The sequence below is a fragment of the Peromyscus eremicus genome, chromosome 7 (assembly GCF_949786415.1).
Source record: "Peromyscus eremicus chromosome 7, PerEre_H2_v1, whole genome shotgun sequence".
In the NCBI taxonomy this organism is placed as follows: Eukaryota; Metazoa; Chordata; class Mammalia; order Rodentia; family Cricetidae; genus Peromyscus; species Peromyscus eremicus.
The window spans coordinates 80,947,375-81,091,553 of record NC_081422.1 but is presented as its reverse complement, the minus strand read 5'-3'; the positions used below and the strand labels follow the sequence as shown (position 1 = coordinate 81,091,553).

General features: G+C 42.0%; 2 protein-coding genes and 1 long non-coding RNA gene across 7 annotated transcripts; 1 reads left to right on the top strand and 2 right to left on the bottom strand.

Annotated features, from left to right (window-relative positions):
• Positions 1-61,177: 61,177 nt before the first annotated feature.
• Positions 61,178-120,081, bottom strand: LOC131915246 (cytochrome b5 reductase 4). Of its 4 annotated transcripts, none has more exons than XM_059268325.1 (16): positions 119,900-120,081; positions 114,823-114,976; positions 107,527-107,627; positions 104,509-104,590; positions 95,056-95,085; positions 91,369-91,429; positions 89,632-89,689; positions 88,091-88,184; positions 84,047-84,079; positions 82,426-82,548; positions 73,453-73,593; positions 72,051-72,203; positions 70,166-70,316; positions 69,512-69,598; positions 65,824-65,988; positions 61,187-61,773 (listed from the first exon to the last, which is right to left on the bottom strand). In XM_059268325.1, exons 1-16 carry the CDS (start codon positions 119,972-119,974, stop codon positions 61,719-61,721), a joined length of 1,563 nt encoding a protein of 520 aa, XP_059124308.1. In that variant the 5' UTR covers positions 119,975-120,081; the 3' UTR covers positions 61,187-61,718. The 4 variants fall into 4 exon arrangements, 3 of the variants coding, with proteins under 3 accessions (XP_059124310.1, XP_059124309.1, XP_059124308.1); XR_009380300.1 differs by lacking the exon at positions 61,187-61,773 and adding an exon at positions 69,039-69,188 and having other exon boundaries at positions 65,894-65,988; XM_059268327.1 differs by lacking the exon at positions 72,051-72,203 and having other exon boundaries at positions 61,178-61,773.
• Positions 120,082-122,382: 2,301 nt separating this feature from the next.
• On the bottom strand, positions 122,383-126,964 carry Ripply2 (ripply transcriptional repressor 2). Its single transcript, XM_059268328.1, has 4 exons — positions 126,876-126,964; positions 126,555-126,633; positions 126,178-126,242; positions 122,383-122,539 (listed from the first exon to the last, which is right to left on the bottom strand). Exons 1-4 carry the CDS (start codon positions 126,962-126,964, stop codon positions 122,383-122,385), a joined length of 390 nt encoding a protein of 129 aa, XP_059124311.1.
• Positions 126,965-126,967: 3 nt separating this feature from the next.
• LOC131915249 (uncharacterized) lies at positions 126,968-135,425 on the top strand. Of its 2 annotated transcripts, none has more exons than XR_009380302.1 (3): positions 126,968-127,233; positions 134,370-134,771; positions 135,205-135,425. It is a non-coding gene; the product is annotated as an uncharacterized LOC131915249 (long non-coding RNA). The 2 variants fall into 2 exon arrangements; XR_009380301.1 differs by lacking the exon at positions 126,968-127,233 and adding an exon at positions 129,862-131,958.
• Positions 135,426-144,179: the final 8,754 nt, after the last annotated feature.

The following is a 144,179-nucleotide window of genomic DNA, read 5'->3' as shown; positions in this document are numbered from 1 at the left end:
ACTCACTTTTTTTTTTTGATTGAGTGTTAATTTCCAATTATTTTTATTCTCCTTGTCTAACAGTTGAATATGAGCATTGGAAAATCAAATGCAGCACCCTCTAATCCTGTGGGGGAACCCCTTTTCTGAACAGTCCTGACCACTGACCTTAGGAATGAAGCCACATTCTGCTGGTCCACTATCTCAGGACTGACTCAAGTGCTGGCCATGCCTCTTCTCTGCCAGGCTGATGTTGTCTGTTGGTCTCCAGATCCTTATGTCCAGCCTCCTTACTCCTGGTTCTTTGAAGTGGCCCCTATTCTCTAAATAGGTGCTGCTCAGAATTGAACATGGAGTGCAGGGGACCCTGGGCTTCTCCGATCCTAACACAACAGGAGGGAGCGGGTCACGATGGTTATGTGCCTGGCTCTACTCTCAACTCTCCTGTCTAATGGAACCATGGACAAGTACCTCATTCCTCTGTGCTTCTGTCTCTTCATTTGCTAAACGGGCATAGTGATAATCCCATTCCCACCTCATGGGCTTATTCCAGGTGTTGCAGTAAAAGATAACACTCCTATTATCCCAACACGTAACAAGCTCCATGCAAATGTGGGTGAGGAATGGCATGCCCTTTCCAAGGAAATCCAAGTCTCCTTGCTAGGCCTCACTTAGCTAGATTACAGAAACCCCAGGATGCATTCACATGAATGCAGCTCACCATGGAGGCACTATCCCACCATCTCATCTCTTCCTATTCCCCTCCCCATCTACACACACACACACACACACACACACACACACACACACCCCTCTTTGAGACAAGGTCTCACTGGCTGGCTTCAAACATATCCTCTTACTTCAATTTCCCATTCAATGGAATTTATAATCATGTGCCACTCATCTGGCTGCCCATGGTGAATGGCATACATGCATGTGTATGCATACTTGTCGGGGGAAGGAAGAGATTGGCGTCAAGCACCTTCCTCTATTCCTCTCCACCTTGCTTTCTGATACAAGATCTTCTCTCAAGTCTGAAGCTCATTGATTCAGAAAGACTAACTGGCCAGCCAGCCCCAAGGACTCTCCTGTCTCCACCTCTGTAACACCAGGATTATGGCCACTACACCTAACATTTTTAAATGTGGGTGCTGGGGATCCAAATTCAGTTCTCATGCTTGTCTGCAAGCATTTTACTAACCATCTGTGTGCGGTGCCCAGGAAACCAGGAGAAGTGTCAGATTCCCTACAACAGACGTTACGGACAGTGCAGCCAATGCTCTTAACCACCTAGACAACTCCCCAGTCCCCTGTCCTCTGTTTTAAAACCGTCTCTGAACTTCAGCGCAGAGCTAGAGCTTGAACCTGACTGTGAGCCCGAAATTCTGGGATTATTATCCTTTTCAGATATGTTTCCCCTCAGATCTGTAGTTATTGCAACTTTAATCAGTGCCTCCCACCATTGTATATTTCTGTCCTAGTAACTGGCACCAAGGAGAACGCACACATAAAGAGCCCTACTCATTTTAAATACTCCCCACGCCCCGTCCTTTGCTACAGCAGGAGACTGCTTTCTGTGCCTCTGCAAAGCCAGGTGCACTTGTATATTGTTCATATATATAATATTCCATATATATATATCCTTGTATACACACACACACACATATATACATAAAAACAGATATACACAAACACATATATTTTAGGGGTCAGTGACTCCAATGTATCTGTAGGTTCTTTGATATAAAATGGAAACAGCAGTCACCAAGGCCTGAGGATTAAAGGAAACATATATGAGGAAGCACCTCAGCAAGTTACTGTCACCCTGCAGACCTTACAAATCCAAAAAAAAAAAAAAAAAAAAAAAAGAAAGAAAGAATTCAGAAGTGGATTCTGAGTGGTGAAATGTCCCAGCATCTGCCAGCCAACAGAAACCAGGAGAATATGAAGATGATGTCATTTGCAAAGTAAAAGACCACCCTGGGTAAGCAGAGGCAGTTCAGCCCAGGGACAGGCTTGGAGCAGCCAGGGCTAAGAAGGTAGTAACAGCAGGATACACAACAGGAATACATCCACAAGAACACACATCAACTCTGGCTCTCACAATAAGTGCTGATGTCTTCTCTTCTTTTCTATTGAGTTTCATGATTTCAAAATGCTGCTTCCACCTACTAGGCTAGCATCATTACCCTAATGAGTCATAACTCACATCTGTAGAAGCTTGGAGATGGCACATCCCCATCCACAGCCCGGCTTGTCGTAAATGACCTCTGGGAATGCTTTCCTGGGTGGTCTTGAGCTGTCTTTTAGAAGAACTTGTTCTGGGAGGCGATGCTTCCATCTTTTGAAAAGTCTCCTGGCTCTATTCTCATGCCTCACACCTGTGCAAAGGCCACTCCAATATGCTTTCCCTGCTCCGGGGTGCCGGCCAGGGAAGCTTCAAGCAGTCCCTTCTGGGCTTCAAGACCTCCCCCAAGCAGTTTGAGCTGGCCTCTGCCTTCCCTCCCGAAGGAGCTTCTTATCCCTGACCCCACCCCCACGCCATCGACATCATCTCCCTGCTGTAACACACTGCAACAAAACCGACTGACAGTGCCTCCACCATCCCTGGATCCTTCCAGCCCAGGCCATTCTTGTACCTGTTTTTGCTGCTGTACACCAAGCCAGGAATCACAGCTTTAGTTTCCAGATCTCCCTCTGCCCCCACTGGTAACTGGTGGAATCAGGTTGGAAAAATGTACTTAGCTCGCTCATCTCATTTTTACCTGCGCGCTGGAAATACTGCTACTTACTTGCGGGAGGGAGCAGTTCTTAAGGATTAATTCGTGTGTGGCAGTTCCTCTGTCTTCCCTGGATCTACAGAGGCACTTTCTTCCAAGCTTCTTTTGCTCTCAAAACATTCCCGATTGCTTCATCGTTGCCAGATTAAATCGAGTACAATATCCGGTGCTCCATGTCATCTAAAGCGCTGTGGAAACCGAAGCTTCAGAACAGTTTTCTGTCGCACTTGGTCTCAGAAGGCCTTCCTCAGTTCACTACATAGAACAGGACAGAGAAGAATGCAGGAGGAAGTTGTTAATTGCGGTCTCACCAGTAAGGTGAATCAAGACCTGCTCCCTAGTCTGAACAAACCTGTCAACCGCAGGGTTAGTCCTGAGAAAACAGATTCACTGCAGGGGGTGCGCATCTGGGGACCACGCCCTTGGTCTGGAGGCGCAGGTCTCCAGCCTCTGGGCTCTGTGGATGTGATGCACTACCGGGGGCTGCAGACCCAGCAGCAGGAAAGTTTCTCACCTGCAGGAGAGGGTGTGGCCAGGTCGTGGTGCCCAGTCCGCCCACCGGATGCTCAGCTTAGCACTAGGAGCTGTATCCAGTGTTTCCTGACCCACTCGAGCCCAAAGGGCTGTCCTCAGCAGCAGGGCAGGCTTCGAACTTGGGAGCCCTTCAGGAGGCCCTCAAGCTGCCCTCAGTACGGTCCAAACCCGAATGGCACTTCCCTGCCCTCCCCATCTTCACCCACTCCGATCCCGATCACAGGGCATACTGAAAGGCACCGGGACCCCAGGCTAGCCCCGCGCCCCGTCCTGCCCTGGGTTACCGCAGGCTCTGCAGCGTCCAGCTCTTCCAGTGCCCAAGCTTCACCACCGCCGCTGGCCGGAGTTGTGCGAGTCGCTCCCTGCGCCGCCGTGCGGTGGAGACGCGCGCTCGCGACCTAGCGGCGGAGGCGGCGGCGAGGCTGGGGCTGATCTCCCGAAATGCTGAGGAGTCGTTCAGTGTGGGTAAAAACCTGCACTGAGCAAAGGAAAGAAAAGATGTCCAGGGATACTTTGCTCTCTCCAGGTCTGTGGTGGGTCTCTTAGGCCAACTTTGGGTACCAGGCTGAACAATAGGAAATGGGGCTTGCCGGTTATTCTCAGCCTTGGGTTCAGGAGTTCAGCAAGACTAGACTCCTCCATAATGCACTGCTTAAATTACTGTCTCCATTTTTGCGTGCCTCCTACAGCCTAAAGGTACAGATGCCAAGGGGCATCAGACATCCTCCAGACTGATCCTGAAGAGTTACCGGTGGACTGGGAGCAGGCTCCAGCTAGCAGCCAGGACTCCCTTCTGCACGCACGCGTTTGTATTCGGTCCTCTGATCTGTATCGGGTGCCAGACACCAACTTTGTAGAGCTAGTAAAGGGACAGACAATAAACATTACCAGTAAATACAACTCAGGGTATGTGAATAAAGTGTTGTGGACAAAAATACAAAGCAGAAAATAGGGCAATGGGTGGGGGGTGGGGGCTGGGGTCAGAGCTGGCCTTACTGAGCAGCAAGGAGGTGAGAACAACCAGGCTTGTCTGGGAGAAGAACACTGGCTATGAGCCAGGCACTAAGCTGTCCCTTAGCATATACTTATTTTTGGCCAATCCCAAGAGCCACATGAGAAAGGTCACATGGCCATGTTGGTTTTACAGATAAGAAAGTTTAAGCTGGGTGGTGGTGGTGCACGCCTTTAATACCAGGACTCAGGAGACAGAGGCAGGGGAATCTTTGAGTTCAAAGCCAGCCTGGTCGGTCTACAGAGCAAGTTCCAGGACAGCCAGGGCTACACAGAGAAACCCTGGAGGGAGGGAGGGAGGAAGAATTGCATAGGAAGGCATGCTGGCAATGGTCTAAGTCAACATGATGGTGCCAGAAAAGGATTCCTGGAAATGATATCCGATTCATGGATTAAAAAACAAAAGTCGTTTCATTATCCCACGTAAAATGAGATATTTTGAAAACCATTTTTATAGCATCTCTGTGTGTTTCCCTGGCTCATTGGCAAGCAGCTTGATTCTAAATGATACAATGTAACGTCTATGGTGAGAACGGCCAGTGGTTCCCAGGACTGTGCGTTGGCTCATTTCCTTCGTAGAGCTCTGTGGGGATGTGATCCATGGCCCGTGCCATGGCACCTCTGCCACTCTCCGGGCCTGGTGGACACTGCAAAGAGCAGAGGCAGAACGGCCACTGCTGAGTGCCGTCTATGGAACAAGCCAAGATCCACCTTAGCTGTGGACAGCAGGGGCTCTTTTACCTAGGTAGAGAGCCAGAGGTTCATAAGATAGCCTAGAAACACTGTGCTTGGGAGCAGAGGCAAGTGGCTAGACTGTAGCCTCCCAGAAAGCAACAACATTAGGAGGATAATGAAGCTCACATGTCCCTCTCAGGTACCTGTCCCTGTCAGCACACACATCCTCCAGAGTCGCTAAGACCTTTCTACCTTTCCCTCTAGATCCATCTCAAGCATCACTTCTCCTAGAGAACCTCCACTGTCCTGCTGCAAACTCTTCCCTGCGGGAGTAGAAGCACAGGCCTGTGCATGTTCCTGTGTGATTGCAGTTTCATGCCTGGCACAGTGACTATGTGGAAGTGACGGGACAGCCTCAGGCATCTGGCCTTACCTTCTACGTTGTCTAAAACAGCATCTTTCATGGCTCACTGTTCTAGGGACCCACACTGCATCCTGTCTTACGGTAGGAGCAGAATCATAGACACATGCCGCTGGATCCGAATTCGGGTCTCCAGGCTGACACAACAAGCACTTTACCTGGAGCCCTCTCCCTAGCACTGAACTCTTAACCTAAAATTGGAAACCTCTCTATAGCACATCTCCCTTTCTACTTTAGAGTTCAGCAGGTTTACCCTAACCCCTCCCAGAGGCCCGTTCCACAGTTTCTCTACAAGATCACGTTTTTGCATCCAGTGAGCATTTAAGGGGCATATTTTTATTACAGGTAATAAAAGGATGCAGATCCATTGTCTTTTAATTTTGTCCTCTCACTCCAAAAATAACTACTGACAAGGCAAACTTACATGTATCTATAGATGCTGTCGATTAATAAACATGGACATCAGTTCATCTTGAGGTAAATTCTGTTTGCCCCATTCTGAGATTGGAAAACTCAGACCTAAGGGTCATTTCCCTAAAGTCACAATTCTAGTCAGTGGCACAGCTGGGATTCACACTCAAAATGCAGAAATTATCTTCATCAGGAACTCATACTTCCTCTCCTTCAATCATTCATTCGCTTGTTCTTTCTGCAGATATTTACAATGATTTGCCTCAGCTCTGTAACAGCTGCTGGGAAAATTGCAATGATTAACGCATAGATCTTACCCTCGAAAATCTAATAAAAGAGAAAGATGAGCAAGGAAGTAATCAAAACCCAGCATTCCGAACTTCACAAAAGAGGCTCATGGAGAGACAGCCTAAAGCAACGCTTTGTTTCAGCCCCAGTGCTTGGAAAGGGAGCTGACAGCCAAGACGACAGAATCGTAGCTGTCTGCTGTGGTGATGCTGGGGGAAATTGCACAGAAGCCAGAGGAGGAGCATTTGCAAAAGCACAGAGGCGGGATCAGTAAGGTGAAGTGGAAGGCTGGCTTTCATTATTGGGGATGGGGCAGGGGTGGGACATAGGGGTGGAGGGCAGGGGATGTGCAGTTCTTGAGATAAACAGCAGATGAGCCTGGCAAGACCAGAGGGCCAGATCACAGAGCTCTATGGAATACTTTCAGGGACTACATTGTCTTTGAACATGTATGAGAAGTCGTTATATCTGTGTGTCTTAGTCGGTGTTCTATTGCCGTGCAGAGACACATGACCCCGGCAACTCTTATAAAGAAAAGCCTTTAAGTGAGACTGGCTTACAGTTCAGAGGTTTAGTCCATTATCATCACGGCAGGAGGCATGGCAGTATACAGGCAGACATGGTCCTGGAGATGTTGCTGAGAGCTCTACATCTGGATCAGCAGGCAGCAGGAAGAGAATTGCCACACTGGGCCTAGCTTGAGAATCTGAGACCTCAAAGCCTGCCCCCAGTGACACACTTCCTCCAACCTACTCCAGCAAGGCCACACCTTCTAATAGTGCCACTCCCTGTAGGCCTGTGGGAGCCATTTTTATTCAGACCACCACACTGTGCACGTCACCTTCTCAGAGGAGCAGTTCCATGGCTTTAGTCAAATTCTCAAAAAGGGACATCAGCTTCCTTTCTCGAACCTGGTCTGTGGACCAAATAATTGCACCATCAGTCAGAATACACAGAACCCTGTTAAATTTCAAACCCAGGACAAGTGGCTGAGGTGCCTATTTAATATATCCGTCAGTCCCTATCTGTTATAGGGTGTGGCTGGCATACCCTGCCCTCTACCCTGAACTCTCCAGCCCAGGGGCTGGGCCACCCTTCCCCCAGAGACTCTTCCCTATATAATCCAGACATTTTGATTACCCACCCGCTTTTGGACCTTTGGCCTCCTGGCTGCTGCACCTGGTTTCCCTATCCCCTTTCTCCTCTCCCCTCCCCTCTTATCCCCACATGACCCATCTCAGTCTGGTCATGTCCATTCCGGAGTCTCCCAGATGTCGCTGCCTCTGACTATATTCTCCCTTTTATCTACAATGAACTTTCTCCTCTACCATACCTAGAAGTAGTTACGTCCTTTCCTTTCCTTTCCTTTTTATTTCTTTTTTTTTTTTTTTTTTTTTTGTCAGTCAGACACCTGGATTTTGGAAGGGTACAAGGCTCAGCCCTGCCAGATGCCTCCAAACATGAAGCGGTAGTGCCATCCCTGGACAAGAATGGGTGGACCCTCCAGCACCTCACCGGTGCTTCCTAAGTGGGGGCAGAGGGTGATGCTAGCTGCCTGGCAGGCCTAGGGTTATGGAGCTGCTAGCTGAGAACATGTCACAGAAAGGGAGCAAGAAGTAGGACCAGAGTTTGCTGAGACACTGAGCCTTCATCTGACTTCACTAACCGCTAAGTTATATATCCCCAGAGTCACATGTCCTGGTCCCCGGTACTTCGGAGTATTTGGAAATGGGCCCTTTAAAGAGGCTATTAAGTTAAATGAGGTCATGTTGGGTAAGTCTTAATCTATACGACCAGTGTTCTCATGGGGAGAGGAAATTAATACACAGAGAAACAGCGGGTGCATGTGAGCGGAGAAGGGTGACCATGTGACAAGAAGAGAGTGGCCGTCTGCAAGTCAAAAAGACAGATCTGAAACATGTCTGTGGCCCTCTGAGGAAACGTCCAGTCTCTGTGAGGAGATGCTTTTCTATTATTAAAGTTACCCAGACTGTGGTGTTTTGTTATGGTCAGATCCAGTAGACCAATGGACAGAGCACCAATTCAGAACTCACAGATAATGTATTTATGGAACTGAAGATGATAGGCAAATAGCTCTAAATCTCAAGGGATTGACCTGTGTGAGCGTGGAGTCCTCTACCACCACACTGCTCATCTGCCCCTGAAAGCTGGTTGTAGGAATATGGGAATGGAAATCTGAATACAACTTGGGATGCAGGAATGGAGAGATGGGGTAGCTGAAGCAAGGCATGAGTGAAACTGATCCCTGGAAACTGAAGTGTAAAGAGGGCCATGTCAGAGCAGTTAGGGAAACTGGAGGTGAAGAGGAGGGTGTAGAATATATGGGGAAATGGGTAATAATGTCTAAGGCCAAGGATATATGATGAGGATCATAGCCCGTGAGCCTTATCAGGGTGGTCATGTGATGGAAACTGGGGCCAGACTGCTGCCGGTGGTCATGTGATCACAGTGGGCCCTTACAAGGAAGCTGAGAAGAAAGATGAGGATGGGACCATGGGCCTAAGGAAAGCCGTCAGACAAGGGGGGGTAGGGCCAAGTCATCTTTCTGGAAGGACCAATGGCAGGTCTTCCCATTAAGACACCACTGGCTTAGCCTTGGTATACGGCCATAGCTGGAGCTCTTTGTGTTTGTTGGTTCATTAATCCAATAGGTGCTCTGTCTGAACCTGATGGGACACACGCAGTAGGTACATACAACAAGTTGAGTAAATGAATGAGACGCACAGTGTCAGGTTGCTTTGCTCTTATTTAGCCTTTACTCATGGTTTTTTTTTTTTTTCATTTCACATTAGATTTTCAACCTTTCTAGTGCTGCGACCCTTTAATATAGTTCCTCATGTTATAGTGACCCCCAACTATAAAATGATTTTCGTTGCTACTTTACAACTGTAACTTTTTTTTAATTGAGCAGTGTCTCAGTTCCTAAGGCCATTGGAAATATGTGTTTTTTGACGGTCACACCCCATAGGTTGAGAACCGCTGGATTAGAGACAAACATTTTTAAAGATAGAGGGCACCTCTCCCCAAAGGAAGAAAGAACTCCAAGACAGAGTCGAAGGAGAAAACAATTGATGAAATAAGGCACTAGACAAAGGAGTAAGAAAGTAAATCAAGAGAATGCTGTCAGAAGAATTGAGCATCCACTTATTTATTCATTTAGTGGTGGGTATTATATATTTCCCTTCTGGGGATAAGGAACTTCTCGAGAGATGAGGCAGATAGGAAAGAAAGCATCCAGGTTTGTTCCTTTCTGCTTGCTTAAGATGATACCATCTATTAAGAAGTTTTTCATGAAAAAAAAATAAGAATAAAAACCAGCAAGGAAACACACCAGGGATGTACCCAATCATCTAAGTAAACAAGAACAGTCTGGAGACAGACTGAACCTGGAGAAGACCCAGAGGCATCACCGCAGAGGTAGAGAGAAGATAAAGAAACGAGTAGGGAGGAAACGGGGTGAAGTGTCCCTGGCCTGCTAGCAAGGGAGAGCTGGCAGCTTTTAGGATGCTAGAGCAGGGGTCCATTGTTGGCTGGAAACTTGAGGTGGCACAGTTTATTTTCCAGTTGATTAGGACCTATGTCAGCCAGCCCAGGAGGAAGCAGTAAAACCAAGACTTGTCTCTGAGGATACACCAGGAATACTTAATGTGTCTGGCTTGGGGAACCTGGCTGCATTCCAATGTGTTCAGTAGCAAGGCAAGAACAAGTTGGTGAGACAGAAAAACTGCTATGGGGCTCAGATCTTAGAATGCATAAAATGATATATTGCTGCTGTAACTTGACTATTTTCTTTCCAAAATAGGATAATCTATCACCTAGCTAACCCAAAGGCAGAAACACACATCTGCATTTGCTACCAGCAAAGGTCACCCAAGGAAACAAAGTACCATTCCTCAAGGACAGTTTCCTCCTCTGTCGATGGAGTTTCAGAAGCCAAGCAAGAGGGTGAGCATTCCAGAAGCCCAAGCTAGACTATGGGAAGCACAGGCCAGTGTCCTCCTGCCAATCAGGACCCTCTCCCACCCTCTTCCTGCATTAGCTCCCAGTTTTTCCTAGCTAATTTGAAGGTTACTGCTTATTATAATATTTTTCTTATTTTTTTTGTCTTAAATTGGGTTCAGTTTTCTTTGTCCCAGTTTTCTGTGTGGCTCTTTTCAAATTTACACAATCATTCCTAAGTCTGTGTGTAGGTGGAGCTTTCCTGTCCTTACCACCTACTCCCAAGTAACCACTCAGAGGCTTAATATAAATCATAAATGATTGGCCAATAGCTCAGGCTTATTACTAACTAGCTCTTACATTTACATTAACCTGTATTCCTTATTTACACTCTGTCACGTGGTGGTACCTTTATTAGCATGACACGTTCATCTCTTGCTCCCTCTGTGTCTGGCTGGTGACTCATCTGACTCTGCCCTTCTTCATCATATCATTCTCAGTTTGACTTTCCCACCTAACTTTATCCCGCTCAGCTATTGGCCAGTCAGCTTGTTTATTAAACCAATCACAGTGACATATATTCACAGTGTACAGAAGGATTATTCCACAGCATCTGTGTTCTTAGCTTTCACTTGCAAGCTGTTTTTTGTTTGTTTGTTTGTTTGTTTGTTTTTTATTCTGTGGATCACATACCAGGGCAAGGTATAACCCAGCAGGAGCTTACACACAGGCTCTGTGCATCCCAGCTCTCTCTGTCTGATGCTTAAGCAGCTACTCAAACTATCCCTTAAGCATCTAGTGCTACTGTTCCTTCACTAGAACCTTACAGACATCCACCCACAGAGTGTGGCACCAGCCAGACGAAACAGCTAACGTCTTTCAGTTCATGCTTGACATTTAGTCTGGAAGATGGAGCTTTGGGAACTCTGAAATGGCAAGTAGAATACATTTAATACACACACACACACACACACACACACACACACACACACACACACACGGCAATGGAGGGCGATTTTTGGAGTGAGTTTCTATGATGGTCTTTGAATGTTTACTATCACATAGTAATAAGGAAGCTTCAGTTTATTGGCTCTGGGCTCCTCTACTTTCTGACTGCAAATGGCAAACAGGCTAGCTTGGCCTGGCTCTTTGCTTCCTGTTAGTCTTTAAATTGCATCACAGTCAATTATAAGGCACACTAGAACAATCCCAAAATGGAAATTTCAATTGATCCCGGCTGACATTGGTGGTTAGTTGGATGGTACTGTATCATGTGTATTTAAGCCCCTGTTCTTTGCTGCATGCATTCTTCCTGGTGAGCATGGCTGTGAGATGAGTAAGGCCTTTGCCCCCAGCAGGCTTCATCTTGTACTGGAAGCCCACCTTCCCTCTCTTAGACTCAGCACTCTAACTGGAAGGCTTCTGTCTTAGTTAGGGTTTCTATTGGTGTGAAGAGACACCATAACCACTGCAACTCTTATAAAGAAAATTTAATTGGAGTGGAGCGCTCACTTACAGTTTCAGAGGTTCAGCACATTATCATCACGGCAGGGAGCATGGCGGTATGCAGGCAGACACGGTGCTGGAGAAGCATCTGAGAGTCCTTCCTACATCTTGCAGGAAACAGTAAATGATCTCTGACACTGAGGGTAGCTTGACCATAGGAGACCTCAAAGCCCACTCTGCACAGGGACACACTTCCTCCAACAAGGCTACACCCACTCGAACAAAGCCACACCTCCTAATAGTGCCACTCCCTTTGGGGGCCATTTTCTTTCAAACCGCCACAGCTTCTTCTTCATTTATGGTTTCAGCTGCTGACCCATTCTGTGTACCTTTGTCGCCATCTTAAACATGCACCAATCCAGCTGCTGTCCCCAGATGCCTACCATAGAGCTTGTAGTAGAGTATTATTTTAAGGTGTGTTACTTTTGTTAATGTTGCATTTGTTTAACTCTGTGAAGCTGTGTTACTGTGCCCGCCTAAAACACCTGATGGTCTAATAAAGAACTGGCCAATAGCAAGGCAGGAGAAAGGACAGGTGGGGCTGGCAGGCAGAGAGTATAAATATAAGAGAAAAAAAAAATCTGGGAAGGGGATTTGGAGATCTAGCAGCCAGAGAAGGAGGAGAACATCAGGGGCCAGCCACCCAGCCACACAACTAACATTAGCCACGGAATAAGTGTAAGATTACAGAGTAAGAGAACAGGAAAAGCCCAGAGGCAAAAGGTAGACAGGATAATTTAAGATAAGGATGGCTGGCTAGAAACTAAGCCAAGCTAAAGCCTGGCATTTGTAAGTAATAATAAGCTTCCATGTGTGATTTATTTGGGAGCTGGGTGGCAGGCCCCCCAACAAAAGAGCCAGAAAAACCCCAACGACAGAGCTAAATCAGGAGCCACCACCATAGCCAGTCTGGAGTCCATCCAGCAAGGTTGACATCCTCCTAGTCTAGCCCTCGGCAGCAGGGAACCAGGCCGGAGAGCGCTTACCTGGGGAAGGTGCCCTGATTCCTCCACACAGTCATCGTCTCTGGTGCAGTTTTACAATGAACTTTGAATAGAAAACGTTTACAATCTGAACTGCTCCACGCTACACTGAATGCTTGGCAAACAAATGATAGTTCTTCAAAGAACTGTTATCATCCTCTTCCCCTTTCTGCAAAGGAGGGACCAATACTTACAAGCAAGCAAAAACTTTTAGTAGCGGTAATATTTCACTGAGTATGCAACAGGATTTACTTAACTCATTCTTGGTAGAGCTTTAGGTAGATGCTAGATTTTCCTACCATGGCATTGCTAAAATGACATTTGGCTTATGTAAGGCTGGACATGACTAAATACAAAGCAGGTGTTTTCTCTGTCCCCTTATGTTTATTTTATGCTTGTCAGCATTTTTCAGGCTCCTGCCAGAAAGTGGGGCCAGCTCTGTCCACTTTTGCAAGCAAGAGGCTACTGCATAGGAGTAGATACATACTAGTAAAAGTTTTTATTTATTTAACAATAAGTGTCTTCCTAACTTAATAACCGGAAATATAGTTAGTGTTGTAAGTTTATGAATGAGAAATCATTTTGTTTAGTCTAGACGTAAGAAATCTGAGAAGGGGAAAAGGTGATGGCTTCATTCAAACACTTGAAGACTGAGGACCTGCAGAGAATTGTTCAGTGACTTTAGGTAGGGGTGAATTTCATTTGAGTAAAAGAACATTCTGCTAGGGTGGCCCAAAGAGCACCTCCCCAGTGGCTGTGGTCTGTGACAAGCTAGACACAGAAGCACATAGCAAGGACAGAGTCAAAGGCATTCAAGTCACCCTAAAAGGATGGACATTATGCTTTTGTGGATTATTTCCATCCCTGTGACATAGTGATGCTAGAACACACACACACACACACACACACACACACACTCTTTTACAAAATAGCAAAGAATCAATTTGCCATAATTTTGAATTGTTTGAAGTGAAAAGGCAATTTCTTTTGTTACCCTGTGCGTTCATTCAGTAAATATGTACCACGAGTATATCAAGGTCCAGGAGTTCCTTTCAATGACAGGAAGCCAAACAAAGCAGACCAGATTCTCTACTTTCGTGGAGCCAACAAACGCCTGTGGCATGTCCTTCAGACCTTTTCCAGGGCTTTTCTTATTTGACTCCATGATGAGTGCATGAGGTCAGCAGGTCATCCATGCTGTGGATGAAGAAGTCGAAGCTCCGGGAAGGTCACTCACTGACTTGCACAAGAGCACATGATGAGTGTGAGAGGAAAGAAAAAAGCCTCCAGGGCACCAGTCTGCCTTGTGGCCTGACCAGCACCCCGCTGCATGTGGGAGAGCTCTGTCTTCTAGAGTGGATAGCAAGTCCTACTCTTTCTAAACACTACCACTTTTTTATGTTGCAAATAGCTGAAACCTTAGGTGCCACTCTGGCTACAAGCCTAACATAGTTTTATTACTAAGTCATGAGGTTCTTGAAGGCAGATTCTATATCCTGTTCATTTTTGAAAACACCATGTCTGGTGTATACCACATGCCGTACAGTGGATGTTGTATGTGTTTGTTAGATAAGCATAAAAATATAAAATACTACTCTCATATTATGCTGTTCTCAGAAGTACAGTACAACAGAAATGGGAAGCCATGGTATTTAATGAGCCAAGGAACAAGACAGGTTAGATGAGGATGTGTGTATTGGTTACAGAAATGTTAGGTGAACTATGCACACTGGATGCTTTATGAAAGCAAGGGTCTGGTTTCATCTTCTTTCCAAAGCATTTGAGACCTTTGTAGGTTTTTTGTTTTTTTCCAGTACATTTTAGTATTTTCTGCTTAATTAAATTCTGGCCCCTAGTTTTCTAGTACCGTACAAGGCCTTCATGATAATTACCAGACTGCGTTATGCAGATGAGTCATCCTGCAACATCAAGGACGTTCTCAGTACTTGGAAATTAGGAAAGGAAGATGTGATGCGTATTTCTGTGGTGGGTCCTGGCAGGTCTCTGTTTAAAGAGAGACGTTAATGAAAAGATGACAGCATGCTTTGTCTTCAAGTTCTGTTTGGTTAAGGAGAAATCCTTACATCATTTGAAGCAGAAGAGGTATGTGTGTTCTTCTCACAAGAAATGCTGGCTCTGCGGAGACCTCAGAGCCTTGTTTCAAGAGAAATCAAGCAAAACGTGATGTGGTGGTTTGAATGAGATTAACTCCATAGGCTTACATATTTGGATACTTGGTCCCCAGTTGGTGGAATTTCCTATCTGGGAAAAATTAGGTGTGGTCTTCTTGGAGGAGTTGTATCACTGGGGTTGGGCTTTGAAGTTTCAAAAGACTCACATCATTTCAGTGTCTCTTTCTCTGCCTTGTGTGTAGTTGTGTCAAGATGTGAGCTCTCAGCTACTGTTCCAGCATCAATGCCTGCTTGCCTGCCTGCCTGCTCCCATACTCCGCTCCATGATAGTCATGGTCTCTAACCCTCTGGAACAGTAAGTCCCAAATTAAACACTTTATTTTATAAGTTGCCTGGGTCATGGTGTTTTATCACAGCAATAGACAGACCCAGGATGACTTGCTTTAATCTCTGTGTCAAGATGCTGGTGACAGATCTCCAGCTGAACAAAGAATGACATTGCTGTTGGGAGATTCCCGGAAAGCTTGAGCTGTGCTCACCAGACTGCCTTGGATTGCTGCTAGTGGACAACCCGGGGATCTATGAATTCTAGGGGAAGAGTTCTTGTCACAATCCACGAAGCTGTGCAGCTAGCCCAGGCAAAAATGCAAACATTTCCCAGGTGGTTGTGCCACACACCTTTAATACTAGCACTTGGAGAGGCAGAGACAGGCAGATCTCTGAGTTCAAGGCCAGGCTGGTCTACAGAATGAGTTCCAGGACATCTAGGACTACACAGAGAAATCCTGTCTCCAAAAACAATGACAAATAAAAAATTGAAACATTTTAAGACTCAAACTGCCCATTGAGCCACATACCTGATTTTGTTGCCCGCTGTGTTCCTCTGAGCCAATGTGCATCAGACACTTTGAAAGAGGGCTGTGGACACCTGGATTGGCTGGGTTATTTGGGGGGGCGGGGCTTCTGTTTCCTCATGCCTCTTGAGCACATTGTCTCTTTGAAATCATGTGTAGAACTCATCACAGGATGGGATTTTTAATTCATTTTATTATAATTTTCCAGCCCTTCTCTGGTGAACAGTAGGAGTTTGGTGAAGGATGGGGGTAGGCATTCAAGTGTCATCTAGGCACCAGACTGGGAGATCCATAAACTGAAGACAGGCACTCCACTGAAGTTCCATACGTCCCCAATCTACCATGTGTGGGAGGACTTGGGGCTTGGTCCTCAAAGATGAGGTAGTCTAGATGATTACTAAGGGGACAACGGAGTGGACTTTAGACACCTGGCTAGTGTCATTTTACTCAGAGTTCCCTCAAATTCAAACAAAAGGCTTCACTGCAAACTGCTCTGTAGATCTCTTCCAAGGATGAAAACAGCCTATATCTGTTGTTTGAGATGTAACACAAATCTTAAAAGGTCTTATTAAGCCGGGCGGTGGTGGCTCACACCTTTAATCCCTGCACTCGGGAGGCCGAGCCAGGCAGATCTCTGTGAGTTTGAGGCCAGCCTGGGCTACCGAGTGAGTTCCAGGAAAGGCACCAAAGCTACACAGAGAAACCCTGTCTCGAAAAACCAAAAAAAAAAAAAAAAAAAAAAAAAAAAAAACTCAATAAAACAATAGAGCCAGACATTGGGGTGAAAGCTGAAAGATCAGAGAAGCAGAGTAAGCCAGCCACAGTTCTTACCTCCAGGAAATCCTCAATCTCAAGAAGAGAGTTCCTGTTTTCTGATGCTTTAAATACCTTTCTGTGCCCTGCCATATTACTTCCTGAGATTAAATGTGTGTGTGTGTGTGTGCTTCCCAAGCAAAGACATGAGATCTCAAGTGCTGGGATTAAAGGTGTGTGCCACCATGCATGCCTGGCTCTGTTCCCAGTGTGGCCTCGAACTCACAGAGATCCTCCTGAGTGATAGGATTAAAGGTGTGTGTCACCACTGCCTGACCTCTATGTCTAATTCTAGTGGTTGGCTTTGTCCTCTGATCCCTAGACAAGCTTTATTGAGTTACCCAATACATCACCACATGTATCATCAGAGAAAATCTGATGATAATGGCAGGATGGAAGGCTTGAGGGAAGCTAGCCAAGCAGAACATCAATAGGAACTCTGCTTTTGGGGTGGTGTGTGGATTGACAGCCCACAGGCAACCTACTTCCTCCTCTGACTCTTACCAACTGAACCACTCAGTTTAGAGGGTCTATTTTTATCCTCAGACTCTAATCACTTTGATTTTCTGTTCATTTCCTCTTGTGTTTTTTTTTAAATCCCCCTGGGTTCATCCTCAGTAAGGTACCTACTTTATAAGAAAAAAAGCAAAGTTTACGAAGCATATCCTTGTGACAGAAGGAGAGACGCCCTCCCTTTGGTCTCTTGCATTTTCTACTGTACAACTCAAATGAGCTCATAAGCTGCTTGATATCTGCTAATTTCAGAATATGAATGCACATGCAGTTCCTGGGTTTGTCAGAAACAGTTATTTGTGGAGATGGGAGACTGAATGAGCTGTCCTGTCACTCCCCAAAGCAGATGAAAACACTTTAACTTGTCAACCAAACTGAGCCATGTGTGCCTATAGATGACAATTAGATTGTTTGCAAACCAGTTTCCCCTCCAGCTCCAGAGGCAAACAAAAGGATGTTGGAGAATAGTTTCTTCCAGTCCCTAATGGATATTCCACCACTGCTGTGATGAAAATAAGCCATCTCTGAGTAACCAACTACAGGCTTCCTTTCTGATGTCTCACTGGACAAGGGAAGGATGATACTCTACCAGACATAAGGTTCATACAAATGAATCATGCTTCTGTAACTCTCAGATGGAGACAGGAGACTTCTGCATACCCCGAAGAAGTCATAAAATATAGCATGTTTGTTTGCGACAAAACAAGAGGCCTTGGTGGCTGACACACACCAAAACATCTTTATCTTCTGCCCCCCCCCCAAGACAGCTGTTTAAATTTGATGTACATTTCTACGGCCTTTACAAAGATTAATTTGTCCTGTCTCTGTAACTACTCTTCAAAGTTAGTCCAGATACTATCATTAACATCAGCTCCATTTTGCAGGAAATTGAGCACAGAGTCACCCAACCCACCTGATTCAACTCTAGCACAGGGCCCATGCTCTGACTCACTCTGCCAACCTACCATTTCCCCCTCATGTATATGTATGTGTGGTATGCCTGTGTATAAATGGGTGCTTGCATGTGTGCACACGTGTGTGCAAATGTGCGTGTGGAGGCCCAAGGCTGACGTTGGCAGTCTTCCTCAGCTGCTCACCTTATGCATGGAGGCAAGGGGTTTCAGTTGAATCCAGAGCTTGTGGATTTGGCTGTGAGCTTGTCCTTACCAGTCCCTATTTCCACCTTCCCGGGGCTAGAGTTATAGACATGTCACCAGACACACCTGGCATTTACATGTGTTCTGGGGATCCAAATTCTGGACCTCACATTTATATGGCAAGTGCTGTAACCCCTGAGCCATCTCCCTAACTCAGTGTTTTTATTCACAAGATTTCAATGCATTCAGTTCCTTCTGTGTTTGAAAATAGTGCTATAACAACAACAAAAGGTGTACACATTATGTCCTCAATGCACGTGTTGAGGACTCTGCAGGAGAAAGTGGGCAGAGATCATGCACAAGATGGTGGGAAGTGTCCTACTATCCTACACAGGCTGACAGAGTAGCCCCCACTCCAGTTTTATGGTGATATTTTATTTGTGCTAAAATGTGATTTTATTTGTATGTTAATGAAGAAAGTTGCCTGGGGATCAAAGCTAAAAGGAACTATTTAGCAGAAGTCCAGCAGTGGTAGCACATGCCCTTTATCCAATCACATGGCAGGCAGAGTCCCTGTGTGGTCAAGGACATAGCCAAGCATGGTGACCGAACCTTTAATCCCAGTACCAACCATAGAGACCTGGAGGTCTGTATAGACAGGCAGTGACAAAGAAGTGATGTGGCTGAGCTTAGAGCCAATAAGAAGGCAGAGCAGAAAAGCAATAAAAAGACAGTCACACAGGAGAAGGTCTCTCTCTCTCTGGGGAAGCACGGCAGTGAGTGGTAAGCTAAAGGCTCTTCGCTAGTGCTCTGATCTCTTGGGCTTTTAACTCTGTATTTGGCTCTGTGTTTCTTATTTAATAAGACCATTTAGAATTTCATCTACACCAGTTCTTCCATCATGGGCTGGGTCTGACTGGAGGATCTGACCTGTTTCCCTGTTCTTTTTTCTATGCTTCAGTTCCTGAATTCATATTGCCCACTGAACACTAAATACTTTCCTGAGATTATTTATTCGTTAATCCATCTCATGAACTCCTTCTGTGTGTCAGACTTACGCTGGCATGAAGAACACTGGAGTCCCTTCTAGTAAGTGAAGAATGGGACTAGACTATGAAAACGCAAGGGGATGGCAAACCCTGAGGTTAATGTCAATCCTGGGTACCTCAGACAGATCCTAGAAGAGTGATGTATCTATCCTATATGCATTGAACATCCACACTGTATTAGTCAGGGTTCTCTAGAGTCACAGAACTTATCGAGTGAATCTCTCTTTCTCTCTCTCTCTCTCTCTCTCTCTCTCTCTCTCTCTCTCTCTCTCTCTCTCTCTGTGTGTGTGTGTGTGTGTGTGTGTGTGCGCCTGTGTGGAAATTTATTGAAATGACTTACAGGCTGCAGTCCAGCAGTGGCTAGCTGTGAACAGAAAGTCCAAGAATCTAGTTAGTTGTTCAGTCCCATGAGGCTGGGTGTCTCCGCTGGTCTCCTGTAGATGGAATCCTGAAGAAGTAGACTGCAATGCCAGTGAAGGAATGGAGGTGCTGATAAGGTACGGAGGGCAAGCAGGCAAAGAACGAACCCTTCCTTCTTCCATTCTCCTTATATAGGCTGCCAGCAGAAGGTGTGACCCAGATTAAAGGTGTGTCCTTCAGCCTTAAGATCTGGATTAAAGGCATGTTGTCTTCCTGCCTCAAGAGCTGGATCAAAGGTATGTTGTCTTCTTGCCTCAAGATCCAGATCACAAGTGTGCCCTCCTGTGGTGATATTATATTTGTGCTGAAATGTGATACTTTATTTGTATGTTAATAAATAAAGTTTGCCTGGAGATCAGGGTCATAGCAAACCATAAACAGAAGTCAGGCAGTGGTAGCACATGCCCTTAATATGATCACGTGGTAGTCAGAGTCTTTGTGTGTTCAAGGATACAGCCAAGCGTGGTGACACACGCCTTTAATCCCAGTACCAACCATAGAGACCTGGAGGTCTGTATAGACAGGCAGTGACAAAGAAGTGATGTGGCTGGGCTTAGAGCCAATGAGAAGGTAGAACAGGAAGGCAATAAAGGTGCAGGTTAGACAGAACGAGGCTTTCTTGGGAAGTTACAGCGAGGTAGTGAGCTAAGGTTAGTTGGCGGCTATTGCTCTGATCTCTACGGCTTGCACCCCTGTATTTGGTTCTGTGTTTCTTATTTAATAAGACTGTTTAGAAAGAAATTCATCTACACCCTCCGTTTCTGAATTGTAGTTCATTTCAGATATAGTCAGGTTGAAAATCAAGAATAGCTATCACATATACTAAATGGTGACAGTATGAGTCACAGTGAATATTAACTGTCTTTATGTCCCTGGCTTGATTATGTAAGCAAACAAGATAAATTCAATGCTCACATCACAAAGCTTTTGAAGGAAGACTGTCAATAAAAGGTAATTACAGATACAATTATAAATGACCTCATATACATTATACTTCTAGGGTAGATGGTATTGAACATCAAGATGCCCTGATACAGCAGTACTTTTTAATACTAGCTCCTCATCCAGTCAGACCATTCCTCATTTTAGAAGTTTACAAGGCACACAGTACTGGACACTAGGAAATTGAATTGTGATTTCCAGACAATCTTCAGGAGAGATTTGGTAGTTTCATGGGTGATGTGTCATGGAAGGACATGCCAGAGAGTCAGAGGCAGAAGTTGATTGAGTACAGAGGGTGAGGAAAAGAGCCACTGGAGCACATATGTGACTCCAGGCTGTTCTCAGTAAGCTTAGCCTCGTCTTTCAGTGAGTAGAAGGCAGCAGTAGCTAACCCTACAGTCTTTGAAGATTGTTATTACTTGAGCATAATGGACCTTCACATTCTTTGCGGGGAGAAGGGATAGTCGTTTCTTCTGTCATTTCGTGTACTTCTGTATGCATAGCCGAGGAAGGGGGGGTCCTTCTGAACCAGAATTAGCCAAACTAGGTGGGTAAGAACTGCTGGGGGTGTTTATACCTGTTTGATTACACCTGTGCCCTGTGCATTTCGCTTCATTCAGCAGCAAGTTAGTAAGTGTTTTGGAAAGAACCAATCTCAACAAGAACACACCTTTCTTTTTATGCTCAGCTCTTATGATTTTTCTTTCAGAAGAACACGTTGGTTCTATGAAAAATGGTTGTTTTGATTGCCTTGAGTACTCCTTAAAATCAGCATTTCATTTTCATATTCTCCAGATAAAGTCGCAATGCCTTTTATAAGTCAACTCATACTGGATGTGTTCAACTGTGTCTGATAAATGTACCACCAGTGTGCTGGGCACCTTACCCGAAGATCTATGCTTGTAGAGGGTCCTGGTGTCCTACATAGTATGGAAAGACCATCTGCGTATAGCTACAAACTGAGGTCCACAAAGGTCTGTTTAAGAAAAAGCTTGATGAGAGGCCCTGGCAGGCTTTCGAGTATCAATTAAACAAGCCTCCAGGGCAGTGTGAAATGTTAGGTTTGCTACTCTGGGGTCACAGCAACGAATAGAGGGGCAATCTGAACAGTATTCTCAAGTAGTCACTGAGAAATTGCCAGAGTTATGCCAAGGACAGCATTCGGAGATGCTCTTGGGAGGAGAACCGAGCAAAACTGTCTAGATCCAGCCTGAGGCACAGAAGTACTTTACATAGTTTATTTTGTCTTTGATTTTTAAAGCACCAGTCTCCATGTTGATGAAGTCAGCTAATTCATCACAATTGCCCCATTTCCCACACACCCACAAAGAAAAATCAGCTGCCCATAGTGGTATCTGATTAAACGGGTGTGTGAAGAATGTGTTCAGAGACAAAAAGGACCCTGAAGGAAAAAAAAATCCCTATTACAGGACCAGAAATTTATTTTTTGTGTGTGTGTGGTTGTTGTGTTTTTGTTTTTGTTTTGAGAAGCACAACCTGAAGAAAATATAGTTTAAAAGTTCATTCTAATGAACACAGAAGGGCTTCCATTCTCAATGTGCAAGAAATCAGAAGGTAGGGGAAATATTCTGAGCCAGTGCTTTTTCAACCCCAGTATTCATTCAAGATAAGATTTAGGAAGGAAAATCCTGAACCCTTATGTCTCCATTACTTTTTCTGTTGCTGTGATAGGAGCAACTTTAGGGGGGAAGGGTTTGCTTCGGCTCACAGTTCAAGGGTGCAGTCCATCACACCATGGCAAGGAGGTCTAGGCGGCAGGTTAAAGCAGCTGGCCTCAGGCGTCTATAGTCAGGAAGAAAAGCAATGAATACCTGTGTTCAGTTCACTCCCTTTTATCCAGGCCAGGATCTCAGCCCCGGGAATGCTGTTGCCCACAGTGAACTAGTCTTTGTAATGAGCACAGTAAAACATAGGTTTAAGACATGTAAGAACAGCTTAGTTGGGATCCCCACTACACCCAAGGCTGCACCTGCTAACCAGAACTCAGTGACATCACTCACTCAAGATAACCAGACACAGCCCTAGAACCCCATGACGCCCACTGGACAGTATATAAGCAGGGACCAAGAGCAATGCTCTGCTTTGCACATCTGGAAAGATGCCATCTTGATCTGCCCTGTGGCTAGAGAGTACCCCCAGGACCCTGACCCTCAAATCAGAGACTTCTGTTAGAGACTGGACTTCTTCATCTAATATGTCATACAGCCTTGGGGAGATAGTCTTAGAACCATGAGTAGGAATTTATAGTGTGAACCTTGTGTGATGACCCTCAGCATAATAAAATATAATCTTTGTTATACTAACTATGTGTATCTACCTTCTTGCTCCTGAGTCTTCCTGCCTCAATCAGTGTAACTAAGATAACCCCTTACAGGTATGCCCAGAGGCCTGTCTCCTAGGTGGTTCTACGTCTTATCCAGTTGACTATTGTGATTAACCAAAAACACTGCAATGGATTACATAGCCTTTACCTAAGTATTTATGATTCAGAAGACCTAATATTAATAGCTCATGCAGATTACAGATGTAAAGTGTCTACAATTCTTCTGATGTCGCCTGATGTGGTCATCAGTGTCCCTTTGTGCTATAACAGTGACACTTTACCACCCTGGCAGAAATGTTAGTTTATGGGCACACACAGTTTTCCTAACTACTGTTTCTAACCCTGTATGTATTCCCCTAGTGTGGAATGTGAGGCCTCCTAAAGCAAAAAGAAGGTTTTAAAAAAGTGTCACCAGGAGTTTTGATGCTGTGATTCAAAGAACTTGTATATCCTTTGAGAGAGCCACAAAGTAGAGACCCCAAAGATACATCTACTAGGCAACAGAGAAAACCATTTTATAGCAATTATAGAAACTTGATAAGAACTATTGCCATGCTTTTGACTGTGGCAGTTTCCGTCTCTGTCATTCATCAAGATGACCCTGCTTGTCCTGAGCCGCAGAGTTTTACAATGTCAGGTCGTACCAATCATTTCCCTCTAGCTGGTTGGTAATTTGATTTTAACCAGATAAATAGCAAGTGACCCTGAAAGTCTCAGAAGGTTCAAAGACCACACCATCTCATTTCTTGATGCACCAAAATACAAGTTTCCTGCTCTGTACATCTCAGAAGGGAAAAATGAAATGGGTAAATCACTTGTGGATTTTTATTCTTGCACTTTCCTCCTTTGCAAGGTCAGGTTCTAAAGACTCACCACAGAAATCATAACAAGTTGAAGAAAGTTATGTTCCTGATTCTAAATGATTAAATAAACAATCTCATGCTTTGTTTCTGTAATAACATAAACCTATGCATGTTTGATGCTTCCTCTCTAAACCCAAGACTGGGATAATGTGAGCTGGGTGGGGAAAAAATGGAAAAAGAAACTCATTAAAAATGATCCAGAAGCAGATGTAAGTTCTGCTTGCTTTCTTACGGTGAGCCTTTGCACAGCTTTTCTCCTAGCTTTTGCACTTGCAGGAAGAAGCTCTCATTGCTTAGAGAGGACAAATTTTACCATGGGACCGTGAAGCATCTTCTGAGCAAACCAAATCCTACCAAGAAGGCCGTGCAAGATTAACATTAGTTCCAGCACCTTCACCTGAATCTTCACTGTGTTTTTATATTAGTCTTCTAAGGAAAGGTGTAGATAGAATGGAACTTAATTTATTGAATGTAGAGAATTCACAAGGATATGGGGTGTGGTAGTTTGAGTGTACCACACACTCAATAATATCATAGGGAGTGGCGCTTTTAGGAGGTGTGGATTTTTTGGAGTGGGTATGACCTTGTTGGAGGAAATGTGTCACTGTGGGGGTGAGCTGTGAAGTTTCCTATTCTCAGGATACTTCCCAGTGTCTCAGTTGACTTTCTGTTGCCTGCAAGACTCTCAGCTACTCCTCCAGCATGCCATCATGCTCCCTGCCATGATGATAATGGACTGAACCTCTGAAACTATAAGCCACCATCTCAATAAAATGTTTTCCTTTATAAGAGTTGCTGTGGTTATGGTGTCTCCTCACAACAATAGAAACCCTAACTAAAACACAAGTTGGTACCAGGGACTGGGGTATTGCTGTGATAGGCCTGACAATGTTTTTGTTTGGAGGAATTTGGACTTTGGTACATTGGGTTAGGAAAGCAGTGGAATGCTTTAAGCATTGCTTAATGGGTCATATTAGTAGGAGCATGGAAGACAGTGGTGCTGAACATGATTTGATGAACTGTTGGGATCAAGAGGTTACAGAGGAGAAGAATTTTAGTATGTGGCCTAGAGATCGTTCTTGTGATATTTTGGTGAAGAAAGTGGCTGCCTTTTGCCCTTGTCTGAAAAGTCTGCCTGAGGCTAAAGTGAAGAGTTTTGGATTAATTCCCTTGGCAGAGGAAATCTCAAAACAGCCTAGTATAGACTCAGTTGTGTGATTACTTGTGGTGGTATTTTACTTGTACTGAAATGTGATTTTAATTGTATGTTAATAAATAAAGTTGCCTGGGAGTCAGAGCTATTAGAGCCATAGCAAGTGCGTGGCGGCGGTGGCGCACGCCTTTAATCTCAATACCATAGAGGACCTGGGGGGCTGTATATACAGGCAGTGACGAGGCAGTCACGTGTTTGGGTTTACAACCAATGAGAAGGCAGAACAGCTAGACTATATAAAGACATACACACAGGAAGTAGCCCCCTTTCGGAGAGCTCTCTTGACTGAAGAGGATCGCTGAAGCAGGAAGGGTGAGGCTCTTAGCTCTGACCTCTTGGCTTTCTTCTCTGAATCGGCTCTGTGTTTCTTATTTAATAAGACGGTTGGTTACATCTACAATTACTAGTATTCATGCTTATAAAGAGTTAGAATGAAAAGGAGCAAGCTGAGCAGGGTAAATTACAAAATGTAAATTTTGAGGAGAAAAAGAGCATGAGGAAGTGTAATGGAGCTAAATCCTGTGTTCAAGGAGATAAATGGATTGAAAAATGGAAAAAGGAGAGTGGTGACCTCAGGGTAAGATCTCACCCAGGTAAGTTTCCAATTTGTGAAAAGGAATTAAAGAAAAGCTTAGAGCTTGGTATGGTGGCGCACACTTTTAATCCCAGGACTGAGAAGGCAGAGGCTGGCAGATCTCTGAATTTGAGGTCAGACTGGTCTACAGAGCAAGTTTCAGGTCAGCCAAGCTTAGCAGTGAAAGGCAGAAAGCTGGTGAAGATGTAATTGAATGAGGGGACCATATTTCAGCCCCAGTAAGCCGCAGAACTTGGCAGCTTCAGCCATGTGCTTCTGGCTTTAGAGTTAAGGACAGAAGAAATGGGTTATAGAATTTGCCCTTGAGATTAAGGAAAGCCACTGAGGTCAGGCTTGTGTCAGGGGTGTCCCTGAATGGAGGCCTAGAGAAGCCATTGCATGGAGCTGTGAAGTTAAAGCCTGGATTGCCTTGGAGACCCCAAGATGTTGGAGATGCCAGAGCTGTGGGATACCTACTGAGGAGAGCTGCTAACAGGGAGTGGAACCAGCCCAAGAGAAAGAAGTGTGTTGTTGTCAACAGCTGAATAGCATTGGAGATCTGAAGAGTGTTTTGACATCAGACATAGAGATGCAGAATTTGGAGTTTGCCTAGCTGATTTTACTGATCTTGCTTTGGACCAGTATTTCCTCACTATGCTCCCTCCTTCCCTATATTTTGGAATGGTAAGTATATCCAGGGCCATGATATGTTAGAAGTATGTGATCTGCTTTTTGATCTTGATTTTACAGATAATACAGTTAAGAGATTACATGAATCTCAGAAGAGACTTTGAACTTTAGACCTTTTTGTTTTTGTTTTTGTTTTTTTGAGACAGGGTTTCTCTGTGTAGTTTTGGTGCCTGTCCTAGATCTCGCTCTGTAGATCAGGCTGGCCTCAGAGTCACAGAGATCTACCTGGCTCTGCCTCCTGAGTCCTGGGATTAAAGGCATGAGCCACCACTGCCCGGCTGTAAATAAGTTTGAGACTATGATAGACCATGGGGGCTTTTGAAGTTAGACTGAATGCATTTTTGCATTATGATATGGCTACAAACCTTTGGAGGCCAGAGAATGGAATGTGGTAGTTTGAAAGAAAATGGCTCCCATAGGGAATGGCATTATTAGGAGGTGTGGCTTTGTTGGAGGAAGTGTGTCACTGTGGAGTCGGGCTTTGTGGTCTCCTATGGTCAAGCTACTCTCAGTGTCAGAGACCATTTCCTGTTGCCTGCAAGATGTAGGAATCTAAGCTACTACTCCAGCACCATGTCTACCTGCATGCCACCATCCTCCCGTCAGTCATGATGATAATGAACTGAACCTCAGAAACTGTAAAAGAACCACCCCAACTAAATATTCTCTTTGTAAGAGTTGCCATGATTATGGTGTCTCTTCACAGCAAGAAAATTCCTAAGATATGAAGCTAGTCATGAAATTTAAAAGTTGACCAAATAATTCCCTGACTGTATTAGTCAGACTTTGTTCCCCTCTGACAGACTATCTGGCAAAAACAACTTAAAGGGGAAAGAACTTTACTTGAGCTCATGTTTCCAGAGGTTTAGTCCAACATCCCTGCCTCCACTGATCCTGATTCTGAGAAAGAGCCCAGTGGTGGGACATGTGGCGGCAGATGGTATTCACATCATGCTAGACAGCACCAGAAAGGGAACAAGAGCATCCCCACCCACCCACCCAGGGACCTATTGTCAGCCCTCAACTTCTAAAGTTTCTACCACCTCCCAAAAGAGCATCAGCAGCTGGGGACTATTAGGTCCAAAGTAGGCACCCAAGCTCCAAAATAATAGTCTGGGCTCAGCTCAGGTTGGACTTGGACTTAGTAAACAGAAGTGTTGCTGGTGGAGGAACCAAAGCCTGGAATCAGCATTCCTGAGAAACGTGTGAGGCAGGTTTCTGTTTGTCACTTCCCTTGTGTCCCCTTACAGCTGACTACCCCTGTGGGTGGGGCATCTAGTTCCCTATGAGCACACACGTGTAACACATATCAAAGCCCCAACTCTAGCTCCCAGGCCTTTCTGGCCAGTGAAACTCCCCCCGTATCTACTCTTTAAAACTGGCAAGGCTTCCCCTGCCTTTTGCTATTGTCTCTACCACCCGAGACAGCCATGGCAGTCACCAGTTAATCTCTCTCTCTCTCTCTCTCTCTCTCTCTCTCTCTCTCTCTCTCTCTCTCTCTCTGCCTCCTAAGAGAGAGCGACAGCAGTTGTGAATTTTCCAAAATAAACCTTTCTTTCCACCCATAGAGTGGTTTAATTTGATGATTTCACTGTGCTCTCTCTTAGGGGGACCAAGCATTCAACATGTGAACCTGTGGGGGACATTTCCTATTCAAACTGTCATGTTCTCTAAAGGAGATCCATAAAGCAAAGCCCAGAAGAATTGAAGAAAGGGATGTCAAAGTGACAGAAAGAAGTGAAGCGCTACGGCATTGTGGGTCTGTGTTATAAAAATAACCAGCAAATTTACTAACTATCAGGTGAATCATGCATAAGGTAAAACAAAAGTAAATGGGGTCCAGCAGGATGGCTCAGTGGGTAAAGGTACTTGCTGCCAAGCCTGATGACTTAACTTTTATGCCTAGAAACCCACAAGGTTTACCCTCTGATCTCCAGAGAATCACCATGGCACAGGCATGCCCACAGACATACACACATAATAAATAAATATGATTTTTAAAGTAAACAAACAAAAAACATTAGAGAAGATGGCTTTCCTTTTGTCTAAGACTTGCCTTGCCTTCCCTTCTACGGGGCTTTATCATCATTCAGGATTTGCATAATTATGTTTATTCCTTGACATTTTATCTTGTAAATAGGCTCCTTTATTCTATCATGTTGTTATGCTGACGCCACAGTGAGGAGCTTTGCATGCATTGTATGGTTTCTGAATATTAATCTTATTTTAACATACAGGGGCTGTGGACACATTGCAGTGACGTTAAGCCTTGCTGTCTGCTAGGAAATTGTAATGACTGTCACAGCACTCCTTGGCCCTGAGAAATGTGGTTGGCAGGAACCTGGGGAATTTTGCAGTCTCTCAGAGTTGAATCCGCTCATCTACCTCAATGTGCTGGAAGAGAGTGGGTGGGGTTTTTGGTTTTGCCTCCCTATGCACAAAATGGAAACTGCATCCAGGGGGAAGGAAAGCTAATAAACAATTCTTTCCAGCTTCCAACTCCCATGATAGGAAAGAGAGCATACAGGGAAGGAATAGAATTAGGAATGCTGATTGCCAAAATCATGTGCAGAATAAATATAAAATTTATATGAATCTCCTAAGATGTCAGAAAGACACATGAGATTAGACAAAGGTTATAAATATTTTATAAAAAATTAGGTGTATATACAAATAAAAAATATTAAGAAGGATGCCTTTTTATGGTCTCTTGAATATATATAAAAAATTGTTCACATTTATACACAGTGGTAGAAATGTAGATTGAAAGTTTGCCTACCTACCTTACTCATCATGTGACTGGAAACGTTGTAAGTTTTTAACCCCCATTCTGCTGTTGTGTGAAGAAACAGGAATTCTCAAAGCCTTGCAGTGGAGAATGCATTTGGCATTATCTATCAAAACTACAATTGCACATATCACTGGAAGCAGAAATTCCTCTTCCAACAATTTAGCTTCAAGATAATATGCACATATGTAGCTTAAGTTTTTCTGCCTGGCCCACAGTCAGAGCAAATCTCTCTCACCTGCCAGTCCCACAGCCACTCAGACCCGACCAAGTAAACACAGAGACTTATATTGCTTACAAACTGTATGGCCATGGCAGGCTTCTTGCTAACTGTTCTTACAGCTTAAATTAATCCATTTCTATAAATCTATACCTTGCCACATGGCTCGTGGCTTACCGGCATCTTCACATGCTGTTTGTCATCGTGGCGGCTGGCAGTGTCTCTCTGACTCAGCCTTCCACTTCCCAGCTTTATTCTCCTCTTTGTCCCGCCTACACTTCCTGCCTAGCCAATGGCCAATCAGTGTTTTATTTATTGACTAATCAGCAACACATTTGCCATACAAAACATCCCACAGCACACATATATGTGACTTGTGATTGCAAACACCTGTGCACATTCTCAGTCACTCATCAATAGAGGCAGGAGGCTGGGACAGTGATCAAACAAATTATTGTAGACTACCCAGTGGAATACTGTGCTTCTCAGAAAACAAGGACAAGGGGCTACAGAGATAGCTCATTGGTTAAGGGCACTGACTGCCTTTCTGAAGGATCCAGGTTAAATTTTCCCATGATGATTCACGAACATCTGTAACTTTAGTTCTTGGGGATCCAGTGTCCTCTTCTGGCCTCCATGGACAGCAGGCATGTGCGTGGTGTGCAGACATACATGAGGCAACACACACACACCACACATCACACATAACACACACACACACACACACACACACACACACACACACACATATTGAGGAAGAAAGTGGAAGAGAAACAATTGTACAAGCTTCTTTGAAAATACTTTTTAATATTAAGTGGGGAAATAATACAAGGTGGAAAACTATGAAATTTAACATTTGGTAGAAAAAGAAAGTAAGAAAAGCCAAATGTGTTGGCTTATGCCTTTAGTCCCAACACTCAGGAGGTACAGGTAGGAGGATTTCTATGAGTTGGAGGCCTGCCTGATCACGTAGCAAGTTCCAGGCCAGTCAGTGTTACATAGTGAGACCCTGTCTCAAAAAAGAGAAAAACCATAAGTTTAAAATGCCTTGTGTGTATGCAGAAGTGTATGTGTATATATGTATATATGAAGATGTGTATGTCCATGCATACTCTTGTAGAGGCTAGCAGTTGACAATCAATGTATTTCTCTATTGCTATCCATCTTAATTCTGTGATACAGCATCCCTCACTCAACCTAGAACTTGCCATTTTGGCTAGGCTGTTTGGCCAGTGAACCCCTGGAACTGCCTCTGTCTGCTTTCCTAGTTCTGGGGTTCTAGGCCACACTCAGCTTTTACATGGGGGCTAGGGATCCAAACTCAGGTCTTACCCAATGAGCCATCTCCTCAGCCTCTGAGTTGGCTTTTGTAAGCATAAAATTCTGGAGCAACAAAGAGGAAAGCCACAAAAGTCTCTCTGGAAAGAGTATGAAAAGACCCCCATGGAAGGCAAGGTAGGGTTGACACTCCTGGGTTTTATGGTTGAATTATGCATGTGTTGCTTAGTAAAGACCAAGCGATTTTATTTAAAGAAGATTGGGAAGAAAAATAAATTTATCAGTAGGATGTTACAAATCCAATATCAAAAGGCTTGAGGATAAGCCCTGAGGAGGGAGGAGGGAGTCCTTTATATAGCTCAGAAGGAGGAGAGGTGACAGGCAACAGAAATATAAATTGTTTTCTGCTTACTCATGTATATTGAGTTGTTTTGGATTAAGCCAATACACACTTTCTGCCCTTTTCCACACAATGTACCTAAGGCTTGGCCTGGTGTAACTTCCTCTTCTTCAAACCCACTGCAAAATTGTTTTGTGCCGCTAAGCCTTTGCCCATGCTGGTCTCATTTCCTGGAACATCCTTTGGCTTTTCTCTCTAGAAAACTTCTCTTCACTCTTAAAATGTATCAGGTCGTTACGTTTTCAAGACACTTGGAGATCCTCCTAGAATGTGGCTTAATTTCTATGCTCTTCTGAGTCTTCTGTCACCTGACTGTGTCTCTGCTCTATTGGAATAAAGGTTTGGCACCTCATTAAATTCTGGCAGATGTCGATATTGTCTTTTTATCTGTGGAAGCCTGTGTGGTGAGGTGACCCATGACTAGCACAGTGCATGGTCCCCAGCTCTGCTTGCTTCATGTAGAGTGAGGGGACATACCGAGCCGAGCAGGGAGTGAGAAAATCCAGGCACCCATTCTGCATGTCTATATAATCCAAACACAGAAAGGAAGCAGAATGGTTGAGTCTGCTCAACTGGGGAGCGGGCAAGATGGATCCGCGGTTAAGAGCACTTGCCCTTGCAAAAGGCCCAGGTTCAATGCCCAGCACACACATGGTGGTTCTCAACTATCGGTAACCCCAGTTCTAGGGGATCCAACAGACACGCACGTGCCTGCAGGCAAAACAGTCAGACACATTAAAAAAAAAGTAAATGTCTGGTTTACTGTGTTTACTTCTTTAGGAATGGAATCTACTGTGAGCCTTGTAGTGGACTGAACACACAGAACACATCCATTTCAGAAGAAGCCGTGGCCTTGCTGACAACACAACCCTTCAGTGGCTCTAGATGAGCAAGAGCATCTCTGGAAGTACAGCTTGGGTGTCTGTCACACTTGGGTGAAGGTGCTGATGATGTGAGGCTGTTTTCTGACTACTCTTATATGCAAAACTTCCAAACTTGCTTCATGGCTCATTGATCTTAGCACTTTGCTTTATGTCATTAAGAAGTAAAAGGAGAAAAGGGGGGAAAAAAGCTGGCACATATTTCTACCTCCTCCTCACTAACACCACCCTATGCATCTCCAATCACAATTGTAAATAGCACCTCTGTGTGAAGCCTTGGTTTGGAGAACCAGGCTTATCACATGTCAGAAAAAGATATTTTGATTTATGCTTCACTTATAATTCCTCACCACTGAATTCAATTTCAGGTTTCTATTTTCTCTCCAAAGCCTTGTTCTAACACCTGAATCCCTTGTGTGATCATTTCATTTGCTCTGATTGTGATTTATGGGGACATTGAATCTCCTGGAAACACCTGTGCCTTCTTTCTGCCCCGTTGACTTTGCACCTGCCTTAGAGAGGCGGCAAGACACAGCATTGCGGTCAGGTTGAGCTGGCCTGCGCTTGCCGTTCAGTCAGAACTGGTAACACAGAAAGGAACGCAGCCCCCTAAAACCTCGCTCCTCACACACAAAAGAGAAGAGTTTTGAGCTGTGAATAAGAAATGTACTAACACACTGTATCTGGAGAACACTAGATTCGCAAAAGGCTGGTTCTAATTGATGTTCCATCCGCTATTCCGTATTCTGCTTCCCCTTGTTGCTGTGTATGTCCTCCGTTTGGATTGCCCTGACCCATTGCTACCTCTCCTACCCTAAATGGGCACGTACTTTGATCTTTTCTGTTTCCTTCTGATTTCCCCAGCCCAGTCTTTTCTCTTCTCCTCTCCTGTCTTGTCCTGTTCTCTCCTCTCCCTCTCCCTCCCCCTCTCTCTCTCCCTCTCCCTCCCCCTCTCCCTCCCCTTCTCCCTCTCTCTCTCTCTCTCTCCCTCCCTCCCTCCCTGTTTTCCCCTTAACATTATCAGCCATTGCTTTACTCCTCCTTTACCAGAGTGTAAGTTCCCTATGTCAGACTTTCCAAATGAGCCAAAACTCTACCTGTTAATGGCATTTGACTAAGAACATCGAGAGAATCCTGTTCTGGGCACACATCCAAAGGAATTGAAATAGGTTCCCAATTATCTGATTGTGCCAAATATTTTAAAGATACAGAGTCCTGATTTATCCATTGCCCTTCTTCAAAAAGCTAAGACAGTGTTGCAATCCAATATGCAGGTCTGCTCTAAAATTCGGGTGTTGAAAATCAGTCACTGAGCTAGCATTAAGTTACAGAGTCTTTAAGAGTTCATTAAGCCGTAAGGGTGAAGCTCCCACAAACGGGGTTAGTGACCTTATAAAAGCAGTGCAGGAGAGCTGCCTTCCTCTCCTTATTTCCTGCCTCTTCCACCACATGGGGACAATGTATTCAGCTGTCCTTCTCTGCTTCTCCCCCAGAGGATACAGCCATCTATGACACAAAGAGCAGTTCTCGCCAGACACCAGATCTTTCACATCTCCATCTTAGTCTCCCTACCTTCAGAACTGTGAGAAATAAACTTCTGTTGTTTATAAATTATCCAGTCTGTGGCATTTTGTTATAGCAGCTTGAACAGACTAAGATAACACAGAAACAACCTAAATGCCCATTGACAGATAACAGATGTAGAAAACATTATATACACAGCTAATGAAATACGACTTCCATCTTTAAAAAGAAGGAAATCAATCCCACCATTTGTTAACAATGCAAATGAAACTGGAGAACATTCTGCAGAATAAAGTAAGAGGAAACAAAATCTTTTGATGGAATGTATAGGATAAATCTAAAAGTGGCTCATGGAAGTAGAGTCAAATGATGTTTAACAGGTTCTGGAAGGGGAAGGAGAAACAAGGAGATAACAGCTAGACCGCACAAGCTCCAGCTGCTCTGTGCACTGAAGTATCTATCTATAGTTAATAGTCCTCTTTTCCATACTTAAAATTCTTCTAAATAGTTAGACATTAATTATTCATGTCACACACATAGAGTAATAACAACATATTAAATGATGGGAGAAACCTCTTGGAAGTAGAGAGCAGATTATGGGAGACATAATTATCTCTAAACTCGTAAAGCTGTAACATCACATACGTACCTTTTTGAAAGCCAACCAGAGCTCAAGATAAACAATTTGGGAGGAAAATCCCTATTATGCCAAAATATTTAAAAATTAAGCCCAACTTTAGTCATTGTCCTTCTTTCAAAAACAATAAAAGGATGGATCTGTTCCATAACAACAGTCTCAGATTCTGAGTCTAGTGTTTTTCTTGATTTTCATAGGAATGGACCAAAATAGAAATCTGCCAGAGGCATATTCAAACATAGTATGAGCACTGGTGTCTGTCATTTGGATCTTCAACACCCACAAAGGTCTTGTGTTGAAAGCTTGCTTCTCAATCTGTGATACTACTAGAAGGTGGTATAACTTTCAGGACTTAAGGTCTAGTGAAGGAAGTGAGATTGAAGATGTGTCTTAGAGGGGGATATTGGGACTTCAGCCCTTCCTGTATTCCTTTTGTTTGGTCCTGCTGGCCAAGGGGAGAACGTCTTTCTGAACCACCTTCCACAGCAATAGGACAACCAACAATGGACTGAGAGCTCTAAGACTGTGGGTCAAAATAGACCTTTCATTATTATAAATTATCTCAGGATTCTTGTCACAGTGATAGGAAGCTAACTAATACAGTGCCCATAACAAGTATCTATTGCATTCAAATCCTACAAGAACACATCAATAAACCTATAGGAAAACTAATGAGAGACCTCATGTTTTGGTGAAAATTTAAGGAGGTTTAATGAGGAGTGTTTACAAGTAGATTCTGATGGAGCATCAATGAACTATAAGAGTGGCATAATACTGTGTACAGAAAGGGGGCTGGAAATATGCCAGAGTCCTCAGCATTTCCTCCTCAGAGATCTTTCTTCATGCAAATATTTCTCCAATAATGACTAATTTAATCAGGAAGATCATCTTTCAGGTAGGGAATACCACTGTGGCATGGAGGAAGGAGTAAGCTAAACAACCATCATAATGACAATATAGTAGAGTAATGCTGCTCCTAGCAAAGATCAGAGCCAACCTTACACATGATGAGAAGAAAGCTTGAGTCTGGAAGACTCTTATCTTCACTACTTATGGTACTGGTGTAGAAACTGTACTCAAGTTTTTTTCACGGCAGGAATCTGGAGAGGTGCTCCTCATTAAAGACCAAGAAAACTTGTCTTTAAACCAAAGACATGCAGAGGTCTGAAATAACTCATTTAAACACATGTGCATGCTTTTGCACACACACCCCACATACACACCCCCTCTATCATCTAAGAAGGGAATATCCTAGCAAACAATTTGTTTGTACAATGCAAATGAAGCCACTACCATCTGCAACATGATGACCTCTGACTTGTCTTTATAGGGACTTTTAAAAGATGGATGCTGTAGGCAGCCCCAGTGGGAGGAGTCTGCATCATAGCCAGTAATTTTGTCTTCTAAGGTGGAGACATGGAGGGAATAAAGGCAGAGGGAAGGAGGTTGAAAGGGAGGAAAGACAAGATTCAGTTGTGGCTGCAATGAGACTCTTGAGGTAACAGTGTCGATGTGGGATGGAGGCAAAGATGCTGAACTCTGAGCTCTGAACCCCCTTTCCCACTCAGCCTCAGTGAAATGTCTACTCATCGGAGCTTGCTGGAGAGATTTTTCTATTGGAAGAATATGGAGACCCTCAGAGCTCTGTATGGAGTGAATAAAAACTGGCCATAGGACACTGTTAGTCTCTTAGTTTGATTTAAACCCCGAAAGGGAGCCATTAATTTTCTTACCATAAGCAGAACTCAAAAGAAAAGACGAACTAACCTCAGCCACCATAGGATGAACCTCCTGCAGGGCTTTGCTTTTGATAATGGGTAAGAAACAGTACAGTTACTGGTTACTTAGAGTCAATAATGGACAAGCCCTTTAGAAACCTTAACCTAGAATGTAACCTGCCATCCTATCACAACCACAACCACAGGAGCTCCGCTGACAGACAAGGCTGCAAAGATTTCCCTTTGAAATCACAATGGTCCCATGTAGATTGTCTCCACAGTCAAATCCTCCCTCCTGGCGGAAGGAATCGGTTGTTATGGTAACAAGAGTTCACAGTAGCAGCAGCAGCAGCAGCAGCAGCAAATCATTTTTCATCCTCAGCAAGATGCCTTCCCCCTTTGAAAAAGAATGCTACACTGAGTCAGGCAAAATAACAACAAAAAAAGCCCTAACCATGGACCCTCTCGAATTCACAATCTTTCTTTCCAAATCGATCTCCCTACTCCATGTCAGCACTCAACTGCATCCACCGCACCCCTTCTCTGTGAATTGATTTTGACGATGACACTGCCATTTCCAATCTTGCATAGGTAACCAAAGGCCAGGACAGCCTCGATAATCATCATTACGATTTGTTCATATACATTGGGATTGTGAAAACAATGCCAATGGGATTCCTACCCCATGAAGCTGAACACATCATCTTTGAACTGATTCTCCTTCCCCACATCATCCATTTCATTTCACAGCAAGGCCACATTACCCAAAAGTTCCAGATTCATAATTCTGGGGACCCTTTTAAAAATACTTCTTTTGTGTACACAGTGATTTAAATGGAGATGTGGGGTGGGGGACTGTAGCATGGCTGCAGTGCAAGACATGAGGTAAGAGTGGCCATGAGGGATGGAGATGAAAGGCTCGGAGCTCTGAGGTATGAATCACCCTCCCACCGAGTCTCGGTGAAATGCCCACTTCTCATCAGTAGTGATGGGCTCATGAGACATTTTCATACAAGTACATCTTGTATTTTGGCCACATTCACCCCCCTCCCATCCTTCCCTTCTCCACAACTCCCATTGTTTTCATTCATTCCCACAGTCTGGCTTGGACTTTCATGTGCTATACACATAAATGATTTTATGTATCTCCATAAAACTTAAAACTCACAAATGAGGGGGAAAAACATGCACTATTTACCTTCCTGAGACTGAGCTACTTATAGAATGATATCCCCTTGCATCTGCTTCCCTACAAACAACAGACTTTTGTCCTGCTTTATGGCTGAATGTAGCCCCATTGTGACTATCACATTGTCACTATTCCTCTGATGACATTGAGGCTAATTCTACAACCTAGGTATTTTGAAGAGTTCCATAGTAAACACAGATATGCAAGTATTTCTGACATATCTCAACATAGAACCTTTAGGTAAGTACTCAAGAGTGTCATATGGTAATCTTATGTTCAGTTTTTGGGGCACCACCACAGTGATTTCCACAGTGACTGGAATTACATTCTCACCAGTGTGTGTAAGTGGCCCCCTTGCCCCACAGCTTCACCAAGACGTGTAGCCATTATGCCTGGGATGAGATGGACTCTCAATGTTGTTTTATGTTCCATCTCCCTAATAGCTAAGGATGCTGAGATGCTTACTGGCCATTTGTACCTCATCTTTTGAGGACTGTTTATTTCACTAGCCCATTGATTGATTGATTGGTTTCTTGGTAACTAGGAATAAAAGCAAACCTGTTGCACATCTCAACTTTTTGTTCTTTATCTTAGTTCTCAGTGATGGGACTTGTAGGAGGCAAATCTCAGCTATCTATTGTCTATCTCATATTTTTAAAAAAGCAGTTTCAGAAATAAGAGTTTGCCAAATTCTCATTGTAGATGCAGCTGGAGAACTATAGGGCTTTGCACTGGAACTTTACGACAGCTGATACCTGGCTTGGCTTCTAAGAATGGGCAGACGCTGGTCTGGACAGCTAGAGCTTATGCTGCTGTGCCACAAACTCAGCGATGGACACAAGGTTGGGTCTCCCAGGGGTGCCTTAATCAGAGAGCTGCCATCCCAGAAGCAATCTCAAAAGCAAAATGACAACAATAAAAACATTGTCTTCTTATCGCCACAACCATCAGGCTTACAAGGAGGGGTTAAGACAGTCTATTCGAGAGAGCTCAGCCTTGCGCTCTGCTCAGGTGCTCACCACATTTTCTGAGACCTGTGATGTCTCTCTGGATTCAGGCACTTCTTGGAATGTTGAATCTAGTTAGTGTTAGCTGGTATCAACACACACAGTTTGGGGTAGGGGGGAGAACTATGAGTCGTTTATGTTTTTTTCTGATTTTGTCAGGCCTTTGGTTACTTCGAAAATTGTATCTTAAGTTAAGGTTCCTTTAAATATCTCTGTCAATGTCAGAGTCTTTGTAAACAACTATTTTAAGGTGACTTTTTTTAAAAAAGCACATTTAGACCCCTATGTATCTGTGATTTAAAGTATGTGTGTATCTAAACTTTACATATTATGCAAAAGTTGTAGAGTTAAAGGCATATCAGTTTAACGCATGCAAAGTAACCCAAAGCACTCTCTTTGATCCAATATGCATTGTATCTGGACTCTTGGTATATAAAATGGCCAAAGAAATTCTCTTGACACTTCTGCTATTTGTAATCAGCATCGTTCATCATTCAGATGAGAAGCCTGCCAGGTGGGCAGTCCTGCTCTGGGAAACCCTGCTCTACATCTATTACTGATTGAAGAAGTATTTTGTTATTGTCCACATGAGATGTGTTTGTGTCCGAAAGTGAGTCTCTTTATGGTAGCTAGCACCATTCCATAGCTTTGCCAGAAGACCACAGTTTTGTTTTTTCTTCAGGGCTGTAGATCCATTGTTATGTCAAGCTAAAGATTCAAATTTGAGAATCAAAAGCAGAAGCTGAGGTTAAAAGTAGAAGCCAAGGTATGATAGGAAGGACTTCAGTGCACTTCTTCTGCTGTGGAGTGCAGCTAATTGTTATTGGCTTCTTTATATGTTCCATGCATGTGTGTCCTCTATGTATTACACAGACACTCTCCTTAGAAGAACACTTTGCCAAGCTGATGTCATACAAAGTAGAATTGTCAGTGCCGCCGACATTTCTAAGACCCATATTCATGTGATCCTAGCTGTTTCATGATTATTTTCTTTAAGAAAGGATAATCAGATTTGCTCTTGGGCAGTGCACTCCAAGCCATGCTTGATAATAATGAAAAGATATTGGACTCCAGCTGAGCCTAGCTTACCAGAGCCTAAGCTCTGACCCCAATAGCTCTGCTAACCCAGACACCCAGGCACCTGTTGGTAAACTAATTGTTTCTCTGCTCTGTTGTCAGTGTCCCTATGGAGAGAACAGGTATGTCTTTCCATCTCTCCAGGAAAAGTGATGCCACCCCAGAGATCTTCCTGTCTGCCTCTTGGCAGCACGCCCCTCTGTACACAAACTGCTGATCCTTCTCTGTAGTTACTACACCAGGAAGAGAGAGCCAGTTGCTTAGATCTGTGGATTGCTCTGCACACCATCCATTGGCAAATGCAGCAGTCCTTTCCCAGTCTTGCTAATGGTTGCCCATTCTTAGAGACTTTGAGTCAGTGGTTAAAAAAAAAAAAAAAAAGCAAATGAGCCTTATTGATTTTTTCCCCCACAGTGGCTGGGCCTTATCTCTAGGGCATAATAATTCTGGAGATTTCCTAAGCCTCTGGTGCTTATATAAGATGATTGTTCCTTTATTCCTGCTCTGAAGAACAACATTATTCTCATTAACAGCCCAAAAGAAATTAAGCACATCTGCACTGCAGGTTCTGTAGCTTCAAGGGGAAACAGGTTTGCAACTAATCCAATTAGAAATGATTTGACGTTTCTACTGAGATAAGGTGACTATCTCAAAAGTGTAATAATTACCTGCATCTCTTGCACAGACTACAGTCAAAGTCATCCTTCACGGGGCCTTCACCACATCGGAAAAGAGTATGCATGTGATTGCAAGAAGGAGTCATTACTCCTTTGAGTCAGGATAACTTACCCAACTGTATATGCCTTGTAATTCAGAGATGTTCATTCCCAGTATTACTGCCCTTGGGAAGATGTTCTTTTAGCCTACCAATTGTGAAATAATTATTTCTAAGGCAGTTATTTTGTTTGTCTAGATGTGGAAGACTTTGTTTTCTAGGTAGCCTGGCTATGTCAAGATGCAGGCAGATGAGACTCAGTGGGTAAGGATGAAGTTGAGAAGCTGGCATTCAGTTCCAGGGGTTGCTCACTAGCATAGAAAATTCCTGGCAGAGAGGCAACAGCCTTGACCCTCCCACTTACCAAGGGTCTGAAAGGCTCTAAAGGTCAGCTAGCCATGTTGTGCTAATTTATCTATATATTTAGTCGATGTTCATAAGGCCATTACTATGTGCAGGTGCCATTCCAATCACTCCACAAAGACTCCGTGGCATAGTTCTCATAATAACCCATTTGCACAGACAACTTAAGAACCTTGCCTAAGTTCACCTGTGTAGGAGACAGTAGCCATAAACCTACCCTCTTTCCTCTTATCCTTTGCTGTTTCCAGAAAAAAAGCCCTCAAGACATGGTGGGCCATGCCACGGACCATAGCAGAGTCCAGGAGGATGAGGTGCAGAAGTTCAGGATGAGCAGAACAAAAAGGTATGTGGAGGGGGGACCAAGAGCAGGCTGTAGGCAACCCATGAGCTCAGGAATGATGTTCTGAACCAGAGGTGGCCACTGACATGGTACATTCTGGAAGTCTCTCGTTTCTACTGTATCGTGTCATATGTATACGGTTAAATTTGTTCTTTTAAGACAAGGACCCACTTGCTCACTTCTCTTCATCATTTTGTCAATTAGTTGTTCAACATACTCATCTTATTTTAATTGAATTTTTCATATAATTCAGGTTGACTATGTTGCCCCCTCCAACTCCTCCTAGATCCTCCCCACCTCCCTACCCATCCAACTTTATGTTCTCTCTCTCTTTCTCCCTCTCTCCATTTCTCCCTCCATCTTCCTCCATCTTCTCTAAAACAAGAGTAACCAACGAAAGCAAGAAGCAACAACAAAGCCCCAAATCAGAACAAGCAAAAGACCAATATGCCAAAAAAAAAAAAAAAAAATTGCGGAACAAAGCAAAGGGAAACAAAAAGTCTACAAAAATACTAAGTTCATTTTGTGTTGACCAACTACTCCTGGGCATGAGGCCTGCTTGGACTGTGGTTAATACACCCTGTGAAACTCTATTGGAGAAAACTGATTTTCCCGTTGCCAATAGGTACCAATTGCAGATAGCTTCTTGGCTAGGGGTGGGGGCCTGTGCCTACTTCCTCCTCTCAGGGCTGGGTCCCTGTCTGGCTTGACCCTGTGTCATTCTTGTGTGACAACACACATATCTTAAATGTGTCAAATATACCAGCAACTCTTTTGGAATGCTAGGGGAGCAAACATCAATAAACTACAGACTAACAGACTCAAAATCTAATACTATCCCTAAGGAAAATAGTTCTTTCTGAGCAGTGCAGTGACTAATTTTTAATTTAGTCTTTGTGATGGTTAGTGCAACCTGTCACCTTCATGGGATCTAGAATCAACTGGGAGAGGCCTCTGGGCATGTCTGCAGGAGAGTATCTTGATTTTGTTAAGGTAGAAGACCTTAACAAACAAACAAACAAACAAATACATACATACATAAACAAACAAATACATACATACATAAATGGAAGAAAGAAAAAGAATACTAAAATTCATGTGGAGAAATTCACAAAACTCATCCACCTACATGGCCAAGAAAAGCATAAAGAAAATGAATAGAGATGACATCACACTCTCTAACTTCAAACTATACTACACAGCTACTGTACTAACACACAGACACACACAGACACACACACACACACACACACACACACACACACAGTGTGCTCTTATGAAACCAAAATTAAAACCAGAAATCAGAAATGAACCAACACATACACATGTATAGTCTACTGATTTTTGACAAGGGTACCAGGAGCACTCTACAGTTCCTTCAATAAATAGTGCTGGAAACTCAATATCCACACATTGGGAATGAAATTGAAAATCATCATTATATTAAAAATATCAACTCAAAATTGACTAAGGGCTTTACAGACCAGAAACCATCATCTACTATAAGCAAACATGAAGAGAAATTATGTGACATCAGTTTTTGTTGTTTTGTTTGTTGTTTGTTGTTTATGTTTGTTTAACTTAATTCCTAAAGTATAGGAAATAAGAGAAAACTAAGCAAATGGAATTGCATCAGAATAAAAAGCTTCCATTTAGCAAAGGGAACAGAGTGAAGACTGGGAGAAAGCATTTCTAAGCTATGCATTATGTTAATAACCAAAATATACAAGGCCCAGAACAAGCTAAAGCAAGTGTGTTAGTCAGTGTTCTGATGCTGTAACAAAGATAATCAGATGAGAAAAGGAAGGGGTTATATTGCCCCCGTTTTCAGAGGTTTCAGTCCATGATTAGTTGTCCCTGTTGCTTGCACTTGGGGTCAACAGCACACCCTAGCTGTAGTGTGTAGAGCAAAATCTCTCACCTCGGGTAGGATCCAGAATTAGGAGGGAAAGGGTGTGTCCCACAAATCCTGGTGGGCAGGACTTCCATGATATACACAACTCCCATTAGACACCTCCTACATGGTTCACTGCCTCCTGGCAGTATTAACCTGGAGACCAAGCCTTTCACTCCATGCCTTTGGCAGGGGTGGGTGGGGGTTGAGGGGGTTGGGAGGGCATTCAAGATTTAAACTGTAGCAGCAAGAAAAAAAAATCAACTCAATGTGAAAATGGGCAGGACTCTCAGAACATTTTCAGAAGAAGATATACAAATGACCAAGAGATTTAAAAAAAAGTGCTCAACAGACAAGAGCTATGGAAATGCAGATGAAAGCTACAAGGAGTTACTGTCTCCCGCACCTGCCAGCGGGCGAGGATCTAGAAAACCTGCCTACTGTTAGCTGGGTTGCAGAGTATTTCAGGCATCATGGAAAGCAGCCACATGGAAAGCCCTCAAGAATCTAAGAATAGATCTACGCTAGGATCCAGCAATCCCACATCTTAGTATTTACCTAAAATGCTTAAAATCTGCTTACTGGAGAGATTTCTTGACCCTTGTGTTCATCCCAGCACCATTCATAACAGCAGAGATATGCAATCAAACTCAGTGCCCATCTGCAGATGAATGGACTGAAAACAGTATGGTAGTTATATACATAGGATGAAGTTCTGTCATTTGTGAAAATATGGACAGACACAGAGAACATTACCCTAATAGAAATAAGCCAGGAACACACCATATATTCTCACTTATATAGAGAATCTCGAACAACTACATAGAGCAGAGAATAGAGTGGTGTTCTCCAGAGGCTGGGTGTGGGGAGGAAGAGTGGATAATGGTCAGAGTACAAAATGGCAGGTAGAATGAGTTGGCTTTTAAGATATTGACCATGCAGAGTGATGGATATAGCTAATGGTGGCATAATGGACATTTTGAAATTGCTGAGAGTGAATTTCAACTGTTTTAAAAACAAAAAATGGGGTGAGACAGTTGATTGGCTTGATCTGTTTGGGAGGCATCCAGGTCCTGTGCTCATTGCATGAGTTGGCTGTTTGAAACCTGGGGCCTATGCAGGGTCGCTTGGCTCCGCCTGGGAGGAGGGGACTGGGCCTGCCTGGACTGAGTCTACCAGGTTGGTCTCAGTCCTCGGGGGAGGCTTTGCCCTGGAGGAGGTGGGAATGGGGAGTGGGCTGGGGGGAGGGGGGAGAACGAGGGAATCTGGGGCTGATGTGTAGAACTGAATTGTATTGCAAAAAAAAAAAAAAAAAAATGAACTAAAAAAAATGGTAAATAGGTGAGGCAATACATACGTTAACTAGTTTGATTTAATTATTCCACGTTAGTAAACATAATATCACTTATTCCTCATTCATGTATACTAAAATTCATCCATTTAAACAATACATATTTTGTGTGGGTGTGGTGAAATTTCACATATATGACTCTGCATCAAATGAGAACATTGGGTATTTGTTCCTTGGATATTGTCTGTTTTTTGTTTTTTGTTTTTTGTTTTTTTTTAAAGAAATACAGGTCTCTCACTGGCCTGGACCACTCTAGGCAGACTAGGCTAGCAGTCCAGCAAGCCTCAGGGATCTATCTGTCTCCACTACCCCAATGCTGGGCTTACAAGAGCATTCTATCAGGCCTGGCTTTCTAAATGTGGATTCTGAGTACTGAACTCAGCCCCCTGCAACCACTTTGCCAACTGAGATATCTCCGTGTCCCCCTGCCCCACAAACGCAACTGTAAAAATAGAAAGTGAATCTTTTAATCTACCTTTTCATGACAATAATTCCTAAATGTAAGAATATATTAAAATTTTATAGTTTAGATAAAAATGTAAAATAGAAATTTTGTAAACTATAAAATTGATTATAAAAGAATTGTCTTATATTGTTGTAATGCCATATGTAATAAATCCTGTAACAATAATACCTCAAAAATTATATGTATATGGGTATATTAGTAGAGAAAATATGTTAGAAATTGTCACATCTTAAGCATGGTCATCTCTGAGTGGAAGATTTTTATCCATTTCTACATTTGTTTTTATACTTTTGTATATTGTGTGACTTTTATCATATATTATTGATAAGATCTAAAAGCTATTTTGTTTGTTTGTGGCAGGAAGAGATTACATTCCCAAGGGTGTTATGGAATAGAATATTTAATTATGTAAAGATGTGTTGCATTTATTTATGTTGCAGAATAATTGTTTAAACTATGTAAAGATGTGTTGCATTTGTTTATGCTGCATTTGTTTAACTATAGAAAGATGTGCTGCTGTTTTACGATGCCTGCCTAAGGCACCTGATAGGTCTAAAAAAATAAACAAACAACTGAACAGCCAATAGCTAGGCAGATGAGGGATAGGCAGATCTGGCAGGCAGAGAGAAAAGGGGAGCCAGCCAGCCGGGGGCCAGACAGACAGACATGGAGAAAGCAGGATGGGTAGTATGTAGATGAGATAAATGAGCCTTGGGGTAGCACATAGTTTAACAGAAATATATTACTTTAATTAAAAAAAAAAGCTAGCCAGAAACAAGCCTAACCTAAGGCCAAGCATTCAGTCTCCATGTTGTGATTTGGGGGCTAGTGGTCCAAGAAAGCCTGCTACACAAGGGTTAGCATGCCACCTTGCAAAGCTCCTGGGGAATGTCATGCCTACCCAAAGGCTTGTTGCACTGCACCATGCTGTAGTGGGCATGTGTAGGGCCCAGGAGATGGGATAAACTTATCTGCAAGTGCTTTAGGGGGGAGAACTCGCCCATACTAATCAGAACTCGCAAAGGCAGATGTGAATGCCCAAGCACGACTATTTCAATTCAATCTTCTGAAAGAACTGTAATGGTCCACTGGAATATCATCGCATTTGCTTGCAAATCACAGAGCCAATTTCAGTAAAGCAATTACAGACTCACAGAAGGTCAGAGCTGAAGCAAGTTTAGAGATATACTGGCTCAGCCCTGTCTTATCACAGATGGGGAAAGTGGGCCCCAGCAGTAGGGAGGTCTGCCTCCTAGGTCATGTAGAAATTAAAAACCATGCATGTGTCTATGTGTGTGAGTCTGTGTATATTTGTGTTTATGTGTGTGTATCTGTGTCTCCGTTTGTGTGCGCGTGTATGAGCATATGTGAGTGTCTTAGTTAGGATTTCTATTGCTGTGAAGAGATACCATGACCACGACAACTCTTATAAAGGAAAACATTTAATTGTGGTGGTTTATTTACAGTTTCAGAGGTTTAGTCTATTATCATGGCGGAAAGCAAGGCAGAATGCAGACAGACATGGTACTGGAGAGGTAGCTAAGAGTTCTACATCTTGCAGGCAACAGGAAGTGGTCTGAAACACTTACATATCTTGAGCATATATAAGACCTCTAAGCCTGCCTCCATAGTGACACATTTCCTCCAAGACATCTACTTCAACAAGGTCACACCTACTAATAGTGCCACACCCTTTGGGGGTCTTTTTCTTTCAAACGACCTCAGTGAGAGTATGTGGGTGTATGTGTGTGTGATGAGGGCCATCTGGGAGACATAGGATGAGTTTGAACTTCAGAGTCCTGACCTATCACCCTTAGAGAAACAACGGCCATCTCTACTCTTCCCCTCTCCCTATCATCAAACCCTGTTGTGAGCATCTCATCACAGGCTCCAGCCTGCTGTTATCCTGGCACAGTAACATCACTGCTTCCTTCTGAAATGCCATCTCATTCTCACATGATGTCTCAGTCTCAGGGCAGAGATACAAGTGTGTTTGTGCTAATTAGTGCCAGTTTCGGGGGGGTGGGGGTGGAATTCTCATTTGCAGATTCTTGCGTTTGGTCACTGTGAATCTTTTGTCAAATCTATTATTTCTTTTTTTTTTTTCTTAATTTTTTAGACAGATTCTCCTGTGTATCAGGCTGGATGCAACTGGCTGTGTCACTGAAGAGGACCTTTACATTGTGATTCGTACAGTGTGTGAAGATGTGTGTTGCTGTGATTGGTGTAATAAAAAGCTGAACAGCCAATAGCTAGGCAAGAGATATGGGCGGGACTTCTGGGCAGAGAGAGAACCCTGGGAAGAAGGAAGGCAGAGTAGCCAGCCTGACTAGGAGGAAGCAGGATGGGCAGTATGGAGATGAGGTGACATCACATAGCAGAACGTAGATTATTATAAATGGGTTCATTTAAGCTATAAGAGCTTGTTGAGAGCAAGCCTAAGCTAAGACCAAGCTTTCATAATTAATAAGAAGTCTCTGTATCATTATTTGTGAGCTGGCGGGGAACAGAAAAGCTTGCTACATCTGATCTTCCTGTTTCCACACCACACATGCTGGGGTCAACAGCTGTACTGGGGTTGAGCTCAGGGCTTTGTGCATGCTGAAAGGCATTGTGTCCACTGAGCTCCATCCTAGCCTGTGCTTCTAGTCTTTTGATGCCCTTGCTGAAAAGTGCACCACTGGGAAGAAATTAAGACACTCTTAATTCTATGTGTTGCCTCCACCCCCGCCCCCCGCCCCAAAGCAACTGTTTAAGTCTACAAAATATAAAACAAAGTTGTACTATAGAATGTGGCTGCTTTAAATCTCAAAGCCCTTGGAAGCAGTTGGGGTCTGACTTAGGTTACCCAAAAGAATTCAATAAGTGGAGGACTGTATGTATGATAGGGAGGAGAGAAGGGGGGCGGAGAAGGGGATATTATCTTCATACACAGTTCTAAATTGCTCACCAGACCTCTCCAGGTTCCATAGTTTGCCCCTAGCACTGATTGTCAAAATCCTACCTTCTAACAAAGGTCAGCTCAAACATTAAATCCATTAGAATTTTTTTTAATGCTCATAATCTAAAGTAACTCTCTCTCTCTCTCTCTCTCTCTCTCTCTCTCTCTCTCTCTCTCTCTCTCTCTCTCTCTCTCTCCTGTGAATAGTTACCTTATTCCCTTTAAAGCTCCCATCTGACAGGAGAGAATGGCTCTCACAGGCACTCTCTGCCTTCTGGGTGAGAACACGGTGAGGACACCCTCAGAACAGGCTGCCAGCACTCCTTAATGTCACAGCCCGGAGACTGGGAAGCAGGACAACTTCTCAGAGTCATCAAACAGCATGAGGATATGTTTTAATTTGAAAAGCGGTTGTTCCTGAGAGCACCCCATTGGTGCGTGAAGCAGACCTTAGAGGATCACCTTTCCTTCATCTCCTTCACTCCCACACTGCAAAGTGAAGGGGTGGGTTCCCTCAGTTACTCAGGAGGCACAGTCATGGGTCAGGGAAGAAGTGTGGACTCAGGAGTCAAAGAACTGCTACGAAATCTGACTGCTAACCTTGCCTGAACCCAGAAGTGTATACAGCTTCTCTTAGCGTCTAGTCACCTGCTCATCGAGTGTGGACCTCTAATACAGTGGAGCTCGTGGGGACTAGTGGGGGCCACGTGTGATGCAGCCAGGCTTCCTTTAGCTCCCAAGTGCTTATGTGACAGCATCACCCATCTGCCACTACAGCTACTGTGCCCCAGAATCACAAGATGAGGGAGCTGGTCTTGCCATACCATAGGGTTTTTCTCTCCCCAGGGTAGGAGCTTGGAAGCTCCTTTTGAAATAGAACATTCTTTCAGTAGAATGTGTAGGCACCCTGCTTTGCAGCACCCCGACCCTTCAGCCAAGGGAATTGTCTAGATAGGGAGAGAAATATCTCCCAATGGCCGCTTTCTGAACACAAGCAGTTGGGATGCTAGGAAGGAGAGAGAGAGAGCAGATGCTATTGCTTGCAACAAGTCTGCCTGAGCGGGGAGGTGGTGTTTTGCTTGGAGGTAACAGCTGAGAGCTAGCTGCACATCTCTATGCTGGACAGCACCACTGACATCCAATTAACATACTCACCATGGTACTCCTCCTTGTCCTCTCCTGGCCCCATTGCTCACATCCCAGAGTGTTCTAGCAAATGAGCACATTGGCTCCTGAGTGGGTGGGCCTGGCATCACTGCCTTCACAGAGCAGCCCTAATCAGCCTCCTTCCGCTTCTGGCCATAACTTCCCTTAGCCAATCAGACACATTCTGAAAAGGTTTCCATTTATCTCATAACCCAAGCTTCGATTCTTCCTCCAGGTGTCTCGATAGAGCTGCTTAATGCAGGTTCTGCTCTACCTGCCACAGCCCTCTTTGTATATATCTAATATTTATTTTCATACACCCAAACTACTGCACTACTTATTTGTGTGCCTGGTTCCTGGTTGACCCAGGAGCATCTTTTAAAATAGAATTGTTATTATCATATATCCATTATACATGGGGATGGCTTTCATAAAGACATTTTGTAAGACGTATCATGTATTGATACACCATTGACCATATTCTTGATTAAAACAAATAGATTCCATTACACAGGGATAGGAACATCAGCTCAGAGCCTGGTCACTAGAGACAGACAAACGCTTCTAAAAACTTCCATTCTATTTGTGCTTGCAGATGCTGGAGACGGGGAAACCCTTATCTCATTTTGTGAGATGACTGCTACACACAGTGGCTTGTTAGTCAGGGGAGGCGTCAGAAGCAAAATGAACTTCCAAAAGTGACCTGTAAGGAAACGATGCCGTCACTGTTTTCTTCCCTTTCCTTCACCTGCTGTGCTGTGAGTTGGCCTTCACAAGCTTCACAATAAAGCACAGCCCTGAAAGGAAACAGAAAATCCTTTCCCTCTTGCCTCTGACGTTGCATAGACGTTTGCTACTCAATAAAGAATTAGTGTTCCCTTAAGACACACCCTTAGAACAGTGGTTCTCAACCTATGGGTCATGACGACCCCTTTAACAAATGTCTACCCCCCAAAATACTTACACTGCAATGCATAACAGCAGCAAAATTACAGTTATGAAGTAACAATGAAAATCATTTTATGGTTGGGGGGGTCACTACAACATGAGGAACTGCATTAAAGAGTTGCAGCATTAGGAAGGCTGAGAATCACCGCCTCAGAACATAGCTTGGAGGGCTTTCCAAACAGCACAAAGGAAAACTGCAAACCTTTTCCTTGAGGGATAGGAGAGATGGTTCAGCAGTTAACACTGCTGAGGACCTAGGTTTGATCCCCAGCAACCACATGGCAGCTCACAAGCACCTGTAAATGAAGTCCCAGGGGATCTGATGCCCTCTTCTGGCTTCTGTGGGCACCGAATGGGCACAGTGCACAGACAGGCATGCGGGCAAAAGACACATAGATAGAAAAATAAATGAAAATGAAAAACATTTCAAAAGAACAAAACAGTAGCAAGAACAAAACAGCTTGAGTCCAGCTTCTCAGAGGAGATGGCAGTCTGGTTTTCTCAGCTTAATCTCAATTCAAAACTACTACACATTCTCCCTCCACCTCCCACGCTTCTCACAGAGAACAGGTGTCCGAGGAGCAGCCTGTTAGTAGAGAATAAAAACAAAGAAAAGGGAGTGAAACTGAAAAGGACTGACAGAGCCAGAGCCCGAGTCTTCCAAAAAACACTAAAATAGCTAAAGCTTGAAAGAGATCGATGCAGATGAGAAGAGGGAACATGTTAAAATGGCCTCAGCTGCGTGGAGGCAAAACTACAACCAAAACGTCAAACAACAGGCACAACAGTGCTACCAACACGGCTGTCTGTCCTTCGCTTGGTGTCCATGTACATATGTATTTCTGCCATTCTGGGCGGGAGGGCAATACTACAGCTGAACCGTCAACCAACAGGCACAACAGTGTTACCAACACGGCTGTCTGTCTGTCGCTCGGTGTGCATGTACACATGTATTTCTGCCATTCTGGGGGTTGAATCCAGGTCCTTTTGCCTTGTAGGCAAGCACTCTACCACTGAGTTACATTCTCAGCCCTTAAAAATAATAAAATACTTAGAGTAGTTTTCCCCAGTCCATTAGAAAGGAGACATGAAGCAAATCATTTTCTAAATAAATAATATGTTAGCAAAATGACTCAAGGGTAGAATACACAGAACCATGCAAAACCAGATAGACTTTAAAATATTAAAGAAAACTGTAGCTAGAGTTTTCCTGCCTGGCCCACGGTCAGGGCAAATCTCTCTCACCTGCCAGTCCCGCAGCAGCTCAGACCCAGCCAAGTAAACACAGAGACCTATATAGGTTACAAACTGTATGGCCGTGGCAGGCTTCTTGCTTACTGTTCTTACAGCTTAAATTAATCCATTTCCATTAATCTATACCTTGCCACATGGCTCGTGGCTTACCGGCATCTTCACATGCTGTTTGTCATCATGGCAGCTGGCTGTGTGTCTCTGACTCAGCCTTCCACTTCCCAGCTTTATTCTCCTCCTTGTCCCGCCTACACTTCCTGCCTAGCCAATGGCCAATCAGTGTTTTATTTATTGACTAATTAGCAACACATTTGCCATACAGAACATCCTACAGCAGAAAACTAACCAAGGTTAAAAAAAATCTGCTCTCAACATCAGGAAAATATTGATAAAATAAGTTATTTAGGTGATATGTCCTAGGTACTGAAGGAATGAGTAGATCTCTGTTGGAGGAACTATATCATAAATAGAAATAAATAATTGCATACCCCCAAACACATGCTATGTGGCTGATATGACTTTGGTATCAAAATCAGGTTAGGATGATAAAAGAACAAAAGTAACATCCAGGCCACTTTTATGTACATTGAGAAAAACTTATATTAGTAAATGATTCAAATGCTAAAAACAATTTAATGGTAATATTTGTACCCACCTAAGTTTATAAAAAAATACTGGTATGGAATAGATTTAGATCAATTTCATCTTTATATGTTTTACTTATTAGAGCACTAGCTTCTTAAAAGAGGAAGAGCCCCGTGTCCACACAAACACAAATACACACACACACACACACACACACACACAAGTATATCTCCACATTAAGACCCTCAGTGGTGGACTGGGGATGTCATCCGGCTACTACAGCACTTGGCTATCTGAGCTGTTTTGTTAGACAATTGCTTCCCCAGGGCCTGCTTGCTGAAGAGCTGTTGAAAACCGTTTTCCTAAACAAAAAGTATTACATAAATACTAGCCATTATTATTAAAGATTTCACAGACAAGAGGAGCCAGAATGGAACATTTTGGACTGAACACTGCTCCCACAAGAACATTGCACTACATCTTGGCAAGACCTTGTGCACATGATGAGGGCTTGAGTCCAGCCCAGTTCAGAAGAGCTCCTGGCTTTCTTCCTAATTGCTGGTGTGCTCATATCATTTTAGTACCCAGGCTGTGTGCTTCCCCCGACACCCATGAGTGCAGGGGGCTCTGTTTGGGATTCTTCTTTACCTCTGCCCTGGACCCTGCAGCTTCTAACTATTGTGTGCAGAGGTCTCACCTCACATGGAGCTCGGGATAATACATTCTAGGTTTTAAAACGTAAGTGTATATATTAATAAAACATGAAATGTAACAGTGCAAACAAGCCCAGATGCTGTGCTGGGATTTTCTGATTTTTTTTCTCAAGACAAGTCTTCAAATTGCTTGCTGAAGCTTCTGTATAATAAAAAATTAACTTGCTCAGAAAGTGGGGGAGTCTTGATTATAACAAACACCTGAATGCTCTTCACTGAAAAATTCAGATTTCTGTGCACTCATTTAAACAGCCATTGTGAAGCACAAATAACTGCTCTTCTCAGCATGTTCTAAATGGGAGGAAAAGTCTTGTAAAGGGGTCCACACAGGCTGCCTCTGAAGACATGATCGTAAACACACCCCCTCAATGTCTAATCACCATGGACTAACATGGCCAATGACAAGATCTGGAATCGGAGCATAACTCTGCGATAGGGACCAAGTCGCCAGCTCTTTCTCAGGCTTACCTCTAAGCCCCCAGTTACTCCAAAATAAAAGACAGAAATGTACCACAACACTGACACGGTTTATTCCTCTTCCTGCACAGCCAAGCACACACAAAGCTGCAGGGTGTGTATATACTTCCATGCTGACAGTCATAACTTCTACTGAGTTTCCTATATTTCACTGAACCCCAACTGCAAGTGTCTGACTGTCAGGGTCCTGTTTGTGTCCCTAGCCAGCTGCCTCCATCAAATTTAACCACTCTAACATGTCCTTATTAAAAGTTTAAGGAATATTTGGAATATGAATTTATATTCACAAAAATGAATACAAATTCACAAAAATTCAAAAAAATCTTAAAAGTTCACAAAAATCATTGGTGTATTTGTGAAGTTTGGTATTTTGGTTCATATAATATTAAAATTATGAGACATTACTTGAGATCAATGGTTAGAATTTATGGCTTGCTATTTTCTGAGTTTGTTCATGACTACATGGGTATGTGCATAAGCTATGTGCAGGCACAGGCAGCTTAATGACCTAATGTAAGATGAATCGCTAAACGGTCTTATTAATAAAAACCTGGAGCCAGATATAGGGGTGGAAACTGAGATCAGAGGAATAGGACAAGCCACAGCCAACCTCACCTCACCAACTCCTCAGCCTCCAGAGAGACCTACTTCCTGTATACTCACGGCTATATCCTTTCAGTCCTTGCCCTCTTACTTCCTCTCTGTCCAGCTACACCACTTCCTTTCTGCCCAGCTCTATCACTTCCTGTCTGTCTGTACAGACCTCCAGACCTCTATGGTTAACTAGTGTTGGAATTTAAGGCATGTGCCACCACGCCTGGCTCTGTTCCTGGTGTGGCCTTGAACTCACAGAGATCCAGATGGATCTTTGCCTCCCGAATGCTAGGATTAAAGGCGTGTGCTACCACTGCCTGACCTCTATGTTTAATATAGTGGCTGGCTTTTTCCTCTGATCTTCAGATAAGATTTATTGGGGTCCGCAAATAAAATATCACCATAACCTAGACTATGGATTTGAATTTATTTTATTTGATTACTAGAAAACTGTATTAAAGCCACAAGGCTACCAAGAACCATGTTAGCAACTTCAATTTAGGTCACAGATAACTGAAATAAATTTGTTATGGAACTTCTGGTTCTTGAGAAAATACACTTTCCTAGTGTGATTCACATCTGTAATCTCAGAGCTCAGGAGGCAAAGACAGGAAGATGGAGCAGTTGAAGGTAACCTGGGCTACAATGTAAGGGTGTAAAACAGGCCACACCTGTGTGCATGCACACACACTCTTTTTGCACCTGTGTATTACTCTGTGGCTTAATTTGCTGAAGTTCTTTTTATGTCCCAACCCTGGGGGCAGGGACATCTGTAGCTTTTGCTTCTATTTCTCTCTAAATAACGGGCTCTCATGTTATGCAGCTGGAAAGTTCAAGTATGGGCTCATAGCGCCGTCTTCAAGAGCTAGATAAACACGGATGATGAGTAAGTGCAGTTTCTCAAAGCAAGACCGTGAGGAAAAGGGTACAGTGTGCCATCTGCCATCGAAGAGAGGACTCAGTTTCTGCACAGCCTCCTGTGAGGGTAGCTGTTAGAGTGCATCTCTCATCTCCCTGCTAACCTGTCACCCTTGTCCCTGCCACACTCCCCGGACGGCTTCTCTTTTGTACGGTTAAACTAACAGAGAGAAAGAACACTTTCTTTCTCCTGGTGACCCAAGCCAGAGTCGGGACACTGGAGTATGAAACACGTCAGCCCTCTGGAGTGCTTATTCCCATGGTGTGGGCACTGGTTAGGGCTGAGTCTCACGGAGACAGAGTGCGCATGAGAGGTCAATAATCTGATCAGGGAGCAGGGGTGAGGGTGTGTGACTCACCCTGGCAAGTGCCCAGCATTGATCCATCCCAGTGACTTTGAGGAGGGCCGGGAGTAGCGTGTTTAGAGAGCAGCATACTTGTAGTTAAGAGAGTAATGCCTTAAGACAATGGGAGGTTACACAGGTGATTTTCAAACTAAGTAATTTAGCAGAGCTGGCCTCAAGAACCGGTGGGTAGAGGAGTCTGTCTTGACACTACTTCTGAATAAATCCTATATGGGATTTTAAAAGTTTACTTATTCTTGAAAGGGAAACAGCTGGCCCAGACTGGTACTTAGGGACAGACACAGTACATGAACTATCATGGCTCATTCCTTACGCAGTACACGAACTGCCGTCACCTGTTCTTGGTTGAAAACTGGTCTAACTCTTTCTCAGATTAACACCTGGAGATCCATGCTCATGTCTCCTGATCCCATTTCCAGAATTTACTTGATATATTAGAGGTTCTTTAGAGAAACAGAACCAAACACACACCATAAAGAACCTACTAAGTCAGTTTACGTTAAAATAACAACAGCTGAGTTATACCTGAGAGGCCAATAACCCAGTAGCTGCTTGTTCCTTGAAGTTGGCATTGTCCCACAGCAGCTGTCTGGCACTGCAGAGGAGGCCAAGCCTGGCAATTTCTCAGTCCACAAGATTGGGTGCATGGACACTCTCAGTTTGGCACTGAAAACCTGGAAGGTTCCTGGACAGCCACTGCTCCCGAGCCTGGACATACTGGTTCTGACTTTCTGGCTCATTGCAGCAACAGGGCAAATCAACTCAGCATGAAGAGGAGGGCCAAGATGGACTGCTGAAAGTTGTGGCCCACATTTGGGTGGGTCTCGGGCATCAGTTAGGGCAATCAGTGCTGGTGAGGGTGATTCTAATTGTATCCAGTTGACATTAAAACCAACTAAACACTTTGGTCTTATTTAGTTCAGCACAGATCATCAGCATCAACACCTTAGGCAAGGTCTGTGTAGCCCAAGCTGGCCGAAAACTCACTGTGTATTCCAAGATGGCTTTGCACTCATGGGCCTCCCAGAGCAAGAATTACAGATGTGTACCAGCATGCTCCACTTAGCATAGATTGTTTTTAAACATTTTCCCCCAGGCCTCTGACACTGGTAAAGCTGAAGGCATGTGCTCTGGAAGCCAGGACACTCTACCCTGCCCTACAGAGCCTCTCTTAGGGAGCCCTGTGCTACAGAAACTCTTGTCCTGATTATCTCCCCTTGGTTTGTAGACACTTATTTGGGGAGTTAACAATCCTTAGGTAAGGATGTGGTTGCCCCTAAGAACCAGTCTCAGGCTACGGAGTTATCTCTGTGGGTAAAGGCACTTGCCACCAAACCTGAGTTCAACCCCAGACCCACATGTTCGAAGTGGAGAACAGAGTCCTGCAAATTGTCCTCTGAGCTCCATGCATGCATCTGCATGCTTGTAAGCACACGAGTGCGTGAGTGCACAGCCAAATAAAGCTTGAATGAAGCAGTACTGTGGACCCTTGCTTACAGTCTTCTTAGATTTTTAATAAAAACTCTCAAAGTCAAACAATAATTTAATGGGCAGAACTAGTTTTAATCCACTTCACTACAAAGGTATTTAGATGAGAAAGGCTGAGGACTAAAAGACGTTAAAAAACAAAACAAAACAAAAAACCCAGTTTGCTTTATTCAATATCCTCAAAAATCACAATATTGGAACAACTACCACAGGGACGGGGGTTTCTTTTTAAAGGCATTATTACTTTGTTTGACAGAATGAGATGTCTGGCTTTGACCTTTCTATGTAGTAAAGGATGACTTTGATGCTCCTGCCTCCAGCTCCTGTGCCCTGAGATTACATGCAGGTGTCACCATGCATGTTGTTTCATTGCAGCTGGGAATGGAACACAGGGGCTTACACCTGCCAGGCAGGCACTCTACCAACTGATCAACTTGCCCTGGCCCCAAGCTCATCTTACGTTACCCTCCCGTCCGAGCACGTGTCTGGAGTCTGTCTTCTTTAACCTAATCTAGTCTCAGTTCCACAGGGTTAAGGCACCCCACGGGCTGTATACAAATGCCTTAGTCTTTGTCCAATCCTGTCCTTTGGTAGATCCCTTAGGGGAGGCTTCTGGAAACAGCTTCTTCAGGTTGTACCCACTTAGCTTTTCCACTAAAAAGTAAGCATTTTCCCGTGGCTCTTAAGGATGCATTTCCTTTTTTCAAAAGCTGTTTTCTGCTGCTGTTTTCCTGTGTGGGTATGTAGTGCTGGGGATCAAAGCCAAGCAAGGTCTGGTCCATGCTAGGTGAAAGTTCTTCTTCCATGGAGCCCCAGGTCTGCAGCACTTTACCACACACAGCAAGGCTACTGAAGAGCCCAACAATGATCCCATTTCTTTTGCCTCAAGTCATGAGCTTTAAGGTTTATTTTTATTTTTCTAGATGATGAAAGCTTTTTGAGTTTCAATCATTCTACTTATGTTCATTTCAGTATTCCTGCTGTTCATTTAAGGAAGTTTTTTCTTGCAGTATATAGTTTTTAGTACTTATTCTTTCCTTTTTTTATTAAGAAAATTTTTTCATTCATTTTACACACCAAAGATCCCCCTCTTCCCTCCTCCCGCCCCCAGCCCTCCCTCCCAACCCACCCCCCACAAGAAGGCAAGGCCTCCCATGGGGAGGCACATCCAGTAGAGGCAAGTCCCAGCCCCTCCTCCTGCCTCAAGGCTGCACCAGGTGTCCCATCATAGGTAGTGGGCTCCAAAAAGCCTGCTCATGCACCAGGGATGGATTCTGATCCTACCGCCAGGGCCCCCCCCCCCAAGCAGATCAAGCTACACAACTGTCTCACCATGCAGAGGGCCTAGTCCAGTCCCATGCAGGCTCCACAGCCATTGATCCAACCTTCATGAGTTCCCACTAGTTTGGTTTGGTCGTCTCTGCAGGTTTCCCCATCATGATCCTGATGCCCTTGCTCATAGAATCCCTCTTCTCTCTCCTCGATTGGATTCCTGGAGCTCTGCCTGGTGTTTGGCTGTGGATCTCTGCATTTGCTTCCATCAGTCACTGGAGAAAAAAGCTCTGTGATGACAGTTAGGGTACTCACCGATCTGATCGCTGGGGTAAACCAGTTCGGTTATTCTTTCCTTTAAATGATGACCATCAAGCCCTGGTAGACACCTCTCACTGTCTTCAGTGTTTACTGTACCTTCTTTGACCTTTTAAGTCTTATTTTGAAGACTTGTGTCCTTTCACTTTAATGAAGTTTGAGGTTTGTTCATTCTTATTTTCTTTCTAGTTTAGTCTTAAACTACCTAAAACCATTCCTTTTTGAGATATACTTCTCATACCATACAATGTGTCTACTTAAATTGAGCACATATTCACAAATACATCAACTTCAAAAAACTTAAGTTATAGACAAAAACAAACCCATACCTTCCATCTTCCATTCTTCCACTCCATAAATGATCAAAACCCCCTTCTATCTTTATAGATATCCCTTCCTAGAGATTTCATGTAAAAAAAATCATAAATGTGGCAATTATAAAAGCTGGATTTTTCCTGCATTCAGCATGTTTTAAGGCGTATCCAATATTCCATTCTATGGGCCAAATATGTTTCATTGTATGTATATTATCACTTTCTTTATCAATACATCCACAGATGAATATTTGGGTTGTTTCTGCCATTTGGCTTTGTGGGTAATGCTGGACTCAAGCTAGAGCCTCCATTCCATGTTCGGGAATGGATAGCAGAAAGGAATTTTAAGGGATTCGGGAGATGCCTCAACCAATAAAGTGCTTGTAGTGCAAGTGCGAGGGTCTGCACTCAGCTGACTAACACTGATGTAAAATCTGGGTGTAGGGGCATGTTGGTCACGTCAGTGTTGGGAAAGTGGAGGCAGATGTACCTGCAGGCTTGCTAGCAGTCAGTGAAAGCAAAGGATCCCAGGTTCACACACAGACTTTGGCTCAACAAAAACAAAACTACGGTGGTGAGTGATAGAGGAAGATACCCAAAGTCCACTTCTGGTCACCACATGCACTTGTAAATGTACCCACCTGTCAGATGTGCTGACACACACATATACAACACGAGACCCCACCCCAACTGAAAAGTTTAAAGGAATTCTAATCAAGAAACAAAGACATTTTGCATTTTAGATAATCACTCTCATATTCTGGTTTGAGGTCTGCCACAGGTGAAAATGACAGCACCATAAACTGAAGCTACAAGCCAATGAGACTGGACTGGGTGGGATTTCACTTCCTTTTATAAACCATCAGCAACAATTTCAAACAGTGTGAAGCACACAGTTTGGTTCGTGTGTCAAGGAGATCTGTAGATGTCAACAGTCTGGACACTGAGTTGGTTTGGGACATGCTTGTCTAGGCTTGAGAGGGCAGACCACAGAGAAGAGAGTAGTTGTCCTGTATAAGGAACTTGAGTATGTGTGTAAGGGCCCGTAGTGATAGCTACATAAAATCTAACCCTCTTATTGTAGACAAATATGCTTCTTTATAAGCCGGTGGACAGGATGGCTCCAAAAGACTCAGACACCCTAATGCATGCAACCTTTGGTTAAATAGCAGAAAAGACTACAGATCTCCAAAGTAGGGAGGCCACCTTGTGCATCTGGGTAGGTCTGTTCTAAATACAAGAGCTCATTTAAAGCAATGGGTCTTTGCTGGCTGGGTCACGAGAGCTGTGGCAGGAAGAATTTAGAGCTTCAGTGTCTGAGAAGGACACAATCCAGCAGTGCTGGAAGTGGGACATGTGGAGAGTGGGAGGAATGTCTGCACCTTCTAGAAGCAGACTGGCCATGAAGTAAATGAGGGCAGTCCTACTGATGCTGCAAGGAAGGAGCAGGTGCCCTGCAGACCAGGGGACAGATGCTCTGCTCACATGTTAGTACTTGGAGGAGGCTGGGAGAACAAATGTCCTCGGAGCCTCTGGAGAAGAGCCCACCCTGGCTCACAATCCTCACTGGGCTTCTGCAGAGGGCCCAGTGAGTCACCCAGCACCACCCTGAACACAAGCATGCAGTTTAAAGTCATTAAGCTGCTGGTGATTTTTTTTTTCTGGTAGCAGCAGTAAATTAAAACGAAAATGTATTTAAAAAAAAAATCAAACATTCCAATGACAGTCTTCACAGAAATAGACAAAACAACCCTAAATCCATAAGGTACAACAGATACCCAATGTATTGGTTACTTTTCTGTTGCTGTTATAACACCACACCCAGAAGCAAGTTATGGAAGAGGTTTGTTCTGGCTTATCGTTCCAGAGGGCTGGAGTCCAGCACGGTGGGGAGGCATGACAGCTGCCGTAGGAAGCAGAGTTCAACCTCAACCACAAGCACAAAGCAGAGAATGAACTAGAGTGAAGCTATATCCTCTCAAAGTCACCACCACCAGTGACCTACTTCCTCTATCAAGGCCACACCTCCTAAACCTCCCCAAACAGTGCCACCAACTGGGAACCAAACACCGGAGGCTCCAGGAGACAGTTCTCATTCAAACCATCACACCCAAATAGCCAAGAGCACCTCAATACCTGACTTAACACTACACCACAGCACTAGAGTGACAAGCACAGTATGCTACTAGCACAAAAACAGACTCACAGGCCAATGGGCTGGAACAAAGTCCCAGACACAAACCCTTACAGCTATACACATCCAATTTACAACAGAGACGCCAGAAACACACCCTAGAAAAAGGCAGCCTCTTGAACAAAGTGGTACTGGGCAAACTGGACATCTGTCTGGAAAAATGCAGGAAACCAATTCTAACCAGACAGAAGGCTTTGACTTAACATCCGAGGAAGACACTGGCAGTACAGGCAACGCTGGGCAGGAAATGAGAGCAAGAGCTGCCAATGGACTGCACAGAACTAAAGATTCTGCACAGCAAGCAGAACCATCAGCAGGGACAGGACAGCCGACACAATGGGAGAGGACAAACCTGTACCAGCCACTTCACTGACAGGGGATTAATGTCTAGAGTATATAAAGAATTAAAGAAACAAACAAACAAAAAAACACCCGAAGAGCAAATCTTCTAGTCAACAAATGGGCAAAAAACTGACAGCGGTCTGATTCAGACTCCATCTTGGGAACTACTAGTGTGTAACCTGATACATGAGCAGGAATCATCCAAAGGGTGCTCCTTCTTTTGCTCTACAGTACAAAGGAGGAGGAACAATGAAGAGACACAGCAGAGGGGAAACGTCTCTTCAAGTGACTGGAGCAGGACTGCAGGAGAAAGAAAAAGGTTAGAAAAGACGCAACATAAAGACACTCGTGAAAGAAAGTTAACTGACATATTACCAATGAATTACTGAAAAAAAATAAAAAAGATGGTACACACTTCCTTCCAGGGTTAAAGGATGGCGGGGTCACAAGGAGCTGAAGTCCCCGTGAGCAACAGGGGCTGCAGCTGAGCCGCTGGACTCCTGCCTTGGAAGAGGAAGACACAGGAATAACGGGTTCATCCAGCCATTTGCCAGCAGAGGCTTCACAGGCAGCATGCTGGTCTTTGGGAAGCTAATGCTGCATTATTGTTAGTTGGCCATTCATTCCGAGATGGTAGCTATTTACAAAACCATTCATGGAAACCAGGGACGCCTCCCGATGCTGTCTGTATAAACACTGCTACTGCATGGATTAGCACACAGAGTGGTGACCATTCAACACAGCCCTCTGAGAAGCTCTGGACACTCCCTGCTCAGTTCCAGGTCTGAGAGCCCAGAGGGCTCCCTGCTGATCTGCCAGCTGCTGGGGAGGCAGCCAGCCTGGAAAGAACCATTGAGGACAGAATGTTCCTCCTCTTCCCAGCTGGTGTGGATGGGCTGCAGAAGGATGAGTGATTATCTCAGGCCATGGGCTGGATGCCACACTTCAATCTTCGCTGATACCTCTGGTCTGGGCTTAGAAACAGTTGTTAATGTTCTGGCAAGCTCTTTCTACACCTAGTTCCAAGATGCAAGTGTGAAGCAAATTCCTGTATTTTTTATTGGTATCTTAAGATTTTTAAAATTGTATTTATTTAGTGTCTGTGTATGTGTGTGGATGCATTGCCACTCTGCAAAAATGGAGAATACCTCACAGGAGTCAGTTCTTTTCATCCACCATCTGGGGCTTGGAAAGTGAACTCTACTGGGGTCTTTAAAATCTCCTTTAAACTCAGGCATATAGCACACACCTGTAATCCCAGCACCAGGAGGCAGAAGCAGGAGGATTGCTGCAAGTTTCAGGCCAGGCTGGTAAACATAGCAAATTTCAGCCCAGCTGAAGCTACAAAGTGAGACTCTCAAAACAAATACATAAATAAAATTCCCTTTAAGAAAGCCACTCCATTTGTTACATTTCAGCCACATGTCCAACACAGGGAATCAAAGTATGAGAGAATAATTTTATTGTACTCTGTATCAATGCCATGGACACCCACAGAACTGGATCACCAATAGTTACAGCATTCCATGTTTTAAGATTAATAAGGACATACACCAACAATTCCTGAGTAAACAGTGCAGTGTACAATTTTATCTCTATTGCTCAGAAGACATCTTGCAGCATAGAAAGTGATCCAATGATTGCTATCCTGTCATAAAATAAAGGTGTTTACTGCAGAACAGTGATACAATTGCAGTGGGAAGGAAAACTTGCAGTTCATAACAAAGGCTCTTGTATGCACCTGCTGCCATGATTGACGTTCCAGGTCGGGCATCAGGAGTCAAGTAAGTCACGGTACAAAACTAAACCAAGTTACCTGTACTGAAGACACATGACTTCATTCCAGAAATGGAAGCCTGGTTAACCTTTCATACATACAAAACTTCTTTTAAAAAAATCCTAGGCAATCACAAATATAAACTAGTTGAATAAAAGACAATGGCAGCTTTCCGTTATGCTGTAAAACCATGGATCTCATCAGTGGAAAAGTTAAGATCATGCAGCAACCTGAAAAACAGAAAGTGTATGATTTTTAGGGAAAGTGTTTACAAATAGAGACATGAGATCAAAGCTTGCCAACATACCCTCATTTTCTCAAGTCGTGTTTGGTTTTTAAAAACACAATAATCACACCGGAAACTTAACAATTCCTGAACAGCACTGGATAGTTAATGAGTATTCAAATTATCAAGTTTCACAAATGCCACTAAGTTTAAATGATTTGAGTCAAGATCCAATTATAACTCACTCAATGTAAAAACAAGCCTTTGGAGACATTTGATCTCTAAGATCCTTCTTTCCCTTCTGCCCCCCCCCCCCCCTTACACACACATACACACACTCTGCAGTTTACTGGTTGGAAACCACGGGTTTTTACTGTGGATCCCTACAGTCTTCTCCGCTGCACTCTCATGGCATTCTTCAGTAGCATGGCCCTGTGTCCTCTCATTCCTCACACATAATGAGCGGATGGAGACTAGGACTTCATCACATCCAGGTTTAATTCTTTCTGGCTACTTTATACAGAGTGTTGGTACTGTAAGAGGCACAGAAGACATGGTGCCTCTCTTATGAGATGCTGGCACCCACTGGTGATCTATGTATGAAATTCTAAGAGTCTACTTCCATCATTCTTTCTTCATTGATCAACTGAAGGATTCCAGAAAGAAAACCTGCTCTGTGGCTCTGTAGCTATCCAGCAACACGCTCACAGACAAAAAGGCAGAATAAAGGAATATAGTTCATAGAGAAAAGGCAGAATAAAGGAATATAGTTCATAGAGAAAAGGCAGAATAAAGGAATATAGTTCATAGAGAAAAGGCAGAATAAAGGAATATAGTTCATAGAGAAAAGGCAGAATAAAGGAATATAGTTCATAGAGAAAAGGCAGAATAAAGGAATACAGTTCACAGAGAAAAGGCAGAATAAAGGAATACAGTTCATAGAGAAAAGGCAGAATAAAGGAATACAGTTCATAGAGAAAAGGCAGAATAAAGGAATACAGTTCATAGAGAAAAGGCAGAATAAAGGAATACAGTTCACAGAGAAAAGGCAGAATAAAGGAATACAGTTCACAGAGAAAAGGCAGAATAAAGGAATACAGTTCACAGAGAAAAGGCAGAATAAAGGAATACAGTTCATAGAGAAAAGGCAGAATAAAGGAATACAGTTCATAGAGAAAAGGCAGAATAAAGGAATATAGTTCATATAGAAAAGGCAGAATAAAGCTTTATTTTCCTTCCTTTACTCGACAGTTTTAAGTAAGTAGGAAAACATACTGCTGAAATACACTTCAGCTTGAAAAGTCCTACAAATAGAGACTGAGACCATAGAAGTGGCTGCTGAAAATAATCATTATTTCTTGAGCCCTTTCTGTGCAGAGCAGGAGCATCCACACAAAGAGCCCACATAGCACAGGGTTAGGGCACTGCAGTCAAGCCTCTCACTCTGGGAACCCACCCTATTTTTCTAGACATGTATACTGTCTCTCACAGGCAAGGGCTTTACTGTAACCAGACAGCCTACTCATTTGAATGCCTTTAACACATCTGTTTCTCTCTGCCCTTTTCTACTTTCTGACTGCATTTTTTTGGGGGGTAGTTTGTATGTGGTGCCATGAATGACAATGATAAGCAAATACTCTAACACTGAGCTACATCCCTATCACCCTTCTGGTTTGTTTTGTCTTTTGCGACAAGGTCTACTTAAATAGCTCAGGCTGTCCTGGCCTCCAGAATACTGGAATTACAGGTGTGCACATCAATCCCAGTTCTGACTGGTGTTAGCCATCATTTGTAATAGGTCCTTTATGACCACATGGCTCTGGTCTCCTCAAAACACAGACCCCCAGGTGACAGCACCTGACTCTATCTATGGTGCTCCAAGTTGTATTTCAGTCAAATCTGTCTCATCACAGGACAGTGTGAGCCTCTAAAGTTGAGTCTACATATCCATGTCTTCAATGCAAGGTAGTGAGTGGATCAACGCATGTTATTGGCCAAGGAATTCTAAATTGTTTGATTTTGTTTTTTAAAGTACAGTCTTCTAAACCTTTATTACACAAATTGCCAAGTGCTAATGAAATGCAGAGGGTATACTGAAGGGACTGGATTTAGGCCTGCCATAGACACCAAAGTTAGCATACCCTGACCACCCTCATGTAAAATGGCAGTGTATTTGTGTCCTATGTACGGACATCTCCTAAGATACTTTCATTTACCTCTGGATTAGTTACAATAAATGAAAAAAATGTAAATGCTATATAGCTCTGCTGTGCTGCCCAGGGAGTGACGACAGCAGCTTTGCACACGTGCAGCACCAGCACAATGTCTAGAGTATTTTAATCCATGGCTCCAGGGGACCTGGAGAAGACGGAGAACTGACTTCTGTGCAGCATGTAGCAGACATGAGATGAAGTCTGGAGGTCCTAAGAAAGGATGGCAAGAAGTTGATTTTACAGAACAAAACTATGATAAAATAAGAGCCTCTTGCCATTCTTGATATGAAAGACACATTAGCTGGGCATGATGTATTCCTTAATCGCAGAGGCAGAGGCAGAGAGGCAGAGAGGCAGAGGAGAGGCAGAGAGGCAGAGAGAGAGGCAGAGAGAGGGGCAGAGGGGCAGAGGGGCAGAGGGGCAGAGGCAGAGGCAGAGGCAGAGGCAGAGGGGCAGAGGGGCAGAGGCAGAGGCAGAGGCAGAGGCAGAGGCAGAGGCAGAGGCAGAGGCAGAGGCAGAGGCAGGCATATTTCTGAGTTTGAAGTCAGTTAGGGCTACACACTGAGACCTGGTCTCAAAAACAAAGAAAGACGCACTCCATTAAGATGGTAAGGACAAGACATCAGGGGAATGAGTCTGCTCTCAAAGTCACAGGGAGACTCTATGAAATGAAAACACTGATCTGGGTCAAGTCACCTTGACGGGCAGCTTGGTGTAGCTGGCTCAGGCTAGGTAATCTCAGGGCGCCACGGGGCATGGTTAAGATTCTGCTGAGCCTCCTAGACAAGCCAGGTCAGCAGTGCAGGATTAGTTTTGAAGCAACATTTAGAGAAGAGCTGAGGAGATTACAGTTGCTACAGCATTTAAAAACACTACAGTCAGGACAACCTGCTCTTTAATGTGCAGATCCGGTGTGCAGAGGAGTGGCTATGATGTGTAGAAACAAAGGAACAAAAATGAGGAAGGCACAGCCCCAAGCTCGAGGGGCCACCAACAAGGGGGAGGAGGGGAGATGTACAGGATGGGGGTGCGGATCCCTCTGTGGTCATCTTTCCACACTGAAGGTCTGACGTTTCCATCACCTAACCCTATCACTGTAGCCTACAAACTGCTCTGAGACACCTGGGCCAGAGCTCTAATGCAGTGAGAGGGTAGCACTTAGCCTTGGTTTCCTACAAAAGTAAATGCTTCTTAAAAAATCAGAGTCAGGGGTTTTTGTAAATAAATTTTGCAATAAAATAAGACTCAAATTATCTAGAAAATGTTAGGTTTATACAAAACAAATTTAAGGAGAACTTAAAATCTAAAAAATCCAGCACTGGGGGCATTTAACCAAATATTTTTAAGTGTCATTTTAGAGAATCAGATCATCTAAGGTGGTTTTCATTGTGTGGTCAACTAGGGGTCTTGCTCACTTATGTCGTACAATCTAACACCTTCATTTTGACTTGCTACCTGGATGGATCCCTGTAGTTTAGTCACCAACTTCTACACAGCGCAGAGAGTAAAGATGGAGAGCCACATTGAAATGAAAATGGCTCACTCAGTTATTTACATTAAGTTGGTAGAAGATGAGATCAAGAGCCCAATGTCCCAAATGAGACTGTGGCACTGATCTGGGGACTGTTCATACTGACAGCCATGGGCAGAGGACACTAACTGCTGGCTGTTATCCAGGCCCCAACCCCTGCTCCTAGTATGAAGACTGGAAACGCCACTATTTTCACAGCTACCCCAGCTTTTTAAGTGTATGCTGGCACGGCAGGCAGAACCAAAGGGCTTGCTGAGTGCTCTCTATGTGAGCTTCCACTTCAGACTTCCAGCTCCCTGACTGCGCTCACCTTATGCCCTCATCTGTAAATGGTGTTGGTCCACAGATGCAAAGGAAGACTCTGGAGTTCTCTGAACTTCTTTGCAAAAATTCAGAGAGAAGAGCTGGTGACACGTGTCCCTGTTTGCCATTCCATTCTGAAGAAGGTGCTGAGAGAACAAATTCAACATCAAATCTAGGACAAGAAAAGAAAAGAGAGTTCTCAAAGTCTGTCATTTCAAACCCACTACTGTCTTCTATGGCTGTATTTCCAATGAACCTTTCATTACAATCAAATTGCTAAGCTATAAAATCAGAGTAAACAGGCTCTAATCTGCAGCGGATACCCATTCCTAACCTTCATTTACTAGTAGGCTTTTTAAAGAAGCCTAGCCAACCAGCGGCATCATTTCTATAAGCATCTACTGAGACAATGGTGAGATACTGAGCTCCCTATGTACACAGCATACACTTATCATGCCTTTCATACTTGTCACAGAATGGTCCTTCCCTACAGTCTGGTACTCAATGAACAAAATGAAAAGGCAGCACAGGTCATTTAAGGTCACTGTGAAGGTGCTGCTGTCCTTCACCCAGAGTGGGGGCAGGTCCACATCTCTTTCACATAAGAACGGATCACTGGGCTGGGTGTGCTGGGGCAATCTGCAGACAGCACAGAAATTCAAAAAGTAATGCCTGTTCTTCCCTTGGGCATAAAAACAACCTGTCCTTTGTGACCCATTCCTGAGCTGCCAGGGATTCCTTTCTTTCTTGCTTGATTCCAATGGAGAACTGAGGGTGCTACCAACATCAAATGATGCTGCCGGGACAGCATTCTGTGCTGAAGACTTTGGTCAGAAAGTATTCCCAGCCTGAGAACACTTTCACCTGTGACTCTTCAGTTAGGGGAGTACAGAAGAACTTCTCACCATGTCCAACAGCAACAGCTGGTTAAATAAATTATGGTATGTTCACAGACAGAACACAATGCTGTTATCATTAAAAATCATGGTACAATACAGGGCTTCCCAGGCCACACTTCTGGCATTTTGAGCCGTTCCTGGCCTTTAGTAACTACACGCCAGTAGCCCCTCTTTCTCCAGCTGGGACCATCAAAAACAAAACAAAAACACAAACACAAACAAAACAAAGAAACAACAACAAACTCTCCAGGAGCTAGAGAGATGGCTCAGCAGTTAAGAACACTTTCTGCCCTTGCAAAGGACCCCCCCCCCCCCATTCTTTCCCCAGCACCTACATGGCAGTTCACAACCATCTGTTATAGTCAAAAGTTTTCTCCAGACCGCCTGGCCGTACAGTCCCTCAGCCATTTATAAAATAATCATTCAAAGGCTTAATATTATTTACAAACTTATGGCCATGGCCTACGGCTCAAGCTTCTTGCTAGCTAGCTCTTAAATCTTAAATTAACCCATTTCTATTCATCTATAAGTTGCCATGTGACCGTGGCTTTATCTGTGTGCTATTACATGCTGCTTCCTAGATGGCAGGATGGTGTCTCTTCTGCCTCTGCCTTTCTTCTTCCTGTCTCTCTCCTTGGATTTCCCACCAGCCTCTAAGCTGCCTTGCCATAGGCCAAAGAGCTCTATTTATCAACCAATCAGAGCAACACATATTCACTACATACAGAAAGACATCCCACAGCAATCTATAACTCCAATTCTAGGGAATCTAATGCCTTTGTCTGGCCTCTTTGGGCACCAGTCACTTATGTGGTACATCTACATATATGCAAGAAAAACACTCATACACATAAAATAAACAAATCTTTAAAACAGTAACAACGAAACCGATCTCCAAACCGAAGCATCCCTGAGGATGACGGATGCACCAGGGGCCTCGGGTTAACAAAACATATTCTATGATCAGATACACTAAATGAGAATCACTCAGCTGCTAGGTTCAATCATAGGCAGGAGTAAAAACAAATTCTCAATACTTCAGCCTAAGCAACCAACAACCCAATTATGAAGACCAAAACAAAAACATGTTCACAGGTACACGTTCCTTCATAACAGTTAATTAAAATTAACTCTTATTAACAGGCTAAGGGATAATGTCTGGACATTAAAATAAATCTCTTAAATTTTATAAAATTTCTCTTTAAGGAACCTAACAATACTTCTGTCAAAAATTTACTAGAAACATTTATTTATTTTAAAGCCTACCCATGTCTGTTTAAAATCTTTTAAATGTTTGGGAAAACAAGGGTTCTAGTACAGCAAACCATTCTCTCCTTTATAGAGGGCCCATTCTAACCCATTCTAACCCCTCCAGAGAGGGCTCCGCAGTTCCCAGAGCATTTACATGGTCTCCAAACTTCACAGCTGTGGGGTGAAGCAAGCAGGCAGGGCCACTGTTTGGATCTGAAGATAAAGGCATAGGCAACGATGCTAAGCAATTTTTAAAGAAGAGTTCAAGTGATCAGGTTTATTTTTAATTAATTTTTAAAAGATTATTTATTTGTTTTGTTTGTTTGTTTGTTTTTCGAGACAGGGTTTCTCTATGTGGCCCTGGCTGTCCTGGAACTCACTCTGTAGACCAAGCTGGCCTTGAACTCAGAGATCCACCTGCCTCTGCCTCCCAAGTGCTGGGTTTAAAGGCATGCACCACCACCTCCTGGCTTAAGATTTATTTTTTATTGTATATGAATGAGTGTTTAGCCTGCATGTACCTCCATCCATCAGGTGAGTGTGGTGCTGTGGAGGTCAGAAGAGGCATTGGATCCCTGGAATTGGAGTTATGGATGGTTGTGAGCCACCATGTGAGTGTTCTACAACAGCAACAAGGGCTCTACTCACTGAGCCAGCTCTCCTGCCCCTGAAGCAGGAAGGTTTAAAGCTGAGGACATGGGAACTAGGGTTTGGTCTACAGGCTTCCTGGTCAGTGTTTACCAGTGTGAAAGCTTGGAATTTGGTTATCTGTATTTCTTGAATTCATTCTTAGCTGCCTCCCCAGAACAAATATGCCCAGGCAGAGGCTTTAGCCAGGTTAAGAACAGTAGTGCTTCAAGGCTAAGCATGTTCAAGTCACAGCCTTAACTTATGAGCCATTCACTCAAGGAGACAGAGGATTGTGGGAAGTAATAGAGAGCAGAGCAAAGAGCCCCACTGACAGTCAAGGACCTGAATCCCCAGGCCTAGGGATGGTGGCGCTAAGAGCATTCGGGCTTTTCAAGGACTGGTAACTTGACTTTTATGACACTATATGAACATAAATAATCACCTCAGATAGTCTGTGAAGCTTAGGAAGTCCTGACATTCTGAGAAATAGATGACTGTAGAAATGCTTTAGAAAGTATGGTGGCCCGTAGCTCAATGTTCTTGAATCTGTACTGCTTGCAGCTGCTGCCTGTGCTATGCTGTTTCCTTCTTTCTGTAACGACACAAGCTCTTGCTGGGCTACTGTTTCTCCTTGAGTTCAGCTGGACAAGATCTGCTTTCTACTGATAATGCCAGCATCAAAAGAAAACACGTGACATGGCTGTAATACCCATAACTCAGTCAACTCAAAATGAAGACTGCTGCTGAAAGGGTGAGCCAGGCATCTCCCGCACAGGCACAGAGATGTCGCTTCCTAGAGACCCAAGGGACTCCACAGCAGTCAGCAATGCTCAACCATGCTCCAGCTACTGGCACACTTTCTTCAACTGCCCCAGGATAGAGGAAAATTGAAACTTGAGTTAACAGCTTCAGTACCTTTTATCTTTAAGTGCCAATTTCTCTAGTTGGCATCTCCAAATTATATCATCCTCTGTTTTATTGAAGAACATCAACTTCGCCTTCCTTAAAAAGAAAAAAGGAAACCTCATTTTACAGTCACTATTACATTTAAAAATATGCACATGTGGAAATGAACTTTGTGAGTGCTTTTAGGTAGCCCAGATTATAAACCAACCAGTATATGGTCAGCAGGAGAGGAGGAGGCAGAGTAACAAATGACAGAGGGCTATGAGAGCAAGTGAACTAACTGTCCACTACAATGAATGCCTGGCACTGGTGAACTGCCCATATACAATGAATGCCTGGCACTGGTGAACTGCCCATATACAATGAATGCCTTGCACTGGTGAACTGCCCATATACAATGAATGCCTTGCACTGGTGAACTGCCCATATACAATGAATGCCGTGCACTAGTGAATGCCCATATACAATGAATGCCTTGCACTAGTGAATGCCCATATACAATGAATGCCTTGCACTAATGAACTGCCCATATACAATGAATGCCTTACACTAGTGAACTGCCCATATACAATGAATGCCTTGCACTGGTGAACTGCCCATATACAATGAATGCCTTGCACTAAGAAGCCCCCAAATAACAGTCATCAGAAAGAAGGGACATACCTGAGGCTGGACATGGAAGTCAAAGCGTAATTGAGCACATTAACCATTGGCGTGAAGCCTGTTCCAGCTGCCAACAAAAAGAGATCTTCTACATCCTGGAGTTTAGATACTTTAAAATTGCCCTCAGGACTGCTTACAGAAACAAAATCTCCTAAACAAACAAATGAAATAAACAAAATCAGAAAACAAAACAACACAAAAAAGCTAGAAGGGAAACAGGGACAGAGCACTGATGAGTGACAGGATGGCTACTCCACCTGTGAACGCCACATCAATCTACAGAGTTTGAGAGGAGTGTCAGAGGCCATCATCAGATATCCAAGTATGTTGGGACTCTACCACCATAATCAGACTAATGAGCAATTAATACAAGGTAGGTAGAGAATAGATACTTGCTATTTACACACTGGTTAGTAACCACAGGGCCAAGCTTAGCAGGAGAGAGACCGGAAACAAATGTATTCTAAAGTTGTACATTGGTAGTGGCATAACTCCTCCACTAAAATTTGAAAAGACCTATCAGCTGAAACAGGAAGAGCCTTATGAGCTTAACTCCCATGAAAACAGCAAGATCAGAAACCAACTGTACTTGGGCAGTTGAAAAATGAGTGCCCAGTTTCTGTGGTGATCAGTTGACAGGACTGTACATCCCCCTCACAGAAAAACTGTACATGCCCCTCACAGAAGAATACCACCACCAGGGGTACATTCAGAAATCTCCATTGTAACTTGAAAAATAAAAAAACCAAAACTGTTCATTTGAAGTTATTTCAAATACTGTATCTTAAAATGTTTGGGTCTTAGAATTTCTTTGGCTTTCCACCACAAGATAGTAATAACAGTACTAAGGGACAATTACACTATAGGATTTCTAAGTTGACTTTCAGAAGTAACATTAAGACTTCAGTGACAGGCTGCCCTGCTGCCCCAGGGTGAGCTGATGCTGACAGAGAAAGAGGAAGGACATTTTTGCCATTAAGGCAAAAGGTATCAAAAGGAGATAGAGAAAAATGAGAAAACACAGAGGAAGGGTTAGAAACAAGAAGGAAAGTGTTTGCATCTTCAGAGACATGAGAATCTGTTATCCAGTCTTGCTGGCTCTATTTCCTGATAGCTTAGCATGTGCCAACTGTCATGCTAGGTCTTGGAAATAAGACAATTGCTACCTGTAAATGTCAAATCTTACAAACAAGCTGTGTGCTTACTCTTACAACAGAGCATGAGCCACTGTTAGCAAGTGATTCAGAGAAGGAGGGCTTCATATTGGAAGTGCCATTCTGTTGACTCTTTAGAAGAAGGAATACAACAAAGGAAAGGCTGATGGGCATTCGAGATGAGAGTCCTAGAGGAACCCAGAAACGAGGATAACAAACTGAGGCTGCAGGGAACACAAAATCTAGAGCCTAGCAGTCCTTGTAAGCCTTGCAGGGGAACTGAGCAGAACAGGTAAAGAGGATCCACCCACCAGAGGCTTCAAAGTGGGGAGCAGCTAAAAGTAAGTCTATCCTCAGAGGCACTTGGAGAAGTTACTGGAAAATGCAGATGAAGAGAAAGACACCAGTTAGAGCCATGTGAGAGATCAGTTAGAGGACAAAACAGAAAGGCTGGAGGCTTGCTTTCAGAGCACAGGGTTGGGAGGAAGGACGACATCAAACTTGGCGGCTGACTGGATTGGGGGAACGAGCAAGTCTCCAGAGCAGGGCAGAGATGAACAGAGATGCTGCAAATAATGAAGACAGAGGACATGGAGTACCAGACGAAGAGAAGATGACGTCCACTGCAGACATGCTGAGGTTAAGATACAGAACATACTCCCACAGGAGCTAACAGAGGGTCTCTGATCCACTCTATGGTACAAACAAGGCTACAAATCAACATTACTGACCGATCTGAAGATGATCAAGTTCTGGTGTGAGGAGTCCATCAGGATAGATTTTGATCAAAAAGTAGATGTACTTATTTGGGGGAAGAACTGGTTCTTTAAAGTCTGAGAGTAAGGACTCAGACACGGGTGTATATGGCTTTACTATTTCTGCACCTGGAAAAAAAATCAAAACAAAGAAAAGTGTAATACTTTTAAAAAGCTCTTAATGAACATAAAACAAAAATTTTATGATGTTATCAGTGTGTGTTTAAAATTAATGTGTATATGCCTCCAACAAGATGCTCCATATCCATGTTTCAATTCAAGGCTATAATTTTAACAAACCAATGCTTAACCACTGTACAGACAATCTTTTAAAAACTAAGTATGATCTATAATAATGAATCTAGGTAGACATATAAGGTTTGTAATGGGCCACAATAAAATGGCATCAAAAATTTTCCATGGAAGTGTTAATAATAAAGACAGAACAATTCTAAATATAAGCACATATTTAGCAACAGTTAGTGGTCACCAATGAGATCACTAGGGAAAGAAAGGGAGGCATTTCATTTTTAATTTTACATATTTTGAATTGTATAATGTTCTATTTTGGCACCTGAATGAAAGGAACAATAATCCAATGATCTCATGGGATGTGTTATTTTTTAAAAGTAAAATGAAAATAAATTATATAGATTTAACCAAATTCTAAAGAAAAGAGTCACCAAACATTTGAAAGACCAAAATTTCACACATGACTCTAATTTCTTCATATGTAACTTAAAGCTCATGGGTTAAGAACTATGCTAAGGAAGACAGCAGCTCATGAATGGCAATCGGCATTAGTGATGATGAAGAGAAAAACCTAACAGTATTATCAGGAAACATCACCTACACCAAATCCCAGCAGGGAGTCTACAAGATGGACCATGCAAACACAGACTGAAGTAAGGATTCTGCAGCTTCAAGAGGCCAAGAAATGTTGGCTATAGTAATAATTGGGGTAAGTGAAATAAGTAAATGAAGATATTTAGGATGAAATAAGGGAGAAAGAATCCACACAGCAAGGAACACAGTTTTGAACATCTTCACCTGGCAGCATATATAAGGAAATCATGTGCAATTATTCTATAGACTCAATCTCATAAGTGGTGCAGCCCCTAGGAGACAGCAGACACATGTCTGTTTCTCGTGGTACTCCCTGTGGTACTCCTGTGGAGGACTATGGTGTGCTCACTCCCTCTTGCCCACTGCAGGCAATCTGCTCCAGGTTATCAATAGCAAAGACAGTCCTGACACTCCTGTATCCACAAACCCAGAGGCTTCCTGACATTAAAGCCAGGTGCCCAGAAAGGTCAGTAACTTAGATGACTGTGCAAAAGAACATGTCCCCCATCCTACTCCAGCCTAATTCCCTTACCTGTGACACTGAGCTTGAGGTAAACATGTTGCCCAACTGGCACCTGAAGGTGAGTACTTGGAGGCAGCATCAGACAGAAAAGCCTTGTATCATGAGTAACATCTTCCTTGGAAATTAATTGGCACTTTCTATAGTACAAACCTGGAAGGCAATACAACTAAGTCACTAAATGAAAACCAACACTCCACTCTGCTCTTTCAGAACTTCAGTTTCATTAAAATGCCTACACAGCTCTAAAACGCATTAACTTTACAAGGCTATTCTTATTTCATTTTCTAAGATAGTTTATAAAACATATAAACAAATCTATAATTTGAAAAAAGGAGAATAATATAATAATTTAACAAAATGAGTGTTTTTCTTCGTTCCTGTAACAGCACATTAAAAACATATCTCAAGAAATTAAAATCTGATTTCTTCTTATACTTGTTTTGTAAGTAATTCCGTATTTCAGGCTTTATATTTACAATGATATTAACTGTACATATGAAAAATATTTGATAAAGATGGTCACATTCTAAAGTCTTTTCTTTCCCAATGAAAAAGATTTGAGAGTTATGTACTTGGAATTTAACAGTACTATCACTGTCAAGTAGGCTTAGCAACAACTCTGATGAAAGAAAGAAAAATATATGTCATTCTATGCTTGTGTATATGAATTGTACATACACATGAATCATAAAACATCCTGTTTAAATGATTAAATAAAAGATAACCTTTTACTAAGTGACAGATGAAGACATATATTGATTTCAGTGAAAGGAATCAAGCATTTCTATAAATACTGGAAATATTTTAATAACTACGCTTCCAAAATAGTTTATACTACACAAAACAATTAACATTTATTAGGATTAGTTACAGAAATTCTAAAACATTGTCATTTATAAATTCTCTTTTGACTATAAAGAGTATACCCCCAAAGACTCACAATGGTTTATCTCCTCTCTCAGAAAATAGTATTTACAGAATTAGAATTGATTAGTAATACATTCATTCTAATTTTTTTCTCTCTTTCCCTCTGTCTTATCTAATAGTATGTAACTTGGTGCAGAAAAATTTATTCCAGATCACAGGAAATGAAGGGCCTCTAAACTAGCAATCAATGTTTAATGGAAAACTAGAATTCATACACAACAGTAGTTCTCAACCTGTGGGTCATGACCCTTTATGGGTTGAATGATCCTTTCACAGGGGTCACCTAAGGCCATTGGAAAACATAGACATTTATATTACAATTCATAACAGTAGCAAAATTACAGTTATGAAGTAGCAATGAAAATAATTTTATAGTTAAGGGTCACCACAACATGAAGAACTGTACTAAAGGGTCACAGCAGTAGAAAGGTTGAGAACCACTGTTGTAGATATTTCTTGGGCCCCATATTGAGAATACAACCAAAAACTCAGTTGTTATATGTCCAAACAGTAAAAAATTATACATAAGCCAAAAACTGTCACATGTAATGTGTTCTGTATTGATCTTGAAAACATATCATACATTGAGATAGCCGAGGCCTATAGCCCAACTCTCCCCTCTTTTCTTTATCCTCACCTATCACATGTGAGGTTTACACAGGGATGGATGGATGAACCCAGATGTTCAAACTCATCCAAGTTCTTCCATCAACAGTCCTGGGTACTCCTTGGATACAACTAGATTTGGACCACTGGGCAGGGAATTTCAAGGTTTCAGGTCCTGGGAGAATGGTGTTGAAGAACAGAAGGCAAAGTCCAGGTACATACACCTTAGCCTTGTACATTCCTGCTGTGGGATGTCTTTCTGTATGCTGTGAATATGTGTGGCTCCCATTGGATAATAAATAAAGCTGTTTTGGCCTATGGCAAGAGAGCTTACAGCCAGGCAGGAAATCCAAGCAGAGATTAACAGAGAAAGGCAGAGTCAGGAGAGATGCCAGCCCGCCACTGAAGGACCAACAAGATGTCAGCAGACCAGTAACTCCATGGCCACGTGGCAACATACAGATTTATAGAAATGGGTTAATTCAAGATGAAAGAGCTAGCTAGCAAGAAGCTTGAGCCATAGGCCATACAGTTTGTAATTAATATTAAACCTCTGAGTGATTATTTTATAAGCAGTTGTGGGACCACAGGTGGGAGAGATTCGTCTGGACCTTGGGCCAGGTAGGACCGAAGAAACTTCCGGCTATACATTCCTCCTATGTGAGGAAGGTGTAACCAACTGGAAAACAGCCTTATGCACTCCTCAAGTGAGGAAGGCACTGCACTCCTCAAGTGAGGAACCCTGGGCAGGTGCCTTCCTTTCTTGCCTATCCTAAGGGCCACAGTTCTTCCATCTAATTACGTATTATGTATAGCACATGTCATCCTGACTTTACTGATGGATGGAAACTACTCATCTTTTGACTTGCAAATTTCTATACTTGCCACAATGGATTTGCTAAAGTACGTACCCTTTCTTCAACTGTACTTAACCCACTAGGGAATCTAGGTTACTGTGACATACAGACTTCTCACATTAAGAGCATGCATACAGAATTCTTACCATTCAACACTACTGAAATAATTGCATCATTTAACCTACAAACTGCAGGCTTAGTTTCATATGACCTTCCTCAACATAGGCCCTACAACTTTAAAAAAAATTAAGACTTTATCTTGCAGTAGTCCTGTGGGGCCAGACAGGATGAACAGCATGGAGCTGTGGTGCAAAGAGATGGATGTAGAGCAGATGGTACAAACTACTGTGGGGACAACAGCATTTCTCACCTGTCAAGCTTTGGCTTTGTAAGAATAGATGATGACTTAAGAAAATGAGCAGCTGAAATTAATACAAGATGGTAAAACAAAAAACTTCTGTTCCAAGTACCTAACCTTTTTTTAAATAAAATACATATAATGTTGGCATACTCAAGGTAACACTGAAATACTGAGGATAAGATGATAATTGAAGAATATATATATATAATATATATGTGTGTGTGTGCGCGTGTGTATATACATATATGTATATACAATATATGTATACATATATACATATACACATATATGTATATATACATATATATATAATTTTGCCTAATATTGAAAAAAGTTGTATTTTTCATTCTGAAAAACTAGGATTTCATAAGCTAAGCCAGAAAACACTGGAGAGTCTCCAATAGAGGAAGAACAGAGCTGCTTTGGACTGAGGGTCTGCACTGCCCCAGTCAGGCCAGCTTCTCACCCTTGGCATACTTTTAAATCTTCTGAATCTTATTTTCCCACTGGAAACAGAGCCCAATATAAGTTTAAAAGTCACAGGGCTTCTGGTGAAGATGGGAGACATGAGATGGGACATGAATAGGCCTTTGCAAGACACTCGAGGACCAGAGCAGATGATTTAGTGTCTTCCCAGTCAGTGTAACAAGGTGCAGATGTACAGACTATCCCCTCCAACCTCTGCGACTTCATACTGTTCTGATCACATTTTCCCAAAGCATTCTTTGTTGTTATCTACATATTTTCTCATCTCCTAATTTACAATCTTTAATCATTCATTCCTAATAAAAATTTCTTGAACCAATGTACGTCTTCCAAGTTAGACATTTAAAAATGTAGTTTATAGAAAATAACCCAAAATATACTAACATAAGCTATTTTAAAATATATAGATATTAAAAATATACAGATATAAGTGCCTAAACAAGTCCATGTCCCAAACACCCAATTCCTACACATCCAGCACAGCACACTCCTGTTAGAAATTGTCACCGTTCTACAGCAGTGGTCAGCCTAGCTTCCCCTTGCTCTGTCCGTTTCTAAGGCAGTAACCAATGAGCAGTGAGACTGACTGCAGTCAAAATGTTCTCAACATACAAGACAAACTACTCACACATGTCGAGACTGATAAAATAACTCATTCATGAGGTCATTAGCATTTTATTACATACTGAAGAAACAAAAGCTGAAGTCTTATACACATTAAAAAGAATTACTGAATGTATTCTGCTGTTCATTATTCAGCCTTTCCACTAATTTTGAAAAGGCTTTATTTAACTTCTTTGTTTAATGTTATTATTCTAAATCAAATCATTCACAAATAATATGAATATAAACACAATGCATCTTCAAGCACTAAGAATGACAAATGTTATAAGCATATATCCATTTACACATTGGGGTAAAACATGATTAAACCAAATGATCAAGAGAGTGAGAATTTTCTTAAATGATTTTCAAATTAGTATTATTAAGTTGATTCCTCTTTGTTTTAACTAGTATTGTTAAAAATATATTCCTGTCTGGTTTTCTACATTTTGGTGACAAACCAGCTCTTAAAAAATACTCCTACAGCCTATTAATGTTTTCCTACTGCAAATGGATGGAGGGAGCTGCTTCCTTCAGCTATGGCTTTAGATTTCAATCCTGGCTCTAAACCTCGGGAAAATCTTTCTCAAAGGCTAGATCCAACAGAACTTTGGAGAACAGAGTCTGTGGCAAGACTGTTACTAATCTGAGTCCTTTGATGCCTTCCTGTGCCAACACTGTTTTACTGAAGGGCCAAAGTCATTTCAGTCCTAACTGTTTAAACTGTTTACACTGTAACATAGCAGGAATTTCTTACTTATAACCTCATTGGTTTGTATTGTTCTGATTTCATAGTCAGGTAATTCTCATGGAAAGGGAAGCAGGCTAGCAAGATGCCAGCGCATATCCAAGTTACCTTGTAAACAATGGCTTTTCGCCAGCTAAGTAGAGAGTGACAGGGTGAAACATTTCCTGCTACTCACAGAATTTGCTCATTTCTAGTCATTATGAATGTTTTCCAAGGTGACAGAGACGCATAGATGCACAGGAAAGGGCTGGGGAGGGGACAGTGGCTCTTTCTACAGCTGCAGGGTCCAGGCCCCACAGGACACCTGAGAGAGACGACCGCTCACCATATCCCAGAAAACATCCTTACAGTTGTATACTCCTTTGTACACATGTGTCAGCGGCTAAGAAGCCCTGGTGAAACTAACAGTAAATATTAGCAATTGCATATAATTGAATCTGACCTTAATTTAAGATTTAAGGGGTGTGTGTATGTGTGTATGTGTGTGTGTGTGTGTGTGCAAGTACATAGGTATGTGTTAACCTAAAGGCTCACACGTGGCTGTTGACATTTCAAAATTATGACATGATTAAAAAATATTTTCTCTTAAGACCAATTTTCTGGGTTGTTTATTAACAGATCTTTAAAACCTTCCTTATCTGGTGATCAAAGTCCGTATTACAGGAAAAGGCAAATAAATAAAACATGAGATTAGGACTATAAAAAACAATAGTCCTCAATGTGTCCATGCATGCATACAGGCACATACATGTGCATAAACATACATACAACTATTCATTCATAATCTTCATTCTGGGGAGAAAAGCGCAGTCAGAAGCACCACACAATATGAAAAACATTAGCAACTGCATCTGGAGCAAAGGTAAACAATGGATAATTTCCATTTTCTGATTCAAGTGTTTGACTGTATCAGAAGCTTTGACAGCAATAAAGATTTGCCATGAGAACACACTGTACTATAGGTTTTTAACTTACATGACTGTTTTCAAACTAAAATTCTTTTACCTAAGAAATACTCTAATCTTAAAAAGTCAATAACACACATCAAAAAACTAGGAACCATATGGTGGTTGCCTTGTAAATGCAAGGTGGACTGACAAAAAGTCAATAATATATTGGCGAGATAAAAATTCAGTTTCACTACAGTTTAGGTCATGATTTAAGAAAGGGAAAGGAAAAATTGTCTTTGCTCATTTGTCAAAGAAAATGGTTGCCTAAACATTGAGCTATTTCCAAAGCAGGAAATCTACTGTGCGCCACCCCCAGCTCCAATGTCATGCAAGAGCACGGCTGAAGTTTTCCTGCTTGATTCTCCTTTCTTTTCTTTTTTTAAATTTGAGCTTTCTTTTTTAATGGTGGCTCGGGACTAAAAGAAACTTATAGCAGAGATAAAAGAGTTCACAGAAAGCCTCAGGAAATTACAGGGAAAAAACAGTTCAATGACTGTCATTCTATCTTCAAATGGAGGTCAGCCTTGGTTTTCAGAATCATTGATTTTTGACTAGGCTTTTATCAGGCTGGCTAGGACTTTTCAATCACTAGGTAGTCAGATAATCCTGGACAACAGGCTTCATTCTCTTAGGAGCTCTTTTCTCTTGGCAGTGTCCGATTCCGATTCTCTGCTGGATTGCAGGATCATGCCATATCTTCTGTGATCTTTTCCTACCTAATACCATAAAGGCTCACATCACACACACCTCCTGTTATGGCAAAATCGAGTTGTTTTAAACTGTCCCACATAATGCTTAAATTCCCCCTGTAACCTGTACAATGCCGGGCACAAAAGAGCCAGTACGTACGTGCAGCTTTCCATCACACATGCCGAAGAGTGTTGCTTTTGTGAAAGCTACGGATCCCACTTTCAAAACACTTACGTCCGCCTTCTTCAGGTAGTCACTCAAGATCAAATTCACCTGACTGCTTACTTAGGCTCCCTTCAAGTGTGCTGTGTTTGGACTACATAATTCACCCTTGTTGGCTTGTTTCTCCATAGGAGTCTCTCTCATTTGATGTTTATATATGTTCTCGTTCCTTCCTGGGAATGTAATTTCTGCTTCTGCTTCATAGCACAGTGTCTAAATCAGCCTTCAACATAGGACATCACTCAAAAAACAGGATGTCTACTACAAACACATTACCCACAAACATAAATCTGTAACTGAGAAATAATAAAGAAGATACTGGTTTTTGCCTCCAGTTTCTGACACAGAGCTCCTACAGCTCTAGTTCTTAAAGTCTTTGTAATTTCCTAAGTGATGGGTATGTCTGAGATAGAATTCAAAATCACTCGGAATGTCCAGTGGGATAGGGTCTCTCCAGGAACCCCAAAGACAGAGTTTGGAAAGCCTAAAGATTGCTGGACACATGGGGTGCCCAGAGAGGGGCGCAGCTACAGACGGCATAGAAGCTCCATCCCTCTTCTCACAAGCCTCTGGGTCCTTTAGAATAAATGCATAAATATAAACGCTTGTCTGAGTTCTGCGAAACACTCTAGCACTTTTATTTTTAATCCAAGGTAGGGGTAATGAAAAATCTAATGTCAGTTTGTTAAGTACAGAATCTGGGAACTATGATGGGCACCTGAAGTTTGGGAAGTTTGTGGGACATGCCCTTAAACCGTGGGGTCTGCACTAGCTCCACTTAGTGTCAGAACTGATTTAGACTCTAGGATACCCAATTGGAGTCAGTAGGTAATCGGTTGTTGGTGGGGACAAATTCCCACACATTTTTAGTTCTGTGTTGAATAATGAGAGTAAAAAAAATTAATGTGACTTTCCATAGCTTGTAATAATTTTAAAAATTAAAAGATGGTTAGTTGAATACAAGGAGTAACCATCCAAACCCACTAAATGATTGCCATAGACTGTGCATGCATGCTTGGTTGTTCATAAATCTACAAGGCCAGACCGAACAGGAGAGATGAAAATAATAAATGCCGGGAACCAACGAGGCAAGCAGATGACCAGCAACGGACTCAGCAGACCTGAGAAAGTGGAATCCTAAGCCAGAAACGTAAGCAGCATCAGACTGGCACTTTTTTTTTAAAAGATTTATTTATTTATTTTGTATACAGCATGTATGACTACAGGTCAGAAGAGGGCACCAGATCTCATTACAGATGGTTGTGAGCCACCATGTGGATGCTGGGAATTGAACTCAGGACCTCTGGAAGAGCAGTCAGTGCTCTTAACCTCTGAGTCATCTCTCCAGCCCCAGACTGGCACTTTTTAATAGAAAATCCTTTAATGCTCTGAGGCTAGCAGGATCTACCACTGCTAACATCAGAGTCAAGGTAGGACGAAAACATTCTGATTAAAAGTTTAAGGGGCTCAGGTACTCTGCCACCCCCTTAAACTCTCTCCTGCTTAACACAGCCATGCAATGGGCCCCCTCGAACCCGAACAAAATAGTACAAATTGGCTCTTAAAAAAGTAGCAGAGGGGTTGTGGATTGGGCATGCACTAGACTAAACTGTGTCCTCTCAATGACAAAACTGTAACACCCAGTACCTTGGAATGTAATCACATTTGAAGACAGGGTCTTTTAAAAGGTACTTAAGGTAAAGTGAAGGCAATAGGTATCCCTTTCCAGTAAGAGTGGTGAGTGGCGCCCTTTTAGGAAAAGCTAAAACACACACACACACACACACACACACACACACACTTACACAGTGACTGGACTTATAAACTTATAAACTCCACAACTGAGAGAAAACAAATTTCTGTTCTTAAGCTATGTGATCAGCAGTCATTATAGTGCCTTAGCTAACTAAGATAGTATTCTAGGAAAAGGAAAAAAAAATGAGGAAGAGAAGGGTGAGACTAAGTCACCTTTACAGAACTGCAGCCTTTTTTTTTGCAAACAAGGCTTCCAAAAGACCGTGTGCAAGGGAGAATACTGTTCCCTAGAGACTCACAACCCTGGCATCAAACTTTTCTCAGAGAGAACACCCAACTGCACGGGGAATACATGGGCAACAGCCCAACCCTTCATGCACAGCTGTTAATCAGCTGAAACATGAGCAGACATGAGAATCAGAACTATCAAGACAGCATCCGGCACGAAACATCAAAACAAACAGAAAACAAGACTGTGAGACAGAGGTCACACAGGGAGAAGAAAACACTGGAACACATGGCTATTTTTTAAAAAGACGGGCGAATGGGATGGCTCAGTGGGTAAAGATGCCTGCAGTCAAGCCCAACAACCTGTGTTTAATCCCCGGGGCTCATGTGGTAGGAGAACCAAATCCTGCAAACTGTCCCCTGACCTCCACATGAAAGTCGTGTGTCTGTGTGTGTGTGTGTGTGTGTGTGTGTGTGAGACGCATGCCAAATAAATAAATAAAATACAATTTAGAACCTTTAAAAAACAAATACAAGAGTACTGCATACCTGTATCTTTCTTTGGAATAAAGGAATCATGCTTCCCTAAGGGATGACCAAGACATTTCCAAGGAATGTTTTCTCTCTTTTGTAGGACAATATCTACTTTTCCAACATTCTCAATGGCCCGTACTGAAAAGAAAAGAAATTTCACTAGTTTCACTGACACTAAATATAAAATTTTATTTTAAAACCAAATTTTCTCATACAGTTACACTATCCTGTTCTTATATGATGATGATGAAAATTAATAGAAAAAAAAGATTTTGTTCACTTAGTCAGTAAAATTGGTTTTTGTTTTATCTGATGCTAAATCAGATTTTAGATTCAGATTGGCTTCTTTCAAACCAATTTATCAAGGCCAGATATTATATGTGTGGCTTTTGAGGGGGCACAGACAGAGTCAGGGATACAGATCTAGGCACAACTTGAAGCACAAGTCACACTGAGTGGGCCCATCAAACCAAACTTGATTTAGTCCCTTTAATATTTGTAGTTAAGCCTGAGCGGTCTGTATGAGTGAACTGAGAGCAGACTCGGAAGAATCAGCAGCTAGGAAGTATGTAAGAGTGAAGTACATGGGAACTGCTCCTTGTTGAAAACCTTTTAGACACTCTTCTTCCTTCCTCAGTGACTAGAACAGTTCCACAAGTAGGGCTAATAACAGAGCGAGGACTTCTAGCTGCTGACTCAAATCTGATGAGTAAACATGCTTTTAAAGTCATAACCTGGGCTGGAGAGATGGCTCAGAGGTTAAGAGCGCTGACTGTTCTTCCAGAGGTCCTGAGTTCAATTCCCAGCACCCACATGGTGGCTCACAACCATCTGTAATGAGATCTGGTGCCCTCTTCTGGCCTGCAGTCACATATGCTGTATACATAATAAATAAATAAATAAATAAATAAATAAATAAATAAATAAATAAATAAATAAATCTTAAAAAAAAAATAAAGTCAAAACCCACACACTGCTTTTGGTCAGGACCTCAGTATCTACTCTTCCACACGGTGAACTCAAGAGTCCTGCAATAGTGCAACACCTCTTTAAAACAGATGAGCAAAGTGAATTCAGTTAAACGACCACTGACTTCAGACTTCACTAGAATAAAAACAAGCTCCTTGAATGTCCAGAGCTTACTACGGTACATGGTAACTAACCAGTGTGAGAAGCCTGGAAGCCAGAAACTATTTTGAGTCCTCAGCTCCCAAGGAGCCCACACTGCACATGAGTATATAGTAATAATCAATGCTCAGTGTGCTCTGCTCTGGCACCCACTTGAGTGTATGCAGCTATGAAAAGTGTCTGGTCTAGTACTTGCCTATGAGCTGCATGTGAGGAACAGGGCAGAGAGAAGCAACAAAAATGAGACAGGAATGTTTTTAAGGGAGAGAAAAAGGAGACAAGGAAAAATAGAGAGATAAGAAGAGCAAGGAGAAAGAAAATAAAGAAAAACAGAGACCAGAAAGAGTATACTTGAAAATTAATGTATTTATGTCATGAAAAGTATATGTAAGGAAAGTAAGACAAATAAATACCTGGCCTTTTTGTTCTTCCTGTGTGTGTGTGTGTGTGTGTATGTGTGTGTGTGTGTGTGTGTATACATAATTTGTTTCTGGTTTTCAGTACTTACCAGAAATATTTTCTTGAACTTCATGGCTTAGCTCTGAGATTCAAAAAAAAAAGTTTTTGGTTACCACCAAAATTCAATTCATAAAATCAATCTTATACCTGTAAGATCATTTTAAATGTACTATTTCAAACTGCTCAAGACTAGAAAAATGTACTAAGAGACTAAAAGAAAATACATCCTCCAAAAGAGTCAAATTACCTAAGTTTCTTCTATTTTTTCCATATTTCTCCTGATTAACTGAGGGCTGGTAACCCACCTTCATTCCAGACTGACAATCATACAGGTAGGAGTCGAGCAGAGCAGCTGTGGGAGGAGGTGACACCAGAAATCAGGGCGGTTGTGCATCCTGTGCCCTGTTTACACAGGTCAGACAGAGTCAGCTTAGCTGTGCGTGCGTGCGTGCGTGTGTGTGTGTGTGTGTGTGTGTGTGTGTGTGTATTTATGTGTGTCACACACACACACACACACACACACACACACACACACACACACATAGCTGAATACCATTTAGTGCCCCCAAACAATTTTTTTTAGAGTCTATAAGCAAGCAAGCACTTTCGGGTACTGTGGATGCCTTGATTAACAGGAGACTGATCTTTGCACGAACATCTATTCTACAAAAAGAGAAGGGCAGGGTGTGGCTTCACCACTCTCTGCTCTAAATCTCACTATGCCAATATGACTATCCAGCATCTGAATTCTGCACTGTTTCAGTCTTTCCAATGCAGCACTGGCATCCAGGAGTTGCTTTTTTACTATTATTAATTTTGCTCTTTGACAATTTCATATGTGTATATATGTACTCTGACTGATTGCAGCTCTACCTTCTCTTCCTTCCCTCACTCCCCTGTCCACCTGTCCTCTTCTCTACTCATCTCTTTCTCACATTCATGTCTTTTGTTTGTGTCCCTCTGGGTTGAACCATGGTTGTCTTTGTGGTCTTTACATTGGAACTATCCACTGGAGCCTGGTTCACAGTGTATATACAACTGAAGGCAATGGCCCCTTTTCACTCAGATTCCATCAGTAGCCTGTTCTTCAGTAGCAAACGACAGTCCCACAATCCCCTCCCCTACACCCATCTCCCATCTATGAATGACTGTTGGGAAGGCCTATATTGTTTAGATTCAGTACAAGTAAATGCGGTGGCTGTGAGTCTGTAATTACATTGGTTATATCATCTAGAGAACGGGATTTCATTCCCCTTGTCCCTATCTTTTAGTTCTTAAATTTCTTCTGCTCCCTCTTCCACAGGGTTCCCTGAGCCTTAGGAGGGGGTGACATAAATGACTCTTTAGGGTTAAGCCCTCATCTGTCAGTTATTCTCAGCATCTTGGGCAGCCGTGAGTCTCTATATTCACCACCATTCACTGTCAACAGAAGCTTCTCTGAGTAGTATTGAGATTAGCCTCTCTATAAGTGGAAGACCACAGATATTTAGAAGGCAGTTTGCCTTTATGTCGACTTACCTAAAATCAGTAGTAATTTTCCTCATAGGGCCTATGATACATGCAGTTTGGGGCTAGGCTGACAGCACCAGGAATGGGATCCCTTCTGCAGAGCATGCTAAAACCCAGTCAGGGAAAAGCTGATTACCCTATAAAGCCATGCCACTGTTTCCTGGCAGGCTGAAGTTGTAGTCCATAGAGTTCACTGCTAGGGAAAACTCTTGCTGCCTTTTCTCCCTCAGCAGCCTGCACGACACCTCTGGCTCTCTGAAAGCTAGAAAGCAGGAAGAGGTTTCCAGCTCAATTCCAGCTTGAGCTGCATAATTTTTTACTAGATTTTTGTTTTTTTATGTGTGCAGGTGGAACGTCCCCATAATACCCAGTTTCTCCAACCTCATCTGTTCTATAGCATACAAAGTGCCTTGATGGAATCCAGTCAATTACATGTTTTCCTCTGTGCGCTTGAAGCCAACCAGAGGCTATGAATAGTCACAGACACTGAAAGATGCTGCTGTTCATTGATCCAAAACGTCTTAAGAAAGTAGCTATAGTCCTGAGCCAAATCTCACAAATCCTTATATAAGCGCCACAATCTGACTCCTCCTCTGTATCACTATAGTCATAATGAGGTATACAATCCTCCCTTTTAACAGTCATCCTGTGATATGCTATAGCCCCTCTGAAATAAGTTTTCCTAGTTTGTGTCTAGACCAATGGTTCTCCAACTTCCTAATGCTGTGACCCTTTATTACAGTTCCTTATGTTGTGGTGATCCCCAACCAAAAAATTATTTTGTTGCTACTTCATACATAAAATTTTGCTACTGTCATGAATCATAATGTAAACATTTTTGGAAATAGAGGGCTGCCAAAAGGGTTGAGACCCACAGATTGAGAACCACTGGTCTAGATGGAGACTGGTGGTTAGGGACTCCTTCTCTGAAGAATCTCATTTAGGGCAGTGTGGGGACACGTCCTTTTGGGAACTCCTGCCAGCACTGCTTTGGGGACAACTCTAGTTATAACTCGGAAGGAAAATCAAGATATGCTGTTGCCTACAGTGAGAGCAAAATTAATTAAAAAGTATGCGGAAAGAATAATAGATGCTAGGCACAGAGGTCTCACGTAAAGTGTTAATGACTGAGATGATTAACTCTTTCCCATAAGAGGCAAATGGGCTGTATGCTAGTAACAAGAGCCATGAACTAGGGGCTGGAGAGATGGCTTTAAGAGTGCTCGCTGCTTTTCTAGAAGACCCAAGTTTAGTTAGCGGCATCCAGGTTGGACGGCTCATAATCACTTTTAAGTCCAACTTTAGTGGATTTGATGCCCACTTCTGGCCTCTGTAGGAACCCAAACACATACAAAGAGACATACACACATAAGTAAAAACAAAAATAAATCTCTTTAAAATTTTTAATGAAGAGAAGAACTAAGTGTTCTATAGGGAAGGACACATTCCAAGAAAAAAAGCTTTAAGGTTTAAAGTTAGTCATCTATTGGATGAGGCTGGTGTGGGGGGTGGGGGTGGAGAGCTGGTAAAGAAGAACAATAGTTAATTCTGACCAAATTCAGAACTAAAGATACTTCTCTTCATTCATAAAAGAAAGTAGTGAACAGACTTCTGAGAGCTGAGAACTTTAACTTGTATTTTGTCCAACCAACTGGCATGTTCTTTTATGAAGAATGCATGTTGAAACCATTGTTGCTGGAGTTGATAAGATGGCTCAGTGGGTAAAGGTGCTTGCCATGCATGCCTGACAACCTCAGTTCCTTCCCCAGAACCCATGTTAGGGCAGAAAGGAGAGGACTAAGTCCATAAAACTGCCCTTTGACCTCCATACATGTTACATCATGATACTTAGACGTTCACATCATGCACAGATACACAATAACAATTTATTTAAAAAATAATATATATTTGCTATTGTTTGGGGATTGTGTGTGTGTGTGTGTGTGTGTGTGTGTGTGTGTGTATCATATCTACTCTCTAACTAGAAATACGTCATAGTCATAAGAGGAGCAAACAATGAAATCTTAGACTCAACTTCATTACAGGTGACAAACAGATCCAACATTTGGTCTCTTTGGTTCCAGACTTTAGGGCTGACTTCCTGCCCCTGACAGACCCAAATCAACAAGGCTTATCTCTGGCTGTGAGGAGAGGAGCAAAGGAGTAACACAACACAGACTTGCAGTCCAGGCTGTTTGGCTGCACCCCTGACTTCCTGTGGCAGAGCTGGCAAAGACGGGGCACCCCAGCAAGGAATGCTCAGATGGTGACCAGAGGTATCAAGTAGGAGACTTATAAAGGTGGGCCAACTCTTTATGACTGATTCTGATCACATCTGATTGCTTAAAGTTGGGGATCTGTCACACAACGGACAGCATATCAGACTTCTAATTGCTTCAACTTGGAGAGGGGATCATACTGCCATTTTTATTAGCATGAAGGAAAAACACTATAAAATGATCAGAAATGACAAACCAAAATGACAATAGCAGATAAAATGTTACAGTCTTCTAGACTGCAGGCCATATTATTGCCATAGTGAAAGAAAACAAAATATTCCCAATACTAAAAATGAGATACTCACCAATATGTATAAGATAAGAATGATCCTTGATAACTGCTTCTGCTCTCAAGATGTCATCCTGGAGGTCAACGACTACTGAGTCTAAATTGATATTCTTAAAAGGAAGCAAAAATAGAAAGATTAAAAAGTAAGAACTGCCCCCAAACAACTCCATGTGTGAGGTGATGAGTGAAGTTTTCATGGTACTACTTTACAGATCTCCAAACAACAGAAATATTATTCCTGGTTCTCATTTCTCCCTCATGCAAGTCAATTCCTTCCCTTCTATGAACATCATTGTAATCCTAAGCACACATTTCCTCTGGTTTGTATCCACTGTGGCTATAGTTTTGAAGTCATGAACCCTAGAGACTACCTGTAGAGCATTGGTCAGCATCTATTAGTTGCTCAAGAATATTTTTTGGAGAAACAGTGTAGCAAAAAATAAGACTATGACCCAGAAGTCAAGATCTTAGTTGTTCTCATTTTAGTTTTTCTACTGCTGTGTGACACTGGAAAAGTATACAACCTATCGATCTCAACCTATTCCAAAATCATTCAAGAAACTTCTCAGATGTCTTTAGTTTCTATGTAGACTTAAGAAAGGTGTTGTGGTACTTACTTCTCATAGCATGCATTGAACCCCTCCATTAGAAATCTTCCCCTTTCCTCAGTCACTGCATTTCAAACCCCACTGAAGCTAGATTCCAACTTCTCTAGGCCCTACCTACCCTTTTGGTTTTAGACTGTGGGATGAGGAAATAATAGCTAGAGGGAGTGGACGGCAGGACTAGTGGTGTGCTGGACCAACTCAGCTTCATGGGGCAGAGGCTGGCCACGCCAGCACAGTGGTCAAATCACTGCTGCAAAAGACTGGAGGTGCCACTGGCTCAGATAAGGCTCTGCATGCCTACAAGGAAGCCTGAACTCTTGAAAAGCCCTAGCTGTCAGAACTTGCCTTCAAATGCACCAGGCTCCTCAAATGTGGAAGTTCAGCAGGAGTTGGAGGAATGCTTGGGAACACTGTCAATATATTCATCCAACTTTCCAGTTGGACTATAAACCCTATGAAAGCCAAATCTGTATGGACCTGGCTCAGAATCACATCTCTGACATCTAATAGTACCTTATATAAAAGAGGTGCCACTTGAAGATCATAAATGAATGGGCTCCCTAACCTTTGTTTCAAAGGGGCACCAAATGCCACTAACAGTTCAAGCATATTAAGCCTCAGTAGTATAATCTTTCTAATCCCAGAAAGTGTACTCTTACAGAGAAGTCAACTAAAAAGCACACACAAAGCTTAATAGGTTTAAAGGCTACACAGCATGGGTGGTAACAGCATACCTGCTAGGCAGAATACCTACCTAGGTTCCAAATACAAAACTTTGGGGAAAAAAACTATTCCTTCTTTGTTAAATTGGGAGAACATTGCTTTCTGCCTCAGGTTGTTGTGGAGAACAAATAAATTAATATAAAAGAAGATCCTAGAGAAGGATCTGCAAATAAACCCAACTAATTCTTACTATTTGTTTTCCTTTTATTTTCAATAGCATGTTTACCTTTTGTTTGGTGTATATAACAATGGTGACTGAGGACTCTGTTTGGAACCAGTCATAGCTGTAAGACAGTAAGAGAAATGAGAAAACATTCAGAATGATGTGCAATAACACATGAATTCAGTCAATGTTAAAATCCACAGCGGGAAATACATTTCTCCAGGTAAAACTCTTTTCTAAATGGTAGCCTTAACATGTTAGTCACCCTGATATAACTGACATTTACTTCCAAATAGACCACCCAAATGGGCAAAATAAAGGCTCTACATTTTTCTACTAAAATCTTCTCAGAGTAATAACAGAATGCTATTAAGAATGTTGTTAAAGAACACAAAGAAATCTGCATGCTCATCACCTTCCTTCTCTATAATGAAAATATCACTACTTAAGAAATTCTTCTTGAGCTGGGGAGATCACTCAGTGGAAAACGTTTGCTAAATAAATATGAAGACATGAGTTCAAATCCACACTGCCCACATACAGCCTGATGAGGGAGTGCACATCTGTAATCCCAGTGTTCCTGTGGCAAGATGGAAGACAGAGGCAGGAGAATCTCTGAAAGCTCACAGGCCAGTTGCCCTTAGCACATGTGGCAGCAAACAACAGCAAAAAAATTAAAAAAAAAAAAATCCTGTTTCAAACAAGGTGGAGGTGAGGGCCCATGTCCAAGTCTGTCAAAACCTTCAGACATGCACAGTAGCATTGTGTACTCAAAATTTAAAAAAGAAATTCATTCTTCAAGGTCACTGAGTCAGTAATAAACGTTAAGATAAAGCCTTCTGTTGTGTTCTAGCTGTTGATCAAATCAATACTGCTGTGCACTGATTACCTACGTGCAGACAACCACATGGTTCTAGAGGAGGCATCCTCAGTCCCTTAACAAAACTGTCCATAAACTTATTTAATATGCATAGCAGAATGCTGCTGTTAGAGCAACAGACTAGGGGAGGGGAACAAGAACATCAAAAAAGAACCCCGAGTGCATTTGTGGTATGATGAACAAAAATTTGATATTAATTATACAAGAAAATTAGTGTCTAAGACATCTTCAAGTATTTCTATTAAAATTAAAATTTAAAAAAACCCACCAAAATAGACATATAAAGATTGAATACCGAAATAAACGATGGTATGGCTATGTAATGAAATTAAAAAAAATGCTTTCACAGAATAGTAACAACAAAAGATATTGCTCACAGACTGTAATATCAATACTATAAAAGCAGTGTGGAAAGGTAGTACATGAATCAGTTATCCCCAATGATTTATGTCTAAGGTTTAATGCGACTACAACTATTTTTTGTGTTTCTATGTTTTCTAAATTTTCTACCCTGAATATACATTTTATCATCAGAATTTTTTTTTTTTTTTTTTTTTTTGAAACAGGGTTTCTCTGTGTAACCACCCTAGCTGTCGTGGAACTTGCTTTGTAGACCAAGCTGGCCTTGAACTCACAGAGATCTGCCTGCTTCTGCCTCCTGAGTGCTGGGATTGAAGGAGTGAGCCGCCACCACCACCTGGTCGCCACCCCCCAATTTTTTTAATAGTGTTTAAAAAGGATCAAACTTCAGTTATCTAAAAATCACTTATGGAACAGCCTCACTCTACAGCTGCATCTGATAGTGAGGTGCTGCCACTTGTGTGCTAAGCGAAGCCAACCCCTGAGCTGGGTGTTCCTCCTGCAGTGTTGTGGGTTTGCACAGAACTGCTCTCACTTTGAAATGTAAAAAGAGTGCATACCTTGGAGAACTAGGGCCTTCCTTGGGCAGTGTATCTGTCACTTGACTCTTGGGAAGCATGCCTTCACAAAGAAAAACAGTAATTTATCTACACCACACTTAACTCATGTACACACACACACACACACACACACACAAAGGACATTTAACAAATGTGCTACCAAATGCATTTTCATAAGAAAAAGAGAGACCCTTGTCACCAGCATGTTCTTTATGCATTTTCCAGCAGCTTGCCCTCTCTCCCAAAGGTAGCCACTATTGTGACTTATGACACCAGACTAGTTTTTAAATTGATGGACATATATTAGTGGCACTCTATACTATACAGAAAAGGGATCATAAGGCATGGTTTATTTTATTTTATTTTTTTTTAAAGATTTATTTATTTATTATGTATACAGTGTTCTGCCTGCGTGCCAGAAGAGGGCGCCAGATCTCATTACAGATGGTTGTGAGCCACCATGTGGGTGCTGGGAATTGAACTCATGACCTCTGGACAAACAGCCAGTGCTCTTAACCGCTGAGCCATCTCTCCAGCCCCAAGGCATGGTTTATTTTGATCTGGCTTTTTTTGTCCATCCTTATACATATTTACAGTTCTGACAAGTCAAACCTAGAATTTCCTGAGACTTTAGCCATTCTGTTAAGTGTGTAAGTAGTCTGAAAAGTATTGCACTGTATGACTTAATCACAATTTACTCACTCTTCTATTGATAGGCATTCTGGTCACTCTTGTTCAGGAGCTTTTATACGAGTGTGGTTATAAATCTTCTTGCACACCCCTATGCAAGAACAAAATCTATATTTCTGATGGGCATATAATATGTATGCATGTTTAGTTGTAGTCAAAATGGTTGTTGTCTTAGTTAGGGGTTCCATTTCTGTGACAAAACATCACAACCAAAATCAGCTTGGGGAGTTTATTTCCACTTGCAGTCCCCCAGTACAGTCTATCACTGAGGGAAGTCAGGGCAGGAACCTGGAGGCAAGAACCAATGCAAAAGCACAGAGGAGTGCTATTACTGGCTTTCTCTTCAAGGCTTGCTCAAGCCAGCTTTCTGATAGAACCCAGGGCTATCAGCCAAGGGATGACACTACCCACAATCAGCTGGACCCACCCACATCAATCACTTACTAAGAAAATACCCTCCAGGCTTGCCTACAGCTAGATCCGATGGAGGTATTTTCTCTATTGAGATTCCCTCCTCTTAGATGGCTCTAGCCGTACCATGTTGACTTAGAACACCAGCATAGTTGTAGGAATTGACACATTTTACCACTGTGCTTGAGTATTGCAGTTCTATTAGCTCACCAGTATGGTATTCTTTTTCCATTTTATTCATCCACGTGGGTCTTTATCAACAAGGCCTTTAAGGGCCACAGAAGCTGGTTTTCAAGTCATTTCAGAAAGCTCTGAGGCAGGGAAGCACTCTGGAGAGTCTGCAAGCTCTAGTGTTTTCTCCCTCAAGAGAACTGTGTTGTTTGTACCTGGACTGCTGGTAAGGAACTTTGGAAAAGAAACCCATCAATTGTGTTACCATTTCTCAAACTACAGGAAAAAACAGCCAGTTAGCCTCTGAGCTCCCAGACTAGTCAGTCATTACAGGAGGCTGTAGATGGAAGCACCTTCCAGATGATCTAGGTTTTTAGAACTTCCCTGTAGACACAGGCTTAGGACAGAGCACAGACACAAAACAGCAGAACTGTTTGGAATGAGGCTCCTGAGGGTGAAGACCATCTGGTCTGTTCAGCTTTCATCTGTCCACTGTAACTACGCAGAGCACACTACGTTTTCAGACCAAGAGGCCTCCGAGATGTGACCACAAGGCCTCGTAACTAAAGCCAGAGCCACAAGAATTATTTTTTTCTAAAATGAATACACCAAAAAACATAGTCTAATTAAATTATCTGAGAAGTACTAAAAGATATTTTATTCAGATTGTCATTTCTCTTTTGGTGGTCTCTTAAAAAAACACGCATCAAAACTTAAATTTTCTGTGAGGAAAAGGTATCAACAGAATTCATAAACTTCCAGTCATTTTTGTTCTTGTACGATCTTGTATGATTAAGATCAGAAAAGGGCCGACTTAAGGTTGGTGCCAGCACGGGGACCTTATGTGAACCATTGCTTTTTCTCCCTCAAACCACAGGAAAGCACAAAGGAGACCACTTCCAATTCCCTTTGAAAAATCAAGAGAGTAGCACAGAAATACAGCTCATTAGAAAAGCAATGCCAAGCCCAGCGGTGGTGGCGCACGCCTTTAATCCCAGCACTCGGGAGGCAGAGGCAGGCGGATCTCTGTGAGTTCGAGGCCAGCCTGGTCTACAGAGCGAGATCCAGGAAAGGCGCAAAGCTACACAGAGAAGTCCTGTCTCAAAAACCGCCCCCCCCCTCCAAAAAAAATTTAAAAAAAAATTAGAAAAGCAATGCCAAACATGACAGAACCTATCCCAATTTCAACATGTGCAAAAAGAAACCATAAAACAAATCTCACACCCACCCTTCTGGGAACACAGCAGTAAGTCTGAGTTAGAGCAGAGTAAGTGAGGTGGTCCAAAAGAACGTTCTCCCTCTCAAAGTGCTAGTAGAGAATGACATCAGTTTAAGAGGTCTGGGCCCTACTGCAAAATAAAATTCATCTGTCCCACTCAGGATTTTAATCAGCTGTTGGAATAATAACATAGAAAGCAGGCAGATCACATTTGCAAACCTACAGGATTACCACATAGACTTAGCTGAGCCAAATGTGAGAAACAGTTACAAAATATAAATATATACATATATACACAGATGCATACACAGAAATATATATATATATATATATATATACATATACATATACATATATATATGCCCCACCATTATACAGAATCCGTGTCACAACATGTAATGGGTCCACACTACTTGGAGAGTGATATGTTTCACATTTAAGGCTATCTTTAGTGAAGTGTTAAACTTGGTACATCTGAAGTGAAGATGCTGAAAGCGACATGTGGCAGGCAGAGAGGATGGCTGTTTCTGTAGCATCACATAAGAGCCAAGCATCAGATAAAGTCTAAGAACAGCTCTTCATTTACTGCAGTACTATACTATAGCAACTTCAAACACCATAAACTGCAAACTACAGACTGTTTTCACACTTAAAAAGGTGATTCTACTGAAAACCTAGCTTGCTAGCTCTATTCCTGTAACTTTGTTTTGCAAAATGGGAGAAAAAAAATCTGGATCTACAGGTACAATAATATAGTTCAGTCAGAGGAGCCCCCATGCATTTCAGGAATCAGTATTGACCACCACACAACAACTGGGTGTGAAAGGGGCAGTGCCAACTGTGAGGATGCCCGTGCTGCCCAGTGAAGGAACAGCAGATTAATAAACTACTTGAATCTGTGTCCTAAAACACCAGTGTGAACTCACAGGCATGCCTAAGGGAGCCACCTTAGTCCTGTTTTAGTCACTATGAGTATTTGTGCTTTGGGCTTAGAGATTTCATGGAAGCAATTGTTTTAAAAGTAATAATTAAAATAAGGGGCCCATAAAGTTTTAGTAAATCTCTTCAGTTTGGACAAACAAAGACAGCTTTTGCATTTTTAAAAACATCTAAATACTCCAGACAATTCTGTGAAGCAATATCACATATAAGCATATGAATATGAGTCATTTTTATTATTAATTTATATGACTTACCATTTAAAACTCTCTTTCCTTCATGACAGTCTGCATGATGATTTGGGAAGGAAAAAGTCAGGTCAGAATACTCTAACATCAAAGAGAATATCTGGTCATTTTTATTGGTTAAACTATGAACTGTCTCAAAGGGCTGATTTCTTCTAAGGACAGAGGACAGAAATGGGGCTATGACATGCAAAGTCTTTGTTTCCAGTAAGTCAGTTTGGTCTCTGGAGACCATCAGGCCACTTCTCCAGGACTCTGTGAGTGTGTGTGTGTGTGTGTGTGTGTGTGTGTGTGTGTGTGTGTGTCTATGTGCATAATCTCCTCCCCAGTATCTTGGTCAATTTATTTCTTGACCCCTATCCCCAAGTGCTGGCAACAATCTATGGACTCTGAGAATGCTAAGTATGTGTTTTACCAATGAGCCACAGTAAATTTCTCCAAAGAGCACACACACTCCAAGTTTTGTCTTGTCTGAGATGTCATGTTCTAACTTCATATAAAGAAAACAGAATTTACTAGGTTATACTCTATAAAATACAAATATTAACACTCCAAAAATGTTTTATTATCTATTATCAGTCTGTTTATATCTGTATCTATACTGTTATAAACATAAAGTGGCCAAAATAAGGCAAATACGTTAAGACTTTCATATGTACATATAATTATTATTAGAGTTGCACCCCAGAAAAATCTCAATAGATATTTTCTTTCAGAATAGCAGCCAACTCACAAAAGTCTAATATATCTTAGTAACCACAACTGCTACACAATTATGGTAAAATAATTCCCTCAGCAAGTTGTTAGGAGCTTTAAAAAGTTTTAAAGGACAATAAACTAAAATAATATATCCCAAAGTCAAACTGAAAGGTGACACATGGTAGAATGACATTACCTTCCTTTAAAGAAAAAGAAATGTGCTTAAATCAAAGAGCCCACCCCCACCCGCCCATCCCTCAAACCCATGGCCCTTCTTTTTTATCCTTCAACGTGCTGGAGTTACAGATGTGTGCCATGCTCTGCTTTCAAATTTTCTGTCTTCTAATTTCTAACAATCCAGAATCCCATACACACCTCTAACTCACTCATCCAACACAGAGTGACCATGACTACGAAGACCACCTTGTTATTGTTCCCCCTTTTAGTCAAAATAATTCTATAACTAAAATGACTCTCACAATACAACAAACTATTGTCTTTCTCTTCTTCAAAAATGAAAATAAGAGGACAAGCCCTAGAATAATCCAGAGCTCTTCAACACAGCCAAGAATGAATCTGTCTCCCCTGAAAGAAATCCAGCCCTATTTTTCTTGACATGCTATTGTTTAATGCTTCCTAAAAACATACAAGACTTAAAGCACCATAAAAGCTGTACCTCATATGGCTACTGCTTATCACTGTCTCAGAAACATCTAGCCATTGCCATTCGTAAGGAGCACTGATGTCCACTGCCTGGAGCTAACTGTCCTCCATCAGTTTTACCTGTATGGCTACTGCAGCTGTGATCATCTGCTTTACCTGAGAACAAACAGCAAATTCGCAGTACTGAATATTAAATCCATCTCAGTGTGTTATAGAGCCAGCAATCTGATAAATCTCATTTGTCATGAAAAAATTCTGTTTTTACCCAAAGTACTCACCGATTTTGAAAAATTACTCTATGTAATTTGTTTCTAGGAAAAAATATTACATCAGAGGACTATTTTCTTAATATGCACTGAATTCAGTCTGTCAGAACTTAATGGATTCTGCAGAAGTATCCTTCCCCCATTTTTTTAATATAAGAAATTCCAGTGTGAAGAAAGTTTGCTCTTAAATTATTTAAATTACCTTTAGAATTACACCAGTCTAAGTTTTAAAAAGCTGAGCCATATAAACTCTTTTCCATGTTAAACATATTTACATCTGCTTCATTTTAGTTGGAAGAGAAATCTTTTCCCTGAGAAGAAATCCAATATTCTCTCTTGATAACTAGTTGCATCATTTAGAAGTCTCTATGAAAAACCAAACTGAAATCTCTTCCTAATGTTGGCTAAATGGCAAAACTCTGCCTGGCCAAATCCTCTCTTCTCGAAGAGCTCAGTTGCTCAGACACTGCCCTGGCGGCCAACAGTACTTGGTACTTCTTCAGCATGGCAGGGTAAGGGAAACGGCAGATTAGAGACAGGAGTGATAAGGATGAACATACACATGTCCCCAAAATCAGCTCTGCCAGAAAGCAAAATAAATACTAACCATATAAACATCAGTCATTGCAATACTGCAAAAACACAGCTGCAATACTGCAAAACACAGCAGCAATATGTCAAAACATAGCTGCAATTCTGCAAGAAACAACTGCAATTCTGCAAAACACAACTGCAATACTGCAAAACACAGCTGCAATACTGCAAAACACAGCTGCAATACTGCAAAAACACAACTACAATACTGTAAAACACAGCTGCAATACTGCAAAACACAACTGCAATACTGCAAAACACAGTAGAAATTCTGCAAAACACAACTGCAATACTGCAAAAACACAACTGCAATACTGTAAAACACAGCTGCAATTCTGCAAAACACAACTGCAATACTGTAAAACACAACTGCAATACTGCAAAACACAACTGTAATACTATAAAACACAACTGCAATACTATAAAAACACAACTGCAATACTATAAAACACAACTGCAATACTGTAAAAACACAACTGCAATACTGCAAAACACAACTGTAATACTATAAAACACAACTGCAATACTGTAAAAACACAACTGCAATACTGCAAAAACACAACTGCAATACTATAAAACACAACTGCAATACTGTAAAACACAGCTGCAATACTGCAAAAACACAACTGCAATACTGCAAAACACAGCTGCAATTCTGCAAAACAGCTGCAATACTACAAAAACACAGCTGCAATACTGCAAAAACACAACTGCAACACTGCAAAACACAGCTGCAACACTGCAAAAACACAGCTGCAACACTGCAAAACACAGCTGCAACACTGCAAAAACACAGCTGCAATATTGCAAAAACAGTTGCAACACTGCAAAACACAGCTGCAATACTGCAAAACACAGCTGCAATGCTGCAATACTGTAAAACACAGCTACAGTTCAGATGTGCATCCTAGTAGGGATGTCTCACTTCCTAGCTTGAATTATGTTGATAAAATTCCTTTCCAGAGAGAGATATAAACCAAGTCAACCCCTTCTTCCTGTGTCCCAATGACAAATCAACATATGATTTCACTACAGTTCACTCTAGGAACCACTGAGTTTTCAGGTTTACTTACAGAGCAAGAGCAGCCACACTGAAAGGTCTGCACCCAGCACGGAAGATAACTTCCCCATGGCTGGATAGGCAGAGTCCCCTCCCCTAGTTCCTCCCCATCTATGTCCTCTAGCCCTTCTCTGAGATCCCCAAGGCCATGTACAATTAGGGCAGAGCTGCATACAACTAGCTGGGAAGGATGGCTGAATTCTCAAGTGAGTGGTCTATGACTCTCCCTGCCCTTCCTTCTATATATGAACATCAACAGTTAACAACGCCAAACTATGGTGATCTTTTCAGAGACTCTTGAAGATGACAGTAATTTGGCTCAGAGAATAGTCCTGTGCGGCAAATTAACTCCCTTAAATCTGGCACACGTGCATGCAAACGCATACACACATGGACACCAAAACATCACCCATACAATGAGCACTATGGCCGCAAGACAAGTGAGTCAGCACATTCACTAAGACCCCTTGCCAGTGTCCACACCATGGAGTCTTGCTGGACTCTCAGCTTGTGCTTTGCTGATCTGAACTGTCTCCATTCTACCAAAAAAGAAGCTAAAGCTCTGGAAAGGAACCTCTGACTAACTCTCTTCCAAAGCTAAGCCTCTACTGGCAGTCCGCCTGTTCCCCAGCTGTCCTGGGCTTGCTGACAGAGCAGTAATGGTAACAGGACTCCTTGAAAGTAATGGCTCAGCACCTCAACCTGTACTCCCAGCACTCAGGACACACAGGCAAGGTGATCTTCAGCTACACAGCAAGTTTGAGACCAGCCTGAGCTAGATGAGATCCTATACTAAAATAATAATAGTAAGAATAACAACAACAACTACTACCAATGTATATACAAAGGTTTCTCCATTTCAGCATTAGCGATGTTTTGGGCTGGATAACTCTCTGTCATGGGAGTCTGGTATGGTAGTTAGGAACACTCCTGGCCTCTGTTCATGAGAATACCAGCAGCATGAGGGGTAGTCATAACAAAGTGTTTCTGAGTCTGCCAGCTTTGTATTTTCATTCCTGAATATTCAGGCATGAATATTAACCATGATCACACTATAATCTACCAGGTAAATTGAGGACTAGAACTGTCTAGTGTAGAAATGCCCACAAAATGCCAATTCTGGGACTTTCTACATTGGGTTCTGACAGTTTGCCTCATGTAAGACAATTTTAGTAAAAGGGATTAGGGCATTGTGGCTATGATTTGGCAAAGAGGAAAAGAAGATGAGGGAATATAGGAGGTGAATATGAGCAGAATACATTATATGTGTGTATGGAAATGTCACGGGGAAAATATATAATAATCAACAGACACAACCTATTAATGGACAGAGAGAAAGGGACTTGGGAGCACTCAGTCCTAAATGAGATTTTTTTATCAAGTGCCCCTCCCCTAAAGGCTCATGGATGCCCCCAAAGAGACAATATCTCCCAGACACAACAAGACTGATGACTGATGCACATGAACTCATGGAGACTGGCAGAACACACAGGAGCTGCACAAGCTCAGGCCAGACAGGGCACCAAAACTGGGAGGAGGAAGTAAACACAGGATCTCACTCCTAACCAAGAGGCTATTTGCAACTAATACCCACAGACGAGGAAAACTCAGTTTTCTCCAGTGCAGTGTCACTGGGTACAGAAACCACACTCCAGGGCAGGCCCACGCCAAGGAGTAGATGGCCAACACAAAACAATCTCCACGGTTTTTGTTTGGGCAGACTTTTGTTTTCTATGTGTTTTTTCTTTGATTTTTCGTTTTGCTTAAGAGAGAAAGGGAGGGCACACAAAGATGGGTGGATGGGAGAATAGAGAGGTGAGAAGGATCTGGGGAAGAAAAAAAACCATGATCAAAATATATCGTATAAAAATATTTTTAAGGAAAAAAATCCCTTTGCTCACAAACATTGCTTTTCTGCTCTGTAAAATTCTTATCTTTGCTTCCTAATTCCTTGTACGCTATTTCAAATCATTGTCTGCTACTAATCCACAAAATATTCCTGACCCAAACAGGTGGACTCTCCCACAGGTCCTGTCAATAACAAGAATGCTCTCTTTCACAGGAACAAAACCATCTTTTCATGTCAAAAACACCACCACATGCTAGTTCATACCTAATAATTGTAGAAATACACTGAAAAACAAAAAATGGCCTCACTGTTATAAGTAGTGAAGTAAAAGGGGGGCCAAGAAGCAGTGGCATTTCTAGCCACTACTGGCACCCACAACACATACACACACACACACACACACACACACACACACACACACACACACACAGAGAGAGAGAGAGAGAGAGCTTAGATTGCAGGTGGCTAGCAAATTTTGCTTCAGTTAATTCTCACAATGACTTTAAATGTTCCTTCATGGATATAAGTATATAAAATATACAAGTTGTCGTGTGTGTGCTCATTGATGTGTGGCCGTGGCACATAGGTAGAGGATGAAGGACAGCCTTTGAGTATTGGTCCTGATGTAAAACCAGGCTAGCTGGGTACAGGCTAGTCAGCCTGGCTTCTGTCCTTGTCTCCTATCTCCTTGTAGGAGCACTCTGGGATTACAGATGCTGCACTACCATGTGCAGCTTTTACTTGGGTTTTAGGGATCTGAACTCAGGTTGTGTGTTGTGTGACAAGCACAGTTAACCATGGAGCCATTTCCCCAGCCCAGGGTGCTTATTGGTTTGTTGTTATTGTTTTTGTTTGGTTTGGTTTGGTTTTTCAAGACAGGGTTTCTCTGAGTAGCCCTAGCTGTCCTGGAACTCACTTTGGAGATCAGGCTGGCCTCAAACTCGGAAATCCAAGTGCTGAGATTAAAGGCATGCACCACCACCACCTGGCTAAGGGTGTTTACTCTTACCCTGCATCTTACTAATGAAGAACACATTAAGATCTACCACTCGTACCTAAGAAAACACCGTCTAAGTAGTGGAGATGAGATTTGGATCCAAATATGTCTATGAATCTCTGTTCTTTCCAAGGTCACATTGCCTCAGTAATCAGTATCAGAAATAGAGATGGAATCGAAAAGGAGGCCTTTTGTTTTGTTTCTAAAAGTCCACACTTTGTTTTCCTAAGAAACATGCATGTTCTCCCCCAAACCAAGTGCTGATAATTTAGTCCTTTCTGATAGGACTCAGTCTGAAGTCCTCCTTCCTCATCCCCTTGGTTCTACCTACTCTCACATCACGAATGGGGTTTGGTTTTTTCTTGGTCTAATGTACATCTGTTTTAACTTTTCTACTGAGTAATTTAGGTGGACAGTTGTTTTCCTTCAATACTTTCAAAGTGCTATTCATTCTTCTTCTTTTTTTTTTTTTTTTTAATCCCCTTCTGTTGTTTGGGAACTCGGCTGTAGTAGGCAGCACCAAACTAGCTGCTGTGTGCCAGTCACCGCTTGGTTGGTGAGTCCCCCGGCCACACTTCCTATCTTCTCATCTTCTTTGTCTGTACACGCTTTCAACACAGGGAGTCCCCATGGGTACCATTGTTATTTAGCTTGTTTGAGGTGTGCTGAACTTTAGACATCTGACTTTTACTAATTCTGAAAAGTTCTAGGCCTTATTCCCTTCATGCATTGCTTCTTCCTCATTCTCACTACAATTTCTTCTGGAAGGGTGACTCCTAAGCCTTAGGCTTAGGAGACTCCATGTCCCTGCATGTTTCTCCATCTTCACATCTCCCGGCACCATATTCTGCGTAAGTCCTGCTCTTCAATCTTGTGTACACCAAAGTTTCCACTGTGTCTAACCTACTCAACTAGGCATGCGATGAGCTTGGACTTCACCTACTTCATTTCTTCCTTCCTGTAAATCAGTTCCAGTTGGTTCTTTTTCAGTTCTACAAGGTTGCTTTTAATAACCCATTTTAAAGGTTATCAATTCAATCTCATTTTCCTAAATATTTGAAGCACAATTATCTTGGCTCTGGACAGGAATAACAAAGCTCAACAGTACAACTGCCATTTATTTCTCACTTCTTCCCTTGGGTATCATAACAACTGACCTATGTTGTGGGAAGAGTGTTTCAGGCTGAACTCATGTTTTCCACAGATCCACAGAGGCATTTGCTAGGTACGCTGGAAAATCCATAGTGAGAGATTAGTTCTTGGTCTGAAGTTTCTGGGATCACACAAGTAATATGTTTAAATTCCAAACTTCCTTCAAAGTGGTAAGTGGCCTATCTGAATTCCAGATGGGTCAGACTGAAGTTGGTTAGGAAAGGCCTGGAAACACTGGTACCTAACTATAACAGAGAACCCATGTTGTTTCAGGAAAAACCTCTAGAACCCTCCCAAGCATGATCTGAGGCTGGCTTTCAAGAGTGAACATGCATAGAAGCAGCTAGCTCTACCAGTCAACGCTCTTCTAATATGAGCTCTAAATCCCTAATGGATAACATACTAACTCCGCTCAGAAATAAACTTGCAAGTATTGTAGATTGGTAGTAGGATGCTTGTCTAGTATACACGAGGCTCTAGGTTCAATCCCCAGCCCTGCAATAACATAAAGTAAAGGCAGCTTGCTCGCACTCAGGATGGTGATGCACACTTGGAATCCTGGCACTCGGGAGGTAGAGCCTGAAGGACAGCTGCACATTTGAGGTACGCCTGCAATCTGTGAGGAGGCGCACTGCCCTCCTATGCTAAGAACCCTAACATGCTTTCTTGCCACCTAACCAACAGTCTGCTTCTCCCCTCTGTCTTCATATAAACCCTTGCTACTACCCAAGTGGCAGACAAATCCACGTTGAAGAGCCCCTGGCCTCCTTGCTGGGCTGGAAGTACAATGAAGATTTTCTTTTAATAAAAACCAAGTTCCACAATATTGTCTTCAGTGCCCACTAGGAAGTGTATCCTCTTTGCTATGAGAAGCGTGGCCAGATTCTCCGAGGAAAAATCTTCCTTCTCCCTTATCACGTTAAAGAAAGGTCAAGGCAGACAAGACAGTCCAGCACCTCTCTTTGCTGTTAAATACTTTTTCCATTAAATATATAAGTCTATCAAGTACAGGCCATAAACAGGGGCTCAGTTCCAACTTCTGCCTCTCACAGATCCAAGTCCCTGTCTCTTACCCTATGTGACCATGGACATTCCTGTGTAGATCTAAAACCCCAGTTTACTACACTGTTTACTAAGAGAAACTTCCAGCAATAAGGTCTCCAATTACAAAACTCACTGACCTAAGCAGTGAAGACTCTGCCTGAACAGACCAATTCACTCTGAATTTGAGAGCCAAAGTCATGAGTGACTAAAGAGAAATGGCTACTTCCCTTCACAGAGAGGGATCTATGAAGTATTCCTGCTACTGCAATCCCATTCACACTCTCAGAGGGAGCTGGCTCTTCTGAAAGAGGTCCAGAAGAGCTGACTTGAACAACTGTAGGGGGAGCTCTAACTCAGAGGCAATTATACTTCCAAAGAAGCTTAACCGAGAAGGGACTACACAGGTTTGGAGACAAAGAAGAGTCCAGATAAACCGGGGGACAAAGACAGGAGGCGACACTGTACCATATAACTTCCTAGTCTTTGATGTTTTAGTCATGTGAGAGCAGTAAGAACAGTTAAATGATAAGCTGAGCATGGGCCACACACCTGCCACATCTGTAATCCCAACCTTTCAGAGGCTAAGGAAAAAGGATCATGAATTTGGGTCTAGCCTGGAATAACAGAGTAAGATACCAACTTGAGAAATAATTTTTAAAAAATTAAACGTTAAACAACTAGACTAAAAAAAAAAAAAATCAGCCAACATCCCTAACCAGTACTGTCACTAATCTGGTTATTTAATGACAGAATGTGAGATTATGGAAAACAAGGAAGCAAATACAGTTTTTCCTTCTATGGTATTTACTTCTTTACTCCTTACAGCTTTCTACAAACATCACGTTTTTAAGGGAAAGTCACTACAGAATTCCTTATTTTTCTTTTCCTCATTTCATGTGGTGCCCAAGCATGCACTCAAGAGTGTGCACACTTGTGTGTGTGTGTCTGTGTGTGTATGCATTTTCTTACATGGGTGGGTATGGAGGGGCACATGTGGATGTGTGTGGAGGCCCAAGGTTGAATAAAACCTTTACAGCAGCTATGGCAGAAGGCCAATAAAAATAGGGAAAATACTGTGCTTTATTTAATCCTACTCATTGAATCCAATTCTATTTTAAAAAGCATTCGCTTTTTTACTTACCTTTTGGAACAGCAGGCTTCATAGCCATCCTGCCAACCAGGCACTCTTTCAGCATGGATTCATAATTGACCCAACGGTGAACCTGGGAGATGAACGGCCGACAGCAACATGACTCTAACCTCTACAGGATGCTCTCATCCTTACCATGAGCTGAGCTAAAACTTCATACATGACTCTAACCTCCACAGGATGCTCTCGTTTTACCATGAGCCGAGCTAAAACTTCATACACTGCTCTGAAGTAGACGTAATTAGCCAGCAACTGATAGAGACTGTTTAGAACAGTACTCTCAATGTGTTGTCTACAGACCTCTGGGTATTTCTGACACTGTCAAGTGTCCACAAGGTCCCAACAATTTCAAAAGAACATTCAGATATAACTTGCCCTTTTTCCTTCTTTGCCATTTGCAAAGTGCTTAAGAATATCCTTCACAATATATTAAAATTATTGCCATATTCTTCCTGTATGATAAAACAAAAAATTCTAACTCACGCTGGTCTGAAACTCACTATGTAACCAAAGCTGCCCTCTAATTCACAGCCATCCTCTTGCTTCAACCTCCTAAGTGTTGGGATTACAGGTGTACATCACTATGCTGCAGCGTAACACTGTTTAAATTAGCAAACTCTTAAAAAAATGTAAATGTTCAATTGTAAAAATATCAGTAAAGAAAAACACAAATTCAAAAACATTAGTAAAGAAAACCATGTATTCAATTATCAATTTATTCAATATAATTATCAATAGTCATAATGTAATGTTCAAACATTAAAATAATTAGGTCAAATAATATTGTTAACAGGGTATTAATAGTCCTGAGGAAATAACACTAAATAGCAAATACATTACAGCACAGACATGAACTTATTATTATTATTAGAAACTGAATTTTACTTGCAATTACTTACAGTACATGCATTACTTTGTAAATTCTTGCCTTTGGGAGTGTGAGAATGGGGGTAATTTCAGCAAACAGATAAAGGAGACAGAGATTTAAGGAGGCAAGGGTATAGGGTTTGTCACTCACAGGACTCTAAAACAACAGGCACTTAAGTATGTTCAAAGTAGAATATTTACTCTGACATACTATTCTATTTAGGATCTCAAAAACCAATCAGATGACTAGATTCATGTCACTGTTAATAATGACCACTTAAGAGGTGAAAAGCAGGGTGTTGCTTAGACAATTCATCTTCAAGAAGATGAATATATTTGTCTTGTTACCCAAACTGGACCTAACAGAAAGCTATCTGGACAGTCCTGAAGTGTCAGGGCCAGAAACAGCACTGAGGACTTGAACTACAACAGTGGGAAAAAAAGGGGTCAGGTTAATGAAAGAGTCCGGCCAGTGGCCACACACTGGGCCATGATGGGAAAAGACAGACTACTCAGTAGCTCAGTCCCTTTCTCTGGAAATGGGCAACAGAAAACACAGAGGGAAGGTAAGCCAGTGCGCCAGTGCCATCACCGGAGACTGAGTTGGAATACCAACAGGCCATCAAGCTGGCCTATCAGTTATGTGGAAATGACAAAATAAATAAGAGGTCAACAGTGGGATCAAAACTGAAAACAGATAAAGCTGATAAAGATATGAACCAATATATTCTTTGTACAACTCAAACATGATGTGTAGGGAAATTTTTATAGTGAAAGACACCAGACAATTCTAGAAGACACCAGAAGCTTCTAAAATACAAAACTCTATTTCCACAGTGAGTAAAAAATCATAAATAATTAATTTTACTGGTTCATTAAAGCTAGGGGATGCAGCAAAGTGCTAAGTAAAGTACAGTCTTCCTCACATGTGTCCCATATAAACTTGGTGCTGGGCAATACAAGGCTTTCTGGAGAAATCTTCTGCTGAAGAAGTACATTCCAGCAGAGAACAAGGGAGAGCCAGGAGACAACCACAGCAGCCAAGTTAGGCAAATGTCCCTAAACTGACTTGGTTTGCATTGTTAGAAAGTAACAAACAGCAACAGCAAAGGGAACGTCTCTTAAAGGAGCAAGAAGACTCTCCCAAGGGAATGTTACCACAACCAATGAGCAAATCAGACTTCGCACCACAAAGATGGGCACCAGAGCAAACAAGTCCCACCTTTAAAGCAGGTGCACCAAAGTATTTTTAAACATGAAACAAATTACATTTCTGACAACCTGATCAAAAAATAACTACCTATAATCTCAGAGATAAATAAAAAGTATTTAAAAAAATAAGTTAAGTTTGATCAAAACAACTCTAAAATACCCCAATCTAATTCAGGTATCTTAAATGGTTAAAACCTAGTATCATATAACATGGTGAGTTATCATTAATTATACAAATTGAAATGTGAAACAAAGGCAAACTACTAAACTTCTAATGACTACAATATCAGAATAACCGCTAACAAAATTATTGGTAATTAATGTATTCTATATAACATTTAAATAGTGGGGAAACTAATTTTTTTTATAAATTTGGAGAAAAGGGTTTGATGTAAACATCTTTCGAGATACATGTAGAACCTCTGCTATTAATTTAGGAAAAGCAAGTTTCCTATTCATTAATCAACTTTATCTAAGTTCCTCCAAGAGATATGGGTCCCACATAGTAATGCAGACTGGATGTACAACTACCTCCCCATGAGGAAAAAGCAAGAATGCTATACGATAACTAAAAAAATTAAATTGAATTTAAAAAAGAACTAAAGTGATTTGAAACAGCAGATCATACTGTCCCTTCTCCCATTGATAGAGTTTTCTGTAAGTCAATTACCATCATTACCAAAATAAATCAGGACGAGTAAAAGCCTTGCCAACAGAGGAGTCAAATTGCATGCCACATACTTGGAACCATCTCTAGAATTTTACTACAATGAGTTGAAAACTCACATGAACAGCTGGTACCTGTGAACATCGGCCTGCATTTTAAAATTCAAGCCCACCCATCTCAAATGAATGCAAGTGTTTTCCTCCTCCAAATGTCTCACTGTTAAATCCATGTCTACAATGCTCTGCTTACTTGTAGAAACTTACCTCATTAAAAAGATCCGTCCCGTCTGCTCCTGCTGCTCTCATAAGTTCATCCTCCCCGCCAGGATGATACTCCATATATGGGCTGACATTGTAAACAAGCCCTGCATCAAAGCAAGGAGAAATAATATCCAAATGAACTTCCTAAAAATTATAAAACCTATAAATATAAGGCCCACTAAATCTCTCCCAACATTTCATTTAGGAGTTCATTTTATCAAAGTATAATGAGCTGTAAAGTCTGAAATTACACTGCTCTTGCAAGCTAGCTAATTAACCTGCCAGTTTCCTGGTCTCTTATAAAAAACAGGGGGCTTGTTGGTTAAGACATGAAAGTTTAATGTATCAATACCTGCACTAGAAAAGCAACATTTGCACCAGCTCCTTGAGCCCCAATTCCTACAGAGCTATGTGAAGAGGGTTCAGTGATCTTCACACTCCTGTTCCTCTGTGAGAGGAACCTGGACCTTAGGAAACTCAGGTCCTTCCTGCCAGTGAGAGTATCTGCTCTCTTCCCTAGAGGGAGACATGATCTTTATTAAGCTGACCCATGTGTAACCCATTTTTGTTCTAGGAGGAGATACCATACTAACCAGGTTTTTTCAGCATTCAAAGATTCATGAAAATATTGTCCAGAACACTGTCTCTGCTCATAAAACACAGAGAAATGCAACAGACCACATAGAATAGCCTCTCAACACAAATAAACTCTCTATATAACTTTTGAATGTACACACACACACACACACCACAGAAATAAAATCTCATTCCATTGCTGTCTACTGCCCTGGTGAAAATCGTGAGTCAGATCTCTAGTAAGGCTAAGGAATTAAGAACATTCGGGCCTACTCTGTAAAAGAAGGCCTGTCTCATCTCTTCAGCTTTTGATCTTCCCCAAATATTTATTAAATCTATGCATGCATTCAACTATATCTTTATCTTTAACAAAAAGGAACAGGGAATAAAGCAGGACGTGCTGACTGGAGGCCTCATCAAGGAAGCAAACTTTTTGTATCTGTATTAGAACGCTAACAGCAGACAAATACAGCTGTGTTCCAGCATCTCAGAGTGCCTCTGTTGCAGTTTCCTCAGAGTTCTGCATCCAGAACAACCTCAAGGCTGCTGGCTAAGATGGTCCAGCCTCACAGACTACTCCAGCCAGGACTTCAGATAAGCCTTGCATTTTCCCATTGCACCGAGACTGGACAACAAACAAGAGAACTAACTCTCCCAGGACTTGACCATTATTCCAATTTTCCCAGGGTCTCTTAAAGATTCCAGTACCCCCAAACAACAGGAATCAGTCTAGAAAACACAACACCCACATTCCCAAGGAGTGGGGTGGAGAGTTTTTGGTCATTAGATGGATTATAGATGTTTGTCATCGTTTAGGGAGGTTGGTTACAAATTGTTACTGGTCACAGTCTGGGGAAAGCTAAACAAAGGAGATTAGATTCAGAGATCTCTTTCTGAAGAGAAAAAAGGCAATATAGTATAGAAATGATGGGATAGAAGAAAGGATTTTTCAGTTTTTTTTAACAACCACTAGTCTCAAATATTTTATATTGGTATGAATTTTGGTATATTGATACAAATTTAAGGTTATTTTTGTTAGAAGATACTGTACATACATTTCTACTTTTGTTTAAGGTATTGTACCTATGCAGCTCATTTAATGACATAGTCATGTTAGGTATGTTTTCAAGGTCAAACAGAGATATATAGATAGATGGTCTTCAAACACGTCAAAGACCTACAGAATATGACATTTAAAATGTTTTGTTAACATAGGGCTTTTCATGACAATGAGACACGTCTACTCCTGGCAGCACCGATTTTTTCAGAGAAGATGATGGGCACTGAAAAGCCTCCATGTGGAGTTTGTTTTCACTGTGGTAAGGTTAGCCACTGGGCAAAGAAATTGTTCTTCCCTTGACTGTTGACAGTATGCTGTACAAACTGGACAAGCAGAACACAAAAGAGAAAGACTGCTGAATTTTGCCAAGATAAGGTGGGATAGTCCTTCAAAATTCCAGCCTCATAGAAAAGTTTGCCAGACATTCTACAGGACATACAGGAAAGTGACTGCCGAACTTCACCAAGACTAGGTGGGTCAGTCCTTCAAAATTCCTGCTTCATAGAAGAGTCTGCCAGATATTCTAGACCTGTAGGCCAAAGACTGGATGCCCCAATGTTGCAGAGAAACCATGGGTACCTGTCCAGGCAGCCAGATGTCTGTAATTTTTATAGGTTTAGAAGTGACTTGCACTGCACTTCCTGTTTACTCAGGTAATATTACATCCTTCTGGGGTCTTCAGTGGAATTGAAGGAAGACTAGGTAGTTTTCCTTAGTCCTGATAGAAGGTAAATTAGGTAAAGAGTTTTGGACTCATCAAGATAGAATAAATAATGAAGTATTTTCTCCAAATATGCCAACTACAAATGCACTGAACACTGTAAATATAATTCTTACCTAATAATTGTTCTTACTGTATATAGTTTTGCATTGTTAGAGTTAAAAATCTTTCCTTTTTATTTAGACAAAAAGGGGGAAATGTTGTGGAATATTCCTTTACACTGTGTGAAGATATGTCGCTGTGATTGTTTTAATAAAAAGCTAAATGACCAATAGCTAGGAAGGATTTTGGGGGCAGAGAGAATGCTGGGAAGAAGAAGGGCAGAGAAGCCAGACAGACACAGTATGAATCGGACACACAAAATGGGACAGAAGTAAAAGCCACATGGTAGAACGTAGATTAATAAATTATGGGTTAATTTAGGTTATAAGAGCTAATTAGGAACAAGCCTAAGCTACTGACCAAGCTTTCATAATTAATAAGAAGTCTCTGTGTGGTTATTTGGGAGCTGGCTGGTGGGAAAGAAAAATCTACCTACACCTGAGGCAACTGGCCATATCTCATAATCAAGAACAGAAAGCAATGAATTAATTAATGCATTGATGCATATACTGTTTGCTCTCTCCTGTAAATTCAGTCCAGAGCTCTGCCCATCAAATGGTGCTTCCCACATTCAAGGTGGTTCTTCTAACCTCAATTAACTCAATTAAGAGAATCCCTTACTGGCACATCCACAGGCCAACCTAATCTAGACAATTCATCATTGAGACTCCCTTCTGGGTAATTCTCTACTGTGTTAAGTCAACAATCAAAACTAACTATCAAGAAGCTGGAGAGATGACTTATTGGTTAAGAGCACATGTTGCTCTTGCAGAGAACCCAGGTTCGGGGATGGTTGCCCAGTTAGCTAAAAACCTGAGACTAGATAGACCATGGACCTAGGGGAATACCAAATACTACTATTCTGCTAAATGAACACAGCAATAAAATGACTCCTAATGGCATTCTGCTATACTTATAGATCAGCATCTTGCTCAACCATCATCAGAGAAGCTTCCTCCTACAATAGATGAGAACAAATACAGAGATCCACAACTGGACAATATGCAGAGAGTGAGAGACCTTAGAACACTCAGCCTCAAATGGGATGTCTTCCTCCCCTCAGGACTCAGGGAACCCTGTGGAAGAGGAGGCAGAATGATTTTAAGAACCAGTGGGGTGGAAGACACCAGGAAGGAAGGCCCTCTAGACACAACAGGGCTGCTGCACAGGTGAACTCACAGAGATGGTGGATCATAAACAGAGCCTGCACAGGTCTAAGACAGTGCTGAGAGGCAAAATTAACAAAACCCACCATCCTTGACCTAGATGCTATCTCCAATTCATAACTGCTCACAAAGGAAAAATTCATTTTCTCCAATTGAGTCTCACTGGGTATGCAAACCACACTTAAGCTCCTGGCCCAGCAGTAGATGGCTAACACAAAATGAACTCAATGGTATTTGGAGGTTTTTGTCTCATAATGCTTTGTCTGGGCATTCTAATTTTTTAACTTTACAGATCTTTTGCTTATTATATAGTATGGTTTACAATTTTGTTTACATAGGGTTTTTTTTTTGCATGTGTGTGCGCGTGTGTAAATGTGTGTGTCTCAGGGTCTGTATATGTTTTTTATGCTTTTCTTTGGCTCTTTTTATGTTTCTTTGTTTTGTCCTATTCTGAACAAACAAAAAGTTTGTTTATTATTATTATTATTATTTATTTATTTTTTTTTTAGATACCTGTTTGTATTCTAATGAGAAAAAGAAAGAGTAAAGATTTGAACGTGTGGGGAAGTAGGGAGTATCTGGGATGAATTAGGGGAGAAGAAACTGTAATTAATATGTTGTATGGAAAACAATCTATTTTCAATTAAAAAAAGATAAATTAAAACCAGGAGATATTCTTTAAAAGGAAAATGATCTCTTCATACTGTCAAGAATCAGGAATCCTTGTAAAAGGATACTGACTACACAATGGGTATCATACTTTAACAACATACAGAAACATTCTCTCAGTAGCATTCTCCTTTTCTCCTCTGTGGACACAAGAGAACCATTCTGTTTTGATAAGTTTGCTTATTTTGGGAATTTCATATAAATGCAATCATACAAAAACATAGTCTTTTATGACTTCCTTTTTCCACTTAGCATATCTGCAAGGTTCATCTACACTGCTGTAGGCCTAAGTAGGCTTAAGTATTTTTTGTTTTATGGCTAGGTAATATGCCATGTGGATAAATCACATCTGATTTATCCACTCATTACTACATGGGCATTTAGGTTATATTCATGTGTATGAATTGTATGCATATACATGGTTTCACTAATCTTAGACATACATCTCTAGGAGGAAATGTAATGGGTATACAGTATTAAACTTTGGGTCTTGAATGTCCCTTAAAGGTCTATGTTGAATGCTTGGGCACCGGCCCATGGTGCTACTGGCATGTAGTATATATATGTCCTTTCAGTTGGTTGGGCCTAGTGGAAGGAACTCAGCTTATTAAGGAAGACCCAACTCCTCCTGCCTCTCTACCTCTATGAGGTAAGCAATTTCCTCTGCTATGTACTCTCACCATCATGTAACACCTCGCCACAGGCCCCAAAGCCTCATAGCCAAATGACCATGGACTGAAACCTTTAAAAACATTGGCCAAATAAAACCTTTTAAAAAAGTTGTTTATCTTGGGTATTTTTTAGTGACAGAGTTATTCATACACAGTTTTCTACACTTGGTGATTTGAAGAATGGGGTGATTTGAAGACTAAAAAATCTGACAACACTCAGGGAGGTAAAGAAACCATATTAAAAACTAAATTTTCAAGTTCTATATTATATTCACTCAATAAATGTATTTACTATCTATATGTATGTACCAAGTATTATGCCAATTTTTCCCCCTTTCAATGGCAATTTTCAATGTTTCAATTCACACAGCTTGGTTTTTAGTCGTATCTCAAACTCTCCAGAGACAGGAAAAGCCTTTACCAACCTTTAGAACCTGCATCAGGCCACACTACCTCAGATGACTGGATTCAAAACAGCACACACTCCACTATAATCTCACACACAGATCTAGGTTACAGTGCCTACAGACAGCACCATGTTGGACCCAAGTGACACCTAGGTCTACTCATCCATCTCCCAGATGAAGGTGCCACAGTGTCTCAGGCTAGGGAACTATGCATGTGAACCACAATGGCTCACCCTACAGAATTAACAGTATCACCATACTTTCGGCCACATGTTACTGACTGGAATTTTTCATTTCCTCTTTCTTCTCTTCTATAAGTCATAGAGCCTCATAGTAGACACCACAGTCTCCAGAGGAAGCTCAAGAAAGACATTTCTGGTGGTCCAAGGTGAATTTTTTTTCCCAATAAAACTAAAATATTGTGTTTGTTTAAAATTCTTATTTTTTTCACAAATGTGGGATTTTCTAGAAGATACATAGACATGTAATATGAGACAGGAGGCAGTAACATGACAATATATATGAGCTGTCATCTATTAAACTATACATTATAGATATTTACCAAAATAGAAAATGATGTACTTCTGTATTTTGCTTTTATAAAAGTTATTTTCATAAACATAGGTACTATTTACAACATACAGTAGGCTTATTACCTTTATTAAATTAATTTTAAATATGCCTTACTTTTCGTAATTTTAATTAATGGTAATTTTAGAGGTATCGTGCACAAAAAAGCTCTTAATATTCTCAAGAATTGTTAAAAGATTAGGGGGATTTCAAGCCCCCCAAAAAGTCTGATACACTCAGGTAAGCAACAGTAAACATTCAAAACTAATTTTTGGTTTTAATATTCAAACAAATATTAAAGTTCTAGATTATATTCATTCAACAAATGTATTTAATGTTGATCATATATGTAGCAAGATATGCCATTATAGAACAGCATTTTCACTTACTTAAGATTTTTACCATTGTTGATTATGTTGGCCCTAAAACATGATAGGAAAAGATACGTTCATAAGGTAAAAACGTAGTGTAACTCACCATTTTTCAACTACAAAGATGGGCATTTCTCTAAGCCTTGAGTCCAAGGACTGTGACGACCTCGCCATCTTGTGTTCAATAAAGAAACTGCACTACCACTTTCATAACTGTCTACAGATGTTTATTTAGTTCTAACAATTGCTGAATGGGATTAAAATCTACAACTCTCAATGAAAATTTTAATTCTATCCCTCAATTCTACTAATGTCTGTTAAGTCCTTTGAAGCTTTGCACCAGACATTAACATGGTCTTCCTAATAAACTGATTCTTTGTGTGTATGTGTGGTGTATGTAGTTGTTAGCGTGGGTGTATGCACGTGTGTGTGGAAGCCAGAGGCTGACTTCAGCTGTTTCCTCCTTATGCTTTGAGACAGTGTCCTCACTGAATCTAAAGCTTATCAACCTCTGATCTCCACAGACACACACAGAACAGTGTTCTCACAAGCACACATGTGCATGAGCAAGTGCATATACACATACAAATATGTGCGCATGCATACAACACATACACTTGGTTTCCTTTAGATTTTCAGAGATCTTTTTTCTAACAGTATTCAACCACAAGGCTCTGGGATGGGCAGTTATTCCACATACTGGGTGTCACTGATCCTTTTAACTGTATCACCTTGGTGGTAAATTACTTGGCAAACATGTGCTTCCTTTCAAAAAGAATACAACAGAGGGATGCTAAAGAAAGATTTCCATTCCAGAGTTCCCTGTCTTCTGCGTCAAAATGTAAAAGGTTATAAGGGAGAATACTGTCCAAAGTGAGAACGACATTATCTACAGTCCAGTGAAGCAATTGTGTTATCAAAGTCTGAATGTGCATTACCAATGGAAAGCCAGCAAGTTTCTGAAGCGTTAAATAAATACCACTGACCTCTTATGCATATCCAACAGTCGTCTTTCTTGTTGTGGGTCTTAAGCTCTTCTTCAGTTACATCAATTAACCTGCCTTTCAGGCCAGTTAAGTCCTTTCCACTTCTGGTCAGTCGAATCCAGTCCATAAGACTTCTACCTTGCTTTAAAGGTACCTAAGAGTGGAAAACAGAAATTACATCCAGTTTCAAGTTGGCTGTTCCCCTTTCCTCCTCCTTCGACTTGCTTTTGGGCTATGTAAGTCCTCTTATTCTCCTTTAAAAAGAAATCCTGGGAGGCTGAGGTGGAAACATGGCAAGTTTGAGGCCATCCTAGACTACACAGCAAGATCCCATCTCAAAAATATGAATGAATTAAAAGATAAAACTGAAGCCCAACAATTCTACAAACACTCATCTTCTGTGTGAGAGGATGTCAGATTTGTTCTACTGCATTAGAAGTTTACTTTGCAGCTGCTCAGGCTGATCACAAACTGGTAGTCATCAATCCCCCTGAGTACTGAGATTACAAAGGTAAGACGCCACATCTGGCTCTTTCTTTCTATTTTTATTTTTTAATTTAATTTCCCTTTTATTTTCTTTGACTTTTTTTAACCTTTTGGATAATTTAAATTGATTTTATTATTATTATTCTCTCATAATAGTATTATGGTATTCCAGACCCAGTACTGAATCTAAAATCAGAAAGCTGGAATGTCCAGGTCCTAGCTCTGTTAATAATTATGTTATTGTTGCCAATTTAACCCAAAATTTGTGACCTTAACAATCAAGAGATTTGACAGAAATACACCAATGATTGGCTAAAGTGGACCTTTTCTGAGTTATCAATATAAACAGAACATCAATGTTTTCTACAAACACACTGGTAAAGTTTATCAAGCATTGGAGTGGGCAGGGTATAGGGAGGGGAGGAAGCCGTAAGTAAATGTGTCATTGACATGAGCACAGAGCAGCAATGTCAAGGACCGCAATGCCTCAGATAAGGGGGAAGTGGCAAAGCCACCTTCTAGTCTTCACTGTGAATATTGACAGTGTATGTAGACACTACCAACCACAGCTTCCTCTGTGAGATGAGCTCCCTACAGAGCTGCCTACCAAGATCAGATAACCCTGCCACAAAGATTGCCTGAAACCAAGGACAGCACCAAACACCTTACAGATACTTTTTTTTTTTTTATTACTCCATACATTTTCTTTTTTCCTTCACAATGCATGGAAAGTTGTTTTCATTGTGGATATTAGTGACCTTAGCATGTTTTTTGTTTTTGTTTTTGTTTTTTTTGTTGTTTTTTTTTTTTTTACTAAGAATTATCACATTTCTACTTACAGGAAGCACTTCATGGCTTTTCTTTGACACAGGAGAATTTCCAGTATTGCTACTCCAGCACTTGGGCCATTACTAAGTAAATTAATGGTGACTTGAAGTCAAGAATTTATTTTCAACTATCTATCCAGTAGCAAAAAAGATGGCTACTGAGTGACTAAGGGATGGGCAGTACTTGCACTTTAGACATAGGACAAGATGACTCATATTGTTGACTGTGGGTAATAGGAAACACCGGGCATGGAATCATGAACTGGGGAGGCTACTGTATTTATAGTGGCGCCCTTTGCAGAAAATGTCTACCAAACTCTGCCTACAGGATTTAGCAACAGGATGCTCTGGGTTCTATTTTCTTTTACAAAATACATTTTCAAGGTTTTTGAAGGACTGATCAAAAAAACACATGCAATAGACTCACTCTCCAAGGTGGGGCCCACTGGGAGGTGATTAGGTCCTGAGGGCTTATGTTAATTATGAACGGGTTTGAGGCTACACATTCTCTTGCATTCTTTATTGCCCTATGTTGCCTTGAACCATGTCCTAACAAAGCAAAAAGGCCCTGGCCAGATAGGAGCTTCTTTACCCTCCCCTTATAATAAACAAATCTGTCCTTTACCCATTATCCACTCTCAGGTCTTTGCTTACAATGACACAAAGTGTATCAACACAAAGGTACACCAGTATTTTAATTAGTTAAGATAATCCTGTGGAAAATTTCATGACACCTGTATTGAACAGGGCCACTCTTTACATCTGTCCAACTACCTCATTACAAAGTACCAGGAGAATGGTACTGCAAAATATGCACTCTCAAGGAAGCATGTATAACTCCAGAGTCATCTCTGTTTTAAGCATTCATTTACCGCAAAATAAATAGGTCAGTAGCTCTGGGGTATATTCTATCATCTCATTCCACACTCTCATTCTGACCACTGATGAAACTATTCTGGTGTCTCAATTCCAAACAAAGAATGAAGAGTAAGAAAAACAATTCCTATCCCAGAGAAAATCACTGGGCTCTCTCTCCATTCTGTAAACCTCAGGGCAGTTAATCTTTTGGAAAAGCAAAACAAATCATGGGTTGATATGGAACAATCTTTTTCTATACTATGAATATGTATTACTCTCATGGGTTAATAAAGTTGACAGGCCGGTAGCTGGGCAGGAAGTTAGGTGGGAAAGCCAAACTGAGAATGCTGGGAAGGAAGGAGGAGTTGAGAGAGATGCCAGCCAGCTGCTGAACAAGCAGGACAAACAAGCACAATGTGTAGAAAATGAGGTAACAAGCCATGAGCCACATGACTAAACATAGATAAGATATATGGGTTAATTTAAGTGTAAGAGTTAGCGAGTAACAAACATGAGCTACTGGCCAAGCGTTTATAATTAATATAAGCCTCTGTGTGGTAATGTGGGAAGTGGCTGCTGGGTATTTGGGAGTTGCTTGTGGGACAGAAACTTCTGCCTACAATGGATCTCCCTTCTACAGTGGTTCCTTACAGTAATGTCTGCAAGTCCCTCTACTATTTGTCGCACCCTTCATAACCTGATCACAGTCTGCATTCTGTGTTTCAGCCTCAGCTCCTTTCTATCAAATGCTTTGGCCAAATGGGAATAGCTTACCCCATTGGTATCAAGCACTTGCTCGCTGTATTTTCTCCAATTTGACTCCAACCTGTTCTTGGTGACAACACCCTACTGAAGTACGAATTATAATTGTTTACTTATCTGTAGAGCCTGTAAGAGAGACTAAGTCCCTCGAATCAGAGACCACACCTTCACCATCTTCACCACACCATGATACTGTATTAGTTACTTTTTGCTGCTGTGACTAAAATCAACTTAGGGAAGAAAAAGTTTATTTTGGCTTATGGTTCAAGAAAGGGAGTCCATAAAGCAAGGAAGGCATGGCAGCTGGCAGCCAGAGCAGGAAGCTGACTCACTATATGTCACCTGCACACAGAAATGAATCAGAGAAAGCAAACTGGAACTGTGGTGCGATTATAAACCCCCAAAGCCTGACCAAAGTGACACACTGTTTCCAACAAAGCCAAACCTCCTAAAGGTTCCATTATGTCCCCAAACAACACCAACAAGAGGGGACCACACGTTCAAATGTCTTAGCCTATGGAAGATATTGCTCAATCAACCATTACACAGTTTCTCAATCAATACTGATTTAGGAAACTGCTAGTAGAAATAAGAACAGCTATCACAAAATGAATCCAATTCCATGGAAGATTCAAACTGGTAAGACGTGAACAGAAGGCTTATGGTAAGTAATAGCTGCTGAGTGCTTGCCCATGCTGTGCCATGAAAACTGTCGCTTAACCCTATGACTAAGGCAATAACAAAAACTGGTACTTAGTGTCAACCCTATATACACCTGAACAAAAAGTGAGTGAGATTAAGTGGTGGATCTTGGAAAGGAATCTCTCTCCCACTTCAAAGTCTATGGTTTAAACAATTGTATCAAACAACCTCTCCAGCCGTGTTCCAGTTTTTCAAACTCCATCTGACTGTTTCATCCAGTTCCCACTCAGCTTCTCACAGGTTCAAGATTGTCTCGTTTCATAACAAAGAAATTAATCCAATCTGAGGTTCCTATTAAATTACACAAAAAGCTTATTTTGTCCTGTTTGGGGACAACAAAACTCACTTTTGCTACCACAGCTATGTAACTTCTTGTCTTTGCTGAGAAGTTTTCTCCTTTAAATGACTGCTGAAAACTAACAGTCTGAATGGAGAAAGGCAGTAACTGATTTTCTCATTCTGCAAAGGTAGCCTTTGAATACACAGTCAAGCATTTAGCTTAAGGAGAGCAGCAGGAGGAGATACATGACTTGATTGCTGGTGAGCTGAAGCACACATTGCCATGAAGGAAATGTCATAATCACATCACAAGCCTACATGACTAATGTCAGACCTGTGTTAACCTATTTCTTTTTACCCAGAATGGAGATGGTAAAAGCCCCCACTCCATAGGGTAACTATGAAGATTCAATGGACATAGGAAATATACTCAAGACATACATGGCCATCAGTCAGCACATAAAACACCTCAATACTATGTATGATCAAAGCTGGGTTCACAGACTTCTGAAAAATAAATAAAAATCTCAACTCATTTTCTGATCTAAAGTCGGAACTCCAGGTCTAAGTGGAGAAAAATAGAAACATTCAGTGAGGGTCCCAAAGTCATATAAAGTAAAACTTAACACAGAAATTGAGTGGCCCAAGAAGGTAGAAGTCCCAAAAGAAAACACCAAAATGTGGTTATTGCATAAGGAAGTACCAAGAAAACATAAGCAAATAGCATTCGCCTGGCAGTGAACACAGGGCACAATTTTTATTGAATTTTGTAAATATATATCCGTGTTCCACCTGCTGCTAACAGTAACCATATTCAACAAATATTCAAGAGCATGGTATCAAATTCAAAGTCAGCCAGGAGTGTCCATAGAAGAGCAGTGCTGGGACAACTGGCTATCACATGCACAGAGGAGTAGGGCTTGGAGAGGTGGCGGTAAATCTGATGGGAGGTTTGCAGACCTTGCAGTGAAGTAGTCTCTCTGGCCGCTACTGTTCCGCCTTGCCCTTCTGACAGTAAAGAACAAAAGACCGGAGCGGACAGCTTGAGGGAGGGAAGCAACTCCGCTGGAAGCAGGGTCCCGGGTGGACCTACAGAGGCCAGCTTCAGCAGCACGAACAGACTCAGGGCGTTTGAGAAGGCGGACACCAGCGTCCCCGCTTACCTTGCTGCGCCCCTGGGAGGCGACGCGCTGCTGGGAGCCGGGGGCCGGGAAAGCCTGGGAAGGGACGTTCAGCATCCTGGGCCCGCGATCCGGGCCGCTTCCGGGCTCCGCCACCAGACAGGATCGCCTGGCGGGACCCCAGCGGCCACCACCGCCTGCTCCGGCTCCGCGGCCGGGCAGAGGCCAAGCCCCCGACCCACTTCCGGGGTCGCCAAGGGTCAGGCGCGCGGTGACGTAGCACGCTCACGGCAGGCGGGGTGGGGGCGGAGTCAGAGGGAAGGAGCTCGCGACGGACGCGGGGGTGGAGGGCGGGGGGGGGGGGGGGGGGGAATGGCCTATGCTGTAGAGGCGCATGCTCAGTTAGTCTCTGGTCCCAAACTTCAGCACCACAGGGAAATGACAGCATTCTGCTGAAAGATTAGTGGGTGAAGCTGTTCCTCAGCCCTGGTGCTGATCGAGTCCCAGTAGATCCCTGTTCACCCAGAACATCAGCGCCTCTCCCTTGATAAACAACATCAGACTGCTTGAAATATGGAAGGAAATAGCACTATCAAAACTTTCAGATTGCTGAATATTTCTCTCCTGTAAAATACTAAGCTCTAGGGAAGAGGCTCTCACAATTTCACTAGCCAAGAAGCCAAATGCAAGAAGCCTCTGCTTGTGGGTTAAGAAGAAAATTTCACCTTTCTGCATCCTCTGTCTGGAAAACGATTAAAAGACGATTCCAGTCTCCTGCTCTAGCCACACACTCACACATTCTTCCTCCTCCCGTAAGTTTTCACCTTCCCTGAAATCTTCAAGAAGCTCACCCCTAAATGGAGTGATTTGGTTTTGGTGTCCTTATAACTTAATGGTTTGTGTGAGTTACTTTTAGTTTATTAAAGGAATATTTATATAACTGCATGAGCTTGGGTTTCTATAGAAATAAATGGCCATATCTAAACTACACTGCAGATATGATTACTAATAGGTATCAAACAAAAGACAGGGCACCTTATACTATCCTAATTTGTTAACAAAAGAAGCATCTAATGTTGTGGGTCTGGGTTGGTGACATCCTGGACCTTTTCTTGCATGTATCTGGGAGAATACACAGACCCACAGAGTAGAATCTAATAGAAAGCAAACGTTTTCCCAAAGAACAGTTCTGAATAACGCTATCCATTCTCTGCTGGGTACTAATTTTTCATGACTCTGGACACATTATTTATCTCAGTTATGTAGTCTGCAGAGTTCCTGGCAGTCAAAATTGTGATAATATGTTTTAATATGATAAGATAAAGTCTGTGGATATGCTTAGCCATCCAAGCAAGAGGCATTTCTTAGCTGTCTAATTACCTCTCATCTCCACCTTACCTATTTTTATTCTGTAATATTTCAGGAAAATATTTTTGAGATATTGCCAGGCAAGCATCCAGCTTGGGTTTTCCTGCCTCATCCTCACAAGTAGCCCAGATTACAAGTTAATAAAAATATGTTTACTTGTAGCTGAACTGTTAATTTGATGATCACATATGAGCTAAAAGGACTTCATGATTATAGTTTATATGTCACCTTAACCATGCAAATTGCCCATTTTCTGTCTCATTAAATGATGGAGTAATTTTTCTTATGTGATGGCTATGGAAGATAAAGCAATCACTGAGAATTTATTTGGCTTCCCATAAGAAAATATTTATATGAGAATATTGTGATCAGGGAACTAGGAAAAAAAAGGAAAACTGATAATGTTGAAGTTCATGTCTGCCAAATCTTAGCTTTACCTAGGACAAGAAAAAATATTTTCATGTTCTAAACTTTTTTAGACTCCATAGAAATAATTCCAATTTAAACATTTTGTTTTAATCGTAGGAATCCCTCAACATGTACAGTAAGTGTTGAACACCAGATCAAGAACAACAGGAAAGTATTAGAGTGAAAGTCATACTATTCACTACTTAATTACAGTCCTTAAAAATTAAGGCACCTAAGATTGTTTTCATTTCTCAATTATAGATTATTACTTAAAGTATTTTCACCATCAGCTAGCAAACATATAGTAATATATGTGAGACTCAGAACATGATGCAATTTTCTTTACTATCTACCAAGATTATATTATCTATAACCATAACATCCAATTGAGATTAATAGTAAACAGCAGACATTACAAGAGCCAGTCTTCAAAAAACAAACAAACAAACAAATACTATTGTCCTTTGGAAAATTATAACTAAAGATAAACTTGCAATTTAATGAAGAGACCAAAAGTATCCTTTGTGAACCCAGATATTTATAACATAATCAGAACATTTGTACATGATACCTATCTTCAATACCAATCTTTAATTCTAGTGTACGGACAAAGAAAAGCCAAAAAACTATACTGATTACAAACTATTTTTTATTAATAATTTATATACAAATAAATTAGTTTAAAAAGTTTATGATACATGTATACACAAAATTCAAATCCTCCACAGTTCAAATGTCACAAGAAGTAACTAATTAGACTGATTTTCACAGGCCAGCCCCTCAACTTCATCTTCACTATCAGAATCTTCATAAAACGAAATCGTAGCTTGAATTGGGAAATTTTTCAGAAGAGTTTCTGCTTCTTGATATAAGTAATCATAACACTTGGATTTGGGCCAGAACAGTCTGAAAGAAGCAGACAACACACCATCCTTACGTTTACACATTCAGGATCCTAATAGCCATGAAATGATCAATTTCCACAAGATCTCTATGCTTAACAATTTGTTTACACATTTTAGAGACAGCCTTGAGATGGAGAGTTTAAAACTGCTACTGTCACAGCTTTCACAGAGTCTGCTTGCCAAAGTGCAAATAAATGGTTGATACTTTTATATCTTTATCCAAGCTATGGGTTAGATTTAAAGCTGTCTACAGCCTCTAACAGCAGAAGATCAATGCTTACCTTACTTCATGAGTTATGTATATGTTTTTTACAAAATGTAGAAGGTTAGACTTCCATTTTCTAAATTTCTTTAGAAGGCAAATACATCCCACCACTACGTCAAATACATGGGTGTGGGTGCTAGCCAACTTTACAAGGAGGGCAGAATGTTTGGACCCTGGATAGGCAGCAACCACCCAGTGTCCAGAAGAAAACTCTAGATATAGCTCTTTGTTATAGATACAGCCAATACGCTTAATCAGAAATGTATAAGAACAGTAACTTTAAAAGCTTGTCTATGCCTCCACAATTTGCTAGGTGGAAAAGCTGCTTCAACACCAGTCTTTATTTCCAATCCACCTTTTTCTCTTATCCCACTGACTCTGGGAACACTGTACCAATGTATTGAGAATTATATATGTTTTATACAATTATTTTGTAAGTAAGCCTCGTTACCTCAGAATTTTAAAAAATTGATCATTATTAATCTGGCCTGATGGTCTCTTTTATTTTTCATCCAAAGAAAAGAAATAGACAGGAATGAGCTGACAACTCTTATGAAGTCACTTTAGTGTAGGGCAAAGAACCCTATCTACATATAATTGAGTGTGTCTAACCAAGAAAAGATTATATTGTGTTCAATGTGCTCAATTTTAAAAGACAGGAAGTTAGGCAACAGAGTTTACATATATTTTCTAGCATAACATATTAAGAGTTTATAATCCAGATGCTTAAACAAACAGCATTTATGCATTCAATAAGTGTGGTAGTGAGCTCTTGTACCAACATGATCCACCAATCAAAAGTGAATAAATCATGAACCCTACCCTCAAAGAATTGACCACTGAATAAAAAGTATACAGTCCACAGTATTAGTCAGGATAGAGATTAATAAAAATTAAATGAGAAAACAATTGATTTTTTTCAACAAAGAAAAGAATTGTTTACAATATACCAATATATGTTCTAATATGTAACTAAAATCGCCAACCCCTGCCCCCAAAACAGTCGGTTGATATCATCACACTCTGGTCAGAATTTCTCTGTGGACAGTTCTTCCAGGGATGGCACCCTTTTTTGAGTTCCCCCTGTTCTGATTTTCTGTTACCTCCATAGCCCTCCCTTACTCCATGTACTAGGTAGAGGCTGCTCTTCCCCTATGCCTTCTTTGAGAATAATCACCTCTTCCCTCTGCACTTCTTTAGGATGACCTCACCCCTTTCATGAGTTCCCCAGCCTTTCCTACTCATACACCTCACACCTGTGCTTGCAGAGTTTCAGGCTGGCTCCTGACATGCATGTGACGCTCTCCCTAATTGCTCTGCTTGGATGCTCTAAAGCTCGAGCAATTCAACAACTAAAAAAATCAGACTCATTCCCTCATTCCCCACATCCGCATCGTCATAGAACAGCACTCACCTAGTCAGCAGCCACAAATTTGGGAGGCATTCTGGCTGTTCAGCTGTTCTTCACTTACCTTCCCAGTGCATTATAAAGCCCAGCTTTGTCACCTAAATACTTCCTACATCTCCACTAAGCCTCACTTTCACTTCTGATGGCTTAGAAAGGCTCTCCTTCATTTCTTACTTGTAACTCCTTCCAGTTTCCCTTTGGGAGCTTTAAGTCTTTATTCCAGTCCCCTACTGATTTTCCTTAAACGTCAATCTGATGACACCATTCTTCTGGCTAAAATCAATAACCATTGACCCCTCCGACAGTGCAAAGTCCATGGGTCTGGACACAGCTCTGTATGGACATGTAGAGGCTCTGGCCTTTACTACCTGGCTGCCACCACTGCAGCGACACCCCCCCCCCCCAAATTCCTGGTCTCTGGAGCTCAGCGGGAGCCATGCTGTCCCAAGATCCTGTCTCTCTTTTTCAATGCCATTTCATTTGATCCAAATGTTCCTTTATCTAACTCTTGGTGACTCAGCATAGTAACCATAACTAATGTATAATGCACCCTCTGTGAGCTTTCCCCAACCCTTCAACAATTACATGTTTAGTGCCCTGAACTCACTTCAAAAGTGGCCCAAGTAAGGCTGGAGGGATGGCTTAGTGGTTAAGAGCACTGAGTGCTCTTCCAGAGGACCTGGGTTCGGGTCCCAGCACCCACATAGCAACTTAAAACCATCTGCAACTCCAGTTCCAGGGCATCTTACTCCCTCTTCTGACCTCTGTGAGCACCAGGCATGTACATGGTTCACACACATACACACAGGCAAAATAATCAGACACATAAAAATAAAAACTTAAAAAATAATCTGACCACAGTAAACTCTATCCTGACACTTGTCACTTGCTTCCCCCTGTGACCCTCAATTACTTTTAGCATATGTAGGCAATCAAGACATATCGACTACTGTCCACCACATATAAACACATAGTCATAGGCCAGGCTTTCTTAGACACAGGCACACCAGCCTTCTTTTAACAGTCCTGAGGCCACATAATTATACACATTTAGTCTCAAATAAAAGCTAAAAAGCTACAAAGAATCTTATAGAATGGTTGACTTCCTGTGGAAAAAAATTAAACAAACAAAAAAAAAACAGTCAAAACAAAAATAGTAAACAGAGGCCGGGCAGTGGTGGCGCACGCCTTTAATCCCAGCACTCGGGAGGCAGAGCCAGGCGGATCTCTGTGAGTTCAAGGCCAGCCTGGGCTACCAAGTGAGTTCCAGGAAAAGGCACAAAGCTACACAGAGAAACCCTGTCTCGAAAAACCAAAAAAAAAAAAAAAAAAAAAAAAAAAAAAAAAAAAATAGTAAACAGCTGGACCAGCCTTGGGTCACCTTTGACCCCTTTCAGCCTAATCATTGGTAATCTGCTCAATGTTCCTGTCATTGCCAGCTTCTCTTAAGTGTCCAGCTTGATCTGGACAAAACCTGTTAACTGTCTACCCCATTTTTCCTTTTGGTTTGGAAGAAAATAATGCATATACTGCATTCTGTGAAGCCAGTTTCACACTGTCCTTTTAGAATTAAAAATAATGAAATAAAATGAAAATTCAAAACAACTTTTCTGGCACAGGATGTCTCCCGTCTTATAAGCCTCCTTCAGGACAGGTAAGCACCCTGCCACTGAAATACGTCCCCTACTCCACTCATTCGCTTTCCTAATCAGTCTGTTTACTCTCTTGTAGCCAGTTCTTTTAGCATTTACTCACCATGCACCAACTGACAGTCCTTTTATGTGATAAATCCTGTATTTTCCCATTCCTTGAGTAACAGAATCCTTCTCAGAATGGAAACACAGAGAAACTGCAAGTTTTCCAAGACAGAGAAACTGCAGAGACAGCTATCGAACTGGGGGGGATGCTGATGTCCCCATCTCCTTAGGGCTGGAGTTGAAGACCTTCAGTAAGGCCTGTGACTCACCTGACAGGGTGTCGGTATTGAGAAAGCTTCCCTGAGGCTTCAGTCACTTCAGGGCCACTGGGCAACTAGGAAGGAAAGGAGTAATCGCAGTGACCACGCAGCATCTCTTTGTAGAAATTGGGAAGGTGTGTGCCACCCAGTGCCTCTGGCTCAGGTAGGGACTGTGACCCTGGGCCTCACCTCAGCTGCAGCTGGCTGCATCACTGCAGAGAATTTCCCAGCCTGCATTCATACCCACAGGGCCTGGGGCAGGCACACTGTTAAGTGACAGATTGGGAGCACAGGTCACCTAGGGCCTTAGTCCCCAGGCCTGGGTTGGGGATGGGGAATGGGGATGCTCTGTAGCCTGAATCTCTGCAGACCACGTTGTCACTCACCGCCTCTGCAGCATGGGGCTCCGCCCGCTCCTCTTTCTCGCCTGGGGTTCGAAGCCAAGGTCTCCAGAAGCCCTCGGACCTGCAGGATGGCAAGCGCAAGTCGCGTGTAAAAAAACGTGAGCCCGGCCACTGGACACAACTAGGACGGAGCACGGACACTGGGCACGGGCAAGGGCAGCGGGCACAGGGCACAGGGCGAGGGCTGAGGTGGAGGGTGCGTGGGGATGAGCCAGGGCCAGGCGGTCCTCTGGCTCCTCGGGCAGCGGCGGGCACGGGGCGAGGGTGGAGAGTGCGCGGGGACGGATCCGAGCTGATAGGTACCCGGGCTGCGCTGGCGGCGGGTGGAGGCTGCGCGGGGATGGGCACGCTGGGCTGTGCGCGCGCTCGGCGCTCTCCGCAGCGGTGTCCATGGCAGCGCTACCGCTTCGGTGTGGCAGCCGGGCTTTATCTAGTCCCCACGGCCCGCTGCGCTTGCAGACCTTCGCACCCGGGCTGCCCCCGCTCCACATAAACAAAACGGCAGCGCGTGAAGGCACCGCGGGCCGTGCACTGGTGTGAACGCGTGCACATCCCAAATGGCCCGGGAACCGGCTGCAAGAGCGAGTGTTAATAGCCCCCCTGACACACGGCCTGGGAGAAAAACAGCATGTGCCTGAGCAGCCAATTTCCATGTGAAGAGGTTAGGAGGGGATAGAATTAAGCGATTCTACACGTTTTGTGTATTTCTGCAAAATTGCCGAGGGCTGGCAATTGCCTGCCTCTTGGCTTAGCTCTTTGGCCTTCAGCAAGTGCAGCTGGCTCTGCAGCAGCCTGTGTTCTAACCGGGGATATGGAGTAAGGAGAAAAAAAGAATAGCCTTTATTTTTTCCCTCTGGAACAACAAACAGACAGACAGACAGACACACAAACACACACACACACACACACACACACACACACACACAAACTCCAAGTGTCTCTGTGTATAGAAATATGGATCAATAATAAATGTACTGTTTTATAAAAAAACTGTGTTAGTAAGTTCTGTCCAAAATCTGCCTGATATTTGAAGGGGACAGACACACTTCAGCAACAAGAGATAAATTATGAAAACCTGATTGTTACAGCCAAGAGAGGCAGAGTCCGTTGTCATGTGGTCTCAGTGCCTTCCCACATCCTCACGACTCTCTCCAGACTGCTGTCATCTCTCTCCAGTAAGCCCTGAGTGATCATCTCTACACCTCTGCCATTGCTTGGTATTTTATCAGTAGATAGTTAGACAATCCTTCTGTAGTTTGGGGAAGATACAGCTGATAAGATCTTGGAAGGTTATGATACGAGACAAATTATTTATACTTCCTGTACTAGTTCTTGGAAGTTACTCCTCCTTTATCTGTAGAGGTTCATTAATCTTGGCTTAAAAAAAGTTCTAGCCGGGCGGTGGTGGCGCACGCCTTTAATCCCAGCACTCGGGAGGCAGAGCCAGGCGGATCTCTGTGAGTTCGAGGCCAGCCTGGGCTACCGAGTGAGTTCCAGGAAAGGCGCAAAGCTACACAGAGAAACCCTGTCTCAAAAAACCAAAAAAAAAAAAAAAAAAAAAAGGTTCTGTTTCAAAGTAGAGGTGATACGTAAATGTTATAATTTCTTTCCAAAACATTTTAAATAATGGAATTGAATTTCCTCGAACACTGCAGACTAAAACTCTTGATGTAAGCTATAGTACAACTTCTATTCACTTGGCTACTTCATAAGAAAAGAACCAGTTTAATTCTTATCTAGGAGACGGCAATGATATAACTGTAGTACCACTTCTATTCACTTGGTTACTTCATAAGAAAAGAACTAGTTTAATTCTTACCTGGGAGGCTGCAATGACGTAACTGCCAGGGGAAAGAGATCTGGTTTCTTTAGATAATGAGATCTATCCATCAGTGACGATAGAAGCCCACTGCTTGACTCAACAGCTTAGAGTAACAAAGCTGATTAAATGATTGTTATATGTCTGGTACACAGTAAGCCCTTTCTTGGCAGATGATAAAAACGATTAAAAAATATTATGGCTTGCTGGCAAGATGGCCCAGCAGGTTAAGATGCTTGCGGCCAGGCCTGACCACTTGAGTTTGACCTCCAGAGCCTGCACAGTAGAAGGAAAAAACTGATTCCCACAAATTGTCCTCTGACCACACACAGCAGTGGCATGAGAACACACTACTTCCACACCCAAGCGTGCACATACACACATTATACATGCACAGATACATACCACACATATATACACATAGACACACACACACACACACACACACACACTACATAAATAAATGTAATACAAGTATTATGACCTTACAGACATGACCTATTTGATGAAGGGACCTATTCAAGTCAAATAAATATCTTTGGTGCATCTGCAATGTACTAAATATGATATTTTTTAATACAATGACTTAAACGTTCTCTCCTTACTCAGGAAGATTGTAATCTATGGTCATGACAGTGGCTGCCAAACCAATGACTTTTTTAAAGAAGATATTTAATTTCTGAAGAACATTTTACATTTGCAAATGAAGGTCTGGAGGACTTAGTTTATTTTTTAGGTACAATTAGGAAAGCCTACTTAGAGCTAATGAAACCTAAGTTGGGATTTCTAGAAGGATCAGTTGAAGAATGTTATTGTCTGTGTGTGTGGTAACCAGGTAAGAGGAGAAGAGACTGCTGACACAGAGATGTGGCTAAAGAGACAGGGCAGTCGTGGGTCGTTGAGAATCTAATACGCTGTGCTCAGACACTTTGACTTTGTTCTGTAAGTACTGGTGGAAGACTGATGATCAGCAGGAGAGTGGAATGGTGGGTGGTGCTGGCTCAGGCAGACAAGACCACAGCAGACTCAGAGCACAAGAGATACTTCCATGTTTTGTTTTTTTAAATGACCCAGAGAGGGAAAACAAAATAATGAATTTGATACTGGTTCTTCAATCGGTCAGGATAGAATGGTCAATAGGTTAGTAAGAAGTAATTCCAAAGTTTCACAAGCTTAACGTAGAGGTGGGGTGGGGCTAAATTTCTCAGTCATCCTGCATACATCCTGTTTGTCTACTGGAAGACTGGCTTCTAAGCTTTTTGGCTCTTGGAGGCAAGTTGATGAAGCTTGATATCTCTGGACTGTTGCCAGCTATTTTAACAGGGAGACACAAGTAAAATTGTGTGCCAAAAGTGATACACATTGCCCCCAAAACACTTAACTCTCCTAAAGTAGTGAGATGACACATTGGTCTCACAGGAGAAGGGAAATACATGTCCACCATATTTTTTAAAAGAGGAAAGACAGAAATAACCAGCATATAGAGACCATCTCTCCCTGATGCTGCTGAATAGATATGCAGTTCACCGTCCTTCCTGTGTGCAAAACACAGTTACACTAAGGACAAGAACTCAGGTGGATCTGGTGGCTTCTGAGAAGTCCTGATGAATATAGATGAAGATACTCATGGAGCAACCAGAGATATGAGTACTGGGGTACAGCAGAGAACTTAAGACTAAAGACTTAAATGTGGGAACATCAACAAAGGGTGATCAACAATAGGAATTGATTAGTTTCCTGAGGAAATGTTGTAGCTTGTGAGAGCAAACCAAGGCCAGAGCTCTGAAGGTGACATTTCTTAAATGAGCCAGCATACAACAAAGCACTGAAGAGGACTGGGGGCAGTAAAAGTGAGTCAAGGTTCCAGTGACATTGGAAGACGAAGTAAAAGACTTCCAACAAGGAAGAAAAAAGCCAACAAAATGATGACAGGTGTTGGTTTGATTGGAGTCTATATGGCTTTAGAATTGTTTGAATGCATAGGGGCAGAAGCTTTTTCCTGCAAGTTGGTTTATAGATTCAGGCTAAAGAAATGAAGAGTGTTGAGGGTACCCTCTTGAGAAAAAAAGAGTGAAGGAAAATGCAGATTAGGAGAGGAGGGTCCTCAAGAGAGAAGGTACTGAGTGATGGCTATGGTCCTCAGGATGAAATGAGGTCAGTAACTCTGGGAGAAGATCCTCATGAGGTTGGAAATTAGTGTTTGGTAGCCATCAAATACCTGAGAAGTTGACAATCAAGGTGAATAGATCTGGCGTGGAGAAGGAGGGGGAGAGTGTGGTAATGGCATATGATATAGAAATGTAGGCTATAGATATGATAGGATGAAAGGGTAGATTATTAAATCTGCTTTTAAAGAGCAGCAACTTGTTTAAAATGTTTTATATTGCTATGGATTTTAGTTTATTGATACAAATTTAAAGTTAATTTTGTTATATTGTATGTATATTTCTACTCTTGTTTTAAGTATTTTGTTTGTGCAGCTCATTTGAAATTGTAATGTATAGTTGAGAAATACAGATTAATAATTAGTCATCTATGATAATCAAACTTATAGTCATGTTAGTTAAGTTTTCTAGGTATGCATAGATATATTTCGATTAGGTAGTCAATCTTCAAACACTTCAAAGACCTACAGAATATGGCATTTAAGATGTTTTAAAAACTTAGGCTTTCCTGGACAATGAAACATGTCTGCTCCTGGCAATACTGATTTACTTAAAAAAAAAAAAAAAAGATGGGCATCAAAGACACTCCATATGGAGTTTATCTTCTTGGCAAAATAGCCATTTTGGCAAGAAACTGTTCTTGCCTGGACTGCTTGACAAAATGTTGTATCAACTGGACATGCAGGACCCATGGGAAAATGACCACTAAATTTGTCAAAACAAGGCAAGATGGTCCTTCAGGTTCCTGCTTTGCAGAGGAGACTGCAAAACATTCTACAGGACACAGAGAGAAGCAACTGAGAGATTCTAGGCCTATAGATGAAGAATGATGCCCCAATGTTGCAGAGAAACTTTGAGTGACTGTCCAGGTAGCCAGCCTTCTCCACCATTCTAGATTTTTGGAAGTTGCTTACAATGCATTTCCTGTTTACTTAGGTAATATTATATCCTTCTGGGATCTTTGATCTAGTTGAAGACTAAATAGCTACAGTTATAATTTTCCTTTGTTATGATACAAGATAGATATGAAACTTTAGACTCACAAATAAAGGATAGATGATAAAATATTTTCCTTAATTTTACCAAATATAAATGGACTAGATATTGTAATTGTAATTCCTGCTTGATAACTGTTCTATTATATGTAATTTTACTATGTTAAAATTAAAACCTCCTTTTTGATTAGATAGAAAAGGGGAAGTGCTGTGGGATGTTGTTCTGTATGCTGTGAATATGTGTTGCTCTGATTGATTGATAAATAAAGCACTGATTGGCCAGTATCCAGGCAGGAAGTATAGGCGGGGTGAGCAGAAGAAGAGAATGCTGGGAAGAGGAAGAGCAGAATCAGGAGTTGCCAGCCAGACACAGAGGAAGCAAGATGACAAGGCAGAACTGAGAAAAGGTACCAAGCCACGTTGCTAAACATAAATAAAAATTATGGATTAATTTAAGTGTAAGAGCTAGTCAGTAATAAGCCTGAGCAAATGGCTGAGCAGTTATAAATAATATCAAGCCTCTGTGTGATTACTTTATAAGCAGCTGAGGGACTGTGTGGCTGGGTGGGACACAGAAAAACTTCCAACTACAGGCATATATAAACCTGAGAACAGTGCATCCCCAGAAGGAAAAGAGAGAGCCAGTTAATAAAAATATAGCAAGAGTAATGCTTGGCCAAGTTCATGTTAAACTGAGAAGTAAAAATACAGATTACAAGAACTACAAAAATCCTAAATCTTTCATTTCTACACTGATTTTTTATTAAACCATCTATTTGCATGGAACTTGAAGCTAAGTCCCCCATGGGGAAAATACTATTTTTCTTTTTATTTATTGTTTTTTCTTTTTTTCTGCACAGCTTATCATTTTCATCAAAGATAGGCTCACATAGATAAATCACAAAGGGGAGTGTTAATTTTAAGCTGTTCCAGAGTACAAGAACACTTGTATACTTTTCAGGAACATCATATTTATTATTTTAGAATGGATGCACATACGTCTTAAGCTTGATTTAGCGTGAGGATATAAAGTCTTATCAAATAGCTAGACAAAGGGCTGCTGAGATGCGCAGGTAAGGACTGAGTTCAGTGACTTCAATCCCTGAGACCCCCATGGTGGAAGTAGAGAACCCATTTCTGCAACTAAGTTATCCTCTGACCTCCACCAGCATGCACATACATGCATGCATGTACATGCACACACACACACACACATACACAATTAATTAAAATGTAATAAAGCTTCAAATATATTATAAAAATGCAGATTTATAACCCTCTGTAGTCTAACATGCACATGTTACAGGTTAGGTTTTAGAATTTCATGTTGAGCCCCACCAGCACATTTGCAGTACATGCTCTCCATAACATATTAAACATGCTCTTCAAAACACACCCACAAGCTAGAGACCAACCTCCATAATCTACAAGGACTGAAATATTAAAAACTTCATTTATTCAAGCGTTTATTAAACACCCACTATGGAGGTGTTTCTTAACTTTCTTAACTGTACAGTCCTCATAAAACATTGAAGAAGAGATGAGTACAGACTGCCCTCTGATGACTGGTGCAGCTGGCATCATCTGGAGGCACATGGTGGCAACAGCAGCAATGAGTCACGGCAATGCCCCATTCCTTCAGACACATCTGTTTGCTGCTCCATTTCTTTCTTTCTTTTTTTAAAATTCTTTGTGTCTTTCATATCACGCCTCCCGATCCCACCCATCTCCCTCCCCCTAAATAAAACAAAATAAAATTTAAGAGAATAAAAGGGAAAAAAGGAAGAAGGGGAATATCTCGTCGTGGAAGCTGCACTGTGACACAGTGAGTCATGCAGTAAACCCCTTTATTTTTACATGCAGCTGTTTATTGCAAAGAAGCATCAGTCTGGTTCAAGGCCCCTGGTCTCTGCTACACCACTGATGCTGGGGCCTCACTAGAACTCTTCTTTAGCATTCCCTTGGTGACCTGTGTCCTGGAGATCCTGCAGCCCTGGGTCAACAGGACACCCCACACACACACACACACACCTTGCTCCCCATACTCTAGCAGATCACAGATGGGGTAGATGTTGAAATGAGCCAACACATAACCCTGGTTCTGGGCCTGGCTAATTGCAGGGTTGGTAAGCCCGCCCTCCACTCCTCTACCCCCTCAACCCCTAACCTCCCACTCCCAACCCCTCCACCCCTCCACCCCTCCACGCCCCCCCATTGTCTTCACCACCAGGGTGAGCCCTCCAGCATTGCTCTGGCTAGTTCACCCCGTGCAGCAATGAGCAAGGGCCGGGGCCAGTTCTCCGGCTTTCATATCAGCAGGAGCAGTTTGTCACCTCCACCAACAGGATGATCTCTACTGTGCTGCCCAGGCAAGGTGCAGGGCCTGGTGGGCAGGGACAGCTCTCTAGCTTGTATGACCTCAGGGCCAGCTCTCCAAACTGCTTCAGGTGTTGATGGGGGAGGGGAGCATCTCTCCCCTGCCCTTGCCATCATAAGACAGATGAGTAGTGGAGACATGCTCACAACCTCTGTCTGCAGCTCCATTTGTAAGTGGGGATTAAGTCATACCCTGTGAGGTCATCCTGTCCCTTAGGAAGTGTGCCACATCAGGCCACATTCAAAGTGAGTGGTTAGTTCAAATTCCTACAATTTAGGCTCCACTCACGAACAAAAAAAAAAAATCATGACTGCCATACTTCAGGAAGCTACATTTTCACAAACATCCAAGCCACCAAGCTTTATATTCTACCAGAGAGAAATTATCAATTTACATATGTGTGCTTAACATGTTTTCTTGTTTGTTTCTTTATTATTGCAGGACTAATATGAGAAAGAAAGGGAGTTTATCCCAGAGGTGAAGTGCTAGGGGATGGTCCCCAAGGAGGGAGCCAGGAAGACAGCAAGACCACACTTTGAACAGGATGAGCATGAATAGTGTCAGGAATACACAAACAAAAAGCTAAAATCAGAATTTGAACTAATCATCCACTTTGAATGTGGCCTGCTGTGGCACACTTCCCCAGGGACAGGATGACCTCACAGGGTATGATTTGATCCCCACTGACAAATGGAGCTGCAAACAGATGTGTGAAGGAATGGGGCATTGCCGTGACTCACTGCCACTTCGCCACCATGTGCCTCCAGATGATGCCAGCTTCACCAGTCATCAGAGGGCAGTCTGTACTCATCTCTTCTTCGTGGTCTTGTGAAGACTGTACAGGTAAGGAAGACTGTACACCTGTCTAAGAAACCAGACTTTTGTTTCAACACTGCACACATGAGATATGTGCCTTGCCAGGCAAATTATTCATTCCTATCTGAATACCAACTGAGTAAAATATATTAACATTTTTGGTATTCTGTTTTAATTACATAATTATGTTTTCCTGGAAAACATAAACAATTGAATACAAACCCCTAAACCTAATGGGTATGAGAGGTCTCTCTCTGGGAGATAACTGAGATGTTGTGAAATTGAACTGTGACAGATACACAGTTCTGCGAATTAATTTAGTGTTGTTAACTTGTATAGTTATATAATTTAGTTATATGCAAAATGATAAGCAGATATTAAAGGATGGTCTCTTTCTTGGTTGCTCTCAGGTTGGGCCTGATGATGAACTAAATAATCAACCCTGTTTTAAATGTTGCAGATTTGCCAGTTTTTAAAAATATGAGACTTGGAAGCTGGTGAGATGGCTCAGCGGTTAGAACACTTGCTGCTTTTCCAGAGGACCTGAGTTCCAGTTCCCAGCACCCACAACTAGTGGCTCACAATCACCTATATCTCCAGCTCCAGAGAAACTGATGCCCTTTTCTGGCCTCTTCAGCCACCCAAGTGTACACACAAACATACACAAGAATAAATGCTAAAATAACCCATTTTTAAAAGATCAGGGTTTACACTTGTATCTTTGTTAGAGAACATGGTTGTGATACCTATGATGACATTGGTATTTGTTTCAAAGTATAGCCTGTGTCTGTGCTGGTCTCCAGGCAGGTCTAGGTTCCTTTACTGCAGCAATTGTCTGGAAGCTCTACATGAATTGCCTAATCCGTCAAGGTAATAGAGCAAGTCCTTCAAATCTGAGGGTATTGGGTCTGCAGCAACAACCTTGGTCGGACCCGAGTGGCTCATTATTCACTGTCAAGTCCTGTCAGTCAAGTCTCAGTTATTACTGGCTTGCCAGCCTAGGACCTCACACCAAGGCTACCCTCATGGAAGAAGCATTTATATCAGTCTGGAGGTTGCATTAAAGAGCAAACAGTAAGCCCAAGTGATGTGAATTTCTTGTTAGGTTGTGAGGGGATTAGACACATGAACATGCTCAGAACTCACTTGTCCAACCTAAACATCCCCCTTTCTCCCCACTTTACAGATGAGATGAAACTTTGGCGATCAGCATTTTATGGCAATAACATTTCATTTGAGATAATTGATTTGATGAAGATCTTTCTCAGTTGGAGGACCATATTCTTCATCTAAGATGGCATTTAGAAGCTTGGGGCGCTGGAGAATGTTCCCAGGTTTAAGACGAAGATAACAGTTGTGACAAAAAAAACTGACTTAGAACTGAGCAGAGCTAGTGTGTGTTGTTTTAAAGCAAGAAGGTGCTCACAGATGGCTGAGAGAGAGACTTAGCAAGTCTGTGCTAATCACACTCATGCATGGGAATGCCTCCACTGAAAACAGCCACACTTCCCTGGGCTCTTACGATGTGTGAGCAGGGCGGGGGTGGGGTGGGGAGGGGTGTTTGTCTTACTCAGTTAATAACTACAAGAATAAGTAATATTTGAAGGCACAGAATAGCTAATGCTTCATACTATAGTTACAGCTGACTGTGTATTATTCAAACCATGCAGACAAAGAGACTGTTAATGAGCAGCGGTTACAATCCTAAGTTCATGAAGATAAAAACAAATTGCAAAAGTTCAGTTTTGAACAGATAAATAACTGGGTTCTTGAAGGCTCTACTTCTAGATATTTTTTCAACTTCTCTGTTAGTCTCAAACAGATTAATTTTTCATACATGATAAATTATTTAGAATAAAACACAGTGCAAAAAAATCTACCCACAGACCTAAAAAGAAACTGATCTTTCCCACTATAAAACTACATTTTATTTTATTTTATTTTATTTTGCAAATCTGATACTTTCTATTAAATTTATACTAACAATGTAAATTTAAAACTCAATACCACTAAGTATCATTAACCAAAATACCATAGATGGTAGGAAATTTTTATTTATTTATTCTTTTAAAATAATTTTAAATTCATTTTTCATATCAACCACAGATCCCCCTCTCATCCCTCCTCCCGCTCCCCTCCACCTTTCTCCCCCAACCCACCCCTCATTCCCTGCTCCAACAGAGTAAGTCCTCCCATGGGGGGGGGGGTCAGCTAAGCCTGGTTCATTCAGTTGAGGCAGGACCAAGCCCCTCCCCACTTCATCAAGGGTGAGCAAGGTATCCAATCACAAGTAATGGGATCCAGAAAGCCAGCTCATGCACCAGGGATAGATCCTGATCCCACTGCCAGGGGCCCCTCAAACAGACCAAGCTATACATCTCTCTCCCATATGCAGAGGGTCTAGTCCCATCCCATGCAGGTCCCAAGCTGCCAGTCTAAAGCTCGTGAGCTCCTTTGAGCTTGGTTCAGTTGTCTCTGTAGATTTCCCCATCATAATCTTGATGCCTCCCCTCACCCCCCGCCCCCCACCCCCCCACTTCCCTCCCACCCCCCCCACTTCCCCCCCACCCTCACTCATGTGATCCCTCTTCCCTCTCTTCGACTGAACTCCTGGAGCTCAGCCTGGTGCTTGGTTGTGTATCTCTGCATCTGCTTCCATCAGTTACTGGAGAAAGGCTCTATGATGACTGTTAAGGTATTCACGATTCTGATTACCAGGGTAGGCTAGTTCAGCCCCCTCACCACTGTTGCTAGCAGTCTAACCTGGGGTTGTCCTTGTGGATTCCGGGGAATTTCCCTAGCACCAGGTTTCTCCGGCAGGAAATTTTTATCTTAAAGTTTGCTTTCAGTACAGGACATAAGATGTTTCAGTGACAGACCATGCAGAAAAGTAGACTCAGTTACCAAATATTGATCAGGCATGATGAGTGATAAGTATGGAATGTACAGCACAGAAGAAGACCAGCATGCCTTCCAGTCCTTACATCCCTCTAGGGAGAAGATGGGAAGTACACAAATGCACACAGGCCATCAGCAAGAGTTTTACAGACAAAAGTAGACAGATTTGGTATGAACTCACCAGAGGAGGCCTCTTCTGTATAGGGTAGTCAGGGAAGGTCCCTCCGAGGGATTTTAAGTTGAGACCTGAAGGAAACTGACAAAGGGCCATTTCCTAAATAATCTATACATTATTGCAACTATAGCAAAAACCATCATAGAAAATACATTCCTTTTCTGGTTGGCTCATATTAGTCAATGAGACAGATGGTGTGTGGGCTGTTTCAGAAAAAAATAAAACAAGGCTGTATTGGATAATATATCTCTGCAGTTGTTTCTGACTTTTATTAGGGACCTAAACTAGAGAATTATTTGGGTTATAGAATAAAATTTATATTTCTTAAATGAATAAATGACTCCTAGTTTTCACCTGAAAGCATTACATTTAAAAGATGAGATTGTGCATTTTTTATTTTTTTATTATTTTATTTTTATTTATTTTTACTTTTATCTTACTTTTATTATTTCTTTCTTAGTTTACTTGTGGGCGGGACACTACAAGAGCAAGGGGTGGGTATGGAGGGACTGGGAGATAAGTGGGGTTGGGATGCATAGTGTGAAATTCCCGAAGAATCTATAAAAAATTGTGTTAATAAAAAAAAAAAGATGGGATGTGTCAGCAGTAACAAGTACATGATGATTGTAGTAAGTAAACAAAAGTGTGGTCGTGTGAGGCTGAATGGAACCATGTTTTATTGTTGAAGAGCATATGTTAGGGGTGAATTGTCTATGAGCATTTAAGAAACATGACTGCAAACTGTAATGCTCTGAGCCATGCTTTGGGTTCTCAGTGACTACCGAGTCACAGGCAGCTCTGATCTTGGTAACACTTAGGATTGTGCCCAGTGTTTTGTGGTACTGTTAGTCACTGCAACGAGGCACCTCATTTGTGGCAACAGTGGAATAAGATCTTATCGGTCAGTCATCCAGTCGCCATTTTCCCACTGTCACTCTTGCTAACCGAACCCCAATGCTGTGCAGATGTCAAGGAATCAAGTGTCTTTGGGAAGGCTGCTTCCTCGGCTACAGAAAGGGAAGCACGGTTGGGCTATTTTTGACATCAGGAGTGAGGCTCCCGAGAGGAGCCAGCTTCCTGAGCCAACACGCTGAAGCAAATAGATGGAGAGGTTGTAAAGTCTTGAGGCTGTGTTTACACTGTTGAGCCTGTGGGATTGGCATCTATAAATACCTGGCGCTTGTTCTTCTCAGTAGGTGAGAACATGAATTTGCCTAATTTTATTTTCTGTCTTTAATGAAATTTCTATTTGTTGATTTATATAACCCAATCAGTAACTAGTTTTTTGTTTTTTTTTTTTAATCAAATGTTATTCAGGAGATTAACTGAACATACCTTTTTTTTGTTTGTTTTTTCAAGACAGGGTTTCTCTATGTGGTTTTGGTGCCTGTCCTGGATCTTGCTCTGTAGACCAGGCTGGCCTCGAACTCACAGATAGGGGGTTAAAGGCATGCACCACCACCGCCCGGCCAACATACTTTCTTATAATTGAGAAATGCAATTAATTTGGTGTTTCAACAAGGGCAGTTAAACCCTTTTAAGGGGATGTGTCCTCACAATGATCCTGTATTCATAAATACAAGTTTTAGGTTTTCCTACTGATCTCTATAATCTCTACAGAGACAATGTTATCTAATGTATGTTACATATTATATTATAGATTATATTAAACATATTATATACTAGATAATACATATTTGTTATATATTACAAAAATATTTTTTTCAGAACTTTTTTTTTTTTTTTTTTTTTGCAAATCTCTTTAACTTTTGGCCTAAGAAGATGCCTGGTTTCCCATGTCTTCTTTGTATTCAGCCTCTTACAATATATTGTCTTGCTTGGAAGACAGGGAGAAAATCTGTTCTCAAATGAGTATGTCTGTGAAAGGAAGGTTTTTGTGGCCTCCTTGTGTTTTGGAGACTTCCCAAGAGTCCTGCCTACTTCTCCCACAGACCTAAGATAACACATCAGACTACACCAATGAGACTTTGAAAGTCCAAGGTGACTTGACTCCATCATCAGATATTCACAATCAAATGTAGCTGAACAGGAGCCCTAAGTCCAATCTGCTATCACCTCAAGAAAAATTCCCTTCCTAGAACCATAACAAAATACAGCTGGCTAATTCTATTAATCAAGAAATCTGTTAGCCTTAAAAATAACTGAGAACAAATTCAGGAGAAGACTAAAGTGGGAAATCATGAGGTCAACATCATGATGAAGCATTGTATCTAGAGGTCAGAGGAGTTCTCCATGCTTTGGCGTCTCCATATTGTGTATGAAGTGGAGTTTTACTTCCTGGCCTCTTGGGTTGAGTATGCAGCTGTCTAATTTTAGCTAACAAAATATAAGCAGAAGTGATATGTCTCACTCCTGGTTAGAAGTGTTAAGAACCAATGGGCATAGAGCCAGAGAGAAAGAGAATAACTGGGTGAGAGTGCTTGCTGGGCTGGCATGAGGAGCATTTTTCCTGAGGTGATAAAGGATTGGACCTAATGTTTCATTGGGCACTGAGAGACCCTGTCTCAAAACTGTAAGATGGAGAGTGATTGAGGAAGACGCCTGACCTGGATCATCAGCACCCATGTGGAAATGCAGGCCTGGCTCTGCATGCCTGGAATCCCAGGAGTAGGAAGGAAAGACAGGTGGATCCTGGGAACTCACTGTCCAGCCAGCCTAGCCAGGATCCTGAACTTCTGATTCAAAGAGAGATGTGTGCGCATGGGCAGGAGCACCCATAGACTCTTATTCATGCAGTGTGCATGAGAGAGAGAGAGAGAGAGAGAGAGAGAGAGAGAGAGAGAGAGAGAGAGAGAAGATGCCTCTACTAAATTGAAATAAACCTTGTGGAGTGTGCGTGCGTGAGTGCGTGCGTGCGTGCGTGCGTGCGTGCGTGCGTGTGTGTGTGTGTGTGTGTGTGTGTGTTTAGGCCGGCAGTCAATGCCAGGTCACATGTCTTCTTCCATCACTCTTCACTTTACTTTCTGAGATAGGACTTATCAGTGAATTTGGAGCTTACCAATTCATCTAGGCATCTATCCAGAGAGCCAGGGATTGTCCTAACTCTACCTCTTTGGTGCTGGGCAGGCTTGAGTCACCGCATGCCACCTTTTCACATGGTGCTGGGGAGTGAACTCAGGTCATCATGCTTATACAGCAAGCAATACATTAACTGAGCCATCTCCCTTGCCACAAATCTTTGATTTTATAAGCCAGTAGGACTTGGGGATTTTATATCTGAGCCTAACTCAGCCTGTCATGCTGAGTCATGTTACTTCATTATCCTTTAATTAAGAATACTATTGAAGTAAAAGTATAATAGGAAAGTTGTTGTGGATGATCGATTGATAAATAAAGTGCTGATTGGCCAGTAGCCAGGCAGGAAGTATAGGTGGGACAAGGAGAGAGGAGAATTCTGGGAAGTGGAAGGCTGAGGGAGAGAGATGCTGCCAGCCACCACCATGAAAAGCAAGATGTAAAGTACCAGTAAGACACGAGCCACATGACAACTTATAGACTAACAGATATGGGTTAACTTAAGATATAAGAACTAGATAGCAAGAAATCTGAATCATTAGGCCAAACAATTTAAATAATATAAGCATGTGTTTATTTTATAAGTGGGCTGCAGGACTGCAGGGGCTTGGCGGATCCCAGAGAGAAACTCTCCAACTACAGAAAGTTTATAATTTAAGTAAACTGGAAGACCAGGAAAAGACTAATTTTTTTATCAAATATTTATTTTTAATGTCAAATATTACATTTACTGTCATATTTTTAGCACAGAATAATGAACACATTATTTCATAGCTGTTACAGGTAACATCTTGAAGTTGTTTATATATATATATACATATATATATGTACATATATGAACTTTGTTAGTTCCAAAAATGTTCCTCAACTGGAACTCTGTGAAGACAATGAGGTTCAGGAGGACACAGCAATGGCAGTCACCCTCGAGGAGTGAGCTGGCTCCTGAGCATCATAGAGATTATAAAGCTAGGTCAAGCCTGGTGATATTATTTGTTTGGTGATAAATTGTGTAATGGAAACTTACAGTGACTTAAGAAAAATTGTTTATTTTTCTCTCATATAAAGTAATCATCACATACTTGCAGGAAAGTGGATTCAGGAAGACAAAATTGTAGAATCTAGGTTTAAAATTACATAAATGTGTGTGCATGTGTGTGTATGCACTTGTGTACTATGTGTGCATGTGTGTGTGATACAATCAGAAAGGGGCTCAGGAGAGGGAAGGAAGGGATTTTAAGGGAATGAGGAGAAAAGAGAAGGTAAAGGAATCAGAAGAGGGGACAATATGGGGGAAGACAGGGGCCAGCCAGAGCAGGGAGGGAGCATGAGAGGGGCAGGGAGATGAATTAGAACAAAGTATGACATGTATGTATGAAAATGTCACAATGAAGTATATCTTTTACCTGGGTTCATTCATTCTTAAACATTCCTGATACCTAGATTAATTCTATCTTAATGTTCATTTCTCCCCTCAACTACTTAAGAGTAAGTTACGGAGTCCATAATCCTTTACTCCTAAATACTCCATTGTCTGTGTGACAGCTAATCTTGGTTGTCAACTTGATTGCATCTGGAAACAACTAAAACTCAAGCTGCTAGCACTTCTATCAGGGATTTTCTTGATCACATTATTCAAAGTGGGGAGACCCACCCTAAATGTGGATGGCACCTCTGGTGGCAGCTCAGACGAAAGGAAGAAGGAAATGACTGTTGCCTGCTTGCCCTCACTCTCATTGCCAAGACCATCTATCCTGTCGCTGGGACATTCTGTCACTGACATGGAAGCTAACTTTTTTGGTATTCCCATGTACACGGAAGACCAGCAGCTCTCCAGGCCCTCAATGCCAGATTGGGACTGCTGAGACATCCAGCCCTGCATACTGAGCAACTACTGGATTCTCAGCTTCTCCAGTGTGAAACAGACATAGATGGGTTCTCTCTCTCTCTCTCTCTCTCTCTCTCTCTCTCTCTCTCTCTCTCTCTCTCTCTCTCTCCTTCTCTCCCTTATCCCCTCCACATTCATTATCTGAGTTCTGTTCCTTTATATAATCCTGACTAATATAGTCTATATTCTAAAATCAAGGACAATCTCTTTCATATAAAATAATAACTTATCTAATTCCCAGCCAATATTCAAATAGTCACCAGTGGTCCCAATGCTGTCTTTTACACCTCCTGCTCTGGGATCAATCTGGGACCATGAACTGGATTTAGTTTATATATAATCTTATTCTTTTTGATCTTTGACAATTCCTCAGCCTTTCTTCATCTTTTATGACCTCAGCATCTTTAAGAGTACCGATGAATTATTTTGTACAAGTTTTAAATATTTAAACTCATGACACATAGCCTCATGATTAATCCAGGTTTGCAACTTTTGGAGAAACTCAGCAGCGATATATTCCCCTTGTGGTCTCCCCAGAGGTGGCACCCTAGGGGATTCGTCTCACTGCTGTTATATTAACTTCAGTCACTTCCTTCTCCTGGTGTCTATCCAGTTGTTTTCCAGTAGTGATCAATAGGGAATCATGTTGAGATGCCCTGAATCCAGGTAAATATCCTGTTTCCCGAGAAGCTTTTACCTCTGATTTTGGCATGTCTACATTTACTTCTATGAACATGGTTTCAAAGTGAGGCTTTCTAGCTCCATCACTCTTCCTAGGACATTAGGAGACACTGTGGGTCTCAAGTATTTGGGTTCAAAAACCATCTAGTGATTCTACACTGAGTCACAGTTTTCTGAGTCATAGAATTCTGTTTGAGGCTGTTACAGCTTGAATGTGAAATGTCCCCCCACAGGCTCATGTGTTTGAACACCTAGTGCCCTTGATGGTGTTACTTGGGAAAGCTGGAACCACGGCCTACCTCGCAGAAGTAAGTTGTTGGGGGTGAGCCTTGAAGACGGCTCAGCTCTGGTTCCAGCTGAGCTCTCTGGTTTCTATCTGCCAGGATGTGAGAGGCTATACCATGCTCCTCTTGCCTGGACCGAGCCACTCCAGCACACCTCCCCCTCCACAAGGGACTATTTTCCTGAGACCAGGAGCCAAGATAAATCTTTTCTCCTGTAAGATTTTTTTTAGGGGCAGCTATTTTGCTCATGACCATGAGAGAAGTAATTAACTTGGTGGGTGTGGGTCAAAATAAAGCAACCTTTGATATTTGTGAATGAATCCCTTGCAATTTTACCTGAGAGTCTATCAACAGAGTTCTCTAGAGGAACAGGATTGATGTATGTGTGTATTGATTATAATATATATAACATATATATAATATATAACCCTTGTTCATAAAGTCAATCTAATAAATGCTCTTTATAATATACATTA

Bases quoted from the DNA above. Each gene is read 5' to 3' on its own strand.
- LOC131915246 (XM_059268325.1), bottom strand. From the start codon at position 119,974: ATGCTGAACGTCCCTTCCCAGGCTTTCCCGGCCCCCGGCTCCCAGCAG. The intron at 88,185-89,631 runs GTAAACATGCTA...CTTCCTTTTAAG, and splicing joins TTATATACACCAAACAAAAG to AATATCAATTTAGACTCAGT. The intron at 65,989-69,511 runs GTACTGAAGCTG...TTCTTGTCCTAG, and splicing joins TTGGCACTTAAAGATAAAAG to ATTTGATGTTGAATTTGTTC.
- Ripply2 (XM_059268328.1), bottom strand. From the start codon at position 126,964: ATGGACACCGCTGCGGAGAGCGCCGAGCGCGCGCACAGCCCAGCGTGC. The intron at 126,634-126,875 runs GTACCTATCAGC...GCCATCCTGCAG, and splicing joins CCGCCGCCAGCGCAGCCCGG to GTCCGAGGGCTTCTGGAGAC. The intron at 126,243-126,554 runs GTGAGTGACAAC...TTTCCTTCCTAG, and splicing joins AGCCCCATGCTGCAGAGGCG to TTGCCCAGTGGCCCTGAAGT.